General features: G+C 51.6%; 5 protein-coding genes across 5 annotated transcripts; 3 read left to right on the top strand and 2 right to left on the bottom strand.

Moving 5' to 3' along the window:
• Positions 1-32919: 32919 nt before the first annotated feature.
• NLRP13 (NLR family pyrin domain containing 13) lies at positions 32920-49948 on the bottom strand. The gene is made up of 10 exons (XM_043437090.1): positions 49876-49948; positions 45861-47448; positions 43415-43582; positions 41282-41449; positions 40742-40912; positions 38760-38930; positions 37526-37696; positions 36559-36729; positions 35480-35650; positions 32920-33346 (listed from the first exon to the last, which is right to left on the bottom strand). Exons 1-10 carry the CDS (start codon positions 49946-49948, stop codon positions 33223-33225), a joined length of 2976 nt encoding a protein of 991 aa, XP_043293025.1. The 3' UTR covers positions 32920-33222.
• A 21517-nt stretch (positions 49949-71465) lies between these two features.
• On the top strand, positions 71466-86878 carry NLRP8 (NLR family pyrin domain containing 8). The gene is made up of 10 exons (XM_043437089.1): positions 71466-71835; positions 72496-72570; positions 73061-74648; positions 76787-76957; positions 77308-77475; positions 79118-79273; positions 81072-81242; positions 82046-82216; positions 85290-85460; positions 86471-86878. Exons 1-10 carry the CDS (start codon positions 71466-71468, stop codon positions 86598-86600), a joined length of 3171 nt encoding a protein of 1056 aa, XP_043293024.1. The 3' UTR covers positions 86601-86878.
• Positions 86879-94754: 7876 nt separating this feature from the next.
• On the top strand, positions 94755-109328 carry NLRP5 (NLR family pyrin domain containing 5). Its single transcript, XM_043434691.1, has 11 exons — positions 94755-95065; positions 97321-97398; positions 98316-99927; positions 101672-101839; positions 103022-103189; positions 104364-104534; positions 104943-105113; positions 106176-106346; positions 106531-106698; positions 108280-108450; positions 108972-109328. Exons 1-11 carry the CDS (start codon positions 94777-94779, stop codon positions 109102-109104), a joined length of 3300 nt encoding a protein of 1099 aa, XP_043290626.1. The 5' UTR covers positions 94755-94776; the 3' UTR covers positions 109105-109328.
• Positions 109329-110870: 1542 nt separating this feature from the next.
• On the top strand, positions 110871-113087 carry LOC122421217. Its single transcript, XM_043437088.1, has 3 exons — positions 110871-110968; positions 111533-111678; positions 112432-113087. The coding sequence occupies exons 1-3, from the start codon at positions 110871-110873 to the stop codon at positions 113085-113087; spliced, it is 900 nt and encodes a 299-aa protein (XP_043293023.1).
• Positions 112929-129448, bottom strand: ZNF787 (zinc finger protein 787). The gene is made up of 3 exons (XM_043434777.1): positions 129271-129448; positions 121619-121706; positions 112929-114627 (listed from the first exon to the last, which is right to left on the bottom strand). Exons 2-3 carry the CDS (start codon positions 121695-121697, stop codon positions 113552-113554), a joined length of 1155 nt encoding a protein of 384 aa, XP_043290712.1. The 5' UTR covers positions 121698-121706; positions 129271-129448; the 3' UTR covers positions 112929-113551.
• Between the last annotated feature and the right edge of the window lie 11952 nt (positions 129449-141400).

Below are 141400 nucleotides of genomic sequence, written 5' to 3'. Positions count from 1 at the left end.
TGATTCATGGTTTGTGTATATTGCGCTTGATCACCGTGTGTCTCATTAACATCTATTATGTACACACTTAGAATGTTTTTCTTCTGGTCAGAATTGTAAGGTCTAGTCTCTCAGTTTTAAGCTTCAGGTGTGGATTTCCAGTTTTCCAAACACCACTTATGAAAGAAACTATCCTTTTACAATTATATATCCTTAGTGCCTTTGTGAAAACTGATTAACCAGAGGCACATAGACTTATTTCTGCACTCTCTATTCTGTCCCATTGATCTGTTTTTATGCCTATACCATACTGCTTCTGTTACCATAGATTTGACATATGGTTTAAAGTGAGGGAGCTTGATGCTTTGTTCTTCTTTCACAAGATGTTTAGAGTATCTGAGAGTATTTTATGGTTGCATACAATTTTGGGATTTTTTTTCTACTTATGTGAATAGTGACAAAAATGGGTGAACTAGACCAACAATGCTGTTGAAGATAACACATATAACCATCACTTTGTAGACCCTGCATGGAGCTCGAACATCAGGATGTAAAAGTAAATACAAAGCAAAACCAAATAAATAATGGTGAATGCTTTAACTGGTGTCTGGATTATGCTCTCCTGGTAAAGTCATTCTCTAGACTGTGAGACTCTTTTTTTTCAGGACAAATAAAATGTGGGAATCCTTGTCCAGTGTTGGTTCTGTAAGAAGACAGCTGATGTCATCACCAGCACAGCCTTCTCTCTGCTCCAGTACACGCTTGACGTCCTCTCCATGTTTTTTCACAAAGATGCCCTGAGAACCACAAGTCAGGCTGCTCTGAAAATCACATATCTTATACAGGTAGTGATAGGGTCCCTGGTCAATGTCATCCTTTTCTTCCACAGCATCTCTCCAGTCTTGCTTGGCCATAGGCAGAGGTCCACGGACATGATTCATACCCACATGGCAGTGGCCCATCTCTTGGTTCTTCTGGCCCCTGGGGTTCCCCACACAATGGCAGCTTTTATTCCAAGGAATCCCCTGTCCAGTCTTGGGTGTAAAATTGTGCATTATATACAGAGAGTGGCTCATAACACCGTCCTGTGCTCCACCTGCGTCCTGAGCACCTATCAGGCCTTCACTCTCATCCCCAGGAGAGCGGAGTGGCTGATGCTCAGAGGAAGGGCCCCCAGGGTCACTTGTCCTTCCTGCTGCACCTGCTGGATGCTCAGTCTCTTAATGTCCATCCTTGCTCCTCTGAAAATCACTGGTCCATGGGAAACTCACAACTCTACTGATTCCCAAGGCAATTGGTTGTGCTCAGTCTCAGGTAATGTCATAGGCTTAGGCTACTTGTGGTCTGTCTCTGATGTCGTGTTTCTTACCCTCATGGTCTGGTCCAGTGGCTCCATCGTGCTTCTCCTGCTCAGACACCACCAAAGGGTGCAGTATATTCACACCCCCACTGGGCACCACGGATGCGCCGCGGAGACCAGAGCCGCCCGCACCATCCTGATGCTGGTGGTCACCTTCGTCACCTTCTACTTGCTAAATTCTGTTCTGTCTTTTTATATTACAGCCTTCTTTGATATTCGTCTATGTTTGATACAGACCTCTAATGTATTGGCTTCCTGTTTTCCCACCATTTCCCCTTTCCTGCTGCTTCTTAGAGATCCTAGAACTCCTAGGTTCTGCTCTTGACTTGTTAGAATGTATGGTTAAAGTGCTAAATATCTAGTAGACACCTTCAATAATAATAACCATAATTATTCTGTAAGTACTCAGTATCCACTTTTTTGAGGTATGATGAACACCTAACCTTGCATTAGTTTCAGATAGACAACACAATAAATGGGCACTTGTTTATGTTGCAGAATGATCATAGTAAGTCTAGTTATGATCCCTGCACCTTCACAGATGATACAAATTTCTTTCTTGTGATATGAACTTTGCCATGCTTAATGATGTTATTCAGTTAGTTTTTGTTATTATTTGGTTGTGGGGCACGTGGGATCTTAGTTCCAAAACCAAGGATCAAATCAGCACCCCCTGCAGTGGAAGATCCGAGTCCTAACCTCCAGGGAAGTCCCTGTGATGAGAACTTTGAAGGTTGACTCACTTGTTGTTCTTCAGTCACTAACTTGTATCCAACTCTTTGCAACCCCATGGCCTGCAGCACACCAGGCTCCCCTGTCCTTCACTATCTCCCAGAGTTTGCTCAAACTCATGTCCATTGAGTGCGATGCTATTAAACTATTGCATCCTCCGTCACTCCCTTCTCCTTTTGCCTTCAGTCTTTCCCAGCATCAAGCTCTTTTCCAGTGAGTTGGCTCCTTGTATCAGGTGACAAAGTACTGGAGCTTCAGCTTCAATATCAGTCCTCCCAATGAATACTCAGGGTTGATCTCCTTTAGGATTGACTACTTAGATCCCCTTGCAGTTCAAGGGACTCTCAAGAGTCTTCTCCAACACCACAGTTCAAAAGCATCAATTCTTCATCCCTCAGCCTTCTTTTTGGTCTAACTCTCACATCCATACATGACTACCGGAAAAACCATAGTTTTGACTATCTGAACCTTTGTCAGCAAAGTGATGTCTCTGCTTTTTAATATACTGTCTAGACTTGTCATAGCTTTTCATCCAGTCTTTTCATTTCATGGCTGCAGTCACCATCCACAGTGATTTCAGAGCCCAAGAAAGTAAAATCTGTCACTGTTTCCACTTTTCCCCTTCTATTTGCCATGAAGTGATGGGACCAGATGCCATGTGCTTAGTTTTTTGTAGTGTTTGACTCTCACACATGCTGGGCTCCCCAGGTGGCGCTATGGGTAAAGAACCCACCTGCCAGTGCAGGAGACGTGCGATCAATCCCTGGGTCAGGAATATCCCCTGGAGAAGGGCACAGAAACCCAATCCGGTATTCCTGCCTGAAGAATTAGAAGGACAGAGGAGCCTGGCAGGCTATGGTCCACAGGGTCACAAAGAGTCAGACATGACTGAAGTGACATATGCAATGAAATATAACTGATTATATTCACCATGTGGTTCATCACATCCCCTTGACTTGCTTATTTGATAACTAGAAGTTGATACCTTTTGATGTCTCTACGGAACACCAAATTTCTACATAATTTCCAATGAGCTGAGAAGGTTCATTTAATTCCAGAGATACCTTAGGAGATCTGAAAGTCAATCCATGAATTATCAGCTTGAGAAATGTACAAACCATTACTAAGGAAACCATTTCACCCTTGACCAATGCAGCTGTCTGAAGAAAATCTTTCTTTAGGAACATTTCAAGAGTTTCACCGAATTTTATCCCTGTGTGTTGCGGCTAATACTGGACACACACTGGCACATAATCCAATATTGATCTCCATAAATATGATTCTTGTGTGGGTGGAGATTTGATTTCTGAGATAAAGGTAATACACATGAAAATGGAGAATATGTTTTCTATATTACTGTGTAACTTTATTTCACTTCTATTTCTCCAATATGCTGTAGTGTTACAGAGAAAATCAGTGCTGTTCAACGGCTTGCTTCTCCTTTAAACCTGGATTGTTTACATGGTAGACCCTCAATAAATTTAGTCGATTAGATGGATGGTGTGAGCTGAAGGAAAGACTAGTATCTGCCTTTTTTATTTGTCACTTGAATATATACTTTTCATGATTGCATTTTGTAAATGTTGAGATTTGTTTCTATTTGTCCAATTTTTTTTTTTTGCTTTTTTGCCTTCCTTTTAGTGTGTTATTTATAAAGTTCCATTTTAAAATTTAAGGTGTTAATGTATAACTATCTTTCAGTGACAGTTTGGTCATCATGTAAGGATCCCCAAATAGTGTACCTATATATATTATTACTGACAAATAATGCTATGGTTTTAGCTGTCATGAGACAGTTGTGCCTTATACAAAATAAGAAATGAAGAGAAAGTAGAGTTTATGCATGTGTCAATATGATTGCCTTTTCCAATGCTTGTAGTTCTTTTTTCTAAGTGTTTTTTCCTTTGGTACAATTTGTCTTCAGGGTGAAGAATTCCCTTTAGCTTTTAAGGAGTTAGTTCTACTATGAGTGGTTTGTTTCAATATCTATTTATCTAAAAATATCATAATTTTACTTCTTATTTTTCCTATTAAAGTGTATAAAAGGTAATAAAATGTGATCAATAGTAGAAGTATATTTAGTGATAGTCAACCTCCTCTTAAACAATAAGGAATTAACTGCCTATGAATTATTTTTACCTTTACAATAATTGAATAGAAGAAACTTCAACTCTACTTCATTTTTCACAATACTATAATATAAACCAGGTAACGTACTATGTGGCACAGAACTGGTGGCCCTCCTGCTTGTCGGGTACAGTAACAATGGGGGCCTCTACAAGTGCTCAGGGCTGGTGCACTGCGAAGACCCAGAGGGATTGGGTGGAGAGGGAGGTGGGAGGGGTGATGGGGATAGCGAATACATGTAAATCCACGGCTGATTCATGTCAATGTATGGCAAAAACCACTACAATACTGTAAAGTAATTAGCCTCAAACTAATAAAGAGAAATGGAAAAAAAAAAAAAGAATGGGGGTCTCTAATGTGAGTCAGTTGAACTGAGGTGGATGAACCTAGAACTTGTTATACAGAATGAAGTAAATCAGAAAGAGAACAACAAATATCATATATTAACGCACATATATGGAATGTAGAAAAATGGCATATGAACCTATTTGCCAGGCAGGCATAGAGACGCAGAGGTAGAGAACAGACTCATGGACACAGCGGGGGGAAGGCGAGCATGGGATGAAATGAAAGGGTAGCACTGAAATCTACACAACACCATGCGTAAAACAGATAGCTAGTGGGAAGCTGCTACATAGCACAGGGAAGTCAACTCAGTGCTGTTTGAGGACCTAGAGGGGCAGGTGGGGTGGGCAGGGAGGCCCAAGACAGACGGGATGTATATATACATATAGCTGATTCACGTTGTCATATGGCAGAAACCAACATAACATTTTTAAGCAATTATCCTCCAATTAAAAATTTTAAAAATATTAATAATAAAAAGAGATGGCAGTCCAAGGGAAGGCCAGGCCAGGGCGTCTAGTGCACAAGAAGACCTGCACTACCGTTTCCTTTACACAAGTCAGCTTGGACGACAAGGCTGCTTTGGCGGAGCTGGTGGAAGCTGTCAGCACCTATTACAACAACAGATATCATGAGATCCACCATCACTGGGGAGGCCGTGTCCTGGGTCCCAAATCAGTGGCTCCCGTTGCCAAGGTAGAAAAGGCAATGGTCAAAGAACAGGCCACCAAACTGGGCTAAATGTACACTATTCAGCTTTCTGTACATGAGAGTAATAAATACTTCTTATACCAGAAAAAAATTTCTTTTGGCTGTTTGACATGTAGGAACTGGGTTCCCCAATCAAGGATCAAAACTGCACCCTCTGCATTGGAAGTATGGAGTCCTAACCACTGGGATTCCAAGGAGGGCACCCAAAATTTCTTAAATAAAGTCATAAGAATACTAGACTCGGGATTCCAGTGATGATGCTCATTATTTTTGAGACATGAAAATGCATTGAGTGTTATGTGGGAGGCTGAATGGGAGGGGAGTTGGAGGAGAATGTATACATATTTACGTACGGCTGAGTTCCTTTCCTGTCCACCTAAAACAGTCACAACATTGTTAACTGGCTATAGTCCAATATAAAATATATAGTTTAATTGTAAGAATCTGAAAAAAGAAGAAAAATAAAGGATTTGGGCTGTTTTCCAGGTTGATGAAAATTTCCTAAAATGAGTGTGGTAAAGACCACAACAGGCTTCCTGGACGGCACAGTGGTAAAGAATCCACCTGCTCAAGTAGGAGACATGGATTTTATTCCTGGGTCGGGAAGATCCCCTGGAGAAGGAAATGGCAGCCCACTCCAGGATTCTTGTCTGGGAAATCCCATGGACAGAAAGGCCTGGAGGGTTACAGCCAGTGGGGTCGCAAAGAGTCCAACAAGACTTAGAGACTAAACAACAGCAACAAAGACTACTCTCTGAATAAAGTAAGATCACTGAGTGGAACACTTTAAATGGGTGAGTTATATGGTATGTGAATTAAATCTCAAAGACACTGTATGCCAAGCCTTGAATGATCCAGTCACTGAGCTCCTCCCTGTTGTTAACAAGGACTCCACTCGTTGTAGCAGACCTCACAGATCTATGCTTGCAGGGGAAGGAGTCCCCCTGCCCCCTTTCTCAGTGTATCTCCACATGGGACCTTATTCCAGCCTCCTTCAGTCCCGTTGCCCACAGTTCATGACGATGCCTGTAAGCAGCTCATTCTCGGCATTCCCTCAGCACCGGGCTACACATCAGTGCTGATTTCAGGGCTCACCTGTGATGAGTTACAATTACTGTCAACACAACAGAATTAACTCCTGCTGCTTCCACTGTATTGTAAGCATTTTTACTCACAGAAGTTAAAACCAAACGATGAGAAAGCTAGTGTAGCAAGAAGTGCTCAGGAGCAAAAGAGACAGAACTGCCTTTAATGGTGTTTCATGAAAGAAGAGCCCTGCCAGCACCTGCTGTGAGTTCGTTTCTGACTCTGGCTGTGGCGGTGCCCCCTGTGTGTGACCGTGTGGGCCTAGGGGTCATGGACTGTGTGGGGGCAGGTGTGTCCTTCTGATCGTGACTGTTGATGTAAGGGGGGCACCTCACCTGTGAGGTTGATTTCTGTGTCTCCCAGGATATGTACAGCCGGTAGGTTTGACCACATCTCCCAAGCTCCAGTAAATACCCAGCCTCACAGGAAGGTCATGGGCCATGTGTGTGGGAGGAGAGGTGCAAGAGGATGAGGGGACCGGCATGAACAGGAGTCACTGGGAGCCGTGATGTAGGGAGACATGAGGGGGGGTTTCAGCGGATCCTATGAGGAGTTACTGTGCCTGAGATTCATGTCAGAGCTTCTGCGGATACAGTTCCATCGGATTCATGGAGCAGCCGCATTAGGAGGGCCAGGCTCAGGGCACCCCCAGGATGGGCCACCGCAGCCTGATGGAGGCTGGACAGGACACAGCGCAGGTAGAAGTCGCCGTACAGTCATGCAGGACAGGACCCACAGTCCACTCACCTTTCCGGGGCCTTTCCTCGGGGGCTGCCCAGAGATCAGGGGAACACGTCCTTCTCCTAGCCGCAGGAGCTACCGCGAGATCAAAAGTACCTGAACAGGCCTGTGCCTCGGGAACTGTCGCGAGAGCGGGAGCACGTGTCCAGGTCCTCTTTCCAGGAGCTGTCGCGAGAGCAGGGGTGAGAGTCTAGGAAATGTCGCGAGAGCAGGGGTAGGTGTCTAGGTCCTCATCACGGTAAACTCTCGCGAGATCAGAGGTGGTGCCTGCACACAGCAGCTCCAGCAGGACGAGCCACAGCTGAGGGCGAGGCGGGCCGGGAGCCTTGGTGCTAGACGGGCGGCCGCTACTTTTGCCTGGAGAGTATTTCTTGTTTCTGAGAGCTCTCGATTTATCAGGAAGAGAGAGCAGAGAGGAGGAAACGAACAAAAAAGGTATGAATTTCATCTTGAGGTGAAGAGATAGAGTCAGTCATGGTGACTGAGGGGGCTCCTGAGGTGATTCTGAGCAGGTGGAGCCAAGAGGCTGAGCCTGAAGGACGAGACTGTTGAAGTAGCGGGAAGACGGGCTCCAGGAAAAGGGGCGACTAGGAGCTGGGAGGTGAGTCCAGGACGGGTTTCCTGCTTTGAGGGGAAGGAATGCCACTCTGGTGGGAAAAGGTGCGAGGGCGGCCGTGGGGTTAGAAACGCCTTAGGTGTCCGACGTCACTGTTCCCTCCTCACGTTCCTGCCGGTGCTCAGTGACAAGGGGAATGTTCATCTTTCCAAACGCCAGCTCGTGGTTTCCTTGGTATTTTCTATTGTTTTTCTGGTCTTTATTTCATTTATTTCCACTCTGTTCTTTTTTATTTCCTTGTATCCATGAACTTTTCCTTAGTTTGGGGTTTGGTTTTGGGGGACGGGGGAGGGGCTGGTGGTGGTATTTTGGTGGTTTTTTGGTTGCTGTTGATCCTTGTGGTAAAAAGTTAATTTGATTACTAGAATCTTTGTTCTTAATGTAAGCTTCTGTTGTGAAAACGTCCCTCTTGGAACAACTTGTGCTGAATCCTATAACCTTCTGTTTGCTATGTTTCCACCCACTCTTGTCTCAAGGTCTTTTATTTCCTTTTGGATTTTTCTTTGACCACTGTTTGCTCTAGAGGTGGTTGTTCATCTCCACATATCTGTGAATCTTCCGATTTTCCTGCAGTTATCGGCGTCTAGTTTGAAGCGACTTAGCAGCAGCAGTTTCATATCATGGGGGTTAGAAAAGATACTTCTTGGGATTTCAGTCTTAAATGTGGTAAGACTTGTCTGGGGGACTTTGCTGGTGATCCAGTTCAGATCATTTTTGTGTAAGATAGTGTCCAACTTTTGTTTTTACAGTTTTTAAAATTGGAATATAACTGATATAACATTATGTCAGTTTCATGGGTAATATAATGATTCAGTCCTTGTGAGTAATACTATTAGTTTGACATGTGTACACTACAATGTGTAAAATAGATAACTAATGAGAACCTACTGTATAGCACAGGGAACTCTACTCAGTGCTCAGTGGTGACCTAAAGGTGAAGAAAAGAGGGGATAAGTATACATATAAGTGAATCATTTTGCTGCACAGCAGAAGCTAAATAATATTATAAAGCACATAGTGCAACACAACTATACTCCAATAAAAACATGTGTTACAACATTATAACACAACTATCCTCCAATGAAAAACAGCACGTTGTATAATACACCACAGCTTCTTTATCTATTTATTTATCAGTGGGCACTTAGATTATTTCCAGGTCTTGGATGTTGTAATAATTCAACAACAGTGTATCTGAGTGGGACCAAGGTGCTGAGTTCACTGCAAATCCCTGTGCCCTGGGTTCCCTGACAATGAGGGGAAAAGGGAGGGGAGTCACTGTGGAATCTGTGTCAAGTTTGCATGACCAGAGCCACTGAGCTTCTCAACCATGTGTAAAGGGGTCTAGTGACTTCTCAGGACCTAACAAATTAGACTGTGGGCTATAATTTCTGCTAAGACATTCTGTCAGAGTTCTGGATGTTTTTAAGTTGTGTGTATAGATATTGCTCATATTTTTGTCTCTCTGATTGAATGGGAAAATGCCCCCCCCCCACTTTATTCTGGAGCAGAAGGAGAAAGAAAAAAAGACTTTGTAGTGCGATGAAATCTAATGAATTTTCAACTCTGTGAAAACAGTGCAAATGCTAGAAAATAAGCAATGTATGCCCTTTTTAAAGAATTGGAAGTACTAAAATGGAAAACCAACAAATGATCTACTGTATAGCACAGTGAACTCTGCTCAATTTGATCTGGCAGCCAGGATGGGAGGGGAGTTTGGTGGAGAATGGATACCTGTATATGTATAGCTGAGGCCCTTCACTGTTCACCTGAAACCATCATAGCATGGTCAATCGGCTATACCTCAATACAAAATAAAATATTTTTTAAAAATTGGTGATAGGATTCGAATAATACTGTCTGTGATAATTCAGTGCTGAATTTAATATTTTCAAATACAGTGGAATGTACCTTGAACCATGGAATTGTCTGAGTATTTCTGTCCCAAAATTCATATATTGATATCACAACCCCAAACATGATGGTGTTAGGATGTGGGCCTTTGCGAAGTTGGAGACCTCATGAACTATTTAAGTGCCCTTATAAAAGAGACCTCAGAGAGCTCCATCACTCTTTCCATCACCTGAGGACACAGCCAGAGGCACCAGTCATGAATGAAGAATGCAGCTCTCCCCCACCGGGGACCATGCTGCAGCCTTGATCTTGGACTTCTAACCTCCAGAACTGTAAGCAGTAAATTTCTGTTGTTTATAATCCTCTGAGTGGGTGATGTTTTGTTGTAGCAGTTCAGACATTGTAAGGCCAGTATTGGAAAGGACCCCAGGTGGTCGTCGTGGCTGAGACTGAGTGCCATCAGAGGCAATCTCTGAGAAAAGTCTTAGTGATTCTGCACTGGATGCAACCTGCTCCACCTTCCCCAGTTTCCTGTGTCCCTCTGTCCACGGCCGAGGTCCCAACTCCTCTGTCCATGGTCCTGGACACATGACGAACTCTCTTAGCAGGGCTTCCTCGTTCTCTTAGGAGGCCTGCACAGACCAGCCCTGACTTCTGTGCTGACCTGGGGTGAGGTGACTTACACACTCCTCTGCTGATTCAGCGTCGCATTAATTATTGCTGCTTCCATTGGATTGTGTGCATGTTTAGTCACAGCAGATATAGAACGCCAAATGATCTGGTGGATTTCGCTGATATTAACTGAGGGAAATATCACCAGACTCACAGAACTGTGGGATGAGTGGTCCTCCTGGAGATTCTGTCAGATTCCTACACACCAAGTCCCCATCAATCCATAGATTATGATGCAGGATTTCCTATCCAGGGCGTTCCAGAGGGGTTTCTGCTCATGAATCTCTGCTCCAATATAATCTTGGTTCCTTTTCTTCACCTGCTGTCCCTTCCCTTGTGGAGGCAGTGATGTCCCCTGTCTCTCACCTCTCCTACTGATTCAAGAATTTTCAGTCTATTTGGTGTTCTCCTTGTTCGGACAGAGAGGTGACTCCCAAGCTCCTTACATGAGGAACTAGAAAGTGGAGGTCCACAATTGATTTTTTAAGTTATACTGTGTATTCTAGTTCTGAAGAAATATGATTTTTAAGTGTGGATAACTGACTCTCTTGAAACTATATTAAAATCAGATGGACAGTCTTATAAGTTCACCAGTACTTTTGTAATTTGCTTTTTCTTAATGAATTCTTAAAATAGGCAGGAATGTCTCTAAGAGGTTTAGTGTATCTGCTTTTCTGTCTCTGGTCACATAGTCATATACACAGTACATATTTTGTAATATCTATTATGCATCGACCATGTTGGTAAACAAAGATAACTGTGGTCATTTTTAAAAATATGTATTTATCTATTTGGCTGCCTTGGGTCTTAGGTGCAGCATGCAGGCTTACTTGCTCCTCGGTATGTGGAACCTTGGTTCCCTGATACGTGTTTGATCCTCTGTCCTTGCATTGCATGCCGGTTTCTTAACCCCGGGACCCCAGGGAAGTCCGGATGTAGTTCTTAACTTCATGGAACTTACATGCTGGTGGAGAATAAGAATATGCCAAATAGTAGAAATAAATATCCTAATAGTGAAAAGTATAACTGATGTCATGCATGTGTCCTACAGGTTGAGCCCCACATGGGGAGTATGACAGTGTCTCCCTTCTCAGGAGAGGAAAAGATCAAGAATTCTTTCCCAATGTTGGTTCTGTTAGACAACTGCTGATGTCATCACCTGCACAGCCTCCTTTCACCTCCAGGACACTGATATCCTCTCCATGTCTGTTCACAGAGATGCCCTGAGAAACCCAGGGGAGGTGGTTCTGAAAACCGTTTCTCTGTTACAGGTGGTGGTTGGGTCTCCTTTTCTTCCACAGCAACTCTCCAATCTTGTTTGGCTGGAAAAAGAGACGCACAGACATGATTCTCACACACTTGGCCCTGGCCAATCTCCTAATCATTCTCTTCTCTGGGATTCCCCATATGATGACAGTTTTTGTTTTGAGAAACCCTCTGAACAGTCTTGGGTGTAAGTTTGTGTATCACATAACAGAGAGTGGCTCGCGGCACCGCCCTGTGCTCCACCTGCGTCCTGAGCACCTGTCAGTCCTTCACCCTCACCCCCAGGAGAGCGGAGTGGGTGATGCTCAGAGGAGGGGCCCCCAGCGTCACTGGTCCTTCCTGCTGCACCTGCTGGATGCTCAGTCTCTTAATGAATATCTGTGTTCCTTTGATTACTGGTCCAGAGAACGCAAGAAATGATACTGACAATCAAGGGAAGTAGTTCTGCTCACCCACAGCTCCTTACGCAGTGGCTCCATGGTGCTTCTCCTGCACAGACACCACCAGAGGGTGCAGTATATTCACACCCCCACTGGGCGCCGCAGATGCCCCCCGGGGACCAGAGCCGCCCACACCATGCTGATGCTGGTGCTCACCTTTGTCATCTTCTATGTGCTGAATTCTATCTTTTTTTTATATATCACTGCCTTTTTAGATCTTGTCTATGGTTTATACAGACCTCTAGTGTCTTGGCTGCATGTTTTCCCACTGTTTCCCCCTTCCTGTTGCTCCTGACGGATCCTAGAACTCCTAGGATCAGCTCTTGAATTGTTAGAAAAAATGGTTAAATAGCTAAATATGTAATGCATCCATGTTCAATCTCTCAGTCACGTCTGACTCTTTGCAACCCCAGGCTCCTCTGTCCATAGAATTTTCTAGGCAAGAATATTGGAGCAGGTTGCCGTTTCTTCCTCTGGGGGATTTCCCTAAACCAGGGCTCAACCCATGTCTCCTGCATCTCCTGCATTGGCAGGCGGGCTCTACCACTGTGTCCCTGGGAAGCCCCTTAGATACGTAGTAGACAGCTTCAATAATAGCCAATTCCTTTCTTCTGTAATTATATTTTATACCCACTTTTACTGAAGCATGATTAAGGTGACATTATATCACTTCAGGTCTTACAACATTATGATTGAATATTTGCATATGTTACAGATGATCAGTCAATTAAGTCTAGTTAATATCTAGTTAATATCCAGTTAATATCTATCTACCTCCACGTTATCAATGTTGTCATGTCTGATTCTTCACAATCACGTGAACTGAAGCATACCAGGCTTCCCTGTCCTTCACTGTCTCCCGGAGTTTGCTCAAACACATGTCCATTGAGTTGGTGATGCCATCTAGTCATCTCATCTTCTGTTGCCCTCTTCTCCTCCTGCCCTCAGTCTCTGTCAGCATCAGGGTCTTTTCCAGTGAGTCACTTCTTCACATCAGGTATTCAAAGGATTTGAGCTTCAGCATCAGTCCTTCCAATGACTATTCAGGATTGATTTCCTTTAGGATTGACAGGTTTCATCTCCTTGCTGTTGAAGGGACTCTCAAGAGGCTTCTCCAGCACCACAGTTTGAAGGCATCAGTTCTTCAGCACTCAGCCTTCTTTATGGTCGAACTCTCACATCCATATATGACTACTGGAAAAACCATAGCTTTGATTAATATGGACCTTTGTTGGCAAAGTGATGTTCTATGCTTTTTAATACACTGTCTAGATTTGTCATAGCTTTTCATCCAAGGAGCAAGCATATTTTAATTTCCTGGCTGCAATCACCGTCCACAGTGACTTTGGAGCCCAAAAAATAAAATCTGTCACCATTTCCACCTCTTTCGTACTACAAAAATTTTCTTGTGACAAGAGCTTTGAAGATTGACTCTCTTACAACTTTTCATTATGCAATACAGTATTGTTAACTACTGTCTCCATGCTGTATGTTTATATACCCATGACTAATTTATTTTATAATTAGAAGTTGGTACCATTGATGTTTGTACTCAATACAAATTTTTACATGAAATCCAAACAACTTTGAAGGTCAAGTAGTGCTTTGCTGCCTTGGGAGGTCTGAAAGTGAATCCATGAGATTATCAGCTTGAAAAAGATTCCAGCCATTACTGAGGAAACCAGTTTTCCCCTTGGCCAGTGCAGCTGCCTGAAAGAAACCTCCTTTCTTCAGGAACGTGTGAAGTGTTTTCACAAAGTTTATCTCACTGTGGTGTAGCTCATAACCGATATACGCTTACACATAATCCAGTATTGCTCTACATTGTGTTACTCCAGAGGGGGTGGAGGTTTTATTTTATAGGTGAGGATAAGAATCCTGGGAAATGGAGAAGGTGTTATGTTTTTGTGTTGTTGTTTTTCACTCATATTTCTCTGATGTGCTGTAGTGTTACACAAAAATCAATGTTATTCATTGGGTTGTATCATTTTTCACATTGGATTTTCTTTACATGGTTCAGTTCAGTCGCTCAGTCATGTCCAACTCTTTGTGACCCTGTGGACTGCAGCACGCCAGGCTTCCCTGTCCATCACCAACTCCCGGAGCTTGCTCAAACTCATATCCATTGAGTCAGTGATGCCATCCAACCATCTCATCCTCTGCTGTGCCCTTTTCCTCCTGCCTTCAATCTTTCCCAGCTTCAAAATCTTTTCCAGTGAGTCAGTTCTCTGTATCAGGTGGTCAAAGTATTGGAGTTTCAGCTTCAGCATCAGTCTTTCCAATGAATAGTCAGGACTGATTTCCTTTAGGATGGACTGCTTTGATCTCCTTGCAGTCCGAGGGACTCTCAAGAATCTTTAGCACCACAATTCAAAAGCATCAATTCTTCGGTGCTCAGCTTTCTTTATAGTCCAAATCTCACATCCATACCTGACTACTGGAAAAACCATAGCTTTGACTGGATGAACTTTTGTCGGCAAAGTTATGTCTCTGCTTTTTAATATGCTGTCTAGGTTGGTCATGGTTGACCATCAGTAAATTTGATTGATGAGACAGATGAAGTCATGATGGAGGGAAGAGAAGCTTCCCTTTCCATATTTTTCACTTAAACGCTTAATCTTCATCACCGAAACACAGAATATTGAGACTTAGTTTTATATTTTATCCTAATCGCTGTTTTCTGTGTTGCTTTGTCATAATATGTTTTTCTGGGAAAATGTGGCACTTTTAATATTCCATTGTAGAACTTAGTAGTCTTAATGTATAATTATTTGTATTTATTGCTGTACCCATTACATATGAGTTTCCAAGTTTTCTTATATCCTCCTTAGAATTATTATGACTGTTTCAAATAATATGTCAGAATTGAAATGGTCCAACAAAAGGACACAGACAGGCTGATTAGGTAAACAGACCCATATACCTGCTGTTTACAAAACACTTTCCATCTAGAGACACACATAGACTGAAAGTGATGGAATGGAAAAGGCTATTCCACACAAATCAAAACAAAATCAGAGAAATACAGACAAAATTGGCTTGAAAATAAAGATTGTTACAAGAGACAATAGCACTACATATTGACTGAAGGATCAATCCTTGAAGATGTAACAATTGTAAATATATATGCACCCAACATAGGAGCACCCCAATACAGAAGGCAGATGCAGTGTGTGTGTGACACCCAAGTCCCTCTCAGTCCAGATGAGCCCGTGTCAGGAGCTCATTGGCCCCTGGGACTGGTGCTTCCACACTGGATGGCTCAGAGCTGGATGCTTTCACCAGCTCAGCCACAAGTCTGGGGATGAGTCGTGGGGTTCAAATATCAAAACCTGAAGTGTTAGTGATTCTCTTTGTATCTTCATTACCTAGTTGAGGAATGGCACAGAGTAGGTCCAAAGTTTCTCTATGTGTGTGTGTTGTGCAATGTCCCCATAGTGAATAATCATTCAATATATTAAAACCTTTATGCACATTGTCCCAGACAGAGGCCATGAATGTACAACTTTATAGGAGCAGTAGGACTTCCCTGGTGGTCCAGTGGTTAAGAATCCGCTTGCCAGTGCAGGGTAGGTGGGTTCCATCTCTGGTCTGGGAGGATTCCACATGCCACAAAGCAGCGAAGCTTGTGCCCCACAACTACTACTGAGCCACTGTGCCCTAGATCCCGAGCTCTGTGCTAAGAGAAGTCCCAGTGAGAAGCCCAGCACTTCAACTAGAGAGTAGCCCCTGCTCTCCACTGTTAGAGGAAGGCTGTGCACGGCCCCAGAAGCCTCCTGCAGCCAAATAAATGCATTGGTATTCCATCTACCAGGCTTATCTTGGAAACCCCTTGTTTATGCAATGCCGGCGTGTCTGCTGCCTTCATGTACCAGTTCTCCATAGAAGGCGCCTGATGGGGAGGGTGTATGGTGTCCCTTCTGCTCCATGGCCCCCAGGAGAAACACCAGGCCGACTGCCCACCTAATGGATCAGGTTTCAAACATCCAGTTATCAAGTTAAACTTCCAACTAGCAATTGATCATCCATGGATCAATTTAAAGAATTCTAACATCTTCTGCCTAATATAATTTGAATAAATTCTTTTCCCCAACCCCTGTCTGCATGTCCCGGAGTGCATCTTGCCAGGGCTAATGGACTGTAATGCAAGGGCAGGCTGGTGATCCAGTGAGAGACTCAAAGAGGTGGTCTGTGGGTGACATGGAGCAAATGACAGAGACCTTGCAGAGTCATGCAGACACAAAGGAGACCTGAGGATTCTGAGGAGGGAACCCCTGGCTTCAAAGGGGGAATTTTCCAGATTAAACAGACCTGAGGTCATAAATAGAAAGGGTCTTGGACCTTAAACTCAGGAGAAAGACCAGCCTCTAGATCACATGCTGATGATCAGTGTGAACACACTTTGGGAAATTTTGCAAAAGTGAGACCATGAAGGAAAATGCCCAACAGGAAACAGTGAAGGGAGCCCTGGTGCTCTGTGAGTGTCCTTCCCCGTTATGACTTTCACTCTAAACTTGGATTCTTCCACAGGGAACACAGAAAACTCTCCCTGCCGTCTGCTCAGCTGCCCCTGTGGACCTTCTCAATAATTGCCAGGAGTCGTCACTAGTCCCCAGACGTGGGTGAGGGTGAGGAGCACGGGGGGTAAGATCTGCTCCTCCCTGGAGACGCCCCAGACTCTCCATGCAGACAGAGTCACCTCCGCTCCAGATGACATGATAATGGCTCCTCTGCGGGGAGATCGGGCCCAGGGACCCCGTCCCTATAACTGGGCCATCCTGACTGACACTTCCCTGCACAGAGTGTGGAGCCAAGTGCAGGCAGGTGAGTGCTCCCTTGTGTTCAGTCTCAGGGCAGGAAACGGGAGAGCAGGCTCTCCAGCAGGAGAGGCGCCCAGAGCTGTGCTGTCAGCACCTTGGGCAGGACAGGTGCTCCCCGGCCTCATCCTGAGCTGCCCCTTCCGTGCCCTGGCTGGCAGGTGGAAGGTGGGAATGTGCTGGGGTCGTATCTGAGTGGGACCAGAGCCGTGAGTTCACGGCAAATCCTGTGTCCTGGGGCCCCTGATGCTGAGGGGAAGAGGGAGGGGTGACTGTGGAATCTATGCCAAGTCCTGTGTGACCAGAGCCACTGAGACCTTCAACCATGTTTAAAGGAAGTCTGTTGATATTCTCAGACCTAATAGATTAGGGTTGGTATGAATATATGTGGACATATTTTTGTGCTGAGTTCATTAGAGCTTAAAAACCCTACAGCATGAAATAAACCCTGATGACACAGACCCACACGTGCCCACACAGAAATACACAGAATTACACTGCTTAGTAATGACAGACACATTTTTCCTATTTTCAGTCCCTCTTCAGTTGGATGAAGGTTTTCACTAATTTCGGCAAAGATACTCTCTCCATCCTGTGTGGGTTTTGTGTTGTGTGTGATCCACATATTTTTCTCAAGAATATGGAAAAAGCATGAGACAAGTGCTCGGGCCTGTGCACTGGGAAGACCCAGAGGAATCGGGTGGAGAGGGAGGTGGGAGGGGGGATCGGGATGGGGAATACGTGTAAATCTATTGCTGATTCATGTCAATGTATGACAAAACCCACTGAAAAAATAAATTAAAAATAAAAATAAAAAAAAAGAATATGGAAAAAATCCCAACTGTCCTTCCTTAACCTGAGGCATTATGGAAAGGGGAAAAAATTTGCAGTGAGATGAAATTCAGGTAATTTTCAAGTCTGCCAAGAGATGTGAGTGATGGAAAATAACCAGTGTACAATTTTTTTTTACTAGAAATTAGAATATGACTGGCTTTTGTAACTTACAAAAGTGGGTGATACTTTTTTTTTTAATAACACCTCAAGCAGAGTAAAACAGGTGAATACAGAGAAGGACCCCAGGCGGCAATCCTGGCTAAGACTGAGGACTTCCATCAAGGGGAGCTCTGAGAAGAGGCTGAATGATTCTGCACTGGACGCGGCCTGCTCCGCCCTCCCCCGCTCCCCGTGTCCCTCTGTGCAGGGCCGAGCTCCCAACTCCTCTGTCCATGGCCCTGGGCACACGACGCACTCTCTTAGCAGGCTTTCTTGTTCTCTTAGGAGGCCTGCATAGACCAGCCCCGATTTCTGTGCTGACCTGGGGTGAGGTGAGTTACAGTCTCCTCTGAAGGTTCAGCATCGCATTAGCTCCTGCTGCTTCCACTGGCTTGTGCGTGCTTAGTCACAGCACACACGAAGTCCAGAAAGTTTGATCATTCGCTCATTCCTGCCATGTCTGAATCTAAAGTTTGCTCTGTGTCTCCAAATTGTTCTCTGCCTTGTAGTATGCCTAGGAGTTTTTTCTTGATATCTGGACATGATGTTCTGGGTAAAAGGAACTGTTAATCAACCTTCAGTGATGTGGTGGTGAGGTGAGGGGAGAGGGGAGTTCTACATCCTACGATGAGGTCCCAGTCTCTCTGTGAGCCTGTGCTTCTGGACTGTGAACCTCACCAGCGTTTCTCTGCTTTTTTTCTCCTCAGTCAATTGGGCAGGATGGCTAGTGTGGGCTGGATGCTGGGTATTTCCCTTCCCAGGTCAGTCAGGCTCTGAGAAGGCCCCAGTTAACAAACTCTAGTTAACAAACCTCTTCTAAAGGCAGATTAAGAAGAACCTCATGCTCTGATGTATTTCAAAATGGCTCTTCCCCTTCCAACCCCCACTGAAAGCACAAAGATTTTTCCACTGATTTTTTTTCCACTGATTTTTCCTCAAAGAAATATCACAAAACTCAGAACTGTAGGGATCTCCCTATGACTTGGTCTTCCTGGAGTTTCTAATTACCAGACTTCTCCACATGGGGCCTCCAGCAACCCATGGAACCTACATAAATCCATCGTAAATCTGTTATAGTGCAGGGTTTTCTGCCCTGGGTCCGAGGTGTTTCCCTCATGAACCTGTGCTCCAAGAACCTCGATCCCCTCTATTCACTGTCCATCTCTCCAATCTTGGAAACAGAGATTTCCCATCTGATCTCGCCTGTCTTAGGAATCCAAGAATTTACAGAGTATTCTGTGTTTTAGTTGTTGTTAGGACAGATTGTTGCCTTCCATGAGGGAGCAGAAGCCAAAACTGCATGACTGATGTTTTATTGTTCTTTTGTATTTCTGATGAGCTGTGAGTTCTCAAACGTGGACAACTGGTTCAGTGACAACTGTATTAAAATTTAGTCAGACTCTCCTATAATCTCAGTAATATTGTTTCATTTTTCAAAGTTAATATGTTACTATAATAGAATGATCATACATTCTAAAGGGGAAGAGTATATCACTGTCTTTCTCTCATGTCACCTGTAATATGTATATTCAGGACATATTATTTAACACCAATTATTGGTCAACCAGGGCTTCCCAGGTGGTGCTATTTGGTAAAAAAAAAAAAAAAAAAAAAAAACCTGCCTGCAATGCAGGAGACATAAGAGACTCGAGTTCGATCTCTGGGTCGGGAAGATCCCCTGGGGAGGGCATGGCAACCCACTCCCAGTATTTTTCATGCAGAGGAGCCCAGTCGACTACAGTCCACGGGGTCACTAAGAGTTGGATGCAGCTGAAACTTGGTGTGCACGGACGCGTGCATTGGTCAGTCATGTTATTGATCAAGAGAGACATGGTTCTCAAGTTCCTGGACCTCACAGGCTAGTGGAGCATCAGCTTATACAAATGAACAGAAATAAATACAAAATAGTAAGTGGGAAATTGTAACTGACACCATGCATATGTTCTCTAGGTTGAGACCCTCCTGTGGAGCATGACAATGTCTCCCTTCTCAGGAGACAGAAAATGCAAGAATCCTTTTCCACTTTGATTGTGTAAGAAAACTTCTGATATCATCACCAGCTCAGCCTCCTTTCCACTCCAGGACACTCTGACATCCTCTCCATGTCTGTTCACAGAGATGACCTGAGAAACCCAGGGGAGGTGGTTCTGAAAATGATTTCTCTGTTACAGATGGTGGTTGGGGCTCTGGGTAATGTCATCCTTTTCTTCCACAGCATCTGTCCGATCTTGCTTGGCCGCAAGACGAGACCAGCAGAAGTGATTCTCGCCCACATGGTTGTGGCCAGCCTCCTGGTTCTTATCTCCCCTGGCATTCCCCACACAGTGGCAGTTTTTGTTTTGAGGAAGCCCCTGCCCGGCCTTGGGTGTGAGTTTGTGCATTACACCCAGAGGGTGGCTCTCAGCACCGCCCTGTGCTCCAGCCCCGTCCTGAGCACCTGTCAGGCCTTCACCCTCACCCCCAGGAGAGCGGAGTGGGCGATGCTCAGAGGAGGGGCCCCCAGGGCCACTGGTCCTTCCTGCTGCACCTGCTGGGTGCTCAGTCTCCTAGTGAATATCTGTGTTCCTGTGACAGTCACTGGCCCACAGGACACAAACAACTACACTGATAACCACGGCAAGTGGTTCTGCTCATCCTCAGCTCCTAAAGCACGCTTTCTGTACTTGTGGTCCGTCTCTGATGCCGTGTTTCTTACCCTCATGGTCTGGTCCAGTGGCTCCATGGTGCTTCTCCTGCTCAGACACCGCCAGAGGGTGCAGTACATCCACACCCCCACTGGGCACCACAGATGCCCCCCGGAGACCAGAGCCGCCCGCACCATCCTGATGCTGGTGCTCACCTTCGTCACCTTCTACGTGCCGGATTGCATTTTTGCTTTTTGTATTGCTGCATTTTTAGATTTTCATCTATCATTGCTTCATACTGCTAACATTTTGGCTTCATGTTTCCCCACTTTTAGCCCCCTACTGCTGCTCCTTAGGGATCCTAAAACTTACAGGTCCTGCCCTTGGGTTTTTAGGCATCATGGCTGAAATAGTAAATGTGAAGAAGTTTAAATATTAGCTCCAAGTTCTCTATTTTATAACTATCTACTGAGCACTATTTATTTTGAAGTATAATTAGCACACACCATTACAGAAGTTTTGGTTGTACAACAGAATAATACAGTATTTGTGTGTTGTAGTTCAGTCGCTAGGTTGTATCTGACTCTTTGCAACCCTATGGACTGCTATGGAAGCATGCCAGGCTTCCCTGTCGTCCACTGTCTCCCAGAGTTTGCTCAAATTCATGTCCATGGAATCGGTGATGGCATCCAACCATCTCATCCTCTGCCACCTTCTTCTCCTTTTGCCTTCAATATTTCCCAGCATCAAGGTCTTTCTCAGTGAGTCGGCTCTTCACATCAGGTGCCCACAGTATTGGAGCTTCAGTTTGAGCATCAGTCCTTCCAGTGAATGTTCAGCGTTGACTTCCTTTAGGATGGACAGGTTTGATTTCCTCACAGTTCAAGGGAGGAGACTCTCAAGAGTCTTCTCCAACACCACAATTCAAAAGCATTAATTCTTCGGTGCTCAGCCTTTTGTATGCTCCAGCTCTCACATCCGTGCATGACTACTGGAAAAGCCATAGCTTTCACTATACAGTCCTTTGCTAGCAAAGTGATGTCTGCTTTTTAATATGCTGATCACATTTGTCATAGCTTTTCTTCCCAGAAGAAAGCATCTGCTAAGACCATAGCTGCAGTCACCATCTGCAGTGATTTTGGAGCCCAAGAAAACAAAACCTGCTGTGCTTCTACTTTTCCTCCTTCTAGTTGCCCTGAAGTGATGGGACTGGATGCCATGATCTTCATTTTCTGAATGTTGAGTTTTAAGCCAGCTTTTTCACCCTCCTCTTTCACCCTCATCGAGAGGCTTTTTAGTTCCTCTTCACTTTCTGCCATTAGAGTGGTATCATCTGCATATCTGAGGCTGCTGATATTTCTCCCAGCAGTCTTGATACCAGCTTGTGACTCATCCAGCCCATCATTTCGCATGATGTTCTCTGCATATAAGTTAAATAAGCAGGGTGATAATATACAGCCTTGACATACTTCTTTCCCAGCTTTGAACCAGGCTATTGTTCCATGTAAGGTTCTAACTGTTGCACCTTGACCTCCATACAGGTTTCTCAGGAGGCAGGTAAGGTGGTTTGGTATTCCCATCCCTTTAAGAATTTTCCAGTTTGTTGTGATATAGCGTAGTCAATAAAGCAGAAGCAGATGTTTTTCTGGAATTCCCTTGCTTTTTCTGTGATCCAGCGGACGTTGGCGATTTAATCTCTGGTTCCTCTGCCTTTTCTAAACCCTGCTTGTACATCTGGAAATTCTCGGTTCACATACTGCTGAAGCCTGACTTGAAGGATTTTGAATATAACCTTACCAGTGTGGGAAATGAGCGCAGTTGTCCAGGAGTGTGAGCATTCTTTGGCATTGCCCTTCTTTGGGTATCTGTATAGAATGCAAAACATCACAAGTCTAGTTAATATCATATCTGCATATAGTTACAAAGGTTCGTCTCTTGGTGACAGCTTTTAAGATTGCTGTCTTAGCGACGTTCAGATATGCAATAGAGTATTGTCACATCTTGTATACCACCTCTGCATAATTATTATCATTTATAAAGCAAAGTTTGTACCTTTCTTCTATTTACTAATTCTTTCCTTTCTTTTTAAAATTTTGAGCATGCGTGCAGGATCTAGTCCCTGACCAGGGATTAAACTTGTGCCCTGAGCAATGAGAGCACCAGGTCCCAACCAGCGGGCAGCCAGCGGATTCCCTCTGCCTTCTGACATGTGTGCTCAGTACCGAATTTCTACATAAAATCCCATCAGCTTAGAAGGCAAATCAGCGTTGGCACTGCCTTGAGAGATCTGAAAGTCAAACCATGAAATAACAGCTCAAGGACCATTCGCAGAAACGTTGAGGAAATAAATCAGTTACCCTCTCGGACAGTGTAATTCTCTGAAAGAACTGTCCTTTAATCGCTATCATTTGAAGTGTGTCCACACACTTTATTTCCATATTAGTTTGACTAACACCTGATGTACATTGATTGGCACTTATTCCAATATTGGTCCCAATAAATATCACTCCTGAGTGGTGGGGAGATTTTATTTCATGATGATGCTATGAAACCTGGAAAATGGAAGTGATTTTCTACACTCTTTTGTGCCTTTGTTTCACTTATATTTCTTTAATATGCTGTAATGCCACACATAATTATCAATATTGTACAGTGGATCATTTTACCTTTGAACCTGGACTTTCTTTCTATATTTGACCCTCAGTAAATATCACTGATTTGATGGATGGAGTAACAGGAAGGAATAGTAGAAGGTGCCCACTCCTCTTTGTCACATAAACGTTTAGTTTTCATCACTGTGTGCAGAATCTTCGGACTTTGTTTTATGCTAATCGCTATTTTCTGAGTTCCATTTCTCTAGTACTATCTTTTAGGGATGTGGCATATTTATTATTACATTTTTAAAATAGGTAGTCTTAATGTGTAACTCTTTGTATAGAATGCTCTAGTCATTACATATAGATTCACAAATTCTTATATTCTGGTTAGAACTACTATGGTCATTTCAAAGAATGTGTAAGAATTGAAATGCTCCAACCATAATGGATAAAGAAACATACCATACACATGCTGTACAAAGCACTCACTTTTGATCTAAAGACACACAGACTGAAAGTGACAGGGTGGAAAGAGATATTCCTCACAAAGGAAAATCAAGAGAAAGTCAGAGTAGCAATACTTATTAAGACAAAATAGACTTTAAAATAAGGTTGTTATAAGAGACTAGGAAGGACACTGCATAATGACCAAAGGATCAGTCCAAGAAGATGAAACAGTCGTAAATATATATGCACCCAACATAGAAGCACCTCAGTACAGACGGCAGATCCAGTGTGTGTGTGACACCCGAGCCCCTCTCAGTCCGGATGAGCCCATGTCAGCAGCTCAGTGGCCCCCTGGGACTGGAGTGTCCACCCTGGACGGCTCAGATCTGGATGCTTCCACCAGCTCAGCCGGAAGTCTGCTGATGAGTCGTGGGTTTCAAACATCAGGATCCAGGGTATTAGTAATTCTTTTTGTATCTTCATTACCTAGTCGAGGAATGGCACATAGTAGGTCCAAAATATCTCTACATGTTTATGTCAAGCAACAGCCCCATGGTGAATAGTCATTCAGCATGCTAGAATGATTATCAAGCACATTGTCCCAGACAGGGGCCATGAATGTACAACTGTATAGAAGCAGTAGATGTCCTGTCTACCTGGGCTGTCCTGGAAAACACATGTTTATGAAACGTGGACATGTCTGCTGCCTTCATGCACTGATTCTCCACAGAAGGAGCCTGATGCAGAGCATGCGTGGTGCTCCTTCTCCTCCGTGCTCCCTCGGGAGAATGATCCCAGGCCTGCTGCGCACCTAACAGAGCAGGTTTCAAGGATCCAGTTTAAACTTCCAACTAGCAACTGATCATTACAGTGACCAATTCAAATAATTCTAAAAATCTCTCTAATATTGTCCTAATAAATTCATCTTGCTAACCCCTGTGTGCATGTCTAAGAACACATGTTACCAGGCTCATGGGCTAGAACACAGGGACAGGAGATCCAATTACAGACTCAAGGAGGGCGGTCTGTGAGTAACTTGAAACAAATGACAAAGTCCTTGCAGAGTCATGTGAATATGAGAGAGACCTGAGGATTCTGAGGAGGGAAACCCTGGCTTCAAAGGGGGCATTTTTCATATTAAACAGACCTGAGACCATAAATAGAAAGGGCTGTGGAACTTAAACTTAGGATAAAGACCAGCCTCCAGATCACATGCTGATGATCAGTGTGAACACACTTTGGAACAGTCTGGAAAAGTGAGACCATGAAGGAAAATGCCCAACAGGAAACAGTGAAGGGAGCCCTGGTGCTCTGTGAGTGTCCTTCCCCGTTATGACTTTCACTCTAAACTTGGATTCTTCCACAGGGAACACAGAAAACTCTCCCTGCCCTCTGCTCAGCTGCCCATGTGGACCTTCTCAGTAATTGCCAGGAGTCGTCACTAGTCCCAGGCGTGGGTGAGGGTGAGGAGCACGGAGGGTAAGATCTGCTCCTCCCTGGAGACGCCCCAGACTCTCCATGCAGACAGAGTCACCTCCACTCCAGATGACATGATAATGGCTCCTCTGTGGGGAGATCGGGCCCAGGGACCCCGTGCCTATAACTGGGCCCATCCTGACTGACACTTCCCTGCACAGAGTGTGGAGCCAAGTGCAGGCAGGCGAGTGCTCCCTTGTGTTCAGTCTCAGGGCAGGAAACGGGAGCGCAGGCTCTCCAGCAGGAGAGGAGTTTGAAGCTGAGACTGTGCAGGATACAGGCTGACTCTGCCTCACTCTGAGCGTCCACACCCAGGGTTGCAAACAGGTGGACACGACTGATGTGACATGCAGGCAGCGTTGTTTCTCAAACCAGCGCAGCTGAGCACAGGCAACAGGGCGCAAAGGTCAGAGCCAAAGGGAGAGATCCAATCGAGGTTAGGTCTGTTCTCTGTTACGACCGGGGCCACGGTGAAACATAGCTTTCTAGGAAGCCCATGGAAGTTGCAGGTAATCATAATTCAAAGCAGAGATCAGAATCCATACGTCTTGTATTTCCTCCTTCTGTTGTTGGAGATGCTGTGGAATAGCAGCAGCTGATGCTCACAGGATGTTTAGTGTCCAGACACTGTGGGCAGAGAATCTATTAGTCAACAAGATGAGCTGTATTTGTCCCCGTACGACTCTCAGCGTATTGAAAGAGAAACTGTTGGTTTCTCAGTCGCATCCGACTCTTTGCAACCCCACGGACTGTAGCCCACGGGGCTTCTCTGTCCATGGGATTCTCCAGGCAAGAAGAGTGGGTTGCTATTCCCTTCTCCAGGGGATCTTCCCGACCCAGGGACTGACCACGAGTCTCCTGCATTGCAGGCAGATTCTTTACTGTCAGAGACACCAGAGAAGCCCAAAGAGAGAGGTGGAGTAAAAACAAAAGCAAAGAAAAAACAAAACAAAACATAGATTTAGGGTTTTTTTTTTTTTTAGTAAATGACATTTTGTTATTCAAATTCTCTGGTGTCAGTGTACAACAGGAAAATCACTTCCTCTTCATAGAGTGACTTTCATTTCAGCAGCAGCATCAGTGGGAGGTAGGTATAGGAACAGTGGAATGTTAAAGAAAGTTCATCTTTTTTCCAATGGAACAAGAATTTCAGCTTCTTTCCAAGGTAACATCTGTATTTACGTCAATGATCTTACCCAGTTTTGCTTCTTCTAGTATCTTAACTTCTCATTCAAGTTTTCTTTTTGTTTGTTTATTATGTATTTTTTTAATTGGAGGCTAATTACTTTAAACATTGTAGTGGTTTTTGCTATACATTGACATGAAGCAGCCATAGGTGTACATGCGTCCCCCATCCTGAACCCCTCTCCCACCTTCCTCCCCATCTCATCTTGAGACTGAGATAGCAAATCAGAAACTGTCATTGAGGATTATCATCAGGTGACTGTGAGCAAGTGAAACCAAGTGGGCTGGAGTCTGAAGAAGCAAGACAGTTGAAGTAGTGGGAAGAAGGGAATTCCAGGAAAAAGGAAGGATGTGAATTGTTGTGATAAAAGGAAAATGTGTTTCTTTTTTTTTTTTTTAAGGGAAGTAAATTCAGCTGGACTCAGGACAAGAAACACTGGTAAGATGGGAAATGCCTTATGAGCCTGACCTTGAATGTTATAATCATCCCTCATATTCCTACAGGGTGGAGAGTTTATCTTTTCAAAAAACCAGCTCCCTTCTTTGCTGATCTTTTATTTCTCTGGTCTGTATTTCATTTACTTCTGCTCTGATTTTTGTTAATTCTTTCCTTCTGGTGGCATTGGGCTTAGTATTTTTTTTTTCTTTTAGTTCCTGGATGTATAAAGTTAGATTGTTCCTTAAAATCTCTCTTTTGGGACTTGCCTGGCAGTCCAGTGGTTAAGACTTCCAATGCAGGGGGTACAGGATCCATCCCTGGTCCTGGAGCTAAGGCATCCCACATGCCTTGAGGTCAAAAAACCGAAACATAAAAACAGAAACAATTGTAACTAATTCAATAAAGACTTTAAAAATGGTCCACATAAAAGAAAAATCTTAACAAAAAAGACTAGTTATCATATTCGTTTCCAAGTTTAGTAGGATCCTCATTTTTACAAAAACAAAAACTAATGAAGATGTAAAGCAATCTGTCTGTGCATTGGGTCTAACAACCAAAGTATTTTATTAGCTTTCTGGTGACATAATTGACAAGTACAAAAATTGTACTTATTGAAGGTGTACACCTGGATGTTTTGACTGAAGTGTTTATGTTTACATATGGCCTGAGGCAGGCTGGAGACTGCTCTGGAAAAATCTCTCCACAAATCTCTCCACTCTCCAGCAAGTCAAGACCTGCAAAATTATTAATGATTAAAATTCTTTGCAAACTAAGGTTATTTTCCATACCAAATAGATTATCTGAGGGACTTTCAGCAGCCTGTATAGTCAGAGTGCTACCAGTTTTATGATGGGTATTTTGTATACTATCACATCAATGTATAATTTAGATTTCTCCACAGCTGAAATTATCGTCTCTGAAAGTTTTAATAAGTTCTGTAACCCTGTAATATGTATATTTTTTGCCTTTCTGTTTAATTTTCTTCATGCATGATAATGGTAGGGAGGATGAAAATGAATTATAAATATCATGCAGGCACAGACTCAACGGACATGAGTTTGAGCAAACTCTGGGAGACAGTGAAGGACAGGGAAGCCTGGTGTGCCACAGTCCATGGGGTCAAAAGAGTCAGACGTGACTGAGCGACTGAAGAACAACAGTGTATTTTTATTCTTGTCTCCTTTCACTTGTTTACCAACTACATGTTTATTAAATTTAATTTATTATTACATGTCAGTCATATATATATATATATATATATTTTTTTTTTTACCAACATAGGCATGGCTTCTAAGCTCATGGGTTTTACGTCTGTGAAGGGAGTCAGAATATAAAAGTAAACAGAAAGAAATACAAAGTAATAATGATAAAATGTGAAATAGGTGTCAATGGTATACTTCTGCAGGTTAAGTCCCTTCTGTGGAGTATGATAGTGTCTGTCTTTTCAGAATAGAAGGTCCAGGACCCATGTACAAGGTCATATAAGAGTCCGCATGTCTGCACTAGCAAATCCTGCTCTTCACGCCAGGCTGCTCTGAAGCCCTCTCCACGTGCGCTCAGAAGGATGTGAGAAAGCAAAAGTGCTAGTTGCTTGGTCATGTCCGACTCTTTGTGACCCCATGGACTGCAGCCCACCAGGCTCCTCTGTCCATGGGATTCTCCAGGCAAGAATACTGGAGTGGGTTGCCATTCCCCTCTCCAGGGGATCTTCCCAACTCAGGGATCGAACCTGTATGTCCTGCATTGCAGGCGGACTCTTTACTGTCTGAGCCACCAGAGAAACCCACGTTCAGAAAGATGCTCCCCCCCCAGAAAGAGTCAGGGGAAACGTTTCTGAAAGCCCTTCTTCTGCTCCAGGTTGGGAACGGGGCTCTGGCTAACGTCATCCTCTTCTTCTGTAACGTCTCCCCAGTCTTGCTTGGCCACAGACAGAGACCCCCGCAGACGGCTGTCACCCACTTGGCCATGGCCAACTCCTTGGTTCTTCTGTCTGCTGGGGTTCCCCACACAATGGCTGCTTTTGTTTTGAGGAAGCCCCTGTCTGACCTTGGGTGTAAGTTTGTGTATTACATCCAGAGGGTGGCTCACAGCACCACCCTGTGCTCCACATGTGTCCTGAGCATCTATCAGGCCTTCACTCTCACCCCCAGGAGAGCGGAGTGGGCGATGCTCAGAGGAGGGGCCCCCAGGGTAACTGGTCCTTCCTGCTGCACCTGCTGGATGCTCAGTCTCTTAATGAATTTCTGGATTCCTGTGAGCATCTCTGGTCCACAGGACGAGCACAACTATACTGATGCCCAAGGCAAGTGGTTCTGCTCACCCCCGGCTTCTAAAGCAGGCTTGGTCTACTTGTGGTCCACCTCTGATGCTGTGTTTCTTACCCTCATGGTCTGGTCCAGTGGCTCCATGGTGCTTCTCCTGCTCAGACACCACCAGAGGGTGCAGTATATTCACACCCGCACTGGAAACCACAGATGCCCCCCAGAGACCAGAGCCGCCCACACCGTCCTGATGCTGATGGTCACCTTTGTCATCTTCTACCTGCTAAATTCTGTTTTCACTTTGTATATCAGGGCCCATGATGATTTTCACCTGTGGTTGATGCAGGTCTCAGATGTCTTGGCTTCATGTTTTCCCACTGTTTCCCCCTTCCTGCTGCTCCTTAGGGATCCTAGAACCCCCAGGTTCTGCTCCTGAATCTTGGCAAATAGTTGGGGAAACAATGGAAACAGTGATAGACTTCTATTTGGGGGGGGGCTCCAAAATCACTGCAGATGGTGACTACAGCCATGAAATTATAACACGCTTGCTCCTTGGAAGAAAAGCTATGACCAATCTAGACAGCATATTAAAAAGCAGAGACATTACTTGGCGAACAAAGGTCCATCTAGTCAAAGCTATGGTTTGTCCAGTAGTCGTGTATGGATGTGAGAGCTGGACCATAAAGAAAGCTGAATGCTGAAGAACTGATGCTTTTGAACTATAGTTTTGAAGGAGACTCTTGAAAGACCCTTGGACTGCAAGGAGATCAACCAGTCCATCCTAAAGGAAATCAGGCCTGAATATTCATTGGAAGGACTGATGCTGAAGCTGAAACTCCAATACTTTGGCCACCTGATGCAAAGAACTGACTCATTGGAAAAGAGCCTGATGCTGAGAAAGATTGAAGGTGGGAGGAGAAAGGGATGACAGAGGATGAGATGGTTGGATGGCATCACGGATTCAATGGAGATGAGTTTGCGCAAACTCCAGGAGATAAGTGAAGGATGATGTAGTAAAGGGAAGCCTGGCGTGCTGCAGTCCATGGGGTCACAGAGTTGGACACGACTAAACAAGAACAGCAATCAGTGAATATGTAGGGGTCAATACAAGAAGAAACCACCAGCTGGACAGAAGATATATTTGTCTTCATCAGTAAACCTCCAAATGGGTATTTCCCTATTGATACTCTACTCATCCCAAGAAATCCAGCTTGAAACATCCAAGTCTAGCAACACTGAAGTTCAATCAATCACTGTGTCCATTAAGCAAATCACTTTCCTGCTCCTGGACTTCTCCTTCCTTCCAACCCACTGCTCTCAGGACACAGAGCTTCTGTTTCATGGTTCCAGGGAGCCTGAAGTTTAAATCAAGCTTCCAGTAGACTATGGCATGGGACCAGATTTTGAGTCTGTAGTAAAGGGTCATGCAAATCCCTTTGATCCCATCACTTCTTTTCCGGAATCACCACTCCTTCTCCAGGTAGGTAAACCTGCTATTGATTCCCCAAGTCCAGATTATTAGAAATAACAGGTCCCAACCCTCCCAGACTTCAGACAGTACTACAAAGCTACAGTAATCAAAACAGTGTGGCACTGGCACAAAAGCAGAATACGGATCAATGGAACAGAATAGAGCCCAGAAATAAACCCATACACCTAGGTCAGTTCATCTTCAACAAAGGAAGCAAAAATATACAGTGGAGAAAATACAGGTGCTTCAGCAAGTAGTGTTGGGAAAGCTAGACAGCCACGTATAAATCAATGAAGTTAGAACATTCTCTCACACAATACTCAATAATAAACTCAAAATGGCTTAAAGACTTATAGAGATAAGACACCATAAATGCTTAGAAGAGAACATAGACAAAACGCTAACAACATAAATCGTACCAATGGTCTTTTAGGTCAGTCTCCCAAGATGATAGAAATAAGAGCAGAAATAAATGGGACTGCATCAAACTTAACAAGCTTTTGCACAGCAAAGAAAACCATAAACAAAAATATAAGCTACAGAGTGGGAGAAAATATTTGCAAATGACAGGACTGATAAGGACTTGATTTCTAAAGTATACAATTAACTCATACAATTCAGTAACAAAACACCCAATCAAAAAGTGGCAGAAGAGCTAAAGAAACATTTCTCCAAAAGAAGACACCAAGATGGCCAATAGGCACATGAAAAGATGCTCATCATCACTAATAATTAGAGAAATGCAAATCAAAACTACAATGAAGTACCACAACACATTTATCAGAATAACCACCACTAAAAAGTCTACAATAATGCTGGAGAGGGTGTGGAAAAAAAGGAACCCTCCTACACTGTTGGTGGGAATGCAAACTGGCCCAGCTACTATGGAAACCAGTATGGAGGTTGTTAAAAAACAAATTCCCATACAATCCAGCAATCCAACTCCTGGGCAAACATCCACACAAAACTACACTCAGAAAAGATACATGCATCCCTATATTCACAGCAGCACTGTTTACAATAGCCAAGACATGGAAGCAACCTTAATGTCCATCAACAGATGAATGGATGAAGAAGATATGATTACACACACACACACACACATAGTCTGAGCCACTGAAACACCAGGGAAGTCCCTAAAATAAAATTTCTAAACAAACAGAAACATATACCCATTCTAATTACTAGTAACCCAAAGTGATCTAAACCTTTGATTTTTTTTAAAAGTATGTACCTTGACACTTCCCAGGTGGCACCAGTGGTGAAGACCCCACCTGCCAAGGCAGGAGATGTTAGAGATATGGGTTCAATCCCTGGGTTGGGAAGATCCCCTCTAGGAGGGCATGGCCATCCACTCCAGCATTCTTGCCTGGAGAATTTTGTGGACAGAGTAGCCTGGTGGGCTACAGTCCATAGGATTGCAGAGCTGGACGTGACTGAAGCCCTCGACACACAACCTGGACACTACTTTCTCACTCAGTTCATCTGTTCTCCCCAATGTCTCTATCACGGGTTTCATCTGCAAATAACAGGTAGATGGAGGTGCAGAAGGAAGAAAATGTTAAGGACTGAGTTTCATTTAATAGTGAGGGCACATGGACAAAGAGTCATGGGATTCAACTTACCACAAGATCCCACTGGATCTTGTGTGGATCTTGTAAGACATGTTGGTTCTTAAAAAAGTAGAGTTGGATCACTAAAGCTCAATTATTTGACTCATGTTCTCTGTCGTCTGTTACAAATCATATTCAGTACACTTGTGTTGAAATCAGTAAAACAGGGATGTCCTACCTACAGGGTTTTGTGGATTCAGACACATTATGAAGGTCAGACAGCATCACCGACTCCATGGATATGAGTTTGAGCAAACTTTGGGAGACAGTGAAGGACAGGGAAGCCTGGTGTGCTGCAGTCCATGGGGTTGCAAAGAGTTGGACATGACTTAGCAACTGAACAACAACAAAAAAATGAAGGTGTTTTATAAATCATTAAATTCAAAATAAAATCTCCAACTGTGCCCTGAGACCACTGGTAGCACTTGCTTATTGAAAAGGAGGATAAGAAAGAATCTTGGGTGTTAGGGAAAGGGAGAGAAAATGACCTTTTCGTAAGTTCCTACTGTTCATATACTTGTCACGCATGACACCATCGATGTCATATCCTGTGTGGGATCCACATTTGATGTTTTCAGATCGGTGGATTATGCTTTAGATGTAAACACAGCCTGGGATCTTTCACAACAAGAAGCAAAGGCCGAAACTGGGTCTATTTGCATATTAAGAATCAGTCTGCCCCACTTCCCCAAGGAGTGTAGGATGGGCATGTACACACGGCTGTATTTAAAATGCATAACCAACAAGGACCTACCGCGGGGCACAGGGATCTCTGTGCAGTGTTATGTACCAGCCTGGATGCGGGGCAGGGGGCGGGGGCGGAGTTTGGGAGACAGTGGGTACATGTGTATTATGGCTCTCCACCTGAAATCATCACAACACTGTTAATCAGCTATAGTCCAATACAAAATAAAATGTTAAAAAATAAATAAATACAATTTGTGAAACAAAAAATCAGTCGAGGAGTCCATCAGGCTAATTTCATCACAGTATTATAATTGTGGAATTATAACTACATCTATCCCACCTCTCAATGCATGAGAAATGAAGTTTTTTATTTCAAGACATTTTTTTATATCCTTTGCTTTATTTAATCCTCTTAATGGCCCCAAGAATTTAAATTATTACACCAATGAGGGAAAAAAAAAAAACTTACAGGCAAGCCAATGTAGGATCCTGGGCCAAATACAGACTTGGGTTAGGATTCTGGCGACTGGGCATTTGACATGCTGCCTGTCACAGACTGAAGGGGCATCTGGAGGCACTGGCTCATTCATCCGCATGAGCAGAAGTTCCTGAGCAACACACGCGTCCGGGAGGCTGTCCTCCCAGGTCGGGCCACGGTGAACCTGGGGTGTCTCCTCCTTGGGTCACCACCACCATCTCTCTTCAGGGTCATTAAAGTCCCACTGAGACGTGACTCTCAAAAAGCACCCCTTCTCGTGTAGTTTCTCCAAGTCGGCACTCACTACAGAGCACAAGTCTTTTCCGAGCCTGCAAACATAGAGACAAAGGAGAAGAGGTGGACACAGAATGAGATGCTAAGATGGGTGTCCCAAAGAGAAGCCAACTTTTACCATCCCATGGATCTCTCTCTACCTCCAGCGTCACGCAGAGAGATTCCAAGGCACTAGAGCTCCTTTCCATGGAAACGCCCAGGCACAAAGGAGAGAGACGGGAAATCCCCAGGAAGGACGACGAAACAAACATAAGACAGGGTATTCCAACAAAAAGCACAACCACTAAGGACATACACAGCATAGAAAACTATACTCAGAATTTTGTAATAACCCACAAGGGAAAAGAATGTGAATAGAATAGAATAGATATTAGACACAGTATGCATAACTGAATCACTTTGCTTTACACCTGAAACCAGCACAATTATAAATCAGCCATACTTCCATTTTTAAAAATGTATGACTCAGCATCTGCAGAGATGTGGATGGGAGTAGAGACCGTCAAACGGAGTGAAGTCAGTCAGGAAAACAAATATCGTATATTAATGCAAATATGTAGAATCTGAAAAATACTGGTGTATACAATCTTATTTACAAAGCAGAAGTAGAGACAGACATTGAGAACAAACATAGACATAAAGGGGGAATGGTGGGAGTGGGAAGAATTGGGAGATTGGAACTGACACATGCATATTATTGATGCTAAGTATAAAATAGGTAACTAATGAGAACCTACTGCACATCACAGGGAACTCTACTCAATACTCTGGTGGCCTAAATAGGAAGGAAATCCAAAACAGAGGGGGTGTGGGGAACGGACGGCTGATACAGTTTGCTGCGCGGGAGAACCTAACAACACGGTAAAACAACTATCCTCCAATGAAATGTTCCATGTACGTCTTAGTTATCAAGTTGACACTACGAAATCCTCAACAGACAGAGTTTGACCAACTTCTCAAAGTGGGCAAGGTTCCCTGGTATTGAAGAGGATTCCTGCTAAAACGTGCTTAGTGTAAGGTCTTTCTCAAAAAAATAGATAAGTAAAACCACAGTTTATCTTTCTGACCTCATCTCCAGGATATTAAACAAGGTGGGAAGTGTTCTAATTAAATGCTCTTCTTTCAAACGAACTTATAGTTGCCAGTGGCGAGAAAATGGAGAGTTTGGGACGGACATGTACGCACGGCTGTATTTAAAATGGGTAACAAGGACCTACTGTAGACACAGGGAGCTGCTCCATGTCATGTGGCAGGCTGGATGGGAGGGGAGTTTGGGGGAGAGTGGTTACGTGTATATGGATGGCTGAGTCCCTTCACTGCTCACCTGAAACTATCACAACATTGTCCACCGGCTATACGCCAATAGAAAATAAAAAGTTTAAAAAATCAAACGCTCTTCTTTCAATGCCCCCAAGGGTCACACAGAGCTCAGTCCAACCTCGGGGCTCCGCATACGTTCCTCTGACTTCCTCGGAGCACACGCCTCCCTCAGCTGCAGCCACTGTCCGTCTTCCCCGCCTGACACACGGTTCGTCCTCCCAGCCTCACCGGGGCCCCCACAGACATGCCTTCCCTCACCACCCTGATCTCCACCACAACCCAAAGCTTCCCTCCCAGCATTCACGGCAGCCAACCCTGCTGTCACGAGTCTGGGATTTGTTATCTCCCAAAGACAAACACACCCCACGAGAAGGCCCAGGACCGTGTATCACACCAACTGCCACGCCCTCGTGCTCAGCCCAAGGTCAGCACTGGGAAGGAAGTCGCTGAGTGAATATCTGAGCGAGACACAGTCGGCACCAGAAAAGTAGGGGACTCACTCCCCAAAACACCGAAGTGCGTAGGACTGCGCCATCCAGTCTGGGGACCACCAGCCACACATGGCTGGTTAATTCAGCCTAAAGCCTAAAAAGTCAGCTTGTCCATCACAGGAACCACATTTCAAGTGTCCAGTACCTGTGCATGGCCAGCGGCTCCTCTGCTGGACAACGTGGATACAGACCACCATGCATGACACCAGAAGCTCTGCTGGCCAGAACCGCCCTGGGAAACTGGACGCCCTGGGAAACCGGACGCCCTGGGAAACTGAACTGTAGGCTTGCTTTAGGACCTCGTCCCATTCATCCCCATCCCAACAGCCGCTTCCCCGTGTAGGAGTCGGGGGTTACCCGAGTTTCCGCAGCTTGCACGTCGACTTTCTCAAGGGCGTCCACAGCCTGTTGACTCCGTCCGGCCCCAGGTCGTTTCCTAAAAGGTTCAGGTTCTCCAGGCTTTTACTGCTTCCAAGAACAGAAGACAGAGGGCGGCAGCAAGCGGCCGTCAAACTGCATTTCTCCAGCCTAGTGGTGGTGGGACAGAAGCGTGAAAGATGGCCCTCCAAGATGGAGGAGCTACAGACAAAAGGGATTCAGGATTTAGGAGGAAACACTCTACTGAAGGGCTTCCCAGGCGGCTCAGTGGTAAAGAATCCGCCTGCCAATGAGGGAGACACAAGGGACACGGGTTCGATCCCTGGGTCCGGAAGATCCCCTGGAGGGGGGAATGGCAACCCTCTCCAGTACTCTTGCCCGGGAAATCCCATGGACAGAGGAGCCTGGCGGGCCACAGTCCACGGGGTCGCGAAGAGCTGGACACGACTGAAGACACGCACATAGCACACGTGCTGCTGAAGCAGACTTGCTAACGCACGCCAGACACTTTCCAAGTGTTGACAGGTAACGTTTAATCCACACACCAATCCTGTAAAAGGCAGGGGGTCTCTTAAACCCCACCTGACAGGTGAGGAAACTGAAGCTTAGCCTGCCCAAATGTGAAAGAAATAATTTCAGTATAAAGTGGACGTGTTCATTTACAAGGCCCTTAAAAGGACAAAAGTAACATGACAACATGACACTTTTTCCATCTTATTTCTAAATTTCAAATACAAAAATCTGAAAATACCAGCTAGCTACTAGGCATACAAAGGCAAAAGTGACAGAGGAGACGACACACAAATGCACAGATAACAGACGTATACGCAGATGAGAGATACACAGATACCTAGATGAGAGAGATTACAGATACAGAGAGATGGGAGAGGAGAGAGAGAGACTGCAGAACAAATCTTTCGGGCAGAATGTAAACTGCCACTGAATCTTGTTCAAAGGTTAATGGCAATTCTTTGTACCTTTTGCACCTTTTCCGTAAATTCAATGATTACCAGAGGAAAAGGTAACCAAAAAAAAGGAAAGAAAAAGCACTGACTCACCCAAGTGTCTGCAACACACAACTCGGGCTCCTCAGGACGCCGCACAGCTCCTTCACCCCGCCGTCCTGAACCGCGTTGTTCCCCACGTCCAGGATCTTCAGGCGACCATTGCGCTTGAGGGCGTGAGCAAGCGCCCAACAGCCCGCCACCGTGAGAGAACAGTGTGACAAGCTGCAAGAGGAAAGAAAGAAAATACAAATGAGGGAAAAGCAACCCTTGAACCCTTCCTCTCTGCATGTTCCAGCCCGCCTTCTAAGGAAGAAAGCGGCTCCAAAACCAGGCTTCTGCCGAGCCCTGGAAAGAGGAGGGTGCTGGGTAGGAGGTCTGAACGCCTGGGCGCCCCACGTATCCGTGATCGGAAAAAGTATAAGGAACAGCCACGCAGCCCTCTCCCCGCCACCCTCAGGCCACCAACGGGCTTGTCTGTGTTCAGGACTTCTCTCTGCAACACTGACCCCCAGAGTTCCCAGACTCTTTTTATTTATTTATTTATTTATTTTGCTATCAAAGAATATTCCATCCTAAAGGAGATCAGTCCTGGGTGTTCATTGGAAGGACTGATGTTGAAGCTGAAACTCCAATACTCTGGCCACCTGATGTGAAAAGCTGACTCACTGGAAAAGACCCTGATGCTGGGAAAGATTGAAGGCAGGAGGAGAAGGGGACGACAGAGGATGAGATGGTTGGATGGCATCACCGACTCGATGGACATGGGTTTGGGTGAACTCTGGGAGTGGTGATGGACAGGGATGCCTGGCGTACTGCGGTTCATGGGGTCGCAAAGAGTCAGACACGACTGAGCTACTAAACAACCACCAACACCCACCCGCACATTCCCACCTGCAACAAAACCAAGAGCCCTCTGGGGACTGGCTACCGGGCCTGGGCCTCAGACCCCAGCTGACCTCAGGCCAAGTCACACGACCCTCCTCTCGGCCTCTGACCGCGAGGAAGTGACAGAACTCACTTCAGGCTCTGCAGGGCACAGTCTGCGTGGCCGAGGGCTGCGCACAGAAGCTTCGCTCCCCCGTCTCCCAGGTTGTTCCTCCTCAGGTTCAGGTGCGTCAGGCTTCGGCTCCGGAGGAGGGCGTCCGACAGGTGCCTACAGCTGGGCGCGCCGAGCTGGCAGCACCAGAGCCTGTGTGACCAGAAGCACAGAGACGGGCGCTCAGGACTGCAGCTCGGGCGAGGCCCGCCCTCCCGGCCCCCTGGGGCCTCCCGAGGCCCGTCCAGGACACGCCCGGGACCTGCCCCTGTGACCCTCTTTCAGCCCAGCCTGACACATCGAGCACACCAAGGATGTGCCTGTCACTCATGGCTGGGTTCAAAAAAACAAACGCATCTTTTGTCTTGCTTTTTTGAGCTTTATACAAATGTGTTAAGTCACTTCAGTAATGTCCGACTTTTGCGACCCCGTGGACCATAGCCTGCCAGGCTCCTCTGTCCATGGGGATTCTCCAGGCAAGAATACTGGAGTGGGTTGCCATGCCCTCCTCCAGGGGATCTTCTTGACCCAGGGATCAAACCCACGGCTCTTACGCCTCCTGCATTGGCAGGCGGGTTCTTTACCACTAGCGCCACCTGGGAAGCTCAAATATTAGACTGTATATAGTAACCTCCAATTTGTTTTTTCATTCCTACATTATGTTTCTGAATACCACCTGTTACTCTGTTTGGCTATGTTCCTCCATTTGCACTGCTGTATAGCGTTCCATCGTGAGACTATATAAAAGTGTGACAAGATTATTTCAAAGCAATGGAATGACAAACACAAAGTTCAAGTGTCTTCATCTGGGGAGAAGTCCTGTGATGGAGGGAACCCTAGGCAAGTCTCAGCTATTGGTACCCCATGGTTCTTGGAGTAGCATCTCCAGCAATGTTCAGACTGTATAGTATGTGTGTGTGAGTTGCTCAGTCGTGTCTGACTCTTTGGGACCCCGTGGACCGTAGCCCTCCATGCTCCTCTCCCCATGGGATTTCCCAGGCAAGAACACTGGAGTGGGTTGCCATTTCCTCTTCCAGGGGATCCTCCCGACCCAGGGATTGAACCCAGGTCTCCTGCACTGGCAGGCAGGTTCTTCACCACTGAGCCACCCGGAAAGCCCAGTGACACAGAGAGACCTGGGATAGAGCCGCCGCCCCCCCAGGGGCCGCCCCCACGGAGGGTCCCTCCCCCGGACACGGAGCCAGGGGGGACTCACTCCAGTCTCTGCAGGACGCACTCAGGCCGAGTCAGGGGGCCGCACAGCAGCCGCGCGCCCTCGTCTCCGAGCGGGTTCAGTCCCAGGCACAGTCGAGTCAGGCGGGGGGTGCTGGCGAGAAGCGAGGCCAGGCCCTCACAGGCGGCCGCTGACAGGTTCCCCTTCTCCAGCCTGCAGTGGGGGAGACGCCGGGTGAGCCCCGCCATGCCCGGCTCCCTTTCTCCTCCCCTACTCTCCGTCCTGGGGCCCAAGACCGTGCAAAGATCAAGTCAGATAAAGAAGAGAAGCACCAAGGAGGAGAGTGAGGTGGCGAAGGTACGACTTCTCTACTGCATGACGTTCCTCATACGTGAAATCTGAAAAACGGCACAAACGATCTTACGGAACAGAAGGAGGCTCACAAGAATGTTTAAATCTTAATTATGTCAAATTGGTTCATAATGCTTTTCAAGTCTGCTATATTCTTTTACTTCTCTGTACATTCACTCTAATTCCTGAGAGTTTGAAATTGAAACTCCAACTAAAAATCTTCATTTATCTACTTAAACAATTGTAATATACAATGGAACCATACGTAACTTTGTTCTGTGTTTTCCAAACCTGTTTATCATATCTTCATAATTTAAACAATAAAAAAGATAAAATATGTATCAAAAAATTTTTTTTAATTTAAAAGGAAACTCTTGGACTCAGAGAATGAACTTGCTGAGGGGAGGATGGGGGAAGGGATAGTCAGGGAGCTTGGGATAGACATGGACACACGGCTGTATTTAACATGGAGAACCAGCAAGGACCTGCTGGACAGCACAGGGAACGCGGCTCCGGTGGCAGCCTGGATGGGAGGGGCGTTTGGGGGAGAGTGGACACATCTATTCGTTTGGCTGAGTCTCTTTCCTGTTCACTTCAAACTAACACAACATTGTCTGCGAATCAGCTATACCCCAATACAAAATAAAACGTTTTTTAAAAAAATAAGGTCTCTCCATCTCAGTCCTGCTGACCTTTGGGCCAGATGGTTCTTGACTGGGGGGGCCCCTCCAAGGCTCCCTGGGGCTTCCCACGGGGCTCAGTGGTAAAGAATCCACCTGCCAACGCAGGAGACCCGGGTTCAATCCCTGGCTTGGGAAGATCCCCTGGAGGAGGAAATGGCCAACCCACTCCAGTATTCTTGCCTGGAGAATCCCACGGACAGAGGTCGCAAAGAGTGACCAAGGGTTGGACACGACTGAGCACGCATGCTCCAGGGCTCTGGAGGGTCTTGATCACAGCTGGTCTTGACCCACTAGATGCCAAGAGCAGACTCCCCTCCCCACAGGTGAAAACCAAGCACTTGTCCAGACACTGCCTCACGTCCTGGGCGGGGCAAAATCGCCCCTGGGTGAAAACCAGCCTGTTTACAGGAGGCTGGCAGAAGCCTGAGGAGGTTAGACGAAAGGGACAAAAGCAGCTGATGGCCAAGATGCTGCTGCTGCTGCTAAGCCGCTTCAGTCGTGTCTGACTCTGTGCGACCCCATAGACGGCAGCCCACCAGACTCCGCCGTCCCTGGGATTGTCCAGGCAAGAACACTGGAGTGGGTTGCCATTTCCTTCTCCGATGCATGAAAGTGAAAAGTAAAAGTGAAGTCGCTCAGTCGTGTCTGACTCTTTGTGACCCCATGGACTGCAGCCTACCAGGCTCCTCCATCCGTGGGGTTTTCCAGGCAAGAGTACTGGAGTGGGGTGCCATAGCCAAGATAAGGTGAGAGCAAAGCTGGCTGAGATGGCCCCGAAGGGAGAGGTGGCCAGACGGAGCCCCGAGGCGGGGAGCGGAGACAGACCCGAGGGGAGGGGCAGGAGGCAAGAGGGTGACGAGACCCGTGTTGGGGGGAGGGAGACACAACGCAGGGGTCCCCGAGGCGCCTCAGACGCAGCCCCACCAACACGCGCACTCTGCCCCGTGATCCTGCAAGGAAGGGCTTTCTGCGGAAGTGGGGGTGACTTACGACAGCTCCTTCAGGGCACAGGCGGTTGTACCCGGGGGCTCCCGCAGTCTCTCCAGCTCAACATGGGAGAGGTCGTTGTCCGCCAGGCTGAGGAAGCTCAGACTCGAGTTCCTGCTGAGTTCCGTGAAGAGCTGATGGCAAACCTCAGCACTCAGGCCACAGGACTCCAACCTGTCGGAGAGACCCGGGGCTTCCCTGGCGGCTCAGACGGTAAAGAACCCGCCTGCCAATGCGTTCGATCCCTGGGTCGGGAAGATGCCCTGGAGAAGGACATCCCACTGGAATGGCAACCCACTCCAGTATTCTTGCCTGGAGAATCCTCAGGGACAGAGGAGCCTGGCGGGCTACAGTCCACGGGGTCAGAAAGAATTGGACACAACCAAAGCAACTTAGCATGCATGCTCCACCCCCATGCATTCTCCCCCTTTGCTACCCTTCTCATCTGTTTCCTGCATGTTGACTCCAGCCCCCCCCCCCCCCTCAGTGAGCCCTCAAACCCACACGAGCTGTCGGGGACAGACCTGGAACGCGGCGACTCACCACAGACACTTGAGGCTGCAGGCCGAGTGCCTCAGCATTCTGAACACGCCCGTGCACACAGCGGCGTCCAGGCTGTTGGAGCTGAGGTCCAGGTGAGTTAGGCGCTGGTTACCGCGAAGCACAATGCCAAGCTCCCTCAGAGCCTCCACGGGGGACACCGACTTCCAGCTGCGGACAGATGCAGGACTGGAGCGCTGGAGAGGAGATGCTCCCGCGGCTCATCTTTCCAACACTGCACATACCCCCAACTGCCAGGACGAAGGATGTGATACAAGAGGAACCCAGACACTGGGGGGAGTCGCGGTGCTGAACTGTATTCGGTTTTCATTTCTAATTGGAGGACAGTTGATTTACAGTGTTGTGTTGGCCTCTGCCATACATCAACAGGAACCAGCCGTGCGCGTGACAGGCCCCCTCCCTCCGAACCTCCCTCCCACCGCCGCCCCATCCCACCCCCAGGTGGGCAGAGCTCCAAGGTGAGCTCCCTCTGCTATGCAGCAGCCCCCCACCAGCTGTCTGTTTTACATGGTTGGGTGTGTGTGTGGGCTCCCCACGTGGCTCAGAGGTAAAGAATCCGCCTGCCAATGCAGGAGATGCGGGTTCGATCCCTGGGTCGGGAAGATTCCCCTGGAGGAGGAAATGGCAACCCACTCCAGAATTCTTGCCTGGAGAATCTCATGGACAGAGGAGCCTGGCAGGCTACAGCCCATGGGGTCTCAGAGAGTCAGACAACTCTGAACAAGGGAAGACGGGGATGGGGCTCCCCCATTTAAAAAAACAAAACATCCTCTTCACGCCCGGAGCTGCTGAACTGGTTTCCTTCTGCTTTGGGAGAAGTCACCATCTCATAAACACCGAAGTCTGTTTGCCCAGGGACTTCCCTGGCAGCCCAGCATTTAAAGATGCCATCTCTCAGTGCAAGGGGTGTGGGTTCCATCCCTGCCTGGAGAGCTAAGATCCCACAGGCCCTCCAGCGAGAAAATAAAAAAAACCAACAGAAGCAGTACTGCAACAAATTCAATAAAGACTTTAAAAATGGTCCACGCACACACACACACACATCTTTAAAATAAAAAAAAAACTTTGTTTCTCCGCCATAACGTAAGCTCCATGAAGGCAAGAAGTAACTGTTCTGGGACGTCCCTGGCGGTCCAGAGGTTGAGGATCTGCCCACCAATATAGGGGACACAGGTTCTATCCCTGATCCAGGAGGACCCCACGCGCTGCAGGGCCTGGCGCCCAGGTGCCCTAGAGCTAAATTATTAAAGGGTCAGGTTCCCCCAGTGTTCACTGCAGCACTGTTTACAATAAGGACGCAGAAGCAACTAGATGTCCATCGACAGATGAATGGATAAGGAAGATGTGGTCCCTATATACAACGAAGTATCAGTCAGCTGTAAAAAACAATGCATTTGAGTCAATTCTAGTGGTGTGGATGAACCTAGATCCTGTTATACAAAGTCAGAAAGAGAAAAACAAATACTGCGTATCAATGCATATATATGGAATCTAGAAAGATGGCACGGATGAACCTATTTGCAGGCAGCGATGGAGATGCAGACAGAGAATTGTAGACACAGTGGTGTAAGGTTGGCGGCGGGGCGGGGGGGGTTGGGGGGGTGTGACAAGCTGCTCTGTGGCCCGGGGAGCCCCGTCTGTGATCGGGGAGGGAGGAGGCAGGAGGCGGACGCACATGTAATTACAGCTGATCCACCTCGTCTGGCAGAAGCCAACACAATGTGGCAAAATTAAAAAAAAAAACTCAAAAAGGTCAGACTCAAACCAAATAGAAATAAAGGGTGCCACATACAAGGGAATGCCACACACTAATTCTAGAGCCACAATTCATGACAGTAACTGGGCTGTTAATGGCTCTGAAGGAATTTGCTCTAGAAAGGTCCAGTCTCTCTTACCAGCTTGCCACTTCTTACTCCATCAGATGGCCATTTTTTAAAAAATTTCAGTCAACTCTGCCCAAGTACGAGTTTCATGACTCTAAGTCCCTTGATTTTATTCTCCTAAGCACCCAGCTCACTTTTGGGCCAATAGATACCTGTGACCGTCATCAAAAGACAAAATAAGTTGGGTTATTCTCCGACTGCATTCTTCACACCATGAGCGTCTCACACTTACATCAGCTTCTGAAGTCTGCACCGTGGGTTTCCCAGCTTGAGACAGAGTCCCATCACGGAGGCCATGCTAAGCTTGCTGTTACTCAGGTCCAGCTCGCTCAGGTTCCCGCTGCAAAACACCGAGCAAATATCCTCCCACTGATGCATCTGGGAATCAGCAACCCTCTTCCTTCGTGGGGGAAACGAGAGAGAACGCTGATGAGAGTCGGTGAAACCCAACCAGCACCCAGAATGAAGTACAGGATGCAGGAAGACACCCTCACAGAGGATGCACTGGGGCCCTGAACATGGAAACGTGCACCCAAAAAGCAGAGACACCACTTTGCCAACAAAGGTCCGTCTGGTCAAGGCTACAGTGTTTCCAGTGGTCATGTATGCATGTGAGAGTTGGACTGTGAAGAAAGCTGAGCACCAAAGAATTGATGCTTTTGAACTGTGGTGTTAGAGGAGACTCTTGAGAGTCTGCAAGGAGATCCAACAAGTCCATCCTAAAGGACATCAGTCCTGAATATTCATTAGAAGGACTGATGCTGAAGCTGAAACTCCAATACTTTGACCACCTGATGAGAAGAGTCAACTCACTGGAAGATACCCTGATGCTGGGAGGGATTGGGGGCAGGAGGAGAAGGGGACGACAGAGGATGAGATGGTTGGGTGGCATCACTGACTCGAAGGACATGAGTTTGAGTAAACTCTGGGAGATAGTCAAGGACAAGGGAGCCTGGCGTGCTGCGGACCATGGGGTCGCAAAGAGTCGGACAGGCTATGACTTAGCAACTGAGCAACAGTAATACTAACACAGTGTTTAAAACCACTGAGGGGAAAAAAGCCAGTAAGAAGCTATGCTGTAGAGAAGCAAGAAATAATCTCAACACCAGAAGATCTTTACTTCAGGGAACGTCTGAAACTTCCTTACACCTTAGGATGATCACACATAACGTGAGGGATGATGTTGTGGGTGATAATTCTCATAATAAGTTGAGATTATTTCTGGAAAATCACCTGCAGTAAAAGCACTTACATGACCCAATACTGAACATCACCGAAATAGTCACCTATTGAAGGGATTCCAGGACAGGACAAATGATCACCAATAAGTATCAGTTCAGTTCAGTCACTCAGTCACACCCGGCTCTTTGTGACCCCATGGACTGCAGCACGCCAGGCCTCCCTGTCCATCACCAACTCCCAGAACTTTTTCAAACTCATGTCCATCAAGTTGGTGATACCATCCAACCGTCTCATTCTCTATTGTCCCCTTCTCCTCCCGCCGTCACACCCCGAAACCAAGCACCTTATTGATATCACAGTCAGGTGAACACAAAGAAATGAAGCTACTCAGCATTTCAACTTCTTCACTCAAAACTGAACTGGTGCTTCTGGAAAATCTGAGGGTTAAACAGGAAAGGGTTTGAGAACATACATAGCAACTCCTGTTTCAAGATAACAATTCAGAAAACATTTCCAGGACCTGAATTTAGGAGAATAGCCAAGCTTCCTTACCGTCCAGCCAGGAAGCCAGAAGTGTCTGGGACAGGATAAAAAAGGTCACAGGAGAAGAACCAGATGAAACTCAAGTATTTTAAAATATTATCCTTTCAGGAGGACAAAGGGACAAACTCAGAGAAAGCTTTAAGACATTGGTGACACCACTGGCCCCACTCTGGCTGCAACACATGCTCAGAGGAGAGCCACGGGGCATTTCAGGGAAGGTCTGGAGCTCTGAAATAGAGCTGGGCACTGGCCCCGGCCGGGCTACTTCACAGCCACACGGACTAAGAGCCCTGGGCATTTACCCGCCAGTCTTCTCATCTCTGAGTGACAAAACCAGACCCCCCTCCACTGAGTTTCGGGCACCAGTTTGACACAAGTAGATATCATCTCATGATGCCTAGTATACAAACCTTCAACATGCAGGGTCTGAGATACAAAAGTTACCCCTAAGTAGAGGAGTTAAGAACCCAGGGAATCCTACATAAAACCTAAAGGAAAAAGTGCTCACAGACTGTAACTGATCTAGGGTGCTTGGTCCATCCTAAAAGAAATCAACCCTAAATATTCACTGGAAGGACTGATGCTGAAGCTCCAATCCTTTGGCCACCTGATGAGAAGAACTGACTCATTGGAAAAGACCCTGGTGCTGGGAAAGATTGAAGGCAGGTAGAGAAGGGGATGAAGAGGACGAGATGGTTGGATGGCATCAGCAATTCAAAGCACATGAGTTTGAGCAAAGTCTGGAAGATAGTGAAAGACAAGGAAGCCTGGTGTGCTGCAGTCCATGGGGTCGCAAAGAGCCGGACATGATTCAACAACCGAACAACGAAAAACAACAACAAACCGCGGATAACACAACAGACTAGACCCCCAGAGTTTCCTGGAAGAACGTGAGCAGAGCCTGCGAAGGGGAGCCAAAGTCAGTTAAGGACGAGGGCATCCACGATACTCACTCTGGAGTCCCCTCGTCGGAAGTCCATTTCTTTTCCAGGACCTGGCCGCTGACAGAGAGCCTCAGCTTTCGTAACTTCTGACAGTGCTGGAGGCAAAAGGAAGAGGCCCGGAGGTGTTCGCAGCCCTGAATGTCCAGATCGGCCTCCGGGAGGTGATTCAAAACCCTCCGGGCCAAGTCTTCGTCCTGGGTCTCATGCAGACACTGGAAGAGCCACAGGAAGTCAAAGTGCGCGGAGATGGCGCCACACCTCTCCAGCTCCTCCGCCCAGTCCAGCACCTCGTGCGCCACGCCGGGGGACATCTGGCAGCCCAAGGCCTCTTCCAGCTGCCTGGCCAGCTCTGTTCCTAAGAGACCGAAGAAAAAGCGCACCATCTGACGCCAGTAGGCGTTGGCGTCGGCGAAGGCGTCGCTCAGCCACCGCCTCATCTCCTGATGCCGGGGGACCCCGCCCAGCGAGCCTCGGGTCCCCCAGAGCACGTAGAACAAGGCCCCGAAGAACGCCTGGAAGCTCCGGTGAGCGAACGTCACGCAGTGCTCACAATCGCTGACCCTTCTCAGAATCTGCAGCCGCAGGAGACCGTCGATGAAAGGGGCTTCCAGGCGCCGGCGCTCCAGGGCGTCTCCCGCAAAGGTGAAGGCGGCCAGCCACAGCCCCTCGGCTGCCAGCGAGCAGAAGGCCCTCCACTGTCCGGCCGAGCTGCCGGCCCGCAGACCCAGCTCCGCCCCCGCGAGGAGGCTGCAGAAGAGGCGGGCGTAGAGGCTGGTGGGGGTGGGCGCGCCCAGCGCCGAGGCCGGGCTGCCGGCCAGCTCCCGCTTGAGGCCGGCACACACGGCCCAGCACGCCAGCGGCGCGGCGCACGAGCCGATCAGGGTCTCCGACTCCCGCATCCGGCGCCAGGCCGCCTCGGCCTTGTCTGGGTCCCCCAGGAACCTCCTGAGATACTCCCGGCGGTCCCCCTCGGTGAAGCCCGGGATGCTCACGCAGCGCGGGCTGAGCAGCAGCCTCCGGAGGGCGCGGCCCCCGGGGGGCCCGGCGGTGACAAGCAAGGTCGCCTCGGGGACCAGCTCCTTCTTCAGCAGGCGGACTAGGATGCTGGCCGCCGGGAGCTCCTGGTACCAGTCGGCGCCGGGCCGGCCGGCGGAGCCGTCGGAGCCCAGGGTCAGCTCTTCCGCGCCGTCGATGACGAACAACAGCCGCTCGGGGTGCGCCCTGAACTCCTCCAAGGGGACCTGCGAGTCCGGCCAGTCCAGGGCCAGCAGGCCGGCGAGGCTGGTGCTGCCGAGCTCGGCCAGCCAGTGGCCGCTGAGGTAGAAGACGTAGGAGAAGCGGCCCCGGAAGAGGACGCCCTCCGCCCAGTGCAGCACCAGCTTGGTGGCCAGGGTGGTCTTGCCCACGCCGGCCGCGCCCTCCAGGAGCACGCTGAGCGGCGGCGCCCCGGCCCCGCGCGGGCGCAGGAGGCCCCGGAGCTCCGCGTGCTCCCGCTGCGTCACCTGCCGGAGGTAGATGTGGTCCTCGGGCCAGGGCGTGCGGGCCCACAGGGCCAGGATCCGCGTCCTCAGCCTCTGCCTGTATCCTCTTCTGTGGGCTGAAAGGGAAGGGAGGCGACACAGACGGCCCAGAGGCGCCTGAGACCATGCTCGGCATCACCAAGGACCAGAGAAATGCAGGTCGGAGCTACAGGGCGCGGGGAGCGAGGTTCGGGCGGAGAATGGATGCAGGTCTAGGTGCGGCTGAGCCTCCCTGCGGTCCGCCTGAAGCTGTTACACTGTTGTTAATCCACTGCGGTCGCTCTGTAGTTGCTGAGTCGTGTCTGACTCTGCAACCCCGTGGACTGTCACCCACCAGGCTCCTCTGTCCAGGGGATTCTCCAGGCAAGAACACTGGAGTGGGTTGCCATTTCCTTCTCCAGGGGATTGTCCCCACTCAGGGATCGAACCCGAGTCTCCTGCATTGGCAGGCAGGTTCTTTACCCCTGAGCTGTACTCGAATGTCAAATGAAAAACTTAAAAAACAAAAACAAAAAACCTACAATGAGGTATCACCTCACACTGGTCAGAATGGTCATCATAAAAAAGTCCAAGAGAAATAAATGCTGGAGAGGGTGTGGAGAAAAGGGAGCCCTCCTATACTGTGGGTGGGGAATGGAAATTGGTGCAGCTACTAAGAGTGTGGAGGTGCCTTAAAAAAAAAACTACTGCATGCCCACATCTGGGCATATATCTGAAGAAAGCCACAGTCCAAAAAGATACATGCATCCTAGCGTTCACAGTGGCACTATTTACAACAGCCGGGATGTGGAAGCAACCTGGATGTCCATCAACAGAAGAATGGATAAGAAAGACCTAGTGTGTGTGTGTGTGTGTGTGTGTGTGTGCGCGCGCGCGCGCGCGTGTGTAGTGGAATACTACTCAGCTATAAGGAGAATACGATAATGTCACCTGCAGCAGTATGGAATGCACTTGGAGGCCATTATACTAAGTGAACTAAGTCAGACAAAGACCTACATACAGTATCATTCATATGTGGCATCTAAAAAATTCAAACTAGTGAATATAACAGAGAAGAAGACTCACAGACACAGAACAGGTTGCCCGTGGGGAGGGGGATGGTGAGGGGCAATATAGAGGGTGGAGGTGGGGAGGTACAAATTCCTGTTCCTAAGACAGGCTACAAGGATGCTGGGTACAACACGGGGAATATAGCCAATATATATATTTTTAAACTGTAAATACCTGTTACAATTGTGTACAAAAATAAAATAAAATAAAATACAGCGCCCTATCACTGCAGCGCAAAGTCCAGAGACGGACACTGTAGCTAAGCCCTTAGAGGGACCCGGCGAGAACGTCCGGTTAACGGCGGCCTGTTGCTCGTCCAGGCTTTATGGGAAGGTCAGATCGGCTGGTTTCTGGCAGACTATAACTGGAAGGCAATTTCAAGGGAGGGGCAAGAATAGAATGCATGGAATGAGCGTTCTGAGCAGCTTGTCTGCGATCATCAAGAAGTCTACAAACCCGTCTCTTCCAGCATCTCTGGTTCTTCCTGGTTTGGATCTTGGAGTCTGCACCCCTCTGACATTTCTGAAATAAAACAGTGAGGGCGGGATGCTGAGATTCTGCCCGGCTGGAAAACAAGCTCAGAACCACGGGTGATCTCAGCAGAACAAACTGCTTCTCTGCCAGGCGTGGGACTAAAGAGACTGAACGTCATACCTTGCAGCTCATCAACCTGACCACACTGGAAACATGCTCCTTTGCAAAACCGCAGCTCCTGTTAAAAGCGCAGCCGTGTGGACACAGGGAGTGGGGAGGAGGGCACGATGCGTGGAGACAATAACGTGGAAACTCACATGACCACGTGTGAAACAGCCAGCCAGCGGGAATCTGCCAGACGGCTCAGGAAACCCAAACAGGGGCTCTGGGTCAACCCAGGGGGTGGGATGGGGAGGTGGGAGGGAGGTTCAGGAGGGAGGGGACATGAGTATCCCTATGACCGACTCATGTTGGGGTTTGACAGAAAGCAACAAAAGTCTGCAAAGCAATTATCCTTCGATTAAAAAAAATTTTTTTTAATTATTAAAAAAAGAATACCACTGCCTGGGGCCCTGGAAACAGCCAGCACCCCCCACTCCGTCTGGAATGCTTCCCCCACTCCCCACCCCACTTCTGCTTGGCTCACTCTGTCCGCTCGGAGTCTCTGCTCGCATCTTAGCACCTGGTGACCTGGGCAGACCTACAGTGTGTTAGAGTGTGGTGAGTCAGAAAGAGAAATACACATATCGCATACGAATTACATACATGTGGAGTCTGAAAAAAGTGGCAGAGATGATCTTAACTATAAAGCAGGAATAGAAACACAGGAAGAAAAGAAAGGTGCGGACAGCAAGAGGGGAAGAGGGGCTGGGAGGGCCAGGGAGGCCGAGATGGACGCACACTGCGGGTCTGTGTGAGCAGCTGCCTAAGGAGAGCCCCCTGCCCAGCACTCGGCGCCCCGCTCAGCGCTCCGCGCCCACCGAAGGGGATCCAGGAGGCGGTGTGGGCGTACAGACGGCCGGCCCACTGCTGCACGGCGGGAGCTGACAGCATGGTGAGGCAACTAGATGCCAAGAAAAGTGTTTTTAAAAAGAAAGTAAAAATATCTGGCCCCTACCAACTGCTGTAAAAGAAAAAAAAAAAAAAAAAAAAGGTAGTTGATGAGCCTGTTAAGAATGCATCACACGCCTTCCTCACCACACGCCTTCCTCGGTCCCCACTCACCCCTCCCCTCCCCTCCCCCCCTTTCCTCTCCCCTGCATTGGTCACCGTCTACCGGGTTCTATAATGTACTGATTCATCACGTCCATCCCCAGGTCCCTACACTGGAGCGGGAGACAGCTAAGCACCCACCGCACATGTGACGCAGCCATCCCACACCCGAGCGTGGATCCCAAGAAAACCAGGACTTTAAAGGACGCCCGCACCACAAGGATCGTGGCAGCACTGGGTCCCACGGCCAAGATGCAGAAGCAACCTGAGTGCAGAAGGCCAGAGGGGGATAAAGGAGGTGGGGCCCACGGACACAGGCGGTATCACCCCGCCTCAAAGAGGGGTGAAAGATGCCACGTTCAGCCTCGGGAACCGAAGCGATGATCGCACGAAGTGAAGTCAGCGAGATGAGGAAAGACAGGTGTCACATAATACCGCTGAGAGCTGGAATCTAAACATGGATACACATGAACCTGCTTAGGAAACAGAAGCAGCCTCACAGACTAAAGCAGGAAACCACAGTTAGCAAAAAGGAAAGGTGTGGGGCAGGGAGAAGTCGGCAGACAAGAGAACACAGACACGCTACTATCTCTAAAGGAATCCACAAGGACCCACTGCGGAGCACAAGGAACCCTACTCAACACTCTGTAATAACCTAAATGGGAAGGACCAGAAAAGAGCACGTTTATGTCTAAGTGAACTATGGAGAAGGCAATGGCAGCCCACTCCAGTCCTCTTGCCTGGAAAATCCCATGGACGGAGGAGCCTGGTGGGCTGCCGTCTATGGGGTCGCGAAGAGACAGACACAACTGAGCGACTTCACTTTTCACTTTCATGCATTGGAGAAGGAAATGGCAACCCACTCCAGCGTTCTTGCCTGGAGAATCCCAGGGATGGGGGAGCCTGGTGGGCTGCCGTCTATGGGGTTGCACAGAGTCGGGCATGACTGAAGCGACTTAGCAGCAGCAGCAGCAGCATAAATGAACCAAGTTTCTATACACCAAAAAAAAAAAAAAAAAAATCCCACACCATTGTAACTCACCTATATACTCCAATTGAAAATAAACATGGAGGGAGGGAGAAAAAAAGGCAGAAGAACCGCTGACCCTGTCCCCTCAGGCCTTGGGGACCCGGGCTGGTGTCACAGCCCTGGGGCCTGAGCAGGCTCGGGTCCCCCGGGGGGACGGGGCTGAGGGCGCTGGGCAGGCTGCGCCCGCAGGGAGCCCCCCGCCCCCGGACCTGGCCTTCCTGTTCCCCTCTGCCTGAGCCCACCGTCTCCAGACCCAGGGGTCTCTCCTGCAGCAGAGCCAACCCTAGCGCCCCCAAAGGACGGTGGGGTCTCTGGGCTCCGCGTGTCCCCGGGGGTGGGGTTCCCACCTCCAGCCTCCTCCCTTAGGGTCCCCGCCTGAGGACAGCTCCCTCTGCAGAGCGGTGCGGCAGGAACTGGGGTGTGTCTGGGGATGGAGGGTAAGGACAAAGAAGGAAGGAGACCCAGGCCTGAGGTGTCTCCGTTCTAATTACCACCCAGGAACAGGACGCGCCCTGAGGCTCTGGTTGCCCAGGTAACCGGAGTTGGGCAGGGAGAAATGCTGCCGCTTCGTGGCCATTCCCTGTAACAACCACTTGAAAACTGGTGCCGATGGGCCCAATGTTCACCAAGCCTCAGTTCAGTTCAGTCCAGTCGCTCAGTCGTGTCGGACTCTTTGCGACCCCATGAACTGCAGCACGCCAGGCCTCTCTGTCCATCACCAACTCCCATAGTCCACCAAAACTCATGTCAATTGAGTCGGTGATGCCATCCAACCATCTCATCCTCTGTCGTCCCCTTCTCCTCCTGCCCCCAATCCCTCCCAGCATCAGGGTCTTTTCCAATGAGTCAACTCTTCACCTGAGGTGGCCAAAGTACTGGAGTTTCAGCTTCAGCATCAGTCCTTCCAGTGAATATTCAGGACTGATTTCCTTTAGGACGGACTGGTTGGATCTCCTTGCAGTCCAAGGGACTCTCAAGAGTCTTCTCCAACATCCCAGTTCAAAAGCATCAATTCTTTGCTTAGCTTTCTTTATAGTCCAACTCTCCCATCCAAACACGACACCAGGCCTACAGAGCTGGAAATGACACCTGCCCTCAAGAAATGCCCCAGGGTAAATCACCAGAAAAGAATTCACAACAGGACTGATTAGAAGATAAAAAGCCCAGGGAAAGAGACTCAGCATCTCTAATTATTCAAGCGATGCAAATCAAAACACATGATGTTATCAGTCCCACCACTCAGAATGGCCATCCTCCAAAAGATTTTGAAAAGATTAAGTGTTGGGGAAGGTGATGGAGCACAGAATCCTCCCACACTGTGGGTGGGATGTAAATTGCTGGGCAAAGCCAGGAAGGAAACAGTGCGGAGATTTCTTAAAACACTAAACCAAGAGTTGCCTCATGATCTCCCAAGCCCACACCTTGGCTTAGATCCATAGAAAATCATAATTTGAAATGACACGTGCACCCCTATTTTCAGGGCAGCACTCTTCATAATATCCTAGGCAAAGCATTGGCCAAAATATCCATTGACAGAAAAATGAGTACCTGGTCCATCCACACACTGGAATACACTCAGCCATCAAAAAGAGCAGGAAAAAAATGCCACTGTCAGCAGCATGGATGAACCGAGAGATGATCACAGTAAGTGAAGTCAGTAAGAGAGACAGACAAATATCAGATGCCATTACAGCTGAAATCTATAAATTCATACCAATGAACTCATTTATAAACAGAGACTCACAGACTTAGAAAACCAACTTATGATTATTAAGGGAAAAAAGGGGGGGGAAGGGAGACATTAAGAGGTTGGGATTAACAGATATACACTAGGTATTATCAGATAATCCAAAAGGACCTACTGAATAGCACAGGGCGATCTACTAAACACTCTGTAATCACACATATGGGAAGAGAACCTGAAAAAAAAATACACATCTGTGTACAACTGAATCATGTTCCTGTTCGCCTAAAACAAACAGCGTCTGAAATCAACTCCACTCCCATAAAAATTATATTACCAAAAGGAAAAAAAAAAAAAGTTGCGCATGGAAAAATGCTGCTGCCTTGTGGTCGCTCTTGGTAACTACAGTGGAAAAACCTGTGCTCATGGGCAGTCGCCCTGATAGCTCAGCTGGTAAAGAATCTGCCTGTGATGCAGAAGACCCCGGTTCGATTCCTGGCTCAGGAAGATCCGCTGGAGAAGGGATAGGCTACCCATCCCAGTATTCTTGGGCTTCCCCTGTGGCTCAGCTGGTAAAGAATCCGCCCGCAATGCGGGAGACCTGGGTTTGATCCCTGGGTTGGGAGGATCCCCTGGAGAAGGGAAAGGCTACCCACTCCAGTATTCTGGCCTGGAGAATTCCATGGACTGTATAGTCCATGGGGTCGCAAACAGTCAGACACGACTGAGTGACTTTCACTTCACTTCATGGGCACTTAACATCACCAAACCTGCAGGGATGGATGGAAAGCAACACCTACCCCCAACAAATGTCCTTGGGTAGGTCCGGGGAAAGAATTCAAAACAGAGTGGACGTTTAATAGGCAAATTTCAAGAGGTTGGTTTTACTCACACTGTTTTTTAAAAATCACATGAAAAAGCTTTCAACATCACTAAATCTTAAGAGAAATGCAAACCAAAACTCAAAGGAGGTTATGACCTCACACTGGTCAGAATGGCCTTTGTCCAAAAGTCCACGAACAATAAACACTGGAGAGGGTGTGGAGAAAAGGAAGCCTCCTACACTGACGCTGGGAAACTAGGAATGGCCAGGAGGGAGGACTAAGTGGATGGTCATTAAACAAGTGAAAAGAGAATGACGTTAGGACACTTCCTAACCCCAGACAGAAAAAGAAACCCCAAATCGATTAAAGACCTCCATGGAGACATGATTACTCTAAACCTCTTGGGCAAAATATAGGCAGAGTGAGTTTTCACATTAATCACGGGCAGTTCTTTTTGGGCCCAACTCTTAGAATAATGACAAAGAAAACTCAATGAAAGGGAAAAGCATTTGCACAGCTAGGAAAAGCCATAAATTAAAGAAAGAGACAAGCCTCAGAATGAGAATAAAAAAACCTTTGCAAATGAAGATACCCACAAAAAAATTCATCTCTGAAACATCCAAACAGCTCATGCAGTGCAATATCAAAAAATACAAACCGAACAACCTAATGGAAAAATGAGCCAAAGATCTAAATGGACATTTCTCCAAGGAAGGCATCCAGATGGCCATAAAGCATGTGAAAAGATGCTCAGCATCACTGTTAGAGAAATGCCAATCAAAATGGCAATAAGGTATCAGCTCACCCCCCTGAGAATGGCCATCCTCGAAAGACCTACAAAGATAATGGCTGCAGAGGGCGGGGAAACAGGAACTCTTCCTACTCCTGGGTGGGGAGGGAAGTGGTGGGTGCGGCCACGGCCACAAAGGAAAGCAGCATGGAGATTCCTTAAAACACTAAACACAGACTAACCACCTGATCCGGCAACCCCACCCTCTGCCTTAGGTCCGGAGAAAATCACAGTTTAAAACATGCAACTCTATCTTCAGGGCAGGACTATTCACAATATACAAGACGGCATCAACCAGAAGGTCCGTCAGTAGAGAAATGAAGAGTCACGGGTCCACCTACACCCTGGAATACACTCAGTCATCAAAAAGAACGAAAAATGCCAAGGCGGCAGCATGGATGGGCCGAGAGATTTATCACATGGCGTGAAGTCAGAGCGGGAACGGGAAAGGCCGTACCACTCACAGATAGAATCGGTAATTCACACTGATGAGCTCATTTATAAACAGAAACAGACTCAGACTTACAAAAGCAAGTTGTGATTATTTTTTTAAGTCCAGGGGGAGGGATACATTAAGAGGTTGGTTAACAGATACACACTACTTATTATCAAATAGATAATCCAAAAGGACCTCCTGAATAGCACAGGGAAGTCTACTGATCACACTGTAGTAACCTGTATGGGAAGAGAACCGGGAGAAAAAGATACACATCGTGTAACTGAATCCAGTTCCTGTACACCTAAAACACACGCAACATCGGAAATCAACTCTACTCCAATCGAAAATAAAAATTAAATTACCAAAAGAAAAAAAAAAGTTGCGCATGGAGAAATGCTGCCGCCTTGTGGTCGCTTTTGGTACAACACCTGAAAAGCCTGTACTCATGACCACCTAAAATGTTCACCCGTTCTTCAAGGATGTAAGGAAACGATATCTGTCCTCAAAAAAACGTCCTGGGGTAGGCCCTGGAAAAATAATTCAAAAGATAACAAACAGTGATGAAGGCAACCTCGAGAGGTCAGTTTTGCTCACACTGTTTTAAAAAAAAAAATCACATGAACAGCTTTCGACATAACAAAACGGAGGACGGATACTGTAAACCTCCTGAGGAAAGTAGGCAGCCAGACTTTCACATTCATCGCAGGCAGTTCTCTTTGGATCCACCTCTTAAGAGTAATACAATTTTTTTAAGTCAACAAATATGACCTCATCAACCTCACAAGCGTTTGCACAGCAAGGGAATTTATAAAGAAAAAGACAACACTCAGAATGGTAAAAATATTTGCAAATGAAGAGGCCCATAAGAAATTCATCTCCAGAACATACAAACAGCTTGTACACCTCAATATTTTTTAAAATGCAGTAGAAAAATGGGCCAGAGATAAATTGATATTTCATCAGAGCACACGAACACATGCTCAGCATCACTAATTACAGAGATGCCAATCAAAACTACAATGAGGTTTCAGCTCACATTGGACTGAATGAACATCTCAAATATTTGACAACCACGAATGCTGGAGAGGGTGTGGAAAGAGGGCCACCCTCCTACACCGTGCGTGGGAATGGAAATCAGTGCATCCAGTCTGGAGAGCAGTTCTCGAAGACATTCAACAAGCAGTACCGTGTGACCGAGCCATCCCAGGTCTGGGCACAGATCCTCAGAAAACCAGGACTTTAAAGGACGCCCGCACCACAAGGATCATGGCAGCACTGGGTCCCACAGCCAAGATGCAGGTGCAACCTGAGTGCAGAAGGCCAGAGCGGGGACAGAGCGGGTGGGACACACGGAGTGTGACTCAGCCCCGAGAAGGATGAGATGAGGCCATCTGCAGCCAGGGGTGGAAACAGACGGGCTCATCCTAAGGGAAGTAGGCGAGATGCGGAAAGACAAGTATCCCATGATACCACTTCTAGCTGGAATCTAAACATGGATACACGTGAACTTCTTACAGAACAGAAACAGCCTCACAGACTTGGAAAGGAAACTCAGGTTACAAAAAGGAAAGGTGTGGGGCAGGGAGACATTAGCAGCTTGAGAATAAGAGACACATTACTATTTATAAAAGAATCCACAAGACCCACTTCGGAGCACAGGGAGCCCTACTCAACTCTGTGATAACCGATATGGGAAAGACCCAGAAGAGAACATGCATACGTCTATGGACAAATGAATTAAGTTTCTGCACCTGACAACCTAGACAGCGTATTAAAAAGCAGAGACATTACTTTGCCAACAAAGGTCCGTCTAGTCAAGGCTATGGTTTTTGCAGTGGCCATGTATGGATGTGAGAGTTGGACTATAAAGAAAGCTGAGCACCAGAGAATTGATGCTTTTGAACTGTGGTGTTGGAGAAGACTCTTGAGAGTCCCTTGGACTGCAAGGAGATCCAACCAGTCCATCCTAAAGGAAATCAGTCCTGGGTGTTCATTGGAAGGACTGATGCTGAAGCTGAAACTCCAATACTTTGGCCATCTCATGCAAAGAGTTGAATCATTGGAACAGACCCTGATGCTGGGAGGGATTGGGGGCAGGAGGAGAAGGGGACGACAGAGGATGAGATGGCTGGGACTTGATGGACATGGGTTTGAGTAAGCTCCGGGAGTTGGTGATGGACAGGGAGGCCTGGCGTGCTGCAGTTCATGGTGTCGCAGAGAGTCGGACACGACTGAGCGACTGAACTGAACTGAACTGAGTACCGGACAAACACACCAACAGCCATTGTAAATCATCCATACACACCAACTGAAAATAAAGATGGAAGGAAGGAAAAAATGGAGGGAAAAGAGAGAGACAGAAGAAACGCTCTCTTCCCCTCAGGCCTTGGGGACCCGGGCTGGTGTCACAGCCCTGGGGCCTGAGCAGGCTCGGGTCCCCTGGCAGGACTGTCCTGGGGCTGAGGGCCTTGGGCAGGCTGTGCCCGCAGGGAGCCCCCCCTGGACCTGGCCTTTCTGTTCCCCTCTGCCTGAGCCCACCGTCTCCAGACCCAGGGGTCTCTCCTGCAGCAGAGCCAACCCTAGCGCCCCCAAAGGACGGTGGGGTCTCTGGGCTCCGCGTGTCCTGGGGCTGGGTCCCCACCTCCAGCCTCCTCCCTTAGGGTCCCCGCCTGAGGACAGCTCCCTCTGCAGAGCGGTGTGGCAGGAACTGGGGTGTGTCGGAGGATCGAGGGTAAGGACAAAGAAGGAAGGAGACTCAGGCCTGAGGTGTCTCCGTTCTAATTAACACCCAGGAACAGGACGCCCTGAGGCTCTGGTTGCCCAGGAGTTGGGCAGGGAGAAATGCTGCCGCCCTGTGGCCGCTTTGGGCAACAATCGCTTAGAAACCGTGCTGACGGCTCTTAATATTCAGAAGGCCTGCGGGGCTCTGACATCTGCGCTCGAGAAAGCGCACCCGGGTGCTAAGAGGGGCGGGCGAGGGGACACATGTGTACCTGTGGCTGATTCGTGGTGCTCTATGGCAGAAACCAACACAACATTGTAAAGTATCCGCCAATTAAAAAAAAAAAAAAAGAACTGTCCCGGGGTAAATCACCAAAAAAAAATTCAAAACAGGGCAGACTTTCAATTAGCCCATCTCAAGAGGTAAATTGTACTCACACTGTAGAAGATTAAAAAAAACCCATGGGAAGAGATGCAGCATCACCAGTTACTAGACAAACTCCAATCAAATCTACCAAGAGATCAGCTCACACCGCTCAGAAGGGTCATCCTCCAAAAGACCTACAAAGATTAAATGCTGCGGAGGGCGGCGAGGGGAACAGGGAATACTCCGACACTGTGGGCGGGGCGGTAAATGGGTGGGCGCGGTATGGAGATTCCTTAAAACACTAAATATAGAGTAAAAACACGATCCCGCAGGCCCACTCCTTGCCTGAGATCCCAAGAAAATCACAATTTAAAAGGCCGCATGACCGTTATTTTCAGGGCAGCACTGTTTATAATACTGAAGGCAGAGAGTCAAACAAAATGTCCATCGATAGAGAAATGAGGCATAACCAGTGCCTCTAGACACTGGAATACCCTCGGCCTGAAGGAGGAAAAAATGCCCCTGAGAGATCATACTAAGTGGAGGAAGTCAGAGAGAGACAAACACGCTAAGATATCACTGACAGGTGGAATCTATGAACCCACACAAATGAAGTCATTTATAAACAGACACAGACTAAGAAAACCATCTTATGATTTTAAAAAAACGGGAGGGATACATTAAGAGGCTGGGGTTAATATATACACACCTGAGCCTCTTGCTAAGTTGCTTCACTCGTATCTGACTCTCTTTGACCCCACGGACTGTAGCCCACCAGGCTCCTTTGTCCGTGGGATTCTCCAAGCAAGAATCCTGGAAGGGGTTGCCATTTCCTTCTCCAATATACACTCTCAGTTCAGTTAAGTTCAGTCCAGTCGCTCAGTCGTGTCCGACTCTTTGCGACCCCATGAATCGCAGCACGCCAGGCCTCCCTGTCCATCACCAACTCCCGGAGTTTACCCAAAGTCATGTCCATAGAGGCGGTGATGCCATCCAGCCATCTCATCCTCTGTCGTCCCCTTCTCCTCCTACCCCCAATCCCTCCCTCTAGTATATATCAAATAGATAATTTTTAAAAACCTACTGAATAGCACAGGGAAGTCTATTGAACACACTGTGATAACCTAAATGGAAGACTCCGAGATGAATAGATAAACATCTAGGTAAAACTGAATCAGTTTCCTGTAAACCTAAAACAAACACAACATCGGAAATCAACTCGACTCCAACAAACTAAAAACTAAATTATCAAGTAGCGCATGGAGAAATGCTGCCGCTTTGTGGTCACTTTTGGTAACAACACCTGAAAAACCTCTGCTGATGGGCACTTAACATTCACCAGGCCTCTTGGATGTAAGGAAGAATCAGCCGTGGTCAACAAATGTCCTGGAATAAGTCCAGGAAAAAGAATTCAAAGCAGGGCAGACGGTCAAGAAGCCAATTTCCAAGTTTATTCCTACTGTTTTTTAAAAGTACATTTTAACCTTGAAAGCAATTATATTCCAATTTAAAAAAAAACAACACTCCACTTTGCTAAATATTTGAGAAATTCTAGTCAAAACTACAGTGAGCTATTAGCTCACACCAGTCAGAATGACTATCGGAAAGTCTGCAAGCAATAAATGTTGGAGGGCGTGTAGGGAACAGGGAACTCTCTTACACTGATGTGCGTGCTAAGTCGCTCAGTCGTTTCCGACTCTTTGTGACCCCACGGACTGTAGCCCGCCAGGCTCCTCCTTCCATGGGATTTCCCAGGCAAGAATACTGGGTAGGTTGCAATTTCCTTCTTCAGGGGATCTTCCCAGACTAGGGATCGAACCTGCATCTCCTGTGTCTCCGGCATTGGCAGGCGGATTCTTCACCACTGAGCCACTGGGGAAACTCAAATAAATAAATAAATGAGCTTTAAAAGACACGAACACGCGGAGCTTCCCTGTGTGGTCCAGTGGTCACAAATCTGCCCTGCAATGCAGGGGCCACCAGTTCAATCCCTGGGCCGGGAAGATCCCACACGCTGTGGAGCAAATAAACTCCTGCGCTGGGCTCTGGGGCCCGCGTGCGCCTGGAGCCTGTGATCGGGAACCAGAGGAGCCCCGCTCACCGCAACCAGAGAAAACCCGGGCGCAGCCAAAAGTGAATAAAAGTGTTTTTAAAACAAAAGCTGCCTAGTAGCAGAGCTGAACTTTCAGTCCCCTCTTCTTGCTGTCTTTCCATCACCACCCCCTCCCGGGCTAGGGCGCCGGCCTCTCACGGGGAGGCGCCCGCTCGGGGGGCCCCCAGAAACGCCCCGCACCCCCACGCCGCCCGCGTCCGCTCACCGGCCAGCTCCGCTCGCGCAGCGGGCTCAGCCGCATGTCCTCGAAGACGCGGAGGGCCGCCTGCCACGTGCGCCTCCCGGGGAAGCGCTCCTCCCGCAGGCAGAGCAGGCCGGCGGGGCCCGCGGCTCTCAGGTCTGCCCGGGGCGCGCTGCGGGCGCCCTCCGGCAGCAGCTCCGGGCACTGCAGGCCGAGCTTGAAGTCCTCCAGCTGCCAGGGCTCCAAGCCCCTCAGGTGGGACAGCAGCGGGTCACGGGCACCGTCGCGCCCAGCAGCGCCCGCAGGGGAAGCCATCGGCCCGGGAGCGAGGCCTCCAGCCGCGCTCCAGAAGGGCTACCGCCGCAGCAGAAACAGCTCCTGCAGAAACAGACAGCGGAGGCCGCGCACCGCGACCTTCACCCGCTTCGCGGCAGCCTCACCGCCCCCCGCGCTGACTTCTCCTCACAGCACGCCCTGCCTTATCTTTCTGCGCTTACTGACCTCTCTGCCACAAGCAGGGCTTCCCAGGGCGCTCAGCGGGAAAGAATCCGCCTCCCAAAGCAGGAGACCCGGGTTTGATCCCTGGGTCGGGAAGATCCCCTGGAGGAGGAAATGGCAACCCGCTCCAGTGTTCTTGCGGGAAAGCTCATGGACAGAGGAACCTGGCGGGCTGCAGTCCATGGGGTCGCAAAGAGTCAGAAACGGCTGAGCAACTAACACTTTCACTTTTCCCTTCCTTTTTAAGGCTAAGATCCTGTTGGATTACTAGGTATCTCCCACGGTGTACATGCAAGTTATGCAGGAGGAATTACTTTTGGGGAAGTGCCCTACAGCAAAGGGCCCCAGTCATCAATACGCTTTTGTACCCTGAAAAATGTAAGAGGGTCAGCCTCATGCTAAATGTTCCCACCACACACACAGACCCTGCAAAGAAACTTCTGGAGGTTCTGGCTACGTCCCCTTGTCTGTGTCCACACTCATTAAGCTGCATGTTAAATGTTTGCAGTGTTTTCTCTTCTTTTTTTTTTTTTTGTATTTAATTATACCTCAATATAGCTGGGCTTTTTTCCCCTTACCTTTAAATCCATCACAACAAAGCTGTTTAAAAAAGAAAAGAAAGAAAAAGCCAGAGAAAGGAAAAGTTTGGAGTAGAGTAAGGAGACCTCACTCACCAAGCTGTCTTCTAAGCTCTGAGTTTCCAGAACGTGGATGCCAAACCGAAGCGGTTGGCCCACCACTCTCCAGCCGGCGACTCGCCCGGGGCCCCTGCAGCTCCTATCAGGTCTGTCCTCGGGTGTCCCGCCCCCTCCGTCGGAGAAGCCACCAGCCACAGGTGATCCTGGAGTCCTTCTCTTCCAGGTGTAAGTCGTCCCCGGCTAGGAGAGGGATGCAGAGATGGGCTTCTAATTAAAGCCCAGCTGATGTAAATGAAATCTCCCACATCAGTCGGAGGCCACTGGTGTGAATACCTGTCCTAGAGTGGGGCCATAAAGAAGGCTGAGCACGAAGAATTAATGCTTTTGAACTGTGGTGCTGGAGAAGACTCCTGAGAGTCCCTTGGACTGCAAGGAGATCCCACCAGTCCATCCTACAGGAGATCAGTCCTGGGTGTTCACTGGAAGGACTGATGCTGAAACTGAAGTTCCAATACTTTGGCCACCTGATGCGAAGAGTTGACTCATTGGAAAAGACCCTGATGCTGGGAGGGATTGGGGGCAGGAGGAGAAGGGGACGACAGAGGATGAGGTGGTTGGATGGCATCACTGACTCAATGGACAAGGGTTTGTGTGGACTCCGGGAGTTGGTGATGGACAGGGAGGCCTGGCATGCTGCACTGTGAACCAATTCAACAATTCAGATTTATACAGTTTTCACACAACAGCAGGGAATGAATTCTATTAAAGGTCCCATAGAGTATACACTAGGAGACACTGGAACACGTTGTTCAGTTGCTCAGCCATGTCTGACTCTTTGCGACCCCACTGACCGCAGCTCGCCAGGCCTCCCTGTCCATCACCAACTCCCAGAGTTTGCTCCAAATCATATCCATTGAGTCGGTGATGCCATCCAACCATCTCATCCTCTGTCGTCCCCTTCTCCTCCCACCTTCAATCTTTCCCAGCATCAGGGTCTTTCCCGATGAGTCAGCTCTTCGCATCAGGTGGCCAAAGTATTGGAGTTTCAGCTTTAGTCCTTCCAATGAATATTCAGGGTTGATTTCCTCTAGGATTGAACATATCCAGGGACATAAACAAGGTGAAGAAATTTCATGGTCTGAAGGTTTTGAAAGCATACAAAGTCTGTTCTCCCATCACCGTGGAATTATGTTAGTAATCAATACCAAAGGATAATTGAGGATAACCCACAGTGTGCCCTGCCTTCCGCCTTTAATAGGCTGAGGATCCAGGCACTCGATAGTTGTAATTAGTTTTAAATTTAGCAATGAGGAAGCAATTAGAGCAAGGTGTAAGGCCTGGAAAACAACAGGTAAAGCTGTATATGCAGATTCTTGATTACATATTGGAAAACCCAACAGACTTTGTGGAAAAGCTGTGACCAAGATGTGTGTGTGTGTGATTTTCCGACATGCCCTGTCTCTGGGTGCCGGGGTCCTATCCCAGCAGGATCCAGGGGAACCCTCAGGGTGAACGGCGTCAGGGAGAGAGAGAGAGAGACCAGACCGGGATGTGCAGCAGGGTCTGGCCCCGCTTTCTTTCTCACCGTAGCCTTTATACCCTAAGTTGGTACATTTCTAAGGGGGAGATAAGCACACAGACTTAGTTTAACATGACATCAGCTTGTCCATCACGAAACCAGGTGTGCTCTGTACATTTTTTGTTTATTAGAGTCTTTTCCCATAGATTTTTTGTACATTATCTTCTGGCCTTGAGCTTAGCAGAAAACAGAAAAGTGGCAGTCTCATGGTACAGCAAGTCACAACATAGTAGAAATACAATCCTGTTAACACAAAGGTCAGTCTTTTTGCAGAAGTTCTCAGCTAAATGTATCTAAAAAGTTTGCACACAAAGACTGCGGCTCCAGTGAGGCAGCCTCTGTTTGGCACTCCTGGTTAAAATTAACAATTATCTTCTTCTTTTTACACTAGGGCTAAACTCTTATTTTTCTAAAGTCTTAACTATAACCACCTTTAGAATAATATTTTTGTGTTCTGTAATAGGGCTTCCTCACCCCCCGGAGGGCTCTGTGCCTATTAGGGCCTTTTTTATGGTTAATCTCTATGTACAATATCTTTTGGCCTTCAGGCCTGTTGACTTGCACCTGGTGGAAGTTTAAGCAACTTCAGTAGCCGACCCTGTCTTTTTTGTGGTTAATCTATTTTCTTTCTATTAGGCGTCATCTCCATGGGAACTAGATAGGATTACATTTTTACAGAACAGAAATGCAAAGGATTGCAAAAACAGCAGATATGGCACAAAACAGGCTCTTAGTCTAAAAGTCAATTACCTGCAAGAAGTCACCAGCTAATCTCTATCTAAAGTATTTTCTATTAGGCACATTTGTGGCTATTATATTTGTGGAGCTTTTCTCACCCCGCGGAGGGACCTATGCCTAATGGTGTCTTGTCTTAGCGTACTGTGCTTAGGATGTTTAGAACAATCTTGAGCATTTTTTTGCAATGGGAGCACACATTTATCAAACAAGCCAGAATGCCAGCAAAAGGGTTTGAACTGAAGCATTTCCTTCATCCCTGGCCCCTTCAGAGGGTACCAGCGTCCAGGAGATTCATTAGTTAGGGTTTTAAGTTGGTCCTCACTCAGTGAAAGAGGAGCAGGAGAACTCTCGGCAGGCAACACAAGAATCTGCAACAGGGCAAACGAGAGCAACAGCAGAAAAGGGGGGAGGATGCAGGGTGGGGTAGAGGCCGGGGTCAACCCGGAGGGTCCCTTGTGTCCTGAACGCCCTTGCGCATCAGGTCTTTTCCTCATGACCTCGTCATGGGTGGGATCTCCCACAACGGCTCCCGGCATCTCCCCCTTGTTTATTTTTTAAAACAGCCAGATGAATTTCAGTTGCAAGCTTCTGAGTGCTCTGCCGAAGAGCTCTGACGATACAAGGGAGGACAACAGTAATAAGAAGGATCAGTGCTACCACAGCAATGTAACTGAGACTAGTAGACAAAACATTTTGGCAGAGATAAAGTTGGAGAAGGTTTCAAAGAAGTCACTGGCAGCTCCAGCGGCAGTAAAATCTAATTGGGAATGCTCTATTGTTCTGATCTGTCCATGGAATCTGTCTAAATCTAAACTTATGCTAGAGCTATTCCATACCCCTGAAATATGATTTTTAATTTTTTTCCCAATTGTAATCAGTCTCATTAACCTTTAAGGGTGTTACACAAACCCACCGGTAGTCTGCGTGGCAGAACAATGCTAACTTTACTTTTAGGGCTTGCAGTTCTATTCCGATATGCATCACCGCTTCCTCCAGAGCATCCACCTTCATCTCCAGTCCTCTGTCCACGACCTCTCAAGCAGCCAAAGCCAAGGAGACACCCTTTGACATAGTATCAACATACTGTTCAGTATGTACCCGCCGGGTTAATGCAACTGCCGCTGGCAAGAAAGTAAAGCAAGCATAGCAATAAAAACCCTTTTAGTAGAGGCTGAAGATCCCTGTAGAGAAGCTATTCTCTGTGCTTGATGGCAAAGCAACTCATTTTGTCCCCATGTGGGTATGGAGGCTTGTTGAGTTGCCCGCATAGGACGTCCTGGTTGCAGGTCATGAGGCATCTGATCTTCATCCAAAGATAGATTACCGAGATAAGCTTTAGAAACAAACTTAGGGTGTCTTTTTTAATAACTTAATTAAATCTGTTAGCAATGTAACATAACCACAAGGAACTGTCTCAGAAGTGAGTCTTAGTAAACACTAGACCTTAATTAACAAAACTAGAAACTTAGTTTAACAATTTACAAAACTTAATATTCAGTGATTTTTTTCATTATGGAGGCATTAACCCTGTAGCCAGGGAAGGCTTTAACCCATCAAATAAAAATGAGGTTTTTCAGGGAGCTGGCAAAAGCCAAGTGGCCGTCTTGGATCTCCCATAGCCCCGACTCTTTGATTTTCAGCTATTGTTCACCCATTTTTAATTACCCAATTTAGGAGCAGACTGTTGCCATGTTTTAAGGACATTAGGATATCACAAGTCTAACAGTGAGGGGTTATTTTTTGGTAGAAGCAGATGAGCTTTTACATGTACTATAATCTTAAATAGCACTTATTTACTTTACTAAAGTAATAAAAGATTTTAAAAACAAATGTAAATCACTTAAAGGCAAAGAAATTTATAATCTGTTATTGAAAGATTTATTTTAAGAACACTTTGTTCTCTTAACATAGAGAGTAGACTAAATTTCAGTCTGTTACCAATTTACCAGATAGCAAACAAACAAAATTTTTCAGTTAATCTTAGAAAAGTCTTTTTTTATAAATCTTGAAGAACTAGCAGTATTTTTTTAAAGGCATGAGAGTGAAACCATACAAGCCATGTTTAAAATCTAATTAAATTGTAATTAACAAAGTAGCCTGGTCATTGCTGTGACTTGTAACACTTTAACATGATAACTAAAATTATAACTGACAACATTTTACCAGGACATATCAGATTTTTATGAATTTTATATAATTTCTAGAATATCTATAAGTAACATCAACCATACAATATAACCTGAGAAGATTTATCACTCCTCCACCAATACTTCCCATGCAATTTAACATGTCAAATGAACTCAGGTAGTTTAATAGCTCTTCGGGATGTCTCAGGGGCCCTCTGAAGCATCCCAAATCCAGCTAGAAGTCAAGCTATTTAGGCAGTTTCATCAATAAATATCAAAAGGGTTTATAGTACTCTGTCAGGTAGAATCATATATATCACCGTGAAATAATATATTTACTTAGCCAAAGTAAAAAAGAAGATTTTAAAGGTAAACATAGAACAGATCACTTCAGAGGTAAAGAAACTTAAAATCCATTATTAAAGGCAGTTCAACATCTCAAGAAAACTTTTATTTATACACAAAACTCTTCTCTTGGGGTCTAGTTTCCATAAAACTTTTTTATCACTTTTTGTACCCATTTGTTCCCCCATCCTGGAACAGCCAACTGTAAGTCAGACTTACTTCCTATTTTCTTCATAAAATGTAACTTCATTTTTCATACCTTCTTTACTAAACACACACATCTTACTTTTTTTAAGCAACCAAGAATTGACTTTTCTATTAGCATTTTATAGATTGGTGAACATAAATACCAGTGATAATTTTTTTTTTTTAATTCTAGCAAACATCTCAGGATGGCATCAAACACTATTCATTTGTAGTCTCAAATCTCTTTAGTTTTTCTGTAAAAGAAAATCAGTGTTTAGTAGTAAATGTTTGAAAATCTTATTTTATTTGGAAATGACCTAATTATTTAATAGACTTTCAATACTTAGTTTAGTACAACCCTTAGGAATTTAAGTTATGCCAATCTGGAGAGACTATTGTAGACAGATATTTTTAAAGAATAATTATTTTTAACAGAGTTTATATACAAACTCATATCTCATTTACATTTTTTAGAAGTTTTTTTACTTGAGGTAATTTCTTTGTTGACAAACCTGTAACAGATATAATATTTAATTTATACTAAACCTAGGTACAATGAAAATATTTTACTTGATGTTAATTACTCTAAGACATGTCTATATTAGATAGGTCAACAAACAAACATTAATATCAGGTATTTAATACTGAATATTCCCCAGTTTACCTGAACCTGTAATTTATTGTTTAATTTAGAATTATTTGGTTTGTAAGAACTGCTGTCTTCTGGAAACCAAGGACATTGCTCTTGGACAAATGTAAAAAAGGACTGAACACTGGTCTTTTTAACTTTAATTCCTCTATGTTTAAGGAGTTGCATTATGACTCCAATAAAAAGCGGCCTTTCTTTTGACTCACTGTTACCCATTTTTGTTAGTAATTAGAAGAAGAAAAAGGAGAGGATGTTAATCTTAGAAAAGAAGGAAGCTGAAACCTACCCACCTCTTTACCCTACCTGTCTTATGTAGGGGGGCCGGCAGCGCCCTAGTGGGGTCCTACCCACCCTCCTTACCCTACCCACCCCCCTGTCTTATGCGGGGGGGCGCGACGCCCTGGTGGGGTCCTAGCCATCCCGAAAACTGGACAATGAGAGACTTACCTTTGGGCCCCTGTTCGGGCACCTCTTGCCGGGGTCCAGCCCCAGCAGGATCCAGGGGAACCCTCAGGATGAACGGGGTCGGCGAGTGAGAGAGAGAGAGAGAGAGAGACCAGACCGGGATGTGCAGCAGGGTCTGGCCCCGCTTTCTTTCTCACCGTAGCCTTTATACCCTAAGTTGGTACATTTCTAAGGGGGAGATAAGCACACAGACTTAGTTTAACATGACATCAGCTTGTCCTTCACGAAACCAGATGTTCTCTGTACACTTTTGTTTATGAGAGTCTTTTTCCATAGATTTTTTTGTACATTATCTTTTGGCCTGGAGCTTAGCAGAAAGCAGAAAAGCGGCAGTCTCATGGTACAGCAGGTTGGAACATAGTAGAAATGCAATCCCGTTAACACAAAGGTCAGTCCTTTTGCAGAAGTTACCAGCTAAATGTATCTAAAAAGTTTTACCACACAGAGACTCTGGGGCTCTGGTGAGGCAGCCTCTGTTTGGCACTCCTGGTTAGAATTAACAATTATCTTCTTGTTTTCACACTAGGGCTAAACTCTTATTTTTCTAAAGTCTTAACTATAACCACCTTTAGAATAATATTTTTGTGTTCTGTAATAGGGCTTCCTCACCCCCCGGAGGGCTCTGTGCCTATTAGGGCCTTTTTTATGGTTAATCTCTATGTACAATATCTTTTGGCCTTCAGGCCTGTTGACTTGCACCTGGTGGAAGTTTAAGCAACTTCAGTAGCCGACCCTGTCTTTTTTGTGGTTAATCTATTTTCTTTCTATTAGGCGTCATCTCCATGGGAACTAGATAGGATTACATTTTTACAGAACAGAAATGCAAAGGATTGCAAAAACAGCAGATATGGCACAAAACAGGCTCTTAGTCTAAAAGTCAATTACCTGCAAGAAGTCACCAGCTAATCTCTATCTAAAGTATTTTCTATTAGGCACATTTGTGGCTATTATATTTGTGGAGCTTTTCTCACCCCGCGGAGGGACCTATGCCTAATGGTGTCTTGTCTTAGCGTACTGTGCTTAGGATGTTTAGAACAATCTTGAGCATTTTTTTGCAATGGGAGCACACATTTATCAAACAAGCCAGAATGCCAGCAAAAGGGTTTGAACTGAAGCATTTCCTTCATCCCTGGCCCCTTCAGAGGGTACCAGCGTCCAGGAGATTCATTAGTTAGGGTTTTAAGTTGGTCCTCACTCAGTGAAAGAGGAGCAGGAGAACTCTCGGCAGGCAACACAAGAATCTGCAACAGGGCAAACGAGAGCAACAGCAGAAAAGGGGGGAGGATACAGGGTGGGGTAGAGGCCGGGGTCAACCCGGAGGGTCCCTTGTGTCCTGAACGCCCTTGCGCATCAGGTCTTTTCCTCATGACCTCGTCATGGGTGGGATCTCCCACAACGGCTCCCAGCATCTGGGTCTCCCTCTGAGAGGGCCTGTTTTGGAGAGACCCACATTAGGTCTTGCTGATACCAAAACCTTCCTTTTGCTCAGTGAAATTACATTCCAAACAGGGGTGACGCTCATGGGAACAAGATCATCCGGTTAATGGCTCTAGAGGTTTATTGCTGGACGCAGCATCTTTGGGCTGAGGACAGGCGTTTTGCCCTCTACGAGTCCGGGGAATTCCCCAGACCTGTAATTTTCTAAAGTTGCTTGTTCTTCTGAATTGAAGAGGCAGGGGCGCAGGTCCTTCCCAAATTGAGAGCACCCGTCAGGACAAGCCTTGCAGCCCAGGGGCTCCCACCCAGGATGCTAAAAACTTTCCAGCTTGCGCGGTGAAGAGGGCGGTGACGCGCCAGCCGCAGCCAATGGGAAGCGAGGGCGGGAGCTGAGCGGCGCCCAGAGCTTATAAAGGTGGAAGGCGGGCCGGCCCAGCGCCTTCTCTTTCTGCTTTGGGAGATATCTGTGACAAGAAGGAGCCAGGAAGCCTAGCTCCCTTCGGGGTGAGTGGGTTGTTTTCCTTTTCTACGCCCTGGTCCTCCACAGCACTTTCTCAGTTACTGGGTCAGACCCGTGCATTCACCAGGCCAGGGAGGCTGAGTTTGCGCTTCTCTTTCTAGCTCCTTGAGGTGTGAAGTTCGGTTGTTATATTTAAGATCTTTCCTTTTTCTTAACCTGGGCTTCTTCTTTTTGTTCAAATAGCAGAATAATGGAGTCAAGAGTGGATAAGTCAAGTCTTATCCACAGGGAGCTTGCAAATATCCAAAACCACTGCAGCAAGGGGAAAGAGAGATAACTTTGGGTCAGCCCCCAACACAGGATGATTTAGGCGGCCAGGAAGTTCCGGGATGAGGGCATGATCGCTGAACGATGATGAGGAAAGATGACTCAGGGGCTTCCCTGGTGGTCCAGCGGTTGAGAGCCCACCGTCATCTTCGGGGCGGGAGAGGGCAGGTTCCATCTGTGGTCCGGGGGCTAAGATCCCACCTACCTTGTGGCCCAAAACCCAAAATATGAAACAGAAGCAACATGGTAACAAATTCAGTAAAGACTTTAAAAATGGTCCACATCCAAAACTCTTAAAAAAAAAAAACAAAACCTAGAGACGCAATAGGGTGAGCAGTGGGTAGACCAAGGCAAAAGCCCCTTTCCTGATAATGATTTCATTCTCTCTCCCTCCACATTCCGCTCTTTACACACAATAAATCTGATGCAAGACGGCGAAAGAAGGATGTGATGTGGAGAAGACAGGCAGCAGGGAATAACATACACACCTTTAAAAAAACCATTTACATTAATTCTTTAATACCATCTATTATCAAATCCGTATTCAAATCTCCCCAGCTGTCCTAGGACTATTTCATACAGCTGTTTTATTTAACCTAGGAGCACAGTTTGCAACTGCTTCTTACAGGGTTTGGGTTTCCCAGGTGGCAATGATGTAAAGAATCTGCCTGCCAGTTCAGGAGACGTAAGAGACGCATGTTCAATCCCTGGGTCGGGAAGATGCCCTGGAGAAGGAAATGGCAACCCACTCCAGTATTTTTGCCTGGAGAATCCCATGCACAGGGAGCCTGGCGGGCTACAGTCCACGGGGTCACAAAGAGTCAGACAGGACTGAAACGACTTAGCATGCATGCATCACGGCCTTTCAAACACTTTTATTCTAGAACTTCCCTCCCCTCCCCACCCTTTTGACATTGGGGTTTTTTTAAATTGTGGTAAAAGTCAGATGATATAAAACCTACTATATTAACTGTATTTAACTGTACAGTTCAGTGGCGCTAAGTACATTCCCCTTGTCATGCAAGTCTCCGCATCCTCCCTCTCCCGAATGTTTCACCTTCCTAAATGGAGACGTTGATTCCAGGTGCTTTTTGTAAACTCAGTGAGTCTTTAAAATAACCGTGGTATAGAAGGAAGCCCTGAGTCACTGCTCACTCTGAGGTACCAGGCACTGTCTTAAATGTACCTGTGGGTGTGTCTCTCTGAGAACCGTCCCCGGCACCTATGATAAGATTCCCGCCATCCAAGGTGAGAAGAGGGGCGCAGAGAGAATAAACACCAGAGTGGATCTGAGTCTAAATGCTGAGCCCCAGCACCGGATGGGCCCCCGGTCTTTCCACAGGACAGAGAATTTCCCGGGAAGGGAGGAAAGAGAAAATCCAGCACGTGACAGGCTTCACCGGTTGCAGAGTTATCACTGGGTGGTATCACACCCTTCCGTGACCCCGTGGACTGTAGCCCGCCAGGCTCCTCCGTCCACGGGATTCTCCAGGCAAGGATGCTGCAGTGGGTTGCCGTTCCCTCCTCCAGGAGCTCTTCCCCACCCCAGGATGGAGCCTGGGTCTCCTGCATTGCAGGCAGGTTCTTTAGGTCTGAACCACCAGGGAAGCCGCCAGGTTCCATCAAGTCTAGATTAAGTAAATCTCCCCAGGCTGGTGCTCTCACGGTCTGTAACCTCATGTCTCCGCAGGCTGCCTCTGTCTTCTCTTCCAGCTGGTCCCCTCTGCCCGCCGGCGCTGCGGTTCCCAACCCTGAGTGACCATGGGCGACGTGAAGTTGAACCCTGACCCCTCCTGCTCGTCCTCCCCTCTGTTCCCGTCCGTCGTCTCCCCTCCCTCGCCGGCGTCCTCCTCCTCCTCCTCCCTCCCCTACAGAAACGGAGTCATGCCTTTCATGCTCTCTGTCAGCGCGGAGCATCTACAGAGGTTCAAGCAGCTTTTATTGGAGGAGAACCCCAGCCCCGACTGCAGCCCGCTCACCTGGGACCAGCTGAAGTCAGCCCGCTGCGGGGAGGTGGTCCATCTGCTGACCGAGTACTTCCCGGGACGGCGCGCCTGGGAGGTGGCTCATGACATCTTCGCCAAGATGAACCAGAGGGAGCTTTGTGTTCAGATACAGAGGGAGCTGAACGGTGAGAGGGGAATCTAGAACAGAGCCGGGGGCGGGCTTGGGGGCTGGAGAACTCAGCGCTTTCCCAGCCGCTCCTGTGGGCCAGCTGAACAAGGGCAAGTAGTGGAGTGTATCTATGGGCTTCCCTGGCAGCTCAGTGGTAAAGAACTCACCTGCAATGCAGGAGACCTGGGTTCGATCCCTGGGTCAGGGAGATCCCCTGGATGAGGAAATGGCAACCCACTCCAGTATTCTTGCCTGGAGAATCCCATGCACAGAGGAGCCTGGCGGGCTGCAGTCCATGGGGTTGCAGAGTCAGACAGGACTGAAGCACCTTAGCATGCACGCATTACAGCTTTTAAAACACTTCTATTCTAGAACTTCCCTCCCCTCCCCACCCTTCTGACATTGGCTTTACTTTACGACTGAGCGACTAAATACACACACACAAACACCCTCCCCGGAACCGTCTGCCTCCACACCGTCCTCACCTCCCAACAAGGTGATGGAAGTGCAGGTATTTTCCTCTCCCTGCACTAAGCAGGTGAGAGGATGAGACTCGTGAATGGCCTGGCCGCCACTCTCTTTAAAGGCCCCGTTGCCCCTGGGCGACTCTGTCTTTCTGTCCATCTTGTCATGCCTATGAGACAGCCTCCTTTTTTTTTTTTTTCATCTTTTCCAGAAATTTTACCTAACTTGGAACCGGAGGCCTTGAACCAGAGAAAGAGGGAGCTGACTTTGGAGGAAGATGAGTCTGGTATGTGTGGGCCCTGCGTGGACCCTGGCGGACGAGAGCTGGTGGGTCGGGATGAGATGCTGGCTTCCTGAGGCATGGTGGGCTGCAAACGGGTGTGCCCAGCGTCCCCTCTGTGAACCAGAACTTCAGAGAAAGGAGTGGTTGTGGACTCATCTCAGGAGGAAGTCCAGCCAACCGTCCTTCTCTCTCTCTCATTCGGTTGGATTCAGTCTTTTTTTTTTCTTAAAATTTATTTTTTTTAAATTTGTTTTTGGTTGTGCCAGGTTTTAATGGTGGCGTGTGGGGTCTAGTTCCCTGCAGGGATAGAACCCGGGCCCCCTGCGCTGGGAGCGTGGAGCCTCAGCTCCTGGACCACCAGGGCTTGCAGGAAAAGTGCCCGATGGGCGCGCTTGTGTCGGGGTAGACACGGAGGCTTGTCTTCCGGTGGATCGCTTAGTCCTCACGGACAGCTGATGCTGGACCCTGCGTCTCCCCCGTCGTGTTCCTGCAGATAAAATTCGGGAGTACAAGGCACGTGTGATGAGTGAGCACTCAGCCCTGTGGGACAGGACATCTTGGCCTGGGAACAACGTGGACTTCTTTTACCAAGAGCCCTGGGGAGAAGACACACTCCTGCAGTGTCTTCTCCTGCCCAGAAAACCCCAAGGAAGACAGCCCAAGACCGTGGTCCTTCTGGGAGACGCTGCCGTCGGGAAGACCACCGTGGCCAAAAAAGTGATGCTGGAGTGGGCAGAGGACAAGTTCTACGCCCACAAGGCCTGGTTCGCCTTCTACCTCCGCTGCCAGGAGATGGACGGGCTGGAGGAGCGGAGCTTCTCGGAGCTAATCGCCTGCAAGTTGTCCGGGTCTCTGGCTTTCGCGTCTAGGATCCTCTCCCACCCGGAACACCTCCTCCTCCTGCTGGATGGCTTCGAGGAGCTAACCTTGACCCTCGCAGACAGACCAGAGGACCTGAGCCAAGACTGCAGCCAGAAAATGCCCGGGTCTGTCCTCCTGACCTCTCTGTTGAGCAAAACGATGCTCCCTGATGCCACGATCATCGTCTTCCTGAGGTTCAACTTGTGGAAGACCGTGAGCCCCTTTCTGAAAGGCCCCTCTCTGATCACCCTGACGGGCTTCAGCACGCCGGAGCGATCCAGGTATTTCAGGTCGTACTTCAAACACGGGCGCGATGCCGACGCGGCCCTGCGCTTCGCCATGGGCAACGCCACCCTCTTCTCCATGTGCCGGGTCCCCGTCACCTGCTGGCTGGTCTGCTCCTGTGTGAAGCAGCAGATGGAGAGGGGTAGCAGCCTGCAGCAGGCATTCCCCAATGCCGCGGCCGTGTTCATCCACTACCTCTCCAGCCTGTTGCCAACCCAGGTGCGGCACGCCGTCAGCGAGACCCACCAGGAGCAGCTGAAACACCTGTGCTCCCTGGCTGTGGAGGGCATGTGGAAGAACCAGTGGGTGTTCAGCAAGACGGATTGCAGCCTGGCCAGACTGGACGAAAGGGACGTCCAGCTGTTTCTCAGGGTGAGGGTCCTCCGGAGGGTGGCGGCCGACAGGGACCTCATCGCCTTCACCCACCCAAGCTTCCAGGAGTTCTTTGCCGCCCTGCTCTTCGTCCTCTGCTTCCCGCAGCGGCTTAGGAATTTCGAAGCGTTGGACAGCTTCCGCGTCTTACAGCTGCTGGCTCATCCCGGGAGACGGAGAAACCCCCTGGCCGGAATGGCACTCTTCCTCTTTGGCCTGTTGAATGACACGTGCACCCTCTCGGTGGAGCAGCTGCTTGGCTGCAAGGTGTCCCTGGGGAACAGGAGGAAACTGCTGAAGATCGCCGCCCTGCCGCCCGACGGTGACCCCCCGGCCCCGCACCACAGGCTCCCCCAGCTCTTCTACTACCTGCACGAGATCCGGGAGGAGGTCTTCGTGGGTCAGACCCTCCATGAGTGTCGCAAGGCTCTGCTGGTCATCAACAAGATCAGGGAACTGCAGGTCTCCGCTTTCTGCCTCAAGTTCTGCCGACGTCTGCAGGAGCTAGAACTGACCGTCACCAAAACGATGAGCCTCTCGCCAGGCCCTCTTCCTTCTCCCCAGTAAGTGCTCGGGTCTCTCCTTCGGTGGGATTCGAGGTCCTGCCGGGGAACCTTGTCTAGCATCTCCTGGGCCTCAAGGGTGACCACCTGTCGTGAGTAGATCCCTTGCGCATGGGAGTCTGTCTTATAAGCAGTCTGTTCTGGTTTAACAAAAAAAAAAGAATTGGTAGTGGTGAGCTCATTGGCGACTTCATTATCTCAACCCCAGAGACCATCAGTGAACTAGAGAAACTTCGTATATTTTTCTCCTCTCTCATGCAACTAAAGGAAGTGCCTGGGTTAAATGTTGTGCAGAGCATGTGGTTAGTCATATTCCGAATAATTCTGCTTGAAACAATGGCTTTGTTGAAAATACGAGCAGGAAACATGTGTTTATGTCTCAGCTGAGGGTTGTCGTGAACGTTTGGTACAGTTTCACTGAACAACGTGTCTAAGAGAGTGTGACACTCTAAACTTCCCATTGTGGTTGTTTAGTCCCTCAGTCGTGTCTGATTCTTTACAACCCCACGGACTGTAGCCCGCCAGGCTCCTCTGTCCATGGGAATCTCCAGCAAGAATACTGGAGTGGGTTGCCGTTTCCTTCTCCAGGGGGTCTTCCTGACCCAGAGATGGAACCCGTGTCTCTTACAATCTCCTGCATTGGCAGGCAGGTTCTTTACAGCTGACCCACCAGGGAAGCCCCAAACTGCTGGTGGAAAAGCATAAAAGGGAAGAGAAAGTAATTCCTAAGCTAGGGGGAAAATAACAGGACAGACAGTATTCCTGGGGTGCTGATTTCCACTGAAACTGAGAAAATCCTGGGGAAAAAGAAGATCCTTCCTGCCATGATGTGCGCCCTCCCTCCACGCACCTGGGGCTTCCTTCCATCTATCACCCCTCACTCTGTACACGGTAACGTTTTCAGTCTCTATAGGCACATGCTGTCCAGTGGGGTCTCTGTGACGGGGAAAAGTGAAGGCGAAAACCAGAGCCAAACCACTGAACACGCTGCTCTTGGGAGAGAGTTTAGATTCTGTGCTCACTGTGCCCTAGGGATGATAATAATAATCATACTTTCCCCTTATTCTGTTCCTTTATAGAGTTTTTATTCTTCCTCTTTAAAACTTTTTATTTTATGTTGCTGCATAGCCGATTAACGATGTCGTGATGGTTTCGGTTGAACAGTGAAGGGACTCGGCCTTACATACGCATGTACCCACTCTCCCCCAAGCCCCCTCGCATCCAGGCTGCCATGTAGCCCTGAGCAGGGTTCCCCGTGCTACAGAAGGTCCTTGTTGTTCTCCATTTCGAATACAGCCGTGTGTGCATGTCCATCCCACACCCCCTAACCATCCCTTGCCCCCATCCTTCCCCCCTGCTAACCATAAGCTCCCAAAGAGTCGGACATGACTGAGCGACGGAACTGAACTGAACCATAAGTTCGTTCTCCGAGTCTGTGTGTCTCTTTCTGTTTCGTAAGTTCATTTGCATCATTTCTCTCTAGATCCCACATATGAGGGGTGTCATGGAATCCTTCTCCTTCTCTGTCTGACTTGCTTCAAGGCATTTTTCCTTGATGACAATTTCATAAGCACAGGGCAAGAATACGGTTTCTATCTTGCGACCTGCTTCCTGCCCGCACATAAATCCTGACTGATCGCAAACAGCTCTCTCTCCCTCAGTCACGTTACACTGTAAGTGGGGCCACAAATCTTCCTGGAATGGAATGAGAAATGTCAGAACGGTTCCGCTGGGCGACTTTGTACTTCTTTTTTAATGTGTTATGTGTTTGGCTGCGGGGGTCCGGGTGGCGGCCGCGGCTCCTTCCTTGCATCGTGTGGGATCTCCCCTCGCAGCACAGACCCCAGTTGTGGCTCCTGGGCTCAGCGGCTGTATCTCGGGGGCTCGCTGCTGTGCAGGCATGGGGGATCTTAGTTCCCACCAGGGATCAAACCCATGCCCCCTGCCTTGCGAGGCACATTCTTAATCATTGGACCACCAGGGAAGTCCCCTGGGCCACGGTCTAAGTGAAGGCATCTCAGGAAAGCGCCAAAGGGAGCCACGATCATAAGCAAGTCACGGGTTTGCTGGTAGGTTTTCTCGAGCTTAATCACCAACGATGAGCCATTTCTTTCTGTTTTTTTTTTTCTCCCACACAGACCAGAAGGCAGTGACAGGAATTCCCTCTGGTGGCAAGACTTCTGCTCTGTGTTTAGGACACATGAGAGTCTGGAAGTCCTGACTGTGAAAGACAGCGTGATGGACACCGAGACCGTGGAGATTCTTGCCGCAGCACTGAGGCATCCACACTGTAACCTCCGAAAGCTGATGTGAGTATGGCCATCCTGACGTCAGTGTCCCGCTCCGTCATGTCCGACTCTCCGTAACCCCACGGACTGCAGCACGCCTGGCCTCCCTGTCCATCACCACCTCCCAGAGTTTACCCAAACTCACATCCATTGAGCCAGTGATGCCATCCCACCATCTCATCCTCTGTCGCCCCCTTCTCCTCCTGCCCTCAATCTTTCCCAGCATCAGGGTCTTTTCCAGTGAGTCAGCTCTTCCCATCAGGTGGCCAAAGTATTGGAGCTTCAGCTTCCGCATCCGTCCTCCCAGTGAGTGTCCAGGGTTGCCGGGCTGGGAGGACGCTGCGGTAAGCGAACACTGCTTACCTCTTCAGCTTTAGGCATGTGGGCTCCCTCGTGGTGAGCGAAGGCATCCTCAGAGTTCTGGTAGAGAACCAGCACCTGAGACACTTGGAAATAGAAGACACGAAGATGAGACGCCAAGCGATAGAGGCCCTCTGCAGCACCCTGAGACACCCGCGGTGCCTTCTGCAGACCCTCAGGTGAGGCCTGAGGCGCGGCGGGGAGGGGACGCCGGTCACGGGCTCCGTCAGGGCGCCGGTCACGGGCCCGTCTGCCTGGCGTCTCGCTGTGATGCGGTTGCCGCGTGTTTCACCCAGCTCTCTCCTTCTATCAGAGTGTCGTCGATTTACAGGCTCGTGCTAGCCTCAGGTCTACTGTCTGCGGAGCCGAATCACTCTGCAGATTTCTGCAGTCTTTTCCACGACAGGTCACTGTGAGATGCTGAGCTGTGCTGTGTCGCTCAGTCATGTCCAACTCTCTGTGACCCCGTGGCCCGTAGCCCGCCAGGCTCCTCTGTCCATGGGGATTCTCCAGGCAGGAATACTGGAGCGGGTTGCAGGGCCCTCCTCCAGGGGATCTTCCCGACCCAGGGACGGAACTGGCGTCTCCTGCTTGGCAGGCGGGTCCCTAACCAGGGAAGCTCTATCGTTCCCGGTGCTACAGAGGAAACCCTTGGTGCTTCATCTGCTTTATTAACTGGACTATACTTGCCTTATAGCCTCGTGTCCATCTCTGCTGTACAACATCGCGATCTGTTCTGGACACAGTCTATTCTGTACATATATCTGTTCACCCCGGACCCCTGATTCCTGCCTCTCTCCACCCCTTCCCCCTTTGGTAAACTATGCGTTTGTCTCCGATGTTTGTGAGTCTGTTTCTCTTCTGTAAATGAATTCCTTCATGTTATGCTTCAGATTCCATGTATACGTGATGCCAAAATGTCTGTCTGTGACTCACTTCGCGTAGTATGATCATCTCTGGGGCCATCTCTGTTGCTGCAAATGGCAGTATTTCCTTCCCATTTGTGACCGTTCACTCGGCTTTTTTTAAAAAGTATGACGGTCTCATACATGCACACACCGTGCACCGCTCGCCACCGTCAGGCTAATCAACCCCTTGGCCGGCTCACAAAGCCGCCGTTTGAACACTTGAGATTAGCTCTGTTATAGCCACATGAGGGCACACGGCCCTCGTGTTAACCGCCGTCAGCAGACTGGACCAGAGACCTCCAGAGTTCACTCGCCTTATAACTGGGGGTTGCACCCTTTAACCATCCCTTCCTCCACCCCGCCCCGGCTCCTGCAGCCCTCACTCCGTCCTGGTTCTTCATCCTGGAGGTGGTTTGGCGGATAAACGTGGAAAGGTGTACTCAAGTACAGGCGGAGTCCCTGTCTTGGGGCTAGAGCTCCAGAGCTACCCCACGCCAGTTCATCACGGCCCCGAGTGTGTGTTATTTTCTGTCATGCTAGTGAAAGTCGCTCAGTCGGGTCTGATCCTTTGTGACCCCGTGGACTATATACAGTCCATGGGATTCTCCAGGCCAGCCTCCTGGAGTGGGTAGCCGTTCCCTTCTACAGAGGATCCTCACGACTCAGGGACTGACCAGGTCTCCCGCATGGCAGGCGGATTCTTCACCAGCTGAGCCACAGGGAAGCCCGTTTTCCATTGGTGACATGCAGTTCAGATGCTGAATGGATGTGGGTTCACTCGGGGAGGATGGCAACCCCCTCCCGCAGCTCTCGGGGGAGGGCTGAGGGCCGAGGCAGATGCGAGGTTGGTCGGGGTGGCTGGGGGCACCCCCACCCTGGGAGCTCAGGGCTGCTGTCTCTGTGACTCCCGCAGGCTGGACGGTTGCCCGTTTGACCCCACCACCGGGGCTGACCTCATCTGGAGTCTCAGGAAGAACATCCACCTGAAGACCCTGATGCTGAGACGCGGCTGCCTGGAGAGGGGCGAGCCGTGTGCCCCCGTGTTGGTGCCCCAGCTGGAGAGGCTGTCGTGAGTCTTACGGGGTGCCGCGCGGCGCCTCAGAAAAACAGAAAACAGGGAGAGTGTATCTCGGAGCAAAGTGAAGTCCTCTGATTGTTAATGGTGTGGGAGGGGCAGTGCAGGGTTGAGACAGAGGGACAGACAGACAGAGGACAGACAGACAGACAGAGGGACAGACAGACAGACAGAGCTCTAAGCCAGCACGTGTCCGCACCTGCTGTCCCGGGAGGTAGAAGCGCAGGGATCCTGACGCGTCGTCGTCCCGCCTTCGCACTGGAACCTCACCGGCACCGATTCCCTCCTCATGGTGACCCGGCCCCGGGACCCCCACCCGCCCCCTCTGGAGGTGGGGCTCAGGCCCCCCACCCGCCTTTACCGCGACACGGAGCCCTCAGGGGCCCCGCAGCGGCCTCGGCGGCCATGTGGGCTCTTCCCAGGAGACCGACATCGCAGCCGGCCGCTGTGTGTCCTGGTTTCTGCCGCGGCTCCTCCTTGGCGCCGAACGGTAACGTGTGTGAACTGCAACGGTCTAAGTGTCTGTCTGATCTGCCGCTGAGGCCTGAGCTGTCCAGGAAGGCCTGCTTCATGTCTTCAGGGCATCTTCCCAATTTTCTGTAACTTTCTGAGATGTTGTCTCTTCCCACGTCACGTCCACACACACACACACACACACACGTAGAACTGCACGTGATGGAGCGCGCTCATCTTCAGGATTACCAGGCTCCTGTCCAGACTACACGTACCAAATTTGCAGTCCCACCATTTGTGTGTGAAAATCCCCCCACACCAAATTCTCATCAGACTCTGGTCACTGTGACAGCTTTGGCCCATCTGTTGAGCAGAAAATGACGTGTTGCTGTCTATGTGTAACTCAAGCACTGGATTATTTTTTAACTGAAGCATAACTGACTCACAGCCTTACGTGGGTTTCTGGTGTGGGACACAGTGACCCGGAACTTCCCTACCTCACAGAGCAATCGCCACGGTAGGTCCAAGGACCAGCTGTCACCACACCGAGTAATGACAACGTTAGGTACTTTCTTTCCTTCATTTTATTTTTTTAGCGGTTAATTTTTTAATTTTTATTTTACTTGGCTGAGCTGGTCTTTGCTGCCGCAGGTGGGATCGACGTCCCTGACCGGGCATTGAACCTGAGCCCCTGCACCGGGGACATGCAGGCTTAGCCCCTGGACCACCAGAGAAGTCCCAACAGCAGATACTTTCTTATTTACATCTGCCCTCCCTCGCTGGGGATGGAAACGCTTTCAGAACCATCCTCTCCACCTTAGTTGTTGTTGTTGTTTTTCCTGCTTTTTGGCTCCACAGCATGTGGGAGGTTAGTTCTCCGACCCGGGATCAAACCCATGCCCCTTCAGTGGAAGCGCAGGGTCATAACCAGCAGACCTCCAAGGAAGCCGCTGCATCCTAGTTTCTCTAACATGACGCCCTGCTTTATGTCTTCAGGGCATCTTTCCAATTTTCTGTAACTTTCTGAGATGTTGTCTCTTCCCACGTCACCTCCAGAAATGTCTTCACTCTTAAGAGTCCCTGCTGGTCGCTTTCTCCTCCCTCTTCGTTCCTCTCTATAACTGTTTTCTTGATCCACAATTCCTTCTCACATCACGACTCCCAGTCCTCTCCTTTAAACCCGGGAAGCCCTAAGAGGCGGTCACAGAAGTGGGATGAGACGTCTGCCTTTAGGACGAAAGCCCTGGTGGAAATCGTCAAGACTCAGCAGGAGACCGGGAAAAATCTGGTCAAGGGCACGAATTAAACTCCATCCCGACTGTGAGTGTCTCACCCACAGGCTGGAGAATTGTGACCTCACGTCGCTTTCCTATAGAAGTCTTGCCTTTTCTCTCGTGAGTAACCGGAGTCTGACCCACCTGAGCCTGGCAGAAAACGCCCTGCAGGATGACGGGGTGAAGGAGCTCTGGAACATCTTACAAAACTTTCCATTTCCTCTGCAGAGGCTGGTGTAAGTCCCTAGACGCCGCTCTCTGGAACGCCCTGGGGAAGAATAGGGTGGTGGGGAGAGACTGCCACGTGTATGTCATATGTTCCTTTATGCCACTGATTGGTCAAGCGCCTACTGCACGCACGGCATTGTGCGGACACTGGAAGAAAGCGTAACAGAGAGGAGGGTGGCAGGGCTTTCAGTTTCAGGGGCAAACTAGCTAGGAGCAGAGTTCTCAGACTGTGTGCCGGGCGACCCGGCGGGGAATCAGAGGGTCAGAGATGCTGACACCTTTTCACTGCCGCAGGAACTATTAGCTTGAGGCCGTTCCAACACCAGATCGTGGTAAACTCCTTTCAGCGATGCTGTGCATGTATGCTAAGTCATTTCAGTCGTGTCCAACTCTTTGCAACCCCATCAACTGCAGCACGCCAGGCTTCCCTGTCCTTCACCATCTCCCGGAGTTTGCTCAAACCCATGTCCATTGAGTCAGTGATGCCATCCAACCACCTCATCCTCTGTCGCCCCCTTCTCCTGCCCTCAGTCTTTGCCAGCATCAGGGTCTTTTACAGTGAGTCTTCTCTTCGCATCAGGTGGTCGAAGTATTATTGGAGCTTCAGCTTCAGCATCACCAATGAATATTCAGGGTGACTTCCTTTAGGATTCACTGGTTTGATCTTGCTGTCCAAGGGACCCTCAAGAGTCTTCTCTAGCACCACAGTTCGAAAGCATCAGTTATTATATTTAGGTAAAGCTGTTCTACAAAAAAAATACAAAAGGCAGAAAAGAAGCTTAAAGGCGTTTTGATTGGTGTTTCTTTGCAGGCTGAGGAATTGCGCCCTGACCTCCGCGTGCTGTCAAGATATAGTGTCTGTTCTTGATAAGAATAAAACCCTGAGAAGTCTGGACCTTGGCTGTAACAGCCTGAGGGACGCCGGCATTATCCTGCTGTGTCAGCACCTGTTGAAACCTGACTCTGGCCTCCAGGTTCTTGAGTAAGCTGTCCCCATTGCTTTCTTTGGGAACTGGGGTCTGTAAAATTCTCTCGGGGTAGAAAGTAGGGTCATGTTTTGCATTTCTGGGGTTTGCCATCCTTTTGGGTAGAGGACTTGGAAGCTTCAGAGCAGCGGTTCTCAGAGTGAGGTCCTCAAACGTTGTTGTTCAGTTGCTCGGTCATGTCCGACTCTGTGACCCTGTGGGCTGTGTGTGTTCAGTGGCTGACTGACTCTGCAGCCCCCATGGATCGTAGCCCGCCAGGCTCCTCTGTGCATGGAATTCTCCAGGCAAGAATACTAGAGTGGGTGGTCATTCTCTTCTCCAGGGGATCTTCCTGACACAAGGATCGAATCTACAACTCCTGCATGGGCAGGTGGTCTCCTAACCTATGAACCACTTGGGAAGTGGCTCAGACTGTGAATGTTTTTGTCTGGGAAGTTGTTAGAAAGGCAAATTCTTGCATCCTTTGTCTGTCTGTGCCTGGTTTATCTCACTGAGCATCATGCCCTCAAGGGCCACCCAAGTTGTCACAGACAGCAGGGCTTCCTTCTACTTGGTGGCTGCGGGGTGATGCGTTGCGGGTGCGTGCCACGCCTTGCTCTTCGTGGCTGCGTGGTATTCCATGGTGTGAGTGCCACCCCTCCTTCATGCATTCGTCTGTCGATGACATCTAGGCTGCTGCCGTATCTCGGCTGTTGTAAGCAGCGCTACTGTGACATGCGGTGCAGATAACTCTATCTGATAATCTGATTTCGACCTCCTGGGCCCATATCCAGACATAGGGGTGCTGGATCCTGCGGGCCCTGCACAGTCCGTGTCTCACAAACACCTCCCGTGGTTCCATGGTTACTAGAGTTTAAGGACCATCGTTCCAGGAAAAATTCTTCCATTCAGGGAAACATCAAGAAAAGTGTGTTTTAGACTGATACCTTAGATGGAGTCTTCTGAAATCAGCATTTATGCTTAGGGACTTTGTTTTCTGCATATAAATTTTCCTTCTATTATAAGGTCTCTATGCCAACATCATACCAGTCAGTGACTTAGAAGGATTTAAGTCAATTATCCCATTTCTAATTGTTATAGTGTTGTTTAATTGTTGTTAATTGTTTAATTGTTATAGTGTTACTGTTACTCCAGATATTTAGGAAAGATTTGGAAACATCTCTTCTCCAATAACAAAGGTTGAAACTTTTTTAGTTATTTTTTATTTATTTTTAGTTTTGTATTGGGATTGATGAACAATGTTCTGTTAGTTTCGGTGTAGAGCAAAGTGATTCAGTTATGCATAGACACCTTCTTTTTTGCCTCTTTCCTACCCACATTTTCTGTTCACTGTTGGTATGATCTGGGTTCTAAGTCTAGGTCTTTTTTTCACTCAGATATGTGAGCTTTTATTTTTTTATTGAAGTACCATTGTTTATCATATTACACTAGTTTGAGGCATACACCATAGTGATTCAGTGTTTTTACAGATTCTACCCCATTAAACATTATTACAAAATCATGACTATAATTCCCTGTGTTGTACAATACATCCTTGTTACTTATTTATTTTACACTTAATAGTTTGTATCTCAGTTCAATTAGTTTAATTTGCCCTGTCTTTTTTCCATCTCCTCATTGTTAACACTAGTTTGTTTTCTATATCTGAAATTTCTTCTGTTTTGCATATTTACTCGTACAATTTCTTATATTCCACATATAAGTGACATCACTTAAGTCCAGATCATTAAAGACACTTTGTGTCTTTAATTCCTAGGATTAATCCTTATAATGGATTTCATTTTTGTTGATAATTAACTACTCAAAGGAAATTCATTGGAGGTCACAATTCTTTTACTCCAGAAGTTTAGTCTTGGGATTTAAATTTTGATTTATCTCCTAGGTTGAGTGAAGTATATTTGCAAGTATGAAATACATTTCCAGGTGACCATAAGTGAAAAGAATATATATATACGTATATTTGAATCATTTTGCAGTACCGCGGAAATTAACACAACATGGTAAATCACCTACATGTTTAATAAGTAATCTACTTCATTTTTAACTTTTTTATTTTGTATTAAGGTATAGCTGGAGAAGGAAATGGCAACCCACTCCAGTGTTCTTGCCTGGAAAATCCCAGTGAAGGCAGAGCCTGGTGGGCTGCTGTCTATGGGGTCGCACAGAGTCGGACACGACTGAAGCGACTTAGCAGCAGCGGCAGCGTAGCTGATCAACAGTGTTGAGATAGTTTCAGGTGAAGAGGGGAGGGACTTGGCCATAACATATATACACACGTATCTGTTCTCTCCCAAACTCCCGTCCTAACCAGGCTAACACACAGCATGGACCAGAGTTCCCCGTGCTATGCAGTAGTTTGATTTTTTAAGACTGCTGCTATATATAAAACGGGTTACCAGCAAGGACGGGAGAACTCTGCTCAATACTCTATAATAACCTCAGTGGGGAAAAAAGGAAAAGATACATATATATGTACAAGGGAATCTGTTTGCTGAACACCTACAACTAACACAACATTGTCAACCAACTATGCTCCAATATAAAAAAAAAAATTTTTTTTAAGGAAAATAAAACTTTTGTTTTTGTTGTTGAGTCGCTCAGTCATGTCCGACTCTTTGCGACCCCACGGACTGCAGCACGCCAGGCCTCCCTGTCCATCACCAACTCCCGGAGTTTACTCAAACTCATGTCCATTGAGTTGGTGATGCCATCCAGCCATCTCATCCTCTGTCGCCCCCTTCTCCTCCTGCCCCCAATCCCTCCCAGCATCAGGGCCTTTTCCAATGAGTTGGCTCTCCACATCAGGTGGCCAAAGCATTGGAGCTTCAGCATCAGTCCTTCCAACGAGTATTCAGGACTGATTTCCTTTAGGAGGGACTGGTTGGATCTCCCTTCTGCCCAAAGGGACTCTCCAGTCTTCTCCACCACCTCTTTTGGAAAGCATCAGACGATTCAGAAGGAAGTGAGGTATTCCGGCCGCAGGGTGCCTTCCAGGCTGTGAACAGCTCGGCTGGCCGGGCGCTCAGATGCCGGACGCGTGCTCAGCCGCGGCCCTCTTCCCTCCCGCAGGCTGGGGCAGTGCCAGTTCACCTCCTTCTGCTGCCCGGTCCTGACGTCCGTGCTCCTCCACAACCGTACCCTGCGGCACCTGGACCTCAGCGGAAACAGCATCGGGCTCCGGGGCGCCAAGCTCCTGCAAGACGCCGCCCTGAAGAGGGTGCTCGGCCCCAGGGTCGTCCTGTAAGTCCCCGCGGCTTCCCGTGCGGCAGCCACAGCCCTGGGAGGGCGTCAGGAGGGCGACCCTGGGAGAGGCTACTGGCGGAGGCGGCCCCATCCTGCGCCCCTTTCCTGGGGCTCTGCAGTCCCCTCGCGGGGCTGCCACACCCCAACTCCTGCTGGTCTGATGAGAAAGTGGACCTGGATACTCCCGTCTGCTCTTCTGTCTTTTTTGCATTTAAAGTTTTTATTTATTTATTTATTTTACAATAGGTCCTGTTGGTTATCTATTTTATTTTATTTTTTTAATATTTACTTATTTGGCTGCTCAGGATCTTGCTTGTGGCATGTGGGATCTAGTTCCCTGAGCGGGAACTGAACCTGGGCCCCCTGCGCTGGGAGCAGGGAGTCCTAGCTGGTAGACACCACCCGGGAAGCCTGGTTATCTATTTTAAACATAGTTGTGTGTGCGTGTCCACCTCTGCCTGGGTGGCTCAGTGGTAAAGAATCCGCCTGCATTGCAGGAGACCTGGGTTTGATCGCTGGGTCAGGACAATCCCCTGGAGAAGGGAATGGCAACCCACTCCAGTGAATCCCATGGACAGGGAGCCTGGTGGGCTACAGTCCATGGGGTCACAAAGAGTCAGACGTGACTTAGCACGTGTATGGGAAGTTGGAAGACTCTGGGCTCACTGAAATCATGCCTTTGATGTGCACCTCAGCTCTCTGGGGCCAGGATCCAGTGTTTTCAGGTCCCAAGTTCCCTCGGGGCTCACCGTGGGGAGTGGCTGGAGGCTGATGGCTGCTGGAGGCAGCTGTTCCCTCCTAAGTCCCCTCAGGGCTCACCAGCTCACCTTTGGCTGTATCTGCAACCGCTGATGACTGTGACATCCTTTGTTCACTGATCTGACAGGCAGTATTCCATGTATCCATCTCCTGGGTGGTAAAGTTCTATTCTAGAGGGTTTATGTATTTTTCCAGGACTGCAAAAGAAAAAAAAAAAAAAAGCATACAATGATTCTTATCTTTCACAGGAAGAAGAAACAGAGCAATGGAACGGACATGATGAGAAGACTGGAGGGCCCGGTGGTGAACAAGGACGTCCTGAAGATAGTTGAGGACTGGAAAGATGAGTTCTGTGATCAGGCCGCAGGGGTGGTTTGATCTCGGGACCCCCCTGCCCCAGATATAGTTGTGTTTTTTTTCCTGATGAAAATTGGGAATCAGTTGCCTTGTCTGTGGGCCATTCTGAATCTGGGATGGCACAGTTAGTTCTGGGAGATGCTGTGGAGCATGACCTGCCAATAGCCCCCTGGGAGATACTGAAGGTCGTGTGTCCAACAGAGGTTAGTCATGGAATTGGGGTCACCATGGTAAGGAGCGTTCCAGCTGACTTCTCCTCCTGGCTTCTGGATGTCTTTGAATATGTCCTATTCACATTGTCACTGACTCATCTACTGGGGTGTTGCAAGAATTGAATTAAAATTGTGCATGAATGCAATCAGAACATGTTTCAAGTGTTTATTTGCAATTAGACTTGCAAGTCAACTGTTATGAAGGAAGACATCTTGCCTCGAAAGAGGGTTTAGATCTAGAGAGCGTCATACTGAGTGAAGTGAGTCAGACAGAGAAGGAGAAATATCGTATGACATCCCTTGTGTGTGGAATGAAAAGAGATGATACCAATGGACTTGCTTACAAAACAGAGACTCACAGACTTAGAGAACGGACTTATGGTTGCCCTGGGGGTAGGGTTGGGGGAGGGACAGTTAGGGAGTGTGGGATGGACATGCACACACGGCTGTATTCAAAATGCAGAACCAAGAGGACCCACTGGTAGCACCCGGAACCCTGCTCAGGGTTATGTGGCAGCCTGGATGGGAGGGGAGTGTGGCGGAGAGTGGATGTGTGTCTATGTATTGCTGAGTCCTTCTGCTGTTCACCTAAAAATATCACAACATTGTTATAACATAACATCTATACCCCACACAAAATAAAAAGCTTAAAGTTTGGGGGGGGAAAAAAATCCAAGGAAGATAATATAGCAAGTGATGGAAAAGGGAAATTACCTCATGTTTAAGGAACTCTTTTTTTTTTTTTTTTTAAGGAACTCTTTTTAAAAGGTGAAACATGGACCTCCCAGGAGGCCCGGTGGTAAAGAATCTGCCTGCCGATCAGGAGACAGGGGTTCAATCCCTGGTCCGTTAAGATTCCACGGGCTGTGCAGCAACTAAGCCAGTGAGCTGAAAACAACAACAAAACAAAAAAGTGAAGTGTGACTCTCAACTTTCTTAAGGAGTTTAGTCCATTAACAGAGTAAAGCAAAGGGGATTTCCCCGTGACTTATACGAGGATGGGCCTGGGCCCAAACTGGGGGTCTAGAGGGTGGTCTCCTGAATTCTGCCTCCACAGGTATCATCCTAGGGCCTTGAGAAGTTGTACAAAGTGCAGGTGGCTTTCTGTGCAGCCTCGGGGAGGGACTGCACCGCCCAGGACAGACTTGGCTCTGGTCTTTTCCAGCTATCCTGCTTGCAGGGTCTCAGCTCCCGACCAGAGACCGAGGCCCAGGCTCTCCGCAGTGAAGGCGCGGAGTCCTACCCCTGGACCAGCTGGGAGTTCCCCAGACTACGGGCTCTTGGGGGGTTCTAGCCATCTAACCCAGGACTTCCCTGGGGGCTCAGTGGTAATGAATCAAACTGCCGGTGCCGGAGATGAGGGTTCGATCCCTGGGTTGGGAAGATCCCCTGGAGGAGGGCATGGCAACCCACTCCAGTATTCTTGCCTGGAGAATCCCACGGACAGAGGCGCCTGGCGGGCTACAGTCCCTGGGGTTGGACACGAGTGAGCATAGTACAGCAAACACAGCCACCTAACACACACCTGGATAAAAGTCGGGACGGCATTTAGAACTCAAAGACCACGAAAGCAGTCACACAGTCATCTTCTCTCTGTTAGCATGAGTTCACGTGCCCAACGCACAGTGAACCGAAACAAACGGAAACGTCGCAGTTTGGAGCGGAGAAAGGTTTACTGCAGGGCAGGTCGAAGGGACGAGTGGCTCGTGCCCCCAAAAACCCCGAGATCCCCAAAAGGTTTCAGCAAACCATATTTAAAAGCTAAGTGGAAGAGGATACTTTAACTTGAAAAACATCATGTACTAAGGCATATAGCCTCATTCTGGGAAAGATTTAGGACAGGAGGAGAAGGGGGCAGCAGAGGATGAGACGGTTGGATGGCATCAATGGTCAGAGTTTGAGCAAGTTCTGGGAGACAGTGGAGGACAGGGAGGCCTGGCATGCTGCAGCCCACGGGGTCACAAATAGTCAGACACGACTTAGCAACAAGAACGCATATGCACAGAATCTAGAAAAATGGTACAGGTGAGCCTATTTGCAGGGCAGGAATAGATGCAGATGAACGGACCTGTGGGCACAGCGGGGGAAGGAGAGGGAGGGAAGAGCTGAGAGCTGCGTGGAAACCCCCGTTACCATGAGCACAACGCGGGGCTCAACCGGCGCTCTGGGACGACCCAGAGGGTGGGGTGGCGGCGGGGAGGGGGGCTCGGGGGGGGGACACGTGTGTACCCGCAGCTGACTCATGTGAATGTGTGGCAGAGACCAGCACAACATCGTGGGAAGCAGCCATCCTCCAGTTAAAGATAAATAGAAGCGAGGTTGGGCGGGGGGTGGTCACAGGTCTGAGGTCAGTTCACACACAGTTCTCTGGCTGCCTGATAATCAGGGAACAGGATTCACTTAGGCTCCAAGCGGCCTGGGGCTATGAGCTCAGGGTCATCCCGTTGTTAACATCTTCTGTTTGGTGGCGGGAGGGAGGTTCACATCTGCAAAGCAGCTCAGGAAATGTGCATCCAGCAGGTCTCTCTGGGTACGTCAGAGGGGAGTGCCGCAGATGCTGTGGGGGACGGCCTGTCCCCTCCCCACACGAGACGCCCGAGGGGTCCTGCTCATTTACATTTTTTTTTGTAAATATGAAACATAAATACACATGATTCTATAACATATATACATGAATAAATAAATGTGGGAGAAGAGCCAAGACGTCCACACAGAATTCCAAATAACTTATATAAATACTCTGCTGTCCAAAGAAGGGGTGAACTCCCCCGACTCCTTAAGAGTGTGCCATGCCTCGTGACCCCCACCGGAAAACTGAAGGGTGGAAAGGTAGGGAAAATCAGGGTAGATTTACAGCGGAGAAGCCCGACAAACACGTCAACCAACTAATCAACGTTAACATCAACGCTGATAAATTGTGCTGTATTGGTGTTTATTCTTGATGTGATGTAATTAAAAATGGCACTTTACCTCTCCCCAAATCTCAAAACTGTATTTTAATTATGAAAAACACATCAAGGCAAATATCAATAGAAGGGTATCCTGCAAAAACGCCTGTGTGTTCATGGCTTCAATCACGTCCAACTCTTGTGACCCCCCCAAGGACTATAGCCCACCAGGCTCCTCTGTCCATGGGATTCTCCAGGCAAAAATACTGGAGTGGGTTGTCATGCCCTCCTCCAGGGGATCTTCCCGACCCAGAGATCGAAGGTGCATCTCCTGCATTGCAGGCAGATTCTCTACCGTCTGGGCCACCAGGGAAACTCTGACAAGTACTCAAAAATCGTCAAGGTCATCAACGCCAGCTAAAGTCTGAGAACTATCAGAGCCGGCTTGGGTACATTCTGAAACAGTCATCTTGGTCTACACAAAGTGACGACCAGGTATGACCTGCGTCAGCTTCTTACCCTACAAAGGGGCTCTGGTGCAAACGTCAAAGCAGCTGGGACCCTCAACGGCCACCCCCAACCCCCGCTCCACTCTTAAGGGGTCAGACAGAAATAAAGGTCCATCCGAAGTCAGACTCCAAAGTGAAAGTTGGCTTTAACTTGTTCTCCAAAGCCCAGAGTTTGACACGTCACACACTACTGGGAGGATTCATGGTGAATGAGGAGTGGCTGCCCCCAAGATGTTTTCCCTGGGGTCAGCAAGCTGGGAGGTGGACAGCTTAAATCCAGAGAACACCCCCCTCCACTGACACTGAGGTCCCTAGGAGGACCTCAAAGACCCCACTCGGCTAAATAAAGCAAGGAGGGACAATGCCTTGAGGTGAGCCATCTTTGGGGCTCACTGTATTACACGGACTCCTTAAAGATACCATGGAGGGCTTCCCAGGTAGCTCCGTGGTAAAGAACCTGCCCGCCAATGCGGGAGACGCGGGTTCGATTCCTGGGTCGGGAAGATCCCGTGCAGAAGGGAATGGCAACCCACTCCAATATGCTTGCCTGGAGACTCTCACGGACAGAGGAGTCTGCCATCCTGCAGCCCATGGGGTCGCAAAAGAGTCAGACACAACCTGGCAACTAAACAACACAACAGCCCAGCCCCAGACATCCTGTCTTAAACGAAATGGGTGTGGCCTGAGGCTCAGGAATTTTAAAAGTTCCTCCAAGTGATTCCAACCTGCAGAGAAATTTGTGAATTACTGGGGTAGGACCAATCATTACTGTGGTAAACATTTTGCAATATATGTGCATGAAATCAACACATTATACATCTTAAACTTACGCAGGGTTGATGATTCTCTTAAAAAAAAGCTGGGGAAAAACAGAAAGAAATGCTTTGGGAGAGAACCATTCACGTGGAGACTCAAGGCACAAAAGAGCTGGTCTTACTATTAACCGAGACGGGCATTCTTTTAATTTTTATTTTTTACACAATTTTCAAGGGTCCCAGTTCATTTACAGTTATTACAAAACATTAGCTGTAAATTCCCTGTGTTGTGCACAACATCCTTGTAACCCAATAGCTGATATATCCCCCGCCCCTAAATTACCCCTCTGCACCAGCTGCTGGCAACCAGTACCTTATTCTCTATGTGTGTCTGCTTCTCTTATGTTATATTCAGTAGTTTGTTGCCTTTTTAGATTCCAGATATCAGTGGTAAGATAGTCTTTTATTTGTCTTTCTCTGTCTGACTTATTTCACTTTAGCATGTGTAATGCTTAGTTGCTCAGTCATATCCGACTCTCTGTGACTCAGTGGACTGGAGCCCGCCAGGCTCCTCTGTCCATGGGATTCTCCAGGCAAGAATAGAGAAGGGGGTTGCCATACCCTCCTCCAGGGGATCGTCCCAACCCAGAGATTAAACCCAGATCTCCCACATTGCAGGCAGATTCTTTACTGTCTGAGCCACGGGGAAGCCTAAGAATGCTGGAGTGGGTAGTTTATCCCTTCTCCAGCAGAACTTCCCAACCCAGGAATTGAACTGGGGTCTCCTGCATTGCAGGCAGATCTTTTACCAGCTGAGCTATCAGGGAAGCCCTCACTTTAGCATAATACCATCCAATTCTAACCATGTTGCTGCAAATGGCCAATATTTGCTCTTTTTTATGCCTGAGTGATATTCCCCTGTATAAATGCATCACATCTTCATCCATTCATCTGTTGGTAGACACGTAGGTTGCTCCCATATCTTGGCTATGGTCATAGAGATACAGGTATCTTTTCAATGAGAGCTTTTGTTTTTATCCAGATATATACCCAAGAGTGGACTTGTTGGGTCATATGGTAGTTTTATTTTTACGTACTTGTTCTTTTTTTCTCTTTCTCATTTTTTAAATTATGAAAGTATAACAACACGTTTATAGGAGACTTGGAAAATACAGAACAAAGTTACATATAGTTCCACTATACAATTATGTTTAAGCAGATAAATTATGGTTTTTGGGGTTTCAATATCAAAGGAGTTTTTAGGTTTTTGAGAAACCCCCGTAATGCCTTCCACAGTGACTGCACCAATTTACATTCCCATCAACAGTGCACGAGGCTTTCCTTTTCTCCACATCCGAGCCAACACTTCTCATTTGTGTTCCTTTTGATGATGGCTATTCTGACAGGTGTCAGCTGAGCTCTCACTGTGGTTTTGGTTTGCATCCCTTGGTGATTAACGATGATTAACTTTAGAACACTGGAGAAGATTGGGTGGAGAGGGAGGTGGGAGGAGGGGATCGCGATGGGGAACACATGTAAATCCATGGCTGATTCATGTCAGTGTATGACAAAAACCACTACAATATTGTAACGTAATTAGCTTCCAACTAATAAAAATAAATGAAAAAAAAAAAAACAACAACTTTAGAACACTGGAGAAGATTCGTTTGGTAACAAACAGGTGTATATACTATGGGGCTTCCCAGGTGATGCTAGTGGTAAAGAACCCGCCTGCCACTGCAGGAAACACAGGAGACGTGGGTTTGATCCTTGGGTTGGGAGGATACCCTGGCGGAGGGCACGGCAACCCGCTCCAGTGTTCTTGCCTGGAGAATCCCATGGACAGAGGAGCCTGGTGCAAAGAGTGAGACATGCCTGAGCAACAGAGCATGTAAATACTGTGAATTCATTGGAATCCAGATAAGAGCGTGTCATGGAGAGAGTCAGCTGAACAAGCAACAGCAGCCTGCTCAGAGGGTGGTCGGTGCGTGCCAGGTCAGGTAAAATTAACACACACACACACACACCCCCCGTTGCTCTGGGCCCACCAGGTGAGGGCTGTACCCACCCGCGGGTCTTCCCCACAGGTGAACCGAGGCCGACAGAGCATCGTCACCGGAAAGGCGGGCAGGGGCGGGGCGGGCAGGTGCGGAGAGCCGCTGCTCCGCGTCTACCCTGGGTGGGCCGGCGCAGCGAAGCAGCCAATAGGCAGCAGGAACGTCACCGCGCGGATCCCCCAAAGGCCGTCACCACGTGCTTGCCGGCTGGGATCCCGACCTAGAGGTGAGGAGTCAGGGCGGTGGGCGTCTCCTCCTGCCTTCTCCCTGGAATCTTCCTCTCCCTGTTTTTCTCCCTTCCTGGTTGGAACCTACTCGCCGAGCCCTCCTCTCTGCTCCCACTCTCTCCAGCTAGACTGGTCGGAGCCCAGGGACCAGAGATACCCTCAGCGAGAAGGAGGTGTCCCATTGCTCTGCTTTGATGAAAAAGTCCACCCACAAGACACATCTGTTTGGGGTATTTCGGCACATCTCTCAGCTCTTCCCAGCCTCTAGGCCTGAAGTTGTTTAGCTGCTGAGTTGTGTCTGACTCTTTGCGACCCCATGGACTGTAGCCTGCTCGCCTCCTCTGTCCATGGGGTTTCCCAGGCAAGAGTACTGGAGTGGGTTGCGTTTCCTCTTCCAGGGGATCTTCCCGACCCAGGGATCGAACCCGGGTCTCCTGCATTGGCAGGCGGATTCTTTACCACCTGGCAAGCCCCTTGGTCTAAAGTGGAGGAGGAAATTGGGGTGCTCTGACTTGAAGGTCAGAACCAGCTGATGTGTGTCCATGTCTTAAAGGAGCCTGGGGGTGTTATTGTGTTAATTCTGCTCACTCACTGTGGCGTATGGTCATCAACACGCTCTACGACACCCCACAGTCCTGAGGGTGCTCTTTGTCTCGGGAGGAAACCGACTTACTGAGTGAAACGCCTTTGCCTGGGGGCACCAAGACTCGATATTATAACGGGGTCTGATTTCAGGCCCTGTAATCCTAACAGCTTCCGTGGGATCACTCAAGACCCCGTGCAGCAAATGAACTTATCTCCTAAATAAAATGAACGCAGAGAGAGAGAACGCAAACGTAGAGAACACGTTTCTCCAGTTGCTGCCCGAGGGCTCCGAGTGGAGACTAGTCTCTCGCTGCAGAGCAGGGGCTCAGGGCCCTTGAGCATCAGGAGCTGAGGCTCCCGGGCCCCGGAGCTCTGCCGCATGGGCTCAGCTGCCCTCGACATGGGGGACCCTCCCGGGATCGATCCCACGTCCCCGGCATTGGCAGGCAGACACTTAGCCACTGTACTCCCAGGGAAGTCCTCGGAATACCTTTATACCAAAAGTCTTTACTGTGTGCAGCTGGAGGTTACGTTAACAAGCGCAGCCGGAAACAACTGATCTGAAAAGCCTGTGACTGATTTCCAGTAAGTGACGGGAACCTATTTGTCAGTTCCGCCGAGCCTAGCCTGTTAGCCAGCATCACTCACTGGCAAGTGTTTGCAATCTTATTCTATGACTTCCCCGAGGGCTCGGCAGGTGAAGAATCTGCCTGCAATGCAGGAGACCTGGGTTCAATCCCTGGGTCGGAAAGATGCCCTGGAGGCGGAAACAGCAGCCCACTCCAGTATTCCCACCTGGAGACTCCCATGGACAGAGGAGCCTGGTGGGCTATAGTCCTTGGGGTCGCAAACAGTCACACACATCTGAGCAACTAACTCTTCACTCTTCTAACAGGTCCCATTGGCTTTGTTTACCAAAGACTACTTTTCCATTCTAGCTGAGCACTCTCAGCCTTGCATCAAGATGAGAGAAGCCAAAATAGCCCCCTTCTCCAATTACGGACTGCAGTGGTGTTTCGAGCAGCTGGGCGAAGAGGAGTTCCAGACGTTTAAGGCCCTCCTGAAGGAGCACGTGTCAGAACCGGCAGCGTGGTCCCTGCCGCTGGCCCAGGTGGACAGGGCCGATGCGGAGTCCCTCGCCTCCCTCATGCATGAGCATTGCAGAGCCTCTCTCGCCTGGAAGACATCCATCGACGTCTTTGAAAAGATGAGCCTGTCGGCACTGTCTGAGATCGCAAGGGACGAGATGAAAAGTGAGTGAGATCGGGGCAGACCTCGGGGATAGGGGAAACGGGGGGTGACCTCAAGTTCCCAGGGGATGGGGAAGGTACTGTTGGTTCCTCGGGGGTTGTGGGGGGGAGTCCATCTCTACCGCAGTACTCTGAACTAGAACTCACTCACTGCTCAGCCTGCCTCGCTGGAAACCCAAGTCATCTCCAGCCCGTGAAACAATGAAAGAGAAGACAGATCTGCCCAGTGGGTTAAAGGCAGCAGACGGGACTTGGAGCCAAAAGTGCCAAGCCAGGGCTCTGGTGCCCCCGACATGCGTGACTTCTGGCAAATTCTCTCCTTCTCTACATCTGGGGAACAGTAATCGTGCTGCTTATACATGCTGTTGGCAAGGTCCAATAAGAAAGTGAATCTTCATCTTGTTTTTCCTTAACTAATTTTCTGTCTGGAAGACCTGTCCTTCGGAGTGAGTGGGGTACGGAAGTCCCCCACTGCTATCTTGTTGCTGTCCATTTCCCCTCTGATAGTTGCTAGCGTTTGCCTCATGCATTGAGGTGCTGCTATGCTGGGTGCATGTATCTTTATAATTGTTACATCTTCGTCTTGGACAGATCCCTCAGTCATTATGTCGTGGCCTTCCTTGTCTGTTGTGTTGTGTATGTGCTCAGTCGTGTCTGACTCTTTGCAACCCCATGGACTGTAGCCTGCCAGGCTCCTCTGTCCATCTTCCTGGAGTTTTCCAGACAAGAATATCGGAGTGGGTTGCCGTTTCCTCCTCCAGGGGCTTTTGCTGACCCAGGGATCAGGCCCAAGTCTCTCACGTCTCCTGCATTGGCAAGCAGATTCTTTACCACTAGCACCACCTGGGGAGTGCCTTATGTCAAAGTCTGTTCTATCTAATATGAGTATTGCTACTCCTGCTTCTTTTGACGTCCGTTTGCATGGAATATCTTTTTCCAGCCCTTCACTTTCAGCCTGTGTGTGTCCCTAGGTCTGAGGCATTTTTAACAACACTAACAGCTTTGGAATGGGTGTCTCCCTTATTTCTTGCCTTAGATTTAGAGACTAAGGTTCAAGGAACTTCTCTAAGGATTGCCCTCCCTCGTAATGTTGGTACCCATATTCCAGCATGTGGATTCTAGCATATCCATATTCTAACCAAAATTCTGTGGTTATCTTAAGGTATTTAGGAGAAGGCGTAGAAAAAAAAATTAGCTCTCCTTTATCAGGAGGAATTCTCTCCTTCAACTGTGGACAAAAACTTAAGAGTCCCAAGTGTGAGCATCCAAATTGGCTCTAAAGACTTACAGGTAGTACACGCCTAGATGTAGCTCATCCGTTGTGGCTGTAAAGGGCTTGAACAGTTTTCCTTATGAGCCTCAAAAAAAATCCCTGGGTGGAAAACATGTTAGTAGTATTCACAGGAAATTGTTGTTGTTCAGTTACTCAGCCATGTCTGACTTTGAGACCCCATGGACTGCAGCACGCCAGGCCTCCCTGTCCATCACCAACTCCCGGAGCTTGGTCAGACTCATGTCCACTGAGTCAGTGATGCCATCCAACCATCTCTTCCTCTGTCGTCCCCTTCTCCTCCTGCCTTCAATTTTCCCCAGCATCAGGGTCTTTTCCATTGAGTCAGCTCTTTGCATCAGGTGGCCAAAGTATTGGAGTTTCAGCTTCAGCATCAGTCCTTCCAATGAACACCCAGGACTGATTTCCTTTAGGATGGACTGGTTTGATCTCCTTGCAGTCCAGGGGCCTCTCAAGAGTCTTCTTCAGCACCACCATTTGAAGCATCAATTCTTTGGCGCTCAACCTTCTTTATGGTCCAGCTCTCACATCCACACATGACTACTGGGAAAACCATAGCCCTGACTGTAAGGACCTCTGTCAGCAAAGTGAAATCTCTGCTTTTTAATGTGCTGTCTAGGTTTCTCATAGCTTTCCTTCCAGGGAGCAAGTGTCTTTTAATTTCATGGCTGCAGTAACTGTCTGCAGTGACTTTGGAGCCCAGGATAATAAAATCTGTCACTGTAGGAAATGAGGGTTACAAAATCAAAATAAGCGTGGATGTTGACTGATCAGTACCCCACCCGCGCCGCCGTGTTGAGACTGTCATGGGCCCTGTGTCTCTATTTTCCTTGCTGCAGACGAATCGGGGAATGAACTGAGATGTGTGGGTTCCCTTCAGTATTTTGGGCTGGGGATGCTTTCACCCCTGATGAGGGTAGCTGCCGTGACGTTATTGAGACACTGTCTCACCTGTCCTTGATTGCAGAGTATCTACTGGCTGAAATAGCAGAAGATTCTGCACCAGCAAAGACTGACCAAGGTCCAAGCGTGAAAGAACTGCCAGGTTAGTTGGGGGTCACGGGGAGAGAAGAAGTGGTGGAAAAATGGATGTGTGTGAATTATGCTGCTCTTAACATTTATATTCAAGGATGTGATTGTGGAAAAATTTTTTTTTGATGTGGACCATTTTTAAAGTCTGTATTGAATTTGTTGCAATATTGCTTCTGCTTTATATTTTTTTTTGTTTTTGTTTTTTGGCCCTGAGGTATGTGAGATTTTAGGTCCCTGACCAGGGATCAAACCCACAACCCCTGAATTAGAAGGTGAAGTCTTAACCACTGGATCACCTGGGAAGTCCTGGTAGTGATAACTAAGGTATTAGTGGGGCTTCCCAGGTGGTTCAGTAGTAAAGAATCTACCTGGCAATGCAGGAAACCCAGATCTGATCCCGGGATCAGGAAGATCCCCTGGAGGAGGAAATGGCAACAAGGACTGTAGCCCGCCAGGCTCCTCAGTCCATGGGGATTCTCCAGGCAAGAATACTGGAGTGGGTTGCCATTTCCTCCTCCAGGGTACCTTCCCCACCCAGGGATTGAACCCTCATCTCCTGCGTCTTCTGCATTGCAGGCAGATTCTTTACCCCAAAGATACAGTAGCAAGCAGCAAAGCCTCTGGCACAGTCTATAGCGGGGAGACAGAGAAACAGGTAAAGCCTCAGGTGTGAAGTGCGGGAAAGAGAGGTTCAGTTAAAGGGACACAGATCTATTTCCCAGGACATCCGTCTGCTCTGAGAAAGTGATCTTAGGGACAGAGATCCTTATATGCACATTGCTAGGAAGAAACGAAAGCGCCCCAGAGGCAGGCTGGCTGTCTTCGCATCCACTAGGTCTGCAGTCTTTGTTTTACATCTTTGCTTGTTTCTCGATAAAACCCTCTCTTCACACCCAGTCCCATTCTTCCCCTCTCTTCCGTCCCACACAGGCCCCAGAGGGGACCCACGGGACTCCTGGGACTACCGGATCCACGTGATGACGACATTCTCCACCAGGCTGGACACACCCCAGCGCTTTGAAGAATTTGCCTCCGAGTGTCTGGACCCGCACGCGCTGTCGGGAGCATTTAACCCAGACCCCCGGGGGGGCTTCCGGCCTCTCACTGTGGTTCTGCATGGACCCCCGGGGGTCGGGAAGTCCACGCTGGCCCAGAGGCTCCTGCTGTTCTGGGCGCAAGGCGACCTCTACCAGGACTTGTTCTCCTACGTCTTCCTTCTCCGCGCCAGAGACCTCCAGGGGTCCAGGGAGACCAGCTTCGCGGAGCTCATCTCCAGGGAGTGGCCGGACGCCCCGGTGCCGGTGGAGAAGGTCCTGTCCCAGCCCGAAAGGCTCTTGATCGTGGTGGACGGACTCGAGGAGCTGGAGCTCGCCTTCGGAGACCAGGACTCCAGCCTGTCGGCCGACTGGGCAGAAAGGCAGCCCGCGGCCGTCCTGGCGCACAGCCTGCTGAAGAAAGTCCTGCTCCCCGAGTGCGCCCTCCTCCTCACTGTCCGGGACGCAGGCCTCCAGAGGCTCCAAGCCCTGCTCCGGTCTCCCCGTTACCTGTGGGTCGGGGGCTTCCCAGTGGAACACAGGATGCGGTTGCTCCTCCGCGGTGGGAAGCACGGCCATTGGAAGACGCGAGCGTGGCACACGGGGGCAGACCTCCAGGAGGTGCTTGACCAGTATCAGGTACCCGTGGTGTGCGCCCTGATCCGGGAGGCCCTCGAGCTGCAGGGGGAACCAAGGCAAGGCCTTCCCACCTCCAGCCAGACCCTCACGGGCTTGTACGCCACTTTCGTGTTCCATCGACTGACTCCCAAAGACGCTGGGCGGCGCGTGCTGAGCCAGGAAGAATGCATTGCCCTGAAGGGCTTGTGCCGGCTGGCCGCGGACGGCGTGTGGAACGCGAAGTTCGTGTTTGACGCCGACGACCTGGGCGTCCACGGGCTGCAGGGGCCCGAGCTCTCCGCCCTGCAGCAGGCGAGCATCCTTCTCCCCGATGACCGCTGCAGAAGGGGCTATGCGTTCTCCCACCTCCGCCTCCAAGAGTTCTTTGCGGCTTTGTTCTATATCCTGCGAGGCGTCGAGGGAGACGGGGAGGGCTGCCCTCTGTTCCCACAGAGCACCAAGAGCCTGACGGAGCTCAGGCAAGTCGACCTCAACGCCCACCTGGTCCAGATGAAGAGGTTCCTGTTTGGCCTCGTGAGCAGGGAGGCGATGCGGGCCCTGGAAACCCTCCTGGGCTGTCCCGTCGCCCCTGTGGCTAAGCAGCAACTTCTGCACTGGATCTGCCTGCTGGGTCAGCATCCCGCTGCCGCCGCCGCCCCCCCAGACTTGCTCGAGGCCTTCTACTGCCTTTTCGAGACGCAGGACGGCGAGTTTGTTCGCCTGGCCTCAAACGGCTTCCGAGAAGTGTGGCTGCAGTTGAACCGGCCGATGGACTTAACGGTGTCTTCCTTCTGTCTCCGGCATTGCCAGCAATTACGGAAAGTTCGACTGGATGTCAGAGAGACACCAAAGGATGAGTTTGCCGATGCATGGCCCGGGGCTCCCCAAGGGTGAGTGCCCCACCTCTGCCGTTCCCATTCTTGTATTTCTTTCCAACACAAGAGAGGTATAACTGACCAAAACTGCAAGTATGTAAGGTGTATGACTTGGTGTTTTGACGTACCTGAAATAATCACCGTCAAGCTAGTCAGCACACCCATCTCCTCATATAGTTACGATTTTCTTTGTGTGTGAAAACACCTAAAGACAGTCCCCCTGGGTCTGCATCATTGTGTTAACACTTTATATCTCCAGAATGCATTCATCTGGATAACTGCAACTTCATACCCTTAGGCCAGCGTCTCCCAGTTCCCCACCCCCAGCCCCGGGCAACCACCGCTCCACGCTTGGCTTCCATGAATCTGACTGCTTTAGAATCTAAGTGAGACCGGACACATCTCTCCGTGACTGGCTTATTTCACTTGGCACAATGTCCTCTAGTTCGCCTCTGTTATGGCCAATGGCAGTGCCTCCTTCTTTTTTCAGGGCCGAATAATATTTCATTGTGTGTGTGTGTATACCACATTTTCTCTTTTTATGTATGTACTTTTAATTGGAGGACAATTGCGTCACAGTTTTGTACTGGTTTCTGCCATAATGCACATGAATCAGCCAGAGGAATGCACATGTCCCTGCCTCTGAACCTCCCTCCCATCCCCACCCCATCCCACCCCTCCTGGTCATTGCAGAGAGCCGGGCTGAGCTCCCGGCGTCCCACGGCACATTCCCACCAGCTATCTGTTTTACGTATGCTAATGTCCATGTTTCGAGGCTACTCGCTGAACTGAGCCCAGCCTCTCCGTCCCCCACTGGGTCCACAAGTGTGTTCTCTAGCTCTGTGTCTCTATTCCTGCCCTGCTAATAGATGCATCAGTACCAGCTTTCTAGATTCCATATATGTGTGTTAACATGCGATATTTGTTTTTATCGTTCTGACTTACGTCACTCTGTATGGTAGGCTCTGGGTTCATCTATGACTTTGGAACTGACTCCGTTTCATTCCTTTTTGTGGCTGAGTAATATCCCACTGAGTATGGATGTATCACACCTTCTTCATCCCACCCCTCTATCGGGGGACACCAAGGTTGCTTCCGTGTCCTGGCTATTGTAAACAGTGCTGCTCTGAACACTGGGGTACACACACATTTTCTTTATCCACCGATGGACACTTAGGTTGCTCTGTATCTTGACTGTCGTAAATAATGTACAAATACCTCTCTGGGATCCTGATTCCAGTTCTCCCGGATACATCCCCCAAAGTGGGATTTCTGGATCATACGGTAGAGGGTGAGATGGTTGGATGGCATCCCCGTTTCAATGGACACGAACTTGGGGGCAAACTCTGGGAAACAGTGCAGGATGGGGAAGGCTGGCATGCTCCAGTCCGTGGAGTCACAGAGTCGGACATGACTTGTCGACTGAACAAGAACAACAAATGGTAGTTCTAGGTTTAATTTTGGGGGAAGTTCCACACCGTTTTCCATAGTGGCTACACTTTGATGTTCAAGAGGGAGCCAGAACTCAAGCACAGATCTTACTTGAGAGCTGACGGTCTGCCCCGTGGGTATGGAAGTGTTCCGGAGGCAGTTTGGTTATGACAACACTCCTCCAGACCATGAGATCAGATCCACTGGGAGCCTCTGAGAGCCTCCCCATCCTAACAGCCCGACTTCTGTCCTTGGGCACGGATGAGGCAGTTGCTCACGTCAGAATCCATCCCATGTGAACAAATGTTGGTTTCCTTCTCTGCTATAGGCTGAAGATGAAGACCCATGATGAGCGCTGGCAAGACCTCTGCTCCATGCTCAGCATGCACCCAAACCTACGACAGCTCTACCTGAGCGGCAGCGTCTTGACCAAGGAGGCCATGAAGACCCTCTGTGCCAAGCTGCGGCAGCCAGACTGTAAAATACAGAACCTGATGTGAGGCTTCCCGACCCCGTACACCCCCCGTTGCATGGCTGTGTCGTGGCTCTCCTCTCCTACCTACTGATCTATAGAATGTATTTGTAGGGAATAAGGGCTGTGGAAGGTGTAGGAACCAAGTTCCCAAAAGTACAGGTGGGGAATGACTAAGGATCTTGTGAAGGGATTACTAAGGTGGGTTCATTTACTCAGGGTTTTGAAGGATGAATAGGAGTTGGTTAGTGGGCGGGGGGCGGGGGTAGTGAGGGCGGCTCATTTCAGTACTGTATTCATCGATACCACATATTTACGTTGTCTGTCTGATGAATCATGTGTCAGTACCTCCATCAGTGCTGTGATACAAAACACTTTAGGTGCCATACGTATAACCTACATATGTGTCTATACATACGTGTAACACTGGACATCGAAAATGAAAATACAATGTAAAAAAGAAAACCATAAATATAGGTATAATGATTCACACTTGAGAATGAAGAAGCATCAATAAGGTTGCTTTATGGATTCCTGGGTAGGAAAGATCCCCTGGAGAAGGAAATAGCAACCCACTCCAGTCTTCTTGCCTGCAGAATCCCATGGACAGAGGAGCCTGGCGGGCTACAGTCCCCGGGGTCCCAAAAGAGTCAGACATGACTTTGCAACTAAGCCACAACACACGGTAGCCCTGCCAAGACACTGATGAATGAATCGTTACAAAATTTGTATGGCATCCGTATTACGGTCACAATCGTATTACAATATTGGAAACATTGCTATATTTTAAAAAAACTCACTTTTAATGATTGGCTGACAGGCTGTTTCTCTGGGTATAAGAGAGAAAAGCATTCTGTACAGTAATGTAATTCTTTGAAAGCAAAGTTCTAAAATAGCAAGAAAACAAACACATCATTGATTTTATACTGAATAGCACTCACCTTATTCTTGTGTATGGATAAGCTGTCCACTTCAATACCAGTTTTACATACGATGGTCTACATGTGTGTTTTTATATTTATTGAAAGAAAAAACCCACATACACATGAACTGGTGTGGTTTAAACCTGTGTTGTTTGAGGAGCAACTGTAAATGCAAATAATGAAAGAGCAGAGTCGAAATGGGAAAAGAGTGAGAAGGAAAGATGAGGATACAATGAAACGTCGCCCAGACGTCTTAACTCATGTTCCCGTTTCTCTTCTGTAGATTTAAGGGGGCTCGGGTTACCCCTGGTCTCCGTCACCTCTGGATGACTCTGATCGTCAACCGAAACATTAAGCACTTGGACCTGACGGGCTCCAGCCTGAGAGAGGAGGAGGTTCTGATGGCGTGTGAGGCCCTCAGGCACCCGCACTGCGCGCTGGAGTCTCTGAGGCGAGTCAGGCGCTGGGGACGGCTTCCGCTTCCTGGGGTTCAGGGCCTTAGTGTTTCACTTTTTATTTTGACATACGCTTTCGCAGAAAGCTGCTGAGGTTTGACAAAGGCTTGGCAGTCTGGGTATGGCTGGCGGGGATGAATGCACAGCCGTGTGTATGTAATAAACGCCGCCAAACTGTACACCGAGAAAGGGTGAAGATGGTACGTTTTGTGTCGTGTGTATCTCACAGTAAAAAGCACGTTCCGGGGGCTTCCCTGGAGGTGCAGCGGCTAAGACTGTGCGCCTCCAATGCAGGGCGCCCAGGTGCGATCCCTGGTCAGGGAACGAGACCCCGCGTGCCGCCACTAAAAGCCCAGTGCGTGTACAGCACGTGGAACTCTGCTCGGGGTCCTGCGGCAGCCTGGACGGGGGGGCGTCGGGGGCAGAGTGGGGCTGACCGAGCCCCCCACACACACACGGTGATTCGGGCGTGCACAGTTAGTGTCGTCGTTCACCATTCCAGAGACATCCCAGTTACTGCCCGTTTGTGATGTCCTGGCTGTGTGTGTTGCCAGTTAGATTCGCTGGGACTAAAAACCAGGGCTACTTGGTGCTTTGGGTGTATTTTGAGACAGAGAAACATGAGGTCTGTTCAGCTTTATTGACTGACATCCCTCAACCCTGTATTATAAACACCAAAATTGCTGAAAGAATACATCTTAATGATTGCTACCAAAAAAAGAAAAATGATCCTGTGTGACGTGATAGAGATGTCAGCTGATGCTACCTTGGCAGTCACACCGCAAAGTATCAACATATCACATCAGCCCGCTGACACCCTGAACTCACACAGTGTTATAGGTCAGATAAACGTACAAAAGTCAGCTGGTGGTCACTGCTGTGAGTAAAGTAATATGGGGACAAGAGGACGGGGCAGAGGAGGGCAGGCAGGCATGGTAGGGAAGGTGGTGAGACCAACTTACTCGGATGAGGTGGCATCCCGGAGGGTGAACGGAAAACTGAACCACAAAAAGATCCGAGGCTGCGAAGAGGCACAGCAAATGCTGGGACCCTCGGGCCAGAGCAGAGAGCGCCCAGGAACCAGCCAAAGGGACGGGGCGGCTGATGGGGGCAAGGTGGGCTGCTTCTGGGGAGAGGTGGGGATGTACTTCACGTTGCCTGTCTCTGCAGGTTGGATCACTGTGGATTAACCCAAGCCTCTTGCCGGGCGATCTCCCAAGTGCTTGCTACATCCGTCAGCCTGAAATCCCTCAGCCTCATGGGAAATAAGGTGGCGGACCAGGGCGTGAAGTCTCTCTGTGACGCCATGAAGGTCACACCCTGCACCCTGCAGAAGCTGATGTGAGTGGTACTTCTGTTCACCAGACCTATCTTCCCTTGCAATCGTCCAAGTCACTGGGGTGGGGTGGGGTGGGGCGGGGAAGGGAGGGGAGCTGGCTGACGCATAAGCTGAGGGTTAGAATGGGGAGGGAGGACCTCCTGTGGGGAGCTCTTTGTGGGAGTTTGTTTATGTCTGTTTTAATCACTAAGTCATGTCCGACTCTTTTGCGACCCCATAGACGGTAGCCCACCAAGCTCCTCTGTCCATGGGATTCTCCAGGCAAGGATACTGGAAGGGGTTGCCGTGCCCTCCTCCAGGGGATCCTCCCGACCCAGGGATGGGACTCACGACTCTGGGGTCTCCTGCACTGGCAGGTGGGTTCTTCACCAGCCGAGCCGTCATCTCCTTTCTGGTCTCTCTCCTCGCAGCCTGGGGAACTGCGGGCTCACAGCCGCCGCCTGCCAGGACCTGGCCTCCGCTCTCATCGAGAACCAGAGCTTGACACACCTGTGCCTGTCGGGCGATGAACTGGGGAGCGAAGGCATGAGCCTGCTGTGTCGGGCTGTGAAGCTCCCCAGCTGCGGTCTGCAGAAGCTGGCGTGAGTCCACCCCGCGGCCCCCAGAGCGTCCACAGCTCTATTACAGTGAGCGCAGAGCAGTGGGGAGACGGTCCTGCCCCCTCCCGACAGCTCCTAGCCTGGAACGTTCCACCTCTGCCCCTGTGTTTCCTTCAAGCGGGAAGTCCTCATTCACCCAAACACAGCCGCGTCTCTTTACTCCCGGCAGTCCTGTTCTGTAACGTTGCCATGAGTACGGGTCGGGTGAACACAGGATGAGTGACTCTCCTGGGAGAATACAGGCTTAGGTTCCTGGGCGCCTCTGGGCACAGCATTTTTTAAAAATTTCTTTTACTGAAGTAGAGTTGATTTAGCATGTTGTGTTAATTTCTGTTAATTGCGCAAGTGACTCAATTCTTTTTCAAAACGCTTTTCCATTACGGCTTGTCACATGATGTTGAATATGCTTCCTGTGCTATGCGGTAGGACGCTGTTGTTCACCCATCCTGCATGTAATAGCTCACGTCTGCTGACCCCAGACTCCCAATCCTTCCTCCCCAAACACCCCTGCCCCTTGGCCACCACGTCTGTGGGTCTGTTTGGGTTTCAGAGAAAAGTTCATCTGTGGTGTATTTTCTTCAGTCAATACCTAACCTTGTCTTGTGTGTTTCTGTTTACAGACACCTTATGTAATACATATTATTGAATCATTAACGTTGAACTCAGGCTTCCCTGGGGACTCAGTGGTAAAGAATCCGCCTGCCAATGCAGGAGATTCCTCCCTGGGTGGGGAAGATCCCCTGGAGGAGGAAATGGCAACCCGCTCCAGTATTCTTGCCTGGAGAATCCCATGGCCAGAGGAGCCTGGTGGGCTACAGTCCATGGGGTTGCCAAGAGTCGGACACGACTTGGCGACTAAACAGCAAACGTGGAACTCACGGCCCACAGCACTGCACCTCGTGCCTGCAGGGAGCTAGGGAACACACACGTTTTCTCTAAGGCACCTTCCAGCCTCCGTACCCTCAGCGCCGTCCCCGGGGGCCATCTGAAAGGCCGAGGCCACACTGAGGCACACACATGACCGTCCTCTGTGTGTGCCCGCAGACTACACGCGTGCAGCCTGGACGTGGCTGGCTGTGGCTTCCTTGGCTTTGCGCTCATGGGCAACAGACATCTGACACACCTGAGCCTCAGCATGAATCCCCTGGAAGATCCCGGGATGAACCTTCTGTGCGAGGTCATGATGGAGCCATCCTGTCCGCTCCGGGACCTGGAGTAAGCTTCCCCGCTTGTCGGAGATCGAGTCTACCGTACGGGGGCCTGAGGCTCTAGACGGTCGGAAGAGAGGGCGCCCCGAGTTAGTTCTAGGGCCCGTCTCTGCGCCCCCGTCTTGCTCTCCCTCCCCCCACCTCCAGCTCTCCCCGGCTCTCCCTCCCCTCCCCCTTCCCGCTTCTCGCAGTTTGGTGAAGTGCTGCCTCACCGCCGCCTGCTGCAAGAGCCTGTCCCACGTGATCATGAGGAGTCAGCGCCTGAGAAGCCTGGATCTGGCCGCCAACGCCCTGGGTGACGAGGGGATTGCAGCGCTGTGCGAGGGACTGAAGCAGAAGAACTCCCTGACAAGACTCGGGTACGGTCCTGCGACCACCTCCCAGAGGGCTGGGTGCAGGGGGAGGGGACCCCAGACATGACGTCGCTCCCACAAAGAGCGGCTTCTGTTCACTGTCCCATCGAATGAGAGCCCAGCCTCGGCAGAGGGGCAGACCAAGGCATCCAGTCCGACTGGGCCCCTGTATATGCGTGAATGAGATAGTGAATGCCAGAGAACATGGTCTGGAGGTGGTAAGAACTAAGTAGGTAAGGGTTTGCTGGACACAGCGCCAGATGGTGGTGGGGTACAGGCCCTGGCATTGCTGGCCTAGTGAGAAGGATGGATCAAAAAGCAAATGAGGACACGGGTGGAGCCCACACTCTCGAAAGCATCAGAATCACCCGAGGCTTGTTAGAACAGCGTGCCGGCATCTGCAGTGGACTATTACGCAGCCCTGAAAAAGGATGAGCTAATGCCGTCTGCAGCAGCGTGGATGGACCCAGAGATGGTCACACTGAATGAAGTGAGTTGGGCCGAGAAGGACAGATGCCACATGATGTCACCTAAATGTGGGGTCTTGAGAAACGGTCCAGCGAGCTTACTTATGAAACAGAGACACACTCATGGACAGGAGACAAACTAACGGCTAGCAGAGGGCCAGGGGCGGTGGAGAGGGATGCGTGAGGAGGTGGGGATTAACATACACAAAGCACTGGGCATGAAACAAAGAACCAGCAGGGGCCTACTGCAGAGCCCGGGGAAGGCTGCTCAGTATTCTGTAATAGCCTCTGTGGGAAAAGAATCTGAAAAACAGTGGAGTTATGTATGGTGTCACTCAGTCACTTTGGTGCACCCCTGCAGCTAATGCATTATAAATCAACCAGTCGGACACGACCGAGCGGCTGAACTGAACTGAACTGATACTCCCGTAAAAAATGCTCAACAATTAAAAAAGACCTCCCCACTGGTAACCACTAGTTTGTTCTCTGTACCCGTGACTCCCTTTCTGCTTTCTTCATTCATTCACTTTATTTTTTAGATCCCACACTTAAGTAGGAACATACAGTGTCTGTCTTTCTCGGGCTTCCTTCACCACGCATAATACCTTCCAGGTCCAGCCATGTTGTTGCGGATGGCAAGATTTTGTTCTTTTATAGCTGAATCGTATTCCATGGCACTTTTTAAATTGCAGTAGGGCAATTCCCTGGGGGTCCAGTGGTTCAGACTCTGTGCTTCCAAAGTGGGGGGCATGGGCTCGATCCCTTGTTGGGGAACTAAGATCCCGCATGCCGTGTGGCACAGCCAAATAATAATGATGATAATAATAAGAGATATCTCTTTAAAATAAAATTTTTAAAAATGTTGTATAGGCAAGAATACCAGAGCGGGTTACCATTCCCTTCTCCAGGGCATCTTCACGACCCCGGGATCGAACCTGGGTCTCCTGCATTGGCAGGCAGATTCTTTACCATCTGAGTGCACCAGGGGGAGCCCAAATAATGATAACAAATAAGAGACAGCTATCTAAAATAAATAAATAAGACTGTAGTGGAAGTCAAATACCGGTTGGAGGGAGGCTCTCAGATGGCAGGGTCTTTCTTGGCTGTGCTGACCCTGCAGGTTGGAGGCGTGTGGACTGACCTCCGAAGGCTGCAAGGCCCTCTCCGCCGCCCTCACCTGCAGCCAGCACCTGGCCAGCCTGAACCTGATGCACAACGACCTCGGTCTCAGAGCAATGACGACGCTGTGTTCGGCCTTCATGCATCCCACATCTAAGCTACAGACCATCGGGTGAGTCCCCAGAGATGGCTTCTGAAATGCAAACATACAAACAAAATGTTTGTTATCTTCCAAAAAAACCAAAAGGAGAATTGCTGCAGGGTCCGGCCATCCCACTTGTGGCCTTGGTGGTAGTCTGGTTGCCAAGTCGTGTCTGACTCTATTGTGAGCCCATGGACTGTAGCCTGCCAGGCTCCTCTGTCCATGGGGATTCTCTAGGCAAGAACACTGGAGTGGGTTGTTAGTCCCTTCTCCAGGGATCTTCCTGACCCAGGGATGGAACTCGGGTTTCCTACGTTGCAGGCAGATTCTTTACCATCTGAGCCACCTTGGAAGCCCTAAAAAATACAGAATTTGATTTTTTAAACAGGGTGGGGGCTGAGTTTTATTCTAGGGGGGAGGCACTTTCTGTTCGCAACAGTGCAAGAGGTTTCAGACCCTTGGGCAGGGTGGTGTCCAGCAGTGCTGAGGAAGGGAGAGGCGTCAGAAGCAAATTCCCAGAGTAAGGAGGCCCCTTTCTGCCCCCTCCCCAGGCTGTGGAAAGAGCAGTACCCGGCCCGAGTAAGAAGGCTGCTGGAGCAGGTGCAGAGACTAAAGCCCCACGTGGTTATCAGTGACGCCTGGTACTCAGAGGAGGAGGAGGACCGGCGCTGGTGGAGATCCTGAAGCCGGGAGGACCCTCCGCCCACCCCCGCTCTGCTGGGGACCCTTCAGGAGACGGGTGACGACTCCTGAGCCTCACAAAGCCTCACTGGTGGTGGTTCCCGAGTATCCACTTCAGCCCGGTTGTTGGTGTCTGCCTCTGACGTCCTGGGACCTCAGCTATCTGTGAAGCGTGTGCCCTACCTGAACACGTGGGGAGGACTGAATAAACACTGAGCATTTGGAAGAAGCATCCAGTGCCTTCTTGACTGATGGGGGTGTGACTCCAGAGCAGACGAGGGAGGACTTGGGTCTTTAAAAAAGTCACAACTCTCTTGATGTTTTAAAAATTTTTTTAAGTGCATATCTGAATTTCAAAGGAGGATGTGACTATCACTGAACATCAGAGGTATAAACACAATGTTGAATTTATCGCTTAGTGTAGTAAAGAACTGGTCTGCCAGAGTCTCCTCCTCAAAGCAACCACGAGGTAGGTAATATTTTTCCTGTTTTACAGAGAAGGAAACAAAGACCGATGGATGTTGACATTGGTCTGGTGTCACAGAAAGTCATTTAGTCATCCAGAGAAAACTCTGTAATTTGAAAAAAACAAACAGAAAAAACAACCCTGCACCCCAATAATCTTAGGAGCACTATTTACAATAACCAAAGACAACAACAACCTAAGTATCCATCGAGAGATGAACGGATAAAGAAAACATACAATGGAATATTCCTCGGCCATAAAAAGAATGAAATCTTGCCATTTGCAGTGACGTGGGTGGACCCAGAGAGGATCACACTAAATCTGTCAGAAAGAGAAAGGCAGATGCCGTGTGGTTGTCATTCGACGTGGAGTCTAACATACGATGCACGGTTACGTGCACGTTTACTTCTAGATTTGCAGCAGGGAAAGGCAGGGCAAGAGGTCAGGGGCCCACTTCTGGAGGGGCCCATCGCCTCTCTGCCACCCCGGGGACTGTAGCTCACCAGGCCCCTCTGTCCACGGGACTCTCCAGGCAAGAATCCTGGAGGGGGTTGCCATTTCCTCCACCAGGGGATGTTCCCGTCTGCATTGGCAGGCGGATTCTTTACCACTGAGCCACAGGGAAGCCCTGGAGGGTGACCCTTTGCAAACCCAGGGGCATCGCCCTGACCACCCCAGTACGTCTGGCCGCGGTGGGTCTGGGGCCCTGGGGTGGGGGCATCCGTACTGCGTCCTAGATGACTCTGGGCTCTTCCCTTGTCATTTTCTCCAGGTGGATAAAGTCGGGGAGGGGGGGGAGGTGAGGCCATGTCAGCTGGTCCTCTAAGCCACAAGTCCCCGAACGCCTGGCCTGGGGTCACTGTGCAGAACCTCCCCTGTTCACTGGGGGACGAGTCGGTGACTGGAGGAGTCCAGGTTTAATCCCGCGGCCCCAGGAGCAGGCGCCCAGCCCACCTCCTTGCGCTCCCCCTGGTGTCCACGAGGCGGCGGCAGAGCGTCACCTTTCTCTCAACACACGCGGGAGCAGGAAGGATGGAGGGGTCCCTGGGGCCAGTGTCTCCCCAGCACCGCCGGCCTCCGAGCGGGATAACCCTTTGGGGGCGGGAGCCCCCGCCCCGTGCATGGCAGGACGTCAGCAGCATCCCTGGCCTTTCCCCCACTAGATGCGAGGTGCACCCACGCACGCCTCCTCCTCTGTCCTGGGAACTAAAGATGACTCCGGGGCACAGTGGCCCCAGCTGAGAACTGCCGCTCCACTGGAGACAGAAAACCCTCTCCTGGCCGCACGCCCACGCCCCACGGGATGAAAGTGCCCTCCACGCAGGCCCGCGTCCTCCTCTGGCCACTGCCCGCCTCCCGCGGAGGAGGAGGGCTGTTTCCCAGACCCAAAGGTGCAGCTGCGTGAGTCACGCCACCAGGGCTTGGGAGCAGGAGGAGGCTGGATAAATAAACTAAGTACCTGACCCTGCTGGCTCACTGCATGCGTGATCAGTCGTGCCGACTCTGCGGTCTGTGGGTACATGGACTGTACCCACCAGGCTGCTCTGTCCATGGGATTCTCCAGGCAGGAACACTGGAGTGGGGTGCCATGCCCTGCCCCAGGGGATCTTCCTCACCCAGGGATTGGACCCGCATCTCCTGCGTTGGCAGCTGGATTCTTGGCCACCGAGCCCCTGGGAGGCCCCTCGAGCTCACTGAAGGCCACAGTGAGGACAGGAGAAGGCGGGCGCAGCAGCGGGCCTGGCTCCTCAGTCCCGCACTAGGCTCCTCCCGGGACAGGGCTTCACGGGCAGTGACCGCAGACCAGGGACCCCAGGGGCCCCTCGAAACAGTCGTGACAGGCAAGTTGTTCTGTACACGGGAGGCAGCGGAGGGTCAGAGGGGTTAGTTCACTCGCCTGGAGTCACACAGCCTCTCTCTGTGGCCGAGTCTGGCCCAGATGTCAGGGCCTGCTTCTGCCTGCAGAGGTGGGGACAGGGTGACTCAGCCCAACGCTTACTCCTCCCCAGGGGACAGGGCACACCCCCGCCCCCAGAAGACAGGACCCCCCCCTCCAGAAGCGCCCACGGTCAGCGCCAGCCGCCGGGAAGGGACCTGCGGCACCGGGCAACGTCTCCCCAGCCTTTGTTTCCCCTGGCTGGACAAACAGCGGCGTTCCCCCTCCCTCCCGTACAGGGGTCCGAGCCCTCAGAGGAAGCGGACCCGGGTCCACAGTTTCCAAGCGAGGCCACGGCCACTTGAGAACAAGGTGTTCTAATGAATCCTCCTGGACGACCCGTCCCTGCCCACGGGTGGCCGGCCGTGGCCTTGGCTTCTGAACTCGAGGCCCCAAAGGGGTGTGGCCTGGGGCTGCTCACAGACAGCAGAGGCCAGGGGAGACTCATCAGGCCTGAGAGGACACACCCCCCCACTCCCGCTTCCTCCTTCGGCTCCCCCTGGCTGGTTGGTCGGCTCTGTGCTCCACGGAGGTCAGCGGAACAGTTTGGCCAGGCTGCAAACACCCCCTGGGGGGACGCTCCTCCCCGGGATCACCCACTGCAGCCTCCCAAGACCCCTGGGTCCCCAGGCCTCCAGCGGAGGGTCCCGGGATGCTGGGGTGGTATCAGACACTGCCCCCACTGGGGCCCACCTGTGAGTCTGGCACGTGGCCCAGAAGCAGAAAGCCACTGCCCACCCTTGTCTTCCCCCAGGCCCCGCTGCCTCCTGGCGGGGTGGGGGGCGGTGCGGGGCGGTGTGTAGGCAGATACCGCCCACCCACCAGAGTCCAGCTTCTTCCTAGAGGCCGTAGTTCTGTCGCTGGGAAGTCGAGGCAAGCACTCCTCTGCGGTGAGGTGTGATCCCGTGGCTGTCCCCCGCTCCCCCAGGGGATCTGAGGACAGGACACAGGTACAGGGTGCAGGGCAAGTCTTCCAAGACACTGGACGCAGGCGGGGCCGCCGGGGCTGGTGGAGACGGGAGCCTGGGGTCCTTGGCAGCACGGGGGAGAGCTGCCCGCCACCGCGAGGCGAGGCACGGCCTGCGCACCCCCGCCCCGCCCCACCTCCCGGCCGCCGGAGTCCTTTTAAAAGCAGCGGGTGGGCGGGTCTCGCTCGGAACACCCGCCCCTGGTCCTCACGGGCCTGCCCGTCCTCCAGCCCGGATTGAGGACGCCGCTCCCGCGGGGGCCCAGAGCCCGCTGCCGCAGCCGGCCGGTCACTCTCCCAGGACAGCCCCCAGGGCGCACCCGGGCGCGAGCACGGCCTGGGCCGGCGTCGGCCTCTCTCCTCCGGCCTGGCCCGTGGCCACCACCCACCCACCCAGCAGCGGCTGCCCGAGTTCGGGGCCCTCCGTTTCCCCGGACTCAAGAACCACGCACAGGAGGGACGATCGGATAGTGCGATTTATTGCCCCCGCGCCCTCCTCCCGCCGCGCCCAGGCCTGGGATGAGCCGGGACCCCCTGTCCGCGGGGTCGCCCGGGACGCGGGCGCTCGGCTCAGCACGCCTCCGCGACCCCAGACCCGGCGGGGTGGGGGAGGGTAGGGAGAGGAGAAAGGCTGAGACAGCGAAGGGGAAGAAAAGAACAGGCGGGCGGGGGCAGGAGGCGGTATGATTAAAAGAAAATCCTAAAAGGGAAAAGGACCCTCTCTCCCTTCACGCTTGGGGCCCCTCCGCGGGGAAAGGGCGCACGGCTCGCCGTTCCCGCAGCAGCCCCGTCGGCGGGGGAAGGAAAGAGGGCGAAATGGTCTCTCGCTCACGGGTTTCGTCGCGTCTTGGTCTCTCTAGTTCCCACCCAACGTCTCGATTCGGGCTCGGCCGAGAACCGACGGGGCCAGGCCAGGCCGAGCGGCGGGCGCGGGGAGGGGCCGGGCGAGCGCCCCGCGTGCCCCGCCCCAGGCCCGCCGCACCCCCGGGGCGCCCCTCTGTCCGTTTCGCCCCGGCCTCTGGATCCCGCGCCGTCGACCCCGCCCAGCCCGAGGGGCCCCGCCCCCCCCGGGCCGCCGCCCCTACCGGCCCTCCCCGCCGCGGCACTCGCTGCAGCGCCCGCCCGCCGCCTCCTCCTCGTCGTCCTCGTCGTCGTCGTCCCCGCCCGCCCGGTAGTAGTTCTGTCCGCAGTGGCTGCAGACCGAGGGCGCGCCCACGGCGTGCACCTTCTTGTGCCGGCGCAGCGCCGCGCCCTGCACGAAGCCCTCGCCACACTCCACGCAGATGTGCGCCGGCTCCTCGCCCCCCGCCGCCCCCAGCCCGTCCCCGTGCTGGGCGCGCTGGTGGGCCAGCAGCCCGGCCCCGTGCCCGAAGCCCTTCCCGCACTCCACGCACACGTACGGCTTGGGGGCCGGGGCGCGCCGCGAGCGGGGTCCCGGCGCCCTGGCCCCCGCGCCCGCCATGGCTGCGGCCGCCGCCGCCCCCTCGCCGGGCGCGCCCACCACGATGATGCCCTCGCCGTCGCCCACCGGGATGGCGATCTCGCCGTCCGCCGCCGCCGCCTCCTCGGGCGCCTTGGCCCGGCGCACGCTGGCCGCCAGCACCTTGGCCGCCACCCCGGGCCCCGAGAGCTCGGGGTGCAGCCGCAGGTGGCGCGCCAGGCTCTTGGGCTGGCTGAAGCCGCGGCCGCAGCGCGGGCACACGAAGGGCTTGAGGCCGCTGTGCGAGCGCCGGTGCTTGGCCAGGCTTTTGCTCTGCGTGAAGCTGCGGCCGCAGTCGGGGCAGGCGTAGGGCTTCTCGCCCGTGTGGATGCGCTGGTGCTGCATGAGGTTGGAGCTCCAGCTGAAGCGCTTGCCGCACTCGGAGCAGGCGTAGGGCTTCTCGCCCGTGTGGATGCGCCGGTGCTGCACGAGGTGCGAGCTCTGCGAGAAGGTCTTGCCGCAGTCGGCACAGGCGTTGGGCCGCTCGCCCGTGTGCGTGCGCTGGTGCCGCGTCAGCTTGGACCAGTGGCTGAAGCTCTTGCCGCACTCGTTGCAGATGTAGGGCGCGGGCGGCCGCGGCCGGGGCGGGGGGCCGGCGGGGGGCGCCGACGGGGGCGGGGACAGCTTGGTCGGGGGCCAGCTGGGGACGTCGTCGTCATCCATGATGAGGATATCCACTGCAAGGAAGGGGGGAGAGGGCGTCAGAGAGCCCGTGGAGGGCGGCTGGGGCTGCTCCCCTGCCGCACTGCGAGGCCTCAGGAACCGGTTCCCCTGCACCAGGCCGGGGGCAGCACCTCCCTCGGAGCGCCGAGAACCTGGCCTGCCGGGCCTGCCCCGGTTAGACGTGCTGGCTCAGTCCCCGTCCCCACAAACCCCCGCCCCCAGCTTCCTGCGTTTTACCAAACACTCCGTACCCATCCCCTAGGGCTTCTCCTTCCTTCACAGCCGTTTCCCCCACACCCAGAACAATGCCCGGGACTTCGTGGGGATTCCAGAAATGTCTGCTAAAGGAATCAACAGAATCGAACGGGGCTGGGGGTGGAGGGCCAGGGAAGGCCCTAGTACAGAATGACCCCTGAGGCAGGAGCCCCTCGCACCAGGTGGCTAGCATCTCGCTCGGGGACGAGGGCTCGCGGCGCTCTGTAGGGTTACAGACCGGGAAAGGATAGTGTCAAATTTGGGTTCTGCGAAGACAACCCTGGCTGCGGGGGTCGGACTGGTTAATGAGATCACAGGCCAGCAGGACAGGCCTGACACCGCCCCCCCCCCCAAATGGGAGTGCAACCACACACCCCGCAGCTTCTACGACGGACGTCCTCAGCCTGGACCCTGGTTCTGTGTGTCCGGTGGAGACAAGAAGGAAGCGCGGGGCCTCGGTGGCGGCGCCTGCGAACCGAGGACACCACCTCGGACACCTCCGCGGGCCTCTGCCCTACAAAGCCTCTAATACATTTGCACCGCCGCTGGCCCGGGCGGCCACCCGGGAGAGATGAGCGGCTCCACGAGATCTGGGTGCACTCTCGGCGACATCTGCCTTCCCTGTGCGGCTCGGGCCTGAGCTACAGAATAGAGACGGGTTTAGGGTGCTCAAGCTCAAGACACCTGCCCCGGCGCGAGCCCCTCCCACCAGGCTTAGGCCCCGCCCACAACCCTCCGGCTCCACCCCTGGTCTCAGCCCCGCCCACACCCGCACCCAGCCTCGCCCCAGGCACGGCCCGCCCACCAGGCATCGGCCCCGCCCCTGGAACGGCTCCGCCCACCAGCCTCCGGCCCCGCCCCCAGATGCACCGCGAAGGCGTCGCTCAAAGGTGAACCCCACCATAGCCTACCTAGCTCTGTTTTCCCGCTCCCTCTCACTAGCCTGCAAGCCCACAGGGCCAGCGGTCGGACCCTGTGTTTCAGCACCCGGCCGGGGAAAAGTGCCCCAACATGGTCCCCGAGATAACGTCCTCGTGCGCTCGGTAAGCATCCGTGCGTTAAGTCCCGCGAGGTGGGCGCTGGGGCCTCGGGCCTTGGCAGCGAGGACACCGAGCGGCCAGCCAGATGAGCCGCCGCCCGCGGCGACACGGCCTGGGGACGGAGCATCACCAGGGGGCCGCAGTCCGGATCCCCGGCGGCCGCCCTGAGCTCCGGCTCCGCTGGGGGACGGTGCCCCACGCGCCACCCCCGCTGACTCTGAGCACCGACGCTTTGAGAACCAGGGCTCCACGCGGGAAGTACCGGAACAAGGCCTGTGCTGGGACAGGACAGCACTTCGGTAGGAAGCCTGCGCGGGGTGGGAGGCGCTTCCAAAGACGCGGCCTGTGGCCCACTGCACTTTGACATCAACATGAATCGGGAACTCCGGGCGGCTGACGCCGTCAGGACTCCACTGCTTCGCGGGCCCCAGCCCCACCCCGATCGGGGCCCTGAGTTCCAGCAAGCCCCGCAGCGCGGCCAAGGGGGCAAACAAGGAGAAAAGGTCATAAGCACACGACGTCCCGAGGCGTGGGAAAGGGAGGGGTGGGAAGCAGGCTTGCTCTTGGCGGGAAACCGCCAAGTACACGCTCTGCTTTCCAAGTTGTCCCGAAAGTTTAACAAGACAGGTGACTCGGCGATGACGTGCATTTGCCATCGCAAGGACCCAGACATAACACGATCACCTGAACCCGTGAGACCCCTGGAACTCAACCAGGAGTCCTGGATGCGGGTGGAGGGCGAGGGGCGGGGCGCCGGCCCGGAAGCAGGAGAGAAAGCTCGCGGGGCCGCAGGGCGGGGCTGAGAGGGGGGCTGCGCCGAGGTCTGAGCGGGGGCCGGGGCGGGGAACGGCGCTGCGCCGCCTTCACCGCAGGCACTCCTGTTCCAGCAGGTGTCAAACGGCCCAGTGAAGGAGCGTCTACTGACTCAGGGAGGCGGGCCTGCCCCTCAACCTGCGGACCCCCGGTCTCCTGCAGTGGATGCAGGGCCCCGCACTCTCATGCACCCCGAGTCCGAGTCTGGAAGGAGGTCAGCGGCTGCCCCCGGTCCGCCCTCCTCACCGGGCCAACGCCTCTGCCTCTGCGCTGGGAGTCATCCTTAACTGGATGCACGAATTCCCAGAGAGGAGAGCACAGAGACCAGCGCCAAAGGGCTCCCTCAACAAAACGGCACAGGAGGCTGTGACCGCCTTGCTGAGGGTAACAGCTACCCTTCTGGGGCGGGGAGGGAAGGGGGTGTCCCAGGTGCCAGGCCCCCTCAGCCCACAGCAGCTGTCACTGTCCTCCTCTCAGCTCAGGCCCCGAGGGGGTCCTGCTGCCCACCCATGCCCACGACCTCGCAGCTTCCTGCCCCGGGACGGAGCCCGCCAAGCGGACTAAGGCTTTCCGTCCCAGAACACAGGACATGCAGAAAGCCCACCAACAGAATGCAGAGCTGACCACAATCAATGCAGGGCAAATGCCCCATGGAGACGCGTCCGGGCGCCCCCGGGGCCCCTCCATGCCGGGCCCCACGCACAGCCCGCCCCAAGCCCAGAGAGCCGTGCTGGAACGGCCCCCTCGCAATCCTGCACGCGTCACCCAAGCGCACGCCCCCAGACATGAGTCTGGTCCCTTCACTTCACTTCAGCTAAGTCTTCTAGGTCCTGTGTAATACACAGCTTCCCGGGTCCCTTGCTCTTCCTGACAGTCTCCCTTTCGCAGAGCCCTGGGGCCCACTGGGCCCTCGCAGGCTGCCAGCTCCTCCCCGTGGGCTGCAGCTGGGGGCCCGGCCCCACCAGCCCTGTGGCCGGTCATCCTGAAGCTGCAATCCCGTCCTCTCACCAAAGGCATGGATTATCGTCTCGTGTGATGTCGTATCGCTTCTGTGACATCAAGGGCCACTGACATTCAGGAACTCGGACATCAGCTGAATCAGAGGGATGCAAGGCACGGCATTCCTGTGGTTTCTCCTGCACGCAGCTGGCACAGAGGGGCCCACCTTGGCCTTGACAGGGCATTTGTCTTGCATTGATTGCGCGCAGCTCTGCATTCTGTAGCCAGAGTGGTTTTTAGAGATGCTCCCTCTCCCGCTGGTTGGGACCCAGTGGTCCATTTCACAGGTTTACGGCAGGATGGACCTCATTTTCCCTCATCTGCCCGGCCTTCCATTGTCCTCCAGCGTGGCCAAGTAACCTTCCCTTTCTTCAGGGCGCTGAGCCCAAGGATTTACACACATCTGCTGGGCTGCACCCCCAACCCGCACCCTGCCAGCTGCAAGCTGCAGCACATGGGAACCTCGAGGGGGCTCCGAGTGCTCTGGATAGGACCCAGGGGGGTCCTCTGACACTGTGTCTGCCACCCTGGCTCACCCTGCTCACCTGGCCCTGGGCTCACCCACACTTCCTACCCCAGACCTGCAGCCGGCCATTTTTACAAGGGCGCTCTGGTTTCTCTGAGCGAGAAACAATTTCAAGCTCCAAATCTGGAAGCAAACAGTTCTTTTTTTAACAAAAAAAAGGTAAAATTCCTATAAGTTCTAACTGACACTTTCCATACAGATCCAAGCCAGCAGGCTTCTCTGTGGTCTTCCTTAGACACCCACATCTCGGTCCTCGCAAGGGGAGGAGAGAACCTGGACCAGCGCCATCTCTGCCAGACTGCTGGCATCACATCACCAGCATCAGGATGGCTGTGGGCACACCGGCTGGGCCAAGCGTGATTCCTCAGGACTCACAGCCAGCCTGGCCCCGCTCCCTGCCTGTGGATCTGGCCCCAGCCGCCTGGGGCTCCTGGCCCGCAGATCCCCCAGGAAGGGCCCACACAGAGGCGGTCTGCTTGGCTCTGCAGGTAACGAGTTCACCTGCGCCCTTCAAATGTGCAGGGTGGTTTTCCTGCAGGCATATGATGCGACTCACAGCCCTCCCTTTCCTTCCCCGGACAATTAGAAACAGAACCTCTCCACTCTGCTCTGGCAGAAGGCGCCGCTGACCGGCGGAGCGCGAGGCCATCTCCTCTTCCCGGGGGTCATTCACTCTTTCCCCAGGTACCTCTTCCCCAGGGGTATGCTGCTTTGAGCCCAGCGACTTGAGTTGAAGACCATCCATGCGAGTGGATGTTCTCAGATTTTCGACTTGCTCCTTCGACACCCAACTTTTCCATTTCAGGAATGTTTTCTGGACTCGTAGGCTTCACTGTTCTCTTCCTTATACTGGATTTTGCCTTCTTGGGGCTTTCTTTAACTAACTTCAGTACCTTTTTTTTTTTAACCCTGCTGTAATCTTTATTTCTTTTTGATTTTACAATGTTCCTCCTTTTCACCTTCAGTTTTTCTCAGAGAATGATGCACTACTTTTACTGTTTTGAGCTCCTCCACCTTCGTCTTGAAACATCTTAGTCTGTGCTGCTGGCTCTCTACTGAGCTCTGCCCCTGGGCAGCGCGGTCCTGGTGGTGTTCTCCCAAGCCCCTAGGCACAGTCCCGCCCGTCTGGGAGCGCACCTCTGACTCCTCCCTGTCTGAGAACGCCCTCCTCAGCCCCTTTCTCTCATTCTAACAGCTCCTCCGGGGTGGGGGCAGAAGGACGGAACTCCAGTTCCCAGTCTGCCCGTTTCTGGACGTCAGCTTCCCTGAACTCGCAGGCGGCTTCGTTCTGGGCAGTGTTTCCAGCTCCTCGGGGGTCCTCTTCCGCATGTGTGACCTGCTCTCCCAGGGACCCCTGCTCTGCCGCCACCCTCATTTGGTCAGTACCTTCCCCTCCCCACTGCGGTGCCCCCTGGGGGTCCCACTGGACCCTGAAGCCCCTCCCTGCAGGCCCTGCTCTGCCTGGGGCCTCCCTGGCAGGTGCTCTCCCTGAACACAGTCAGGAAGCTGGCCAGGCGGCCTGCGTGCCCCGTTGCTGCTCTGTACGGAACACGTGCTGCAGCTGCTGCCCGCAGTGATCCCCCAAGGACGGCCTAGCAGCCAGCTCCCCGCCCCCTAACACCACTTGGCCCGTCCCCATCCAGCTGTGCTTGGGGCTCTGCTCCTAGGGAGCCCAGTTGGTGTGGCCAGGGCGCGTGGGGCTTGCGGGGGTGGGGTTGCTGTGTTTTCACGCGGGGTCTGCTGTCGCCTCGGCTCAGGCGGGGCATTTTAGGGGACTCTGCGGGACTCACACTAGTGGCGCTGAGACAGGAGAGGCGGGCCTGACCACGCAAGGCCTGGAGCCTGGCCCTGAAGAGTGGTCTCCAAACCAGCAGCTGAAGACTCCTCCCTGCCTCAGAGTCAGGCCCTCTCTTCACCTATGATCCATGTTTGGACAGCCTCTCTCTGAGCGCCCTGACTTGGAAGACTTGGTCGGCTCTCACACTGCACCCCTGCCGGCTCACCCCCAGGGTCTGCAGACCTCGGGCTGGGGTCAGCCCTTCCGTGAGGCAGTCACCACAGAGCCTGGCTGCAGCCAGCAGACAGTCCACCCCAGCACCAGCCCTGGCTCCTAGTGGCCCCGCCATCCCATGCCCCAGGCTCACAGCCCTGCCCCCAGGGCCCCTCGGCCCTCCCCACCGCACCAGACGGCACCAGGGGTCTCAGGGCAGGGGGTCTGCACTGCCCGTCACGGGAAGGGCCTACGGGGGGGCCCCAACCGGGCAAGGGGGGGGCAGAGCAGCTGGGAAGCTCGCAGTCCCGTGGCTTGGGAGCAGGGGGTCATGGGGTGGGGGCAGCCCCGGGCGGCCCAAGCAGACACCTGGGCAGGGCGCCCATCTGCCCCTCAGGGTCTGCCCAGAGCACGCGTGAGTACTCGGCGTGGACCGCCAGAACTCCAGGCTCCGAGGTAAACCGCCTTCCAGAGGCGGCTGGGGGTGGGGGACAGTCAGGGGCAACGCTGAGTGCGTCAGCCGAGACGAGCTTTTGCTGCTTGCAGAAAGTTTATGGGTGAATGGCTGCGGCACCTGTGGCTGTTCTTTCAAACCCTCCAGGAAAGGGGCGCAAGCAGCGCAGGACCGCCTGGCGCGGCTCACTGCTGGGGTCGGCGGGACGGGAGGCCACCGCACTGTCGGGCTGGAAGTTTCCAGAAGGAAACCGACGGTAAGGTTAAAGTGGTAAAAGACAGGGAGGCGGGGCGACGCGGGGAAGGAGGGGCCGGGGCCCTCCCCGTAGGGCCGGGTCTGTGCCCCCTAGGCCGGGAGCCCTGAGCCCGCCGGCCCCCTGGCCCCTCACAGGAGAGGTCGCCGACCCAGGCCAGGACGCACGAAGATTCATCGACAGCAGCACAGAGCACTTCACACTTTATTTTGCAGGCACCCTGCACGGAAGCCCGGGAAACCCCTGGAAACGGGACCACAGCTCCCACCGAGGGCGGGGGCTAGGGGAGGTTGTGACGGGGTCTCATCCCCGGGGGCTCACAGAGGAGTTTTACTCAAGCCAAGTAACGCTTTATTAAATAAGGCAGGCTGCCAATATTCTAAATGAAAGATCAAGACTCAGGCCCAGGACCACCCGGATGCCTGGGCCCCCACGACAGGCCCCACGCCCGCTGTTAGTCATGCCTGGCCCAGCCCCCAGGCCCTCCCCGGGCTGAGGAGCCCCCACCCGGGGAAGCCAAGGGCGCCACCCCCAAAGGCTCCCGGCTCGGGGGCCGCAGAGACCCCACCAGGCCCGGGAGGCGGCTGGCTGGGCCCCGGAGGCGCAGTCGGGCCCCGAGCTGCCAAGGGGCGGGCAGGGCATGGGGTCGGCCGGGAGAAGCACAGGGCCCCTCACCTGGGTTCTCGTGACTGGCCATCTGCTGGTCCTCGGAGTCCAGCGGCCCCGGAGACCAGGCCTCTTCCCGCAGCTCCATGTCTGGGCCCTGTCGGACGGGAGACAAGGAGAGGGTTCACAAGACGCCAGAGTGGACGCGGCCGCGAGCTGCACCCACCGCCCCCCGGTTGGACGGCCACAGACAGACGCGGGAGGCGCTCAGCCCGAGCCAGGGACCCCAGCCACCTTCCAGGACAGCCTCCCCCGGGGCCTCTCTGCCCCAGGACGCGGCCTGGCGATGCTGTGCGGTGGGCGGGCCGGGCGCGCGGCCCAGCGTCCGAGGGGCTCATGGTCGGGGGTCTGCTCTCCGCCGGGGGCCAGTCAGGCGAGACCCCGCACCCAGCCCGGGATGAGGGGATGAGGCTCTCCAGGGATCAGCACTCGGAGGAGCATGCTCCGGGATGGACGGGGGGCACGGGGCTCCCAGGAAGCTGGTGGGCCCGGGACGCGCCACCCCAAGACCCCGACAGCCCCAGACACAGCAGGCGCTGCTGATGGTGGGCGACACCCGTGAACCCCTGAGCAGCTCGGAGGCTCCAAGGCCAGGAGGCAGCCCGCCGAACGCCGATACACGGGCCCCCAGCCCCCCCGCCGCCTCCACCCCAGACCCCACAGAAGGACGGACGCCCTGGAGGCCGAGCGGGTACAACCCCACAGTCCGGGCACAGGGCTGCGTGGGCATGCCAACCAGGCGGCCGCCGTGAGAACAGCTTGGCGGGCCAACCGTAGGGCCTCAGCCCGCCTGACCCCGGAATCGCGCTCCGAGGCCGCCTTCACAGCAGCGCCGCGCACACGCAGCGAGAGGAGCCGAGCGCGGGCCGCAGGTCGGGCTGCCGGGCCGGGGATGGGGATGCGCCCGCGTGTGGGCACAGGGCTTCTCTGAGTGATGAAAACGCTCTGGGACGAGACGGCGGCGGTGGCTGCACAGCTCTGCGAGTGGCAACCGCTGGACTGTCCCCTTCACGAGGGTGGCTTATATCCCAGTGAACACCTAAACAGAGATGTGTGCGCGGGTCCTGACTCAGGCACCGTCCACTCAGAAAGAGAAGCGGCCAGGCGGGGTGGGGGGGGGGGGCCGCTCGGTGAGCCTTCCGATCCACACCTGTCTGCCGGGCGGCCACGTGTGGAGCGGGAACAACCGCATCCAAGTCAAGTGAGCAGGGCCTTCCCGGCCCGGCGTCCACCTCCGGCCGCTTCCCGCACTGAGAAGGCGGGGGGCGGGGCTCCGTCCTCCCCAGGGCGTCCACAGGCTCCAGGGGAGGGGACGCAGAACAGGGAGGTGTTGGGCAGCTTGCCCCGAGGCCAGAGGTCCCCACACCCCCAGAGGGGGCAGCTCAGACGGCAGTGAGGGAGACACCACCCAGTTCCCAGGGCGGGCAGGCCCCGGGCTGCAAGGCCCCACCCACACCCAGCATCCTGGTGCAAGGAGCTCACTGTGAAACCACGACTCCCCAAGAGGAGGTGGCAAGTCCCCGCGAGAAAGAGTCCCGCACCAGGAGGGATCGACGCCCCAGAGGGCAAGGGACCTGCCAAAATGACCTTCCTTCGCCCCCCCCCACCCCGGCCCAGGGTCACCCGGTTACCCCCCAGCACGCAAGCCCCGCCCCGTCACTCGGCTTTCCCGAGCTCCTGCTTAACAGAATCCATATGCTCCCCAGCTGATCGCCTTAGTCGGTCCAGCTGGAAGCCCCGGGAGGGCAGGGGAGGGCAGGGGAAGGCCCCTCGGTGGACACACAGGAGCAGAGCGGGGGCGGGGGCGCACACACGACGACCCTCCTGGGAGCTGCCCTCCAAGGAAGGGTGGTTTTCACTGGGTCAAAGTGGGACCGAGGTGTCTACACAGACCCTCAGCGAAGCCGACCAGCGGCAGGTCAGAGTCTGCAACCCGGAGGCCAGGGCACAGGGGCCGCCAGGATTCGGGGAAGCGCCGGCCACGCGGGCGCTCGGGAAAGGCCTGCAGGAGCCGAGGCGGAGCCTGCAGCGGAGGAGGCGGGGGGCGGGGCAGGGGGCGGGGCCGGCACGCCCGGAACTCGGAACCTGGCAGGGAGCCCCGACTACGCTCCACAAATGGCAGCTTCTCTGGCTGACTTCTAGGGGGCCATGGGGTCTCCCACCTGGCACAGGGCACACCCGGGTCCCAGGACAGTCCGCTCTGCATTCTGGTTTTGGCCCTGAGAAGAGGGCGGTGAACCCACCCACCAGGGAAGGGAGACTTAAAACCAACCACGGGGTTAACACCCTGCATCCACCTGCCGGGCCTCTTGGGGGGGCCGCGCCCTGTGTCCCCATAGCGGCCTCGCACAGCAGGGACCCCGGAGCCCGGGGTGGGAGGAGGAGCCGGAGCGCGCCCCGGGAGACCCCCTGGATCCCTGTGAAGGGCCCAGGGCATGCACTGGAGGGTCACCCTCGGCCACTCGTTCGCTCCTCCACTGCGGCCGCTCGGCCCCCTGTGCCACCCCGGGGGTTTGGGGTCCTACCCCGGGACCTGAGGGGGAGGGGAAGCCACAGTCCCTCCCACCCAGAGCTGAGGGCTGGGGCAGCCCCTGACCCGGCGGCTCCCTGGGGGAGATGGGGCGATCCCCGCGCCAGCCCGACTGTGGAACCTGATGACTCTGGAGGCTGAAGGTGGTGGGTCCTGCCCTCCCGGCCCCCAGACGCTCCACGGCCCGGCACACCTGTCAGGGCTGGCCGCCCCGCTCTGACCCCCACCCACTCCACAGAGACGGAGGCCCACCCTCGCCGGGCCCTGGAGCGATCCAATTAGCCTGGGAGCCAGCAGGGCCCGCGAGACAAATTATTGTTATTATTATTGTTATTAGACCCACCCACCTGCCCTGGATGCCTGCCCACCAATTACCCGCCAGCTCTTTCTTCCGCTGCCAATCTCGCCTCCTCCTCCGGCCGGCCCTGCTCCGGCGCCCGCGCCCAGGGCTCCCGCTGCCGGAGACAGCCGCCCCGTCTGTCCCCTCGCTTCTCGCCCCGCCTCTCTGTTCCTGGGCTGCCGTCGGGCCTTAGCTGGGACCCCCGGCTCCTGCCTTGGCCATTCTTCCCCAGCCCCCGCCCCAGCCTTGTGGCCACCGAAGCCCGGGGGCTACCTCTCGGGCTCCACCCCGGGAGGGCCCTGCCCTGCCCGAGCCCACCCTCACCGCCCTCACCCAACTCCCACCCCCGGGGCCTGCGCTCCCCACACCATGGACCGATTCATCTTTTCAAGGCACTCGGTTCAAACAAGTCAGTCGACTGAAAAGGGGCAGAGAATGGGAAGAGACACTTCTCCGAGCTGGCGAGCACATGAAGAGATGGATGCTGGTCGTGGTGTCAAGACCACAGACAGACCCCAGCGCAGGCGCGCTAGGCGGACTCGACGACCACCGAAAGCACGCGCGCGCGCGTGAACACGCGGAGAAGCGGGGGCGCGCACGCACACGTTGCTGCCAGGCCCAAGGGGTGACCCGGCGACCCCACTTCCGGCCACGAACCCGAGGGCTGAGAACACGTCCGCACGACAGTTTACACTCGCGTGTCCGCGGAAGCAGAAGTCACAAGAGCCGAGCGTGGAGACAGCCCAAACGGCCGTCACCGGTGAGGGACGCGCGCGCGGCCCACGGAAGCTGGAGGAGGAGAGGGAAGAGGAAGCGCTGGTCTTGGAGGGGCGAGACCGCGGTGACTCCGCTCGCCCGAGAAGTCAGGTCCCCGCGGGCTCCGGGCGAGGGGCACGTCCCGGGGCGCGTGGTCACCGTGAGCTGTAAGAGGGTGACCTGTCCGCGCGGCAACCACCTCACAGGGGAGCTGCTGTCTGTTTTATTAAGGGTAGCTCGGTCCCGCCACCCCCCTGCCCGAACCAGCCCCACACGTGGCCCCTGCGCTCGGTCCAAACTCCAGACCCGGGCCGCCGTCTGCCAGGTCAGCCCCGCAGACGCACTTCCTCCTGGGGGCCCTGCCCCGCCTCGCACCTGCCGGGCACCTTCTCGCCTTCCAGGGATATCTGCTCTCCAACCGGCCACCACCAACCTTCCTAGAGCTTCCCACACGTCTGTGAACAGTCCTGCCCTTAAATGCTGGTGGATAACTGAAGATTCCTTTTAAAAAAACAACATACTCTTCAGGACAAAAAAACAGAGCTGCACGCGTGGGCCATCGCTGTTTCTGTCACCCCTCGACAGGGCAATGGGCCAGACCCCACGCCCTCGGGGGGCTCTGGTGTCTGCAGGGCGCTTCCTTCCACCTCGCCCACCCGCCAGCCCTCTCCCTGGAGACCTGCCGCCAGAGCCCAGCGATCACAGCACCTCCCCCAGGAAGCCTTCCCAGACTCCTGCCTTCCCTCAGCTCCACTGTCCCTTTTCCCCAAACAAGACCAGCCTGCACACCGAGGGCTGGGCACAGGGGCAGCATGGGAACCTCCTGATCCCCGTGGCCACCGAGGGCACGGGAGGCTGCCCTCTCTCCGCCCGTGGGCGGGCGGCCAGGGTGGAGGCGGCCTCACCCCCCCAGCCACGCCCCCGGGGCGGGTGCACCACCCCGCCTCGTCTTCAGGGGCTTGGCGTCCAGATCACGAGAGGAAGGGCGGCGCTCCACAATGAGCCGGGCGCCCAGGAAATGTGGACAGGCCTCTGGAGCCCGGGGCTGACCCAACCTCCCCGCACCTCAGGACACACCATCCTCCAAGGCCCGTCCTCTCCTCCGCCGAGAACACGGGCACCAGCCCCCTTTACTCCCCTGATTACAGCCGAGCCCACGTCCCTGGGAGGTTCTCCCCAACTTCCTCCGCCCTGCGTGTCCACACACACCCAGGCAGACGGTGAGCTCCTCCAGCCCAGGGAGTCAGGGTGTCCTGGCCGGCCTGACCCTGCGCCTCCAGGCTGGGCCACGTGTGGGTCCCAGTGTCACTTGTGATGAGGCAGCCCACACAGGACCCCCGTTCAGCAAAGAGAGGCCAGTGTTCTGTGGGCCCAACGGTCAGGCAGGCAGAGCAGGGAGACCCCCCTGCCAAGTGGACCCCAGAAGCAGCTGGCTCAGCCAGGGGGCAGCACAGTGGTGAGAGGCGCCCTCTCTGCCCCCACGACAGGGCTGCCCGCCCCACTGGAGAGATGAGCAACCCCCCCCCCCCCAACTGGGGCAGGGAGGCCTCCTAACACATGGACCTGAGCACTCACCCCAGGACCCGAGAGTCACACCTGAACCCAGGCGCCAGCTCTGAGTCCCCGAGCCAGTCATTGGCCCCACCCCATGGGGAGGTCCCCAAACCAACGGGCACCTCAGAGACCTCCAGAACAGCCTCCGTCTCCCCAGGCCCCAGGCCTGGCCAAAAGAAGCCAGCAGAGGCGGTGGCTCTGCTAGACTAGGCTCCGGACTCCTGCCGACCCTGCTCCAATACTGCTGCGGGGCTGGGGGCTCAGCCCACCCCCCGAGTGGGGTGACCACCCCCACCCCGGGGCCTCCAGGGTACGGGCCAGATCCCTGGCTGCCGTCTGTCTCCACCAGGAGGCCAGGGCCACAGCAGAGTCCCCGGGCACAGCCTCAGCCGGCTGGGGGCACTGCAAGACACACGTCCAGGGTTGGGGCTGGGGGCGTCTGAGCCCAGGAGCCCGACAGCAGTGTGCCCAGAAGGGGCCACTCGAGACCACAGGGCAGCTGGGCAGAGGCTGGAGGTCAAGACCAAGACCACCGCCGACAGCCCGGGACTCAGCCCACCCCCCGGGTCCCAGGGTCCTCTCAGCCAGTTCCTCTGTCCCTCGAGAAGTCTCCCCTTGGGCTCCTCCAGCCCCAGGCTAGCCTGGCGACCCCCAGCCCTCTGCCTGGAGCACCATGCCAGGACCAGTGTCCCAAGCCCAGCACCGGGTGGGGCTGGCAGCGGCCTCGATGGACAAGGCTCATCCAGGGATGGTGGACTGTGTTCTGGGTTGTAGGAGCCTGAGGAGGAACTGAGCCTGGGAAAGGGGAAGCGGCAGGTCCAAGGTCACAGGGAGGGAAGAGATGGAGCAATGGAATGCCGGGCCCGCCGGAGGCCTCTGCACCCGATTCACACCCACTTCTGAGAGCTGTGCGCTGGCTCCAAAAGGAGAGCGTTGGGAGCCTTCCTACCAAGGTCAACGCCATTAGTACGCCCCCTCTTTTTCACTAATAGAAACTGGGAAACTCCTTGTGCTCTGAGGCCACAAAGGTGAACGCAGAGCTGGGACCTGAACCCGGTCCGTCTGACTTGAGCCCGGGGCTAACCCGCAGCAGTGCCCCCAGCCCGGGCTGAAATCCTTCCAGTTCTCTAGCTCCGCCTGCAGGGGTTAGAGTCTGAGACCTCCAGGAGGAAGGGGCTAAGAGAGACAACACAAGAAGGAATCCGATCTGAATGTTCTGGGGCTCTGGAGGGCCTGCCTGCAGACGCGGGGGGTGAATGCCAGCTGCGTTGAGCCAAAGAGGCTTATGTTCTTAGGGAAGAGATAAGCCACAGTAACCAAGCTTCCCCAAGAACGAGGGCAGACCCAACCCGCAGCTGGATCCTAACCCTGGATCCCCAAAGCAGGGCCGGGCACCAGGAACCACGCGGAGCACACAGACCAAGTCAGTCCCTTCCTATAACGCCCCTCTGGACTGGGGCTGGGGTGCCCTCCCTGATCCCCTGGGTGAGAACAGGAGTGCGGAGGTGAGGAGGCACATGGACCCGGTCCAGGTCTTCGGCGCACACGGCGAGCCTGCTTCATCTCCCTGTCCTCGTGCCAACCAATGGGCCCGCAAGAGCCTCTGTCCACACTCGCCGTGGCTCAATCTTCCGTCTGATCACGCCATCCTCGGCTGGCCTGTGCCCCAGGGGCACCCGTTTCCATGAACTGGGGTGGCCGCCTTTGTGTCCGGGCCGCGAGCTGGGGGCTCAGGGGCGCGGTGGGGCGCCCGGGAGGCCTCGGCGTGGCCATCGGGCCCGGCCGCCGGCCTCGCCCTGCCCCGCGGGCCACGCGGTGCCTGACCTTGGCCTAACATTTCCCCTCCAGCGCACGCGCTTCCTGCTCGCCGCCCGCGCCCGGGCGAATGAATGAGCCTCCCGCCGGCCGGAATGCCCGTAATTACCGGCCGGATCAAAGGCCGCACGCAGCCCGCCCGGGGCGGCAACGGGATCTGGCTCCTTTGAAAAAGAGGGGAAGGGGAGCGGGCAGGCCGGGGACCACCACCGGTCCCCCGGGGGCCGCCGTTTCCGGTCAGGCCAGCTGGGCCCGCGCGCGCCGCCTCCCCCACCGGGGCCTCAACTTCTCCCGGGAGTCGCCACCACTTCCGGCCTCGAGCGGCCGGGAGGCTGGGGTAGGGGTGGGGGTGGGGGTGGGGGCTACACAGCGGCCCTACCGGCGAGCCCGCGCCGCGCGCCCCCGCCTCGGGCGCGCCCCCGGGCGTGGCGCGCGCTCTCGGCCCCGTCGCGCGCCCGCGGCCCCTCCCGGCGCCCGCGCCCCGCCCCGCGTCAGCGGCCGCGCGCCCACTCACGCCCCCCCACGCGGCGCGCACGCGCACTCGCCCGCCCAGTCGCGCTCGCCGCCCGCCTCCCCGCCCGCCCCCCCGGCCGCAGCCCGGCGCTCTGAGGCGCGCGCCCACCCGGCCCCGGGCGCACGGCCCCCGGCCCCGCGCCCTCCCCTCACCTCCTCGGTCCCGGGGCCGCCGCGCCGCACTCCTCCTCCTCTCTCCTCCCTCGCGGATGGTGGCAGCGGCGGCAGCGGCGACTCAGACCCTGGGGTCAGGGGGACGGGCGCCCAGGCCGGAAGTGACCTTCCTGGCCGCTTCCGCCCGCGCCGCTCCCCCCCTCCCCTTCCCACCCCCCTTCCAGCCTCCACCCCGTCCTCGCCGCTCTAGGAAGGCGAGTCCAGCGACCCCCCCTAGCTGCCGCGGGGGCCCCCCCCAGCTCTATGGTGCGGAGTAGGCGCCCCAGGGTGGCACTTCCGGACGCGTCTAGGACACGGGTCCTCCGGCCACGCTCTATGGCGCCGCGCGCCTAGGGGCTTCGGGCCCCGCCCCCTGCCAGGCCAGGAGGCGCGGGCTCGGCCCGTTAGGCGGAGACTTCCGGGTGCCCAGGGAGGTGCCCCCCGCCCCAGCGCCGGGCTCTCGCGCCTGCGCGGTCGGGCGGTAGGCGTCGAGGAGGGTGGCTGCCAGGGCCGCTCAGCTACCCCGGGTCCTCCGGTCGTCTCTATCGTTGTAACCCCTTCCGTGCCGGCGCCGCCCGCGGCGGCCGGAGCCCGCGCGCCCGGAGGGCTCTCTCGTCTGCCATCCTGGTCTTTTCGTTACTGGACCGATCGCTTCAGGCGCCGCCCGCAGAGCGACAATAACACGTTGTGCGCCTGCCTCCAGGGGCTTTAGGTACATTAAGTAGTTTGTGGATAATCCAGCCCCATTTTGCAGATAACGAGGAACAGAGAGGTCAAGACACCTGGCCAAAACCACACACCGAGGGTGCGGGTCCTGGGCTCGAACTCGTGGAGTCTGGCTCCCAATTCCTGCATTGGGCCGTGCATGTGCAAACTGCCTCCTGTCACGGAAGGTTGATCATAGCGTCCAGGGATTCACCTCTTCCTCTCTGGAAAGGAGGGCGCTTTGTGAGCTTACCTGTTTCTGTTAGTAAATACATGCTTTTTAAATTACTGCTTACACCACAGTGTCCTCCCGGGCTCAGTCCCTCTGATCCCTTTCTGGGTCTTCAGTTGGCTGGCTGTCACCTAAGCGACAAATGACTTATTGATGTTATTTATAATTATTTTATTACCAGGTGGCGATAGTGGTAAAGAATCCACCTGCCAATGCAGGAGGTGTTACAGAGGAAGATTTGATCCCTGGGTCAGGAAGATGCCTGGAGAAGGAAATGGCAACCCACTGGTCTTGCCTGGGAAATCCCATGGACAGAAGAGCCTGGTGGGGAGGAGGAATGGGGAGTTCGTGTTTAATGGGGACAGAGTTTATTGGCAAGATGAGAGCAGCTCTGGAGATGGACGGTGGTGATGGTCGTACAACAATGTGAATGTACTTAGTGATACTAAACTGTGCGCTTTAAAATGGTTTAGATGGTAAGTTTTATGTTATGTGTATTTACAATAATTAGAAGTTTAAAGAGAAACAAACTTGTGATTTACTGTTGTGTTGTAAGGTGTTATGGTCTGCATGTGTCCCCAGAAAATTCCTGTGTTGAAACCTAGTCCCTGAGGTGATGCTCTGACCTTCCTAGAGGAGGGCATGGCACCCCACTCCAGTATTCTTGCCTGGATAATCCCACAGACAGAGGAGCCTGACAGGCTATAGTCCATGTGGTCGCAAAGAGCTGGGCACAATAGCAATAACAACAGTGGCTTATGATGCTGGGCATATTTTTGTATGATTTTTACTATCTGTAAATGTTTTTTGGCTGGGTGTCTGTTCACATCCTTATCCATTTTTGGTGGAGTTGTTTCAGAGGTCTTTCTGTACTTTGAGTCCAAATCCTTTATCAGGTACAAGTTTTACAAATATTTTCCTCTCGGTTTGTGGCTTGTCTTTTGATTTTTCTGGATAAGGTGTTTCAGAGTAGAAATCTTTAACTCTATAAAGTCCACAATGCTACCTTTTTCTTCTGTGGACTAGCTTTTTGTGTTGTGTGTTAAAACTCAAAGTCCATGATCTACAGACCAAACCCAAGATCATGTAGATTTTCTATGTTTTTGTCTATTATTTTGATAGTTTCACATTTTAAATGTCTGTTAATAAATTTGAATGAATTTGGTGTCAAAAAAGAGAGACCCCCGAGTTTCCAATGCATGGGGCGCCAGTTTGATCCCTGGTCGGGGAACTAAGATACCACATGCCATGCAGTGTGACCAAATAAATATGTAAATAAATAAACAAAATTTTAAAAGGAGACCCAGAGAGCTCCCTGGCCCCTTACACCACGTGAGGACACAGCGAGAAAGCGGCCGTCTGCTGCCCTGAAGAGGGCGTTCACCAGAACACGACCTTGCCAGCACCTTACTCTTGGGCTTCCTGATGCCACTTGTTCAGCTGCTGAGTTACGTCCGACTCTTTCCAACCACGTGGACTGCGTGCAGCACACCAGGCCTCCCTGTCCATCACCATCTCCCAGAGTTTACCCAAATTCATGTCCACTGAGTCAGTGATGCCATCCAACCAGCTCACCCTCTGTCGTCCCTTCTCCTCCTGCCCTCAATCCCTCCCAGCATCAGGGTCTCTTCTAGTGAGTCATCTCTTCACATCAGGTGGCCAAAATACTGGAGCTTCAGCTTCCGCATCCATCCTTCCAGAGGGGACACTGCGGGTGCTCCGATGACATCTGTCCACCCTCTGCTGCTCTGACGTCCAAATTTCCATACTTGCGTGCGTCCCAGGTACTGAGGGCCGCAGAGGACAGAGGGGACGGTTCACTCCCAGCTGTCCTGTCCCCCTGCCTCCAGTCTCGATTCTTTTCAGGTTCAGAGAGAGCTTTCATACACACCCAGATGTGACTGACTGTCACCCTGATACGACTGGCTAACAGCCTGACATGACTGTCTGTTGCTCTGATACGACTGTGTCTATCACCCTGACGTGACTGTCACCCTGATATGACTGTGTCTATCACCCTGATATGACTGTCTGTCACCCTGATATGACTCTGTCACCCTGATATGACTGTGTCCGTTGCTCTGATATGACTCTGTCTGTCCCCCTAATATGACTATGTCTAACACCCTGACATGATCATCTGTCACCATCACCCTGATATGACTATGTCTGTTGCCCTGATATGACTGTGTCCGTTGCTCTGATATGACTCTGTCTGTCTCCCTGATATGACTGTGTCTAACACCCTGACATGACTGTCTGTCACCATCACCCTGATATGACTGTGTCCGTCGCCCTGATATGACTGTGTCTGTCCCCCAATATGACTCTGTCTGTCCCCCTGATATGACTGTGTCTGACACCCTGACATGACCATCCGTCACCATCACCCTGATATGACTGTCCAAAGCCCTCCAGTGGCTCCCCATCACCCTCAGGAGGAAGCCACAGCTGACTGAGCGCCGAGACCTGTCAGCGTGCGGCTCTGGCCCCCGGGCCCCCGGAGTGACACTAGACCGTGGCCGCAGAGAGCTACTGGAAATGTTCCCAGCTCTGCTGCCGTCTCTCCACTTCTGGGTGTTTGTGTTCGCTGTTCCCTCGACCTCTGCTGCTCTCTCTTATTTCGCCTCCGTAATTCCTACTCATCCTTCCTGACTCAACCAGGTTAGGTACCTCCCCCATCCTCCACCTCCCTGCACCATCCCCATTATAATGACCACCCCTTTTTGTCCAGAACCCACAGCAAGCAAGGACAGGGCAGAGATTCGATCCCACATCTACTGGGCTCTGAAACTCTGGCCACTGCTTGGGGTTTCCTCAAAAGCCCCTTGCGGCCCTAAAGCTTTGGAGCTCTATGTTCCAAGTGTGTGGCTGCTCCATGCAGATTTCAAAGATTCCAATCCCCAGAAATCTGATCACAGACTAGGAGGACTATAACAGTTAGGGCTCAGCTAGCATAAAACAGAAACACAGTTCAAATAGGTTTAAGCCCAAAAACAAAAACGGGGGAGGGCGAATAAAATTGTGTTGGCTTGTATAACATCCAAAACATCCCATACATATAGACACCTTCAGGTGTGATTTGATCCAGGAGCTCAAAGAATGTCACCAAGTACTGGTCTCTTGCCACATATCTTTGGGCTCTGCTAGTCTCCGATTTGTTTCACTCTAGGCAGTCACATGGTGGCAAGATAGCCTCCAGCAGTTTCCAGACTATGCTTACCTCTCTAAAAGTTAGGAGGGAAAGTTGGTGCGCCTTTTTCTCACTTGTCCCGGCGAACGTCCCGTTCTATTTGGTTAAATCTGATTGGGTGGCCTGAACCAATCACAGTGGCCTGGGAGGTGGGTGCTGTTCTGATTGGCCAGTCCTGAGTCACAGGATCACTCCTATGGAGCCAGCTTCCCCAAAACCAGGTAGAAGAGGAGTCGGGAAGAGGTGACCCACTCGGCTTCCCAGGAAAACTGGGTGCAGTTACCGGAGACAAGGGAATGGATTCTGGGAGAATAGTGAAGGTTTCAAGGAAGGGTCCAGGCTGGTGACAGGTGGGCGTGCTGGGTGCTTCACAGGTGTTTCCTCACCTTATCTTCATCACTGTGCAAGGAGTTAACAACATCAGCTAGTGTGTCCATGGGGACACTGCTGGGCTCTTCACTTACCTGATCTCAACTAGTCTTCACAATAATCCCAGGAAACAAGTCCCCTGCTTCCCCGGTGGCTCAGATGGTAAAGAATCTGCCTGCCAACACAGGAGACCTGGGATTGATCTCTGGGCTGGGAAGATCCCCTGGAGAAGGGAACAGCAACCCACTCCAGTATTCTTACCTGGAGAATTCCATGGACAGAGGAGCCTGGTGGGCTACAGTCCATGGGGTCCCCCCCACCACCACCTTCCTGGCTCACAGCCAGAACCTCCTCAATGTGGCTTCACACGGTGTAAGGGTCTAGCAAGCTCTCTGGGGTCCCTTTTATAAAAGCGCTGATTCTGGTACCTGAGGGCCTCTCCCTCATAACCCGATCACCTCTCAGAGACCTCCCCCCCGCCCCCACCTCTCACACCAAGGCACCCGGCCTCATTAGATTCCAACAGGAATGTTGGGGAGATGTGAATATCCAGACCATAGCAACTCCCTTTCTAAAGGAAACATGGGGACTTCCCTGATGGTTCAGTAGTTAAGAATCTGCCTTCCAGAGCAGGGAACATGCGGTTGATCCCAGGCCTGGGAACGAAGATCCCACGGGCCTCAGGGCAACTAAGCCCGTGTGCCCCAACTACTGAGCTCACATGCCACGACCACAGAAGCCCGCGCGCCCTAGAACCTGTGCTCCCCAACAAGAGAAGCCACCGGAATGAGAAGCCCACACGCCACAATAAAGAAAAGCCCTTACACCGCAAAGAGGACCCAGCACAGCCAAATAAATAAATGGGATCTCAAAAACAGAATGAAATGTGTGTCTCATTAAGAGACTTTTCTAACTCCACCTGTTAAAGAGCAAAAACCCCCAAGTGAGACCGAATTGGTTATTCACTGCCCTTCCTGACACTCTTGACACCCAAGGGGGAAAAGATGGACCAGATAAATAAATTATACACAGCAAAACCCCCAAAGACTTCCTTAACTATAAATCCAACTAGCTTTTAATACATTTCATTACAAAATAAAGTAGGATCCTTATTACTGAAGAAGCAAAGTACTTTAAGATCCTGTAGATTTCAGTTCATTTCCAGCGAGACCTGGTTTGGCAATTACCAAACGTCAGGAGAAAGTGAACGAGAGGTGGGGGGAGGGGCAGGCGTTGGTTGGTGTAAACAAACTATAAAACCCATTAAACTTTCCTCTTCCGCTGGTGGGTTGTTCCCAGAGCTATAAAAAGTTCAGCGTAAATTCCAAACGGTTGTGAGGTTTAGAAGGGAACGCTTTCTTGTTGCCGGGAGGAGTTGTTTAAAAATAAACGTTTATTTATGTCTGGCAGCTTTTCCCCGACATTATCACAGGACAGAAGATAAATGTGGGGCTGCTGGCTCTGCATCTGATCCCACTACTGTCTCCCTGACTCCCCAGAGGGGCCGCTGGAGAGGCAGCGTCTGCCTTTGTGAAGGTGAGGACCCTGGGCTCAGACTTGTTCTGGTTCTGCCGCTCAGTCGTGTCCGACTCCTTTGTCACCTCAATCCCACCAGGCTCTTCCGCCCATGGGCTTTCCCAGGCAAGAATACTGGAGCGGGTTGCCATTCCCTTCTCCAGTGTGCCGGATCATCTGCACCCAGGGATGGAATCTGCATCTCCTGCGTCGGCAGGCAGGCTCTTCATCACCGAGCCACCAGAGATGCCAGGTTACCCAGGTTCGATTCCTAGGCCGGGAACTAAGATCTCCCAGGTGGTCCTTCTCAGCGCCTCTCCCCAGGCCGCACTGTGTGTGTGTGCGTGTGCGTGTGTGTGTGTACGCGCGCATGTGTATGTGTCAGGGGCTCTGTGGAATGACGATGAACAGCACACGACAGCCTCAGCATCCCAGAATAAGTGGTTCTGGGGAACGGCCACTTCCCACAGGGACCCGTATCTCCTATTTACAAGAATGTTATTTCTGGGTTTGGCTGGGATTCTCTCCTGACCAATGAAACTAAAAACTATTATTATTTTCTTAAAAAAGTAGTCCATCCTGTGGACTCAGGGGAGGGGGGGAGGGGGGACTGAGATAGCAGCACTGAGGTATGTACATGACCATGTGTCAAATAGGCAGTCAGCAGGAAGATGCTCTGTGCTCTGATGATCTAGAAGGGTGGGAGGGAGGGGACGTGTGTATACACAGAGCTGATTCTCTTTGTTGTTAGCAGAAACTAACCGGACATTGTAAAGCAACCACTCCAGTTAAAAACAGAAAAAGTAGTCGATCCTCCTTGTATGTGAATTCCATACCTTCGAACTCTCCCCCTAAGTAAATGGGTTTATGCCCAACAGTTACTCAAAATCAGGACTTGCAAGAAACCAAGTGTGATGACACCTGTCCTGGTCTGTGCGTGGGCCGGAAAAGAATTTCCAGACGTGAGGCAGAATGAGAGAAGGATAAAGTTTATTACAGCAGGTGACACTGTTAGAACAGCGGGCCGGCTCAAGGGAGAGCTAACCTCTCTCATGAGCTAGTAGTCGAAGTTTATAGACTGGAACGGTGGCATTGGGTGATCGGTTAGGATGCTACAGGGTGAGTAATAGGGTGGGTATTTTACCCAATATGGGATCAGGAAGATTGGAAGAAAAGCCATGACAAACCTAGACAACGTATTAAACAGCAGAGATATCACTTTGCCAACAAAGGTCTATCTAGTCAAAACTATGGTTTTTCCAGTAGTCATGTATAGATGTGAGAGTTGGACCCTACAGAAGGCTCAGCCCCAAAGAATTGATGTTTTCGAACTGTGGTGCTAGAGAAGACTTGTTCAGAGTACCTTGGACAGCAAGGACATCAAACCAGTCAATCCTAAAGGAAATCAACCCTGAATATTCATTGGAAGGACTGATGCTGAAGCTGAAGCTCCAATACTTTGGCCACCTGATACAAAGACCGGACTCACTGGAAAAGACCCTGATGCTGGGAAAGATTGAGGGCAGGAGGAGAAGGGGATGACAGAGGATGAGATGGTTGGATGGCATCACCGACTCAATGGACGTAAGTTTGATCAAACTCCAGGAGATAGTGGAGGACAGAGGAGCCTGGCAAGCTGCAGTCCGTGGGGTCACAAAGAGTTGGAGACGACTTAGCAACTGAACAACAACATGGGGTCAGGGAATTGGCTGGTTTACATCTGTAGACTCGTGGCCACAGTTGCTCTGGGGCTTGGTCAGTTCCAGGGATTTTTGTCCTGTGACCTTGGTTCAGGGCTCCACAACACCCTGATCTTGGACTTCCAGCCTCCAGAACAGTGAAAAATTAAACCTCTGTTTGTCTCCCTCCTGCTGTAGGCCCTGCTCGCTGTCCCTACACCCACGGAAGGAGGGATGGGGGGCGTGTATTCCAGCCAGCGAAGAACCTGCACCCCACCCCCTACTGCAGTTCCTAAAGCCTGGGTCGAGCCCCGCCCCTGCCTCCCTCCCGCTGTGTCACTGGGGCTAAGCCCACTCACCTCACAGGGCCTCACTTCTCCCGACTGTAAAATGGGCTCATGCTTTGATCTGCTCCGCCTTCTCCCCTAGGTGAGTGTGCCTGTGAAATAACATAATGGGGGCAGCGTGATCCCATCATTAAGCAATTCATTCCTAATTTCCTTATTTACCCTGAGTGTTTCCTAAGGGGAAGATGACTCACTCTCGAATTCAGCCCCCACTCCCTGCCCCAGAGCACTGCGGTGGGGTGCAGACTGCCCTGTTCATCACAGGACTTGTCCCCTCCCTTGTTCAGGGGCTCATCTGTCACCTGTTTATCCAGGAACATTACCTGAGCCTCCTGGGCGCTCAGGGCAGGGCTGCAGACCCAGGGGAGGCGCAACACCCTCGCCGCCCCGCTGGATCTCCTTACTTTAAAGACCAGACAGAAAGAAAGTGTTAATTATTATTTTGAGTAATAATTATATTGGTGCTACAAAGGAGCTGGGGAGCTTTGGTGGGGTATGGCTAGGTTTGCTGCCAAAGGAATTCTCGCCCTCAGGCCTGGGAAGTAGGGTAAGAATTTCTTTCCTCCCCTGCTTATTTACTCTTTTCAAGAGCAGGCCCCAAGCAAGGAGCTGGCAACCACTGGATCTGTGTTGACGAGTTCCTCACCAGAGGGTGGGCGGGGCAGCCACACACCCACAGAGATGGAGAGAGAAGGGACACTGTGGAGGCTCAGATGAGGCCCTTCGTCCAAGTTTATTGCAGTGGGCATGGTCTGAGAGGGCTTCCTGGAGGAGGTGTCATGTGACTTGATCACTGATCAATAGGTACGATATTACCGGGTGAAGAAATGGAGGGAGGACATCCAGAGAGTCCTTTTATTCTATTCCTCACCCATAACGACAGTACACTTGAGCACTGGAGAAACAGCCAGTGTGTGGGTACCGCATAACTCATTGAGGCGATGTTATGTGTATAGCTACTTAATTTGTGGGCCCAGTGAACAGTGAAAATGCAGAGTCTCACGTTAAAAAAAAAAAGCATTAAGAATTTGAAGATGGGTCTAGCATCTACCAAAGTCAACTTCAAATGCAGATTTTCGCAATATTTTCTTATCTCAAAGGGCATCTGAAATATACTTGAAGTGCTATTCTTTAATATCACTGGTGTTCATTTTTTTTTAACATTAAGATACCTCAATTTACACCCCCCCCCAAAAAAAGAGAATTTGAAGATGGGACTTGCCCTGTGGTCCAGTGGTTAAGAATCCAGCTTGCAATGTAGGGGACACCAGTTTGACCCCTGGTTGGGAAACTAAGACCCCACATGCCACGGAGAACTAAGCCCTGCACGGCAACTATACCGCAGTACGTCCTAGGCCCGTGTGCCGCAGCTAGGGAGTCTGAGCGCTGCAACCAAAGACCCTGCATGCCGCAACGAAGACCCGAAGCAGCCAAATACTAATAATGATATATATGCATATATATAAAGAATTTGAAAGGTGGTCTGTATGCTCAGTGCCTTGGTCCCGTCAGACTCTTTGTGACCTGGTGGCCTGTAGCCCTCCAGGCTCCTCTGTCCATGGTATTCTCCAGGCTAGAATACTGGGGTGGGTTGCCATTTCCTCCTCCAGGGGATCTTCCCCACCTGAGGATCGAACCCGTGTCTTTTGTTTCTCCTGCATTGCAGGTGGATTCTTTACCACTAGCTCCACCTGGGAATACATCTGCGTGCTAGGTCACCTACAATTCAGATGAAAACGCTGATCTGTTGTAACTAGGGAGGAGGGCACGGGGCAGGGGGTGGGGGGGAGGGGGCGGATTTTGAACCTTGACACACCCACTGTGCGACTCTGGAGCTCCAGTTGGACCCGGAATCTGTTTGCCCTGTCCTTCCCCCCCAACCCCGCCCGTGTCCTGAGCCTGCCCCCACATCTGTCTTTATATTAATAATAATATGCAAGTGCCCAGCACACAGGAATCAGACAAGGGATGAGCAGAGGAGATTCTGCGGGGAAACAGGGTATTTCATTCCCTGGCAGTGGGCTAGGGGTGGGGTGGGGTGAACTTTGTGTCTGGGTTGGGCGTTCTTTCATTACTGAGTCCACCACAGGTAAAGTGAAAATTAGCTAATGTTTATCTGTGCTGTGCCTAGTCGCTCAGTTGTATCAGACACTTCGTGACCCCATGGACTGTAGCCGGCAAGGCTCCTCCGTCCTTGGGGATTCTCTAGGCAAGAATACTGGAGCAGGTTGCCATGCCCTTCTCCACGGGATCTTCCCAACCCAGGGATCGAACCCAGGTATCCCACATTGTGGGCAGATTCTTTACCATCTGAGCCACCAAGGAAGCCCACTAAGGAGTGTTTATCTACTGACTCCTTACTCTACCAGGCAAGCCCTCGCACTCCTGACTTGCCCCAAAGCTGGAGGAATCCTGGGTCTATAAAGGGGTCCTATTTTGTGGGAACTTGTAAGGGTCAAGGGTTTAAGTTGTTTTTTCGCCTTGCCATGCAGCATGTGGGATCTTAGTTCCCCAAGCAGGGACTGAACTCGCGCCCCCTACAGTGGAACCTCAGAGTCTTAACCACAGGACCACCAAGGAAGTACAAAGGTTTAAGTTTTAGGAAGAGCCTTCTGAGGCATGGATACACAAAATGTGGTCTATTCATACAATGGAATATTACTCAGCCTTAAAAAAAAGGGAGGAAAATGTGACACCTGCCATGACAGGAGTAAACATTACGCTAAATGAAATATGCCAGTCACAAGAGACAAGGACTGTGATTCCACTTACATGAAGTGCCTAGAATATTCAAATTCACAGGCAGAAAGTAGAATGGGGGCTGCCAGGGGTTGGCGGCAGGGGGAACATGGGAGTCGAGTGTGGGTGGTTTCAGTTTTGCAAGATAAGGAGTGTTTTAGAGATGGACGGTGGTGATGGTTTGCACAACAATGCGAATGTACTAAATGCCATCCAACTGTTTGTTTTTTTTTTTTTTTTGGCTGTGTTGCGTGGCTTGTGGGATCTTAGTTCCCCCATCGGGGATCGAAACCATGCCCCTGAAGTGGAAGCGTGGAGTCTTGCCCACTGGACCGCCAGGGAAATCCTTTAGATTCATTTCCTAAGACCGTACAAAACTGGGACGAAAGCAAGTTTCTTTGCTAGGGGGGAGGGGCAAAACATTCTCCTCTGTCCAGCTCAAAGTCTGAAATGCCTCTTAAAAAATCCAAGTGAAGACGTCGAGTGGGCAATCGGAAGTGAGTGGGAACAAAGTTCAGCAGGAAAAACTCCGGTGTGACTGGAACCCACTGGGCAAGAGGGAAGCGGTGGGCCAAGGTCCATGAGGCCACAATGAGGAGGGTGGTTTTCACCCGCTCTCGGACAGGAGGTTCTGACTCAGCCACTGACCACTTGTGAAACCAGGGGGAAAGCGTCCGTCTGGTGAACGCTGGTTACGCGCCAGCCACTGTCTCACCCCGTCTGCGCACCAGCCCCGGAGGCGGAGGCGGAGGTGGGGGCGAGGGGCGTGTCCGCCTCACCCTTCCCGAGGTCATGAGGTATGGCCCCGAGCGATGACTGAGCCCGGGGTCCGCGCGGCTCCCGGCCCGGCCTCGGTCTTGGGCCCGTCTTGTGCATCTCCTTTCCGGGTCTGAGATGCGGAGGCTGCGGCCGGTCCCCGGAGGCCAGTCGAGGCCTTGCAAACAGCCCCCTCCCCGACTCAAAGGCGGGGAGACAAACGGAGGCCAGGACCCGCGCGCCAGGCTTACAAGGCAGAGCAGGGAGCCCCGGCCGGCCCCCGGACCCGCGGCCCCCCGAGGCCCGCCGCCGCGGCCGCGTGGCCAACTCGGACCCCGCTGCGTCCGCACGGGGCGGGGAGGGAGGGTGACGCGCGGCCCGTTGTCAAGGAGACGCAGCGCGCAGCTCTGATTGGCGCGGAGCTCCGGCTCGGGCCCCTCCTCCCTGCCAGCCCACTTCTGGGCTGCAGGGGTCTCGTTTCCGGACAGCAGCTCCGGTTTCCACGGCAACGCCGCCCTGGCTCCTCCTCCCTCGGCTCGCCTGCTCTGCCCTTCGGCGCATCTGCGCCTGCCCGGGGTCGGGTGGGGAGGTGCCC

Source organism: Cervus canadensis, chromosome 18, assembly GCF_019320065.1.
Source record: "Cervus canadensis isolate Bull #8, Minnesota chromosome 18, ASM1932006v1, whole genome shotgun sequence".
NCBI lineage: Eukaryota > Metazoa > Chordata > Mammalia > Artiodactyla > Cervidae > Cervus > Cervus canadensis.
Note: the sequence above shows the minus strand (reverse complement) of the source record. Positions and strands in the feature narration are given on the sequence as shown.

Bases quoted from the DNA above. Each gene is read 5' to 3' on its own strand.
- NLRP5 (XM_043434691.1), top strand. From the start codon at position 94,777: ATGAGAGAAGCCAAAATAGCCCCCTTCTCCAATTACGGACTGCAGTGG. The intron at 103,190-104,363 runs GCGAGTCAGGCG...CTGTCTCTGCAG, and splicing joins TGCGCGCTGGAGTCTCTGAG to GTTGGATCACTGTGGATTAA. The intron at 105,114-106,175 runs GTGAGTCCACCC...GTGTGCCCGCAG, and splicing joins TGCGGTCTGCAGAAGCTGGC to ACTACACGCGTGCAGCCTGG.
- NLRP8 (XM_043437089.1), top strand. From the start codon at position 71,466: ATGGGCGACGTGAAGTTGAACCCTGACCCCTCCTGCTCGTCCTCCCCT. The intron at 71,836-72,495 runs GTGAGAGGGGAA...CATCTTTTCCAG, and splicing joins GATACAGAGGGAGCTGAACG to AAATTTTACCTAACTTGGAA. The intron at 79,274-81,071 runs GTGAGTCTTACG...TCTCACCCACAG, and splicing joins CCCCAGCTGGAGAGGCTGTC to GCTGGAGAATTGTGACCTCA.
- LOC122421217 (XM_043437088.1), top strand. From the start codon at position 110,871: ATGAAAGTGCCCTCCACGCAGGCCCGCGTCCTCCTCTGGCCACTGCCC. The intron at 110,969-111,532 runs GTGAGTCACGCC...TTCTGCCTGCAG, and splicing joins AGACCCAAAGGTGCAGCTGC to AGGTGGGGACAGGGTGACTC. The intron at 111,679-112,431 runs GTCTCCCCAGCC...CCGCTCCCCCAG, and splicing joins GACCTGCGGCACCGGGCAAC to GGGATCTGAGGACAGGACAC.
- ZNF787 (XM_043434777.1), bottom strand. From the start codon at position 121,697: ATGGAGCTGCGGGAAGAGGCCTGGTCTCCGGGGCCGCTGGACTCCGAG. The intron at 114,628-121,618 runs GTGAGGGGCCCT...CCTTCCTTGCAG, and splicing joins GGCCAGTCACGAGAACCCAG to TGGATATCCTCATCATGGAT.
- NLRP13 (XM_043437090.1), bottom strand. From the start codon at position 49,948: ATGCTGTCAGCTCCCGCCGTGCAGCAGTGGGCCGGCCGTCTGTACGCC. The intron at 38,931-40,741 runs GTAAGTCACCCC...CCCCCACTGCAG, and splicing joins TGTGCCCTGAAGGAGCTGTC to GCTGGAGAAGGGGAACCTGT. The intron at 33,347-35,479 runs GTAACCCCCGAC...CTATGTTTGCAG, and splicing joins TGCAAGCTGCGGAAACTCGG to GCTCGGAAAAGACTTGTGCT.